The sequence below is a fragment of the Myxine glutinosa genome, chromosome 13 (genome assembly GCF_964187855.1).
Source record: "Myxine glutinosa chromosome 13, kmMyxGlut1.1, whole genome shotgun sequence".
NCBI lineage: Eukaryota > Metazoa > Chordata > Myxini > Myxiniformes > Myxinidae > Myxine > Myxine glutinosa.
The window spans coordinates 9,802,329-9,946,507 of record NC_136273.1 but is presented as its reverse complement, the minus strand read 5'-3'; the positions used below and the strand labels follow the sequence as shown (position 1 = coordinate 9,946,507).

General features: G+C 45.8%; 1 protein-coding gene across 3 annotated transcripts; it reads right to left on the bottom strand.

Moving 5' to 3' along the window:
* Nucleotides 1-24,297: 24,297 nt before the first annotated feature.
* On the bottom strand, nucleotides 24,298-135,304 carry LOC137438573 (von Willebrand factor A domain-containing protein 7-like). 3 transcript variants are annotated; one of them, XM_078767053.1, is made up of 19 exons: nucleotides 135,236-135,304; nucleotides 132,952-133,391; nucleotides 115,534-115,656; nucleotides 113,390-113,572; nucleotides 109,443-109,509; nucleotides 98,667-98,764; nucleotides 98,354-98,518; nucleotides 97,832-98,041; nucleotides 86,265-86,403; nucleotides 84,031-84,188; nucleotides 81,775-82,065; nucleotides 80,794-81,012; nucleotides 78,427-78,596; nucleotides 77,234-77,351; nucleotides 56,374-56,578; nucleotides 50,739-50,835; nucleotides 50,204-50,424; nucleotides 33,959-34,067; nucleotides 24,298-24,658 (listed from the first exon to the last, which is right to left on the bottom strand). In XM_078767053.1, exons 2-19 carry the CDS (start codon nucleotides 133,220-133,222, stop codon nucleotides 24,497-24,499), a joined length of 3,006 nt encoding a protein of 1,001 aa, XP_078623179.1. In that variant the 5' UTR covers nucleotides 133,223-133,391; nucleotides 135,236-135,304; the 3' UTR covers nucleotides 24,298-24,496. The 3 variants fall into 3 exon arrangements, with proteins under 3 accessions (XP_078623179.1, XP_078623178.1, XP_078623181.1); XM_078767052.1 differs by lacking the exon at nucleotides 135,236-135,304 and having other exon boundaries at nucleotides 132,952-133,729; XM_078767055.1 differs by lacking the exons at nucleotides 33,959-34,067; nucleotides 135,236-135,304 and having other exon boundaries at nucleotides 132,952-133,729.
* Nucleotides 135,305-144,179: the final 8,875 nt, after the last annotated feature.

The window sequence follows — 144,179 nt, the reverse complement described above, 5'->3', positions numbered from 1 at the left end:
CAAATGGGGCAGCAGATAGAGGGGGTCAGAATGGGGGTAGAAACCAAACTGGATGCTCACAGGGAGGAAATGGAGCAGATGAGGGTGGCATCTGGGCAGGAGATGCAAGTGATGGGAGAGGAGATCAGAAGAGGGGTGAGTGAGGAGGTCGGAGGAGTGCGCGAGGAGGTGAGGCACTGTAAGGAGCACATGGAGAAGGAGGTGAGAAAGGGGACTGTAAAGTTACAAGGGGGCATAGAGGACCTGACGCAGGAGGTGGAACAGCTGACGGAGGGACAAAAAGAACTAACGGACCAGGTAAAGAAGAACACAGCGGTAATAGGAGGGTTAAAGGCGACACAGAAAGAACTAAAAGATGACTTGATAGCGACGAAGAGGGAATGTCAGATGGTACATGAGGGACTGACAACGAGGTTGGACGAGGTGATAGAGGTAATGGAGACGAAGGACCGGCAGGTGAGGACGCACATGGAAACGGTCAAGGTAGCCTTAGAGGACGAGCTTGAGGAAACGTACCAGGACATAAAAGAGGTGAAGCAGAAATTAGAAGAAGTGGAAGAAGGGGTGAGCGAAATTAAGAAGCGACGGAGAGAGGATAAGAAAGAGATAAAAGAGGAGGTAAAAGAATTGGTCCAAAGTCTGTGTTCGGATCGTGATGATGTGCTCATTAACCGGATGAGGGATTCGCAGGTGATGGAGGAGAAGCGAAGAGGAAGAGGACCCGGTGTAAGTGGTGACCAATATGGTCGTGCGTATGATGCGCCAGGTGATTTAAGGAGCTTGGGGGTCGAGATGGACCCGGGTGTTCGTGGGAGGCCGTTGGTGAAGTGTGCGACAGGTCTGGTGTGCGAAAAAGGAGGTGTGCGAGAAAGTCCGACTCTGGGGTGTGTGAGGAAAAAGTGCGTGCCAAGGAGTGAGGGTGCTGGCGAGAGTGAGTCGGTCGTAGCGCGTGTGCGAGGGAGCACATGGAAGCGCGGTGTGGAAAGTGTTACAGAGGGTGTGACGGGAGAGTGTGCGCAAGAGTGTGCGCGAGAAAGGTGTGTAACGGACAGGTGCATGAGGAAATAGTGCGCTGTCGGGAGTAAGGGTGAGTGCGCTGTCAAGAGTGGAGGTGAGAGTAGTACGAGTGGCACGGAGCGTGAGTTGGGTGTGACAGGTGAACGAGGAGGCACACCTGGAATGGTAGAGCGTGAGTGGGAATGCACGCTGGAATTGGTAGTGAGGCACGTGGTTGGGTGTGCGGGTGAGAGCACACCTGTGATTGTCACAGAGGAGGTGACCGAGAAAGGGGCGCGAAGAGGTGTGTTGGTGAGGTGTGCGAGCGACGAATGTGTGCCAAGGTGTTCAGTGGTCAGGTGTGTGACCAAGTCTGTGAGTGGAATGAGAGTACCTGGGTGTGTAAGGAAAGGTACGAGGAGCATGGAGACGGCTGGATGTGTGAGCAAGGAACGGGCTGCGGGGTGTAAGCATGCAGGTGAAGCATCGACGTTAAACGGAGCAGCGGTTAGGTCGACTTTTAGCCGAAGCGGGCCCTCGGTGCGTGCCGGGCCTCGCTTTGAACGGCCGCGTCCGTGCTCCACTAGGCGGAGCGGGCAGCTGGATAGGAAGGGTCGTCATGGCGACCACTTTTTGTTGAGGCATTCCGGCAGGTCGAGATCGGGACATTGGATGGCTCCACGCCGAGATGGTGCGTGGGATCTCGGCCCGGGTAAGCCCCCGTCCCTGCACCGAGTGCGGGACGTGTCCAGCCGCTGGCACCAAACAACCAGCATTCATGGCTTGGCTTTACGAAGCCGGGCTTTGGACGGGAATTGGCGCACCGAGAGGCATTAGTGAGTAGACCGTGTGATGAGGTTAGTGTTTTGGCCGCAAAATTAGAGAAAAACAAAATTTGATGATTGGCAAAGGATTGGCAGTAGTGATTGGCAGATGATGGGTAGTGATTGGCAAATTTTTGATTTGTTGAAATTTGATGTGCAAAATTGGTAGTGAGCGATGTGCCCGGTGGGTAAGGGTGGCATCCCTGCCACCCTTCCCATGGGGGGGCAAATGCGCTATAGTTTATGGGGTGTATGGCAGTGAAAACTAGCCCGGGTGGGTTAGGATATATGGTGTGTAGGGATCTAGCGAAGATGACATTAGGTAACGTTAAGGTTAGTTAGTGACTGATACCTGTAGTGGGGACGCAGGTAGATTAGTGTGGATGATAATGACGAGGGAGCGCAATAGTTTAAAGGGACGACTGGGAAGCGCAAGTTTCAGAAGGGAGTAGTTAGCTGAGATGATGCCGTGTGTGCGAGAATTAAACAGGTGTGATTGCACAGGTGTGCAACTGGACAGGTGTGTGGAGCAGTGTGGAGCAGTGTATGAGTAGTGAGTGTTGTGGATCAGTGCGAATGCGCTCGGGGAGAGAAGGGTGCAGGCGGCACCAAGAGTGAGAGCACAGGTGTGCAAGTGCAGGTGTGTGGAGAGAGTTGGAGTAAGTGGTACGGAGTGCTGTGCATGGTGCGAAGATGTGAATGGGGGAAGAGTGGACCCCTATCACGGATACCCGGGGCGGGTAGTGTAAGTGTTAGGTAGAGGGTATAGGTAAATTGTGGTTGGATATTGGCATCTGTGGTGCGGGTGACAGAATGGTATTGTGGATGGGTGCATTAGTGTTGTGGAAATGGCTGGGCGTGTAGCCTGTTAGTGTGTGTAGTTGGTTGGGCACTCCACCACTGTGAGGATGTCGGCCAGGTGAGGCCGCAGGTGGGCTCTGGGAGCCGGTAGAGTTGTGGATGGGGCCCGAGGATCCGGAGGACGGACCCGGGTAGCCCAGTGCCAGAGAGGGCACCGAGTGGGGAGAGCGCCAGAGGGTCTTCCCCAGGTAGTTAGGTTAGGGTAAGGAGCAGGTAAGCTCGGAGGCAACTGCAGTGGTGGAGGTGTGCAGGTGGGTAGACCCGCTGGGAGAGGTACACGCCACAGCCCAGAAATTGTGCGAGGGCACCGGGAGATGAATCGGGGGAGTGAGACCCCAAATTGAAAAGCACCACAGTTGGTCAATGGGAATTGGTTTTTTAGAACCCATAGTGTAAGAGGGCCAATGGTTTGGCAGGAGAAAGACCCCGGGTAGTGTAAAGTTGTTAAAGTCATTTAGGAAATAGTTAGGATTGATGAACCTGTCGCACCATACGCAGCCACTTACCTGTGGGGATGATGATGACTCCACACCTGTGTTTTCTTTGTTTTGTTGCAGGAAATGAGATTGCTGTGTGGATTTGTGAGACGCATCACGACGTGGATGAGGCATTGGGGTGATTCCATCTCTCCCTCCTTAGGAGGGACTGATGATGAATTGGTGATGACAAATTTTGATGTTCAGTTGGAGAATGGCAAATTTGATTGGTTAGGAGGGAGAGAAGACTAATTTGGTATATGGGAGGAACGGGGAAGACAGTAGGGACGTTTGTGGATTTGTAAAGTAGATGTTTATGGGTAGTGTTGTGTTTTGTGGATTCAGTAAGGGGTAAGGGAGGGGCAATGTAGGTTACCTGGTGGGGGGGGGGGCGTACGGTAGGAACGTACCTGTCTCACCTGGTTCCCATGTGCCCCCAGTGTGCATCACCTTGTATTGCGTGCACTTTTGCGCCCTTACCACCTTACTCACTTGTCTTTTCTTTTGTCTCCCACCTCCGAGGATCTGGCTTTGGGGCAGAGAGAGAGGAGAGAGAGGGGCTGGCTCCGCAGTTGTGGGCCTGCACTTTCGCTGCTTGCTGCCTGGATCGATACACCATATGGACCGCAATGTTTGTGGCCACCCACAATGGACCGCAGTGCTTTTGCGGCCAAGCACCACCCGTGGATGGACCTATGGGTCAACGTGGCACCTATGCCAAACAGGTGAACCACTTATAGTTGGCCCCCTGACGGCCACAATAAAGAAATGGACGCGGTTGGCGCCTTTCTTTATTTTTTAAAGAAGCAAGAAGGCCAAGTGCACCACACGAAGAGCAAGAGACACCTGCAGGGTTAGGGGTTGTTGTTTTTATTTTAACGAACAATGGTGGTGCACCGGATGGTGCTGACTGTGTGATGGGGTGGTGCTTTTGGTGCTTGGAAGGGGTGCTCTGCACATTATTAAAGGCCGTAAGGCCACAGAGCACTCGTGGGTTGGTGTATCGATGCTGGCATGCGTGCTCTCTCTATGCATAACATCTGCATGTGTTCCTCCAAAAACAGGTCCTGGATCGTAGTGTAAATATCAGCGTAGTCTTGTAAATAATGCTCCCTACCGGCTGTATGTTTAGTTTGCGAATTCTTTCTGCGATTCGGTTATCCTGTGGGTGTGTTTCTGTGAGGAGAAGGGTGCAACGTCGCAGGGGGACATATTTACTCATTTGTGAATATCTGTAAAACTGTCGCACTCAGGGTAGAGTTAATAGTAGAGGGAACTACATCTGAGTGCCACACTAAAATAGGTAAAAATGTATCGGGTCGGGACGCCCCGAGGGTAGAGAAGGGTGCAATGTTGCGAATATGGGATTTGGCCTCCATATCCGCTTGTAAATATTCCCCTATTTCCCCAATACTCCCCAACTATCCCCAATCCCCCATTCCCTAGTCCCATTGTCTGTAAACAACACCCAGTAGAACCGATCTCCCCCTTCTTCCCCCATTAAATGTCGTGCCCAGGTCCACCGCATCTCACGTAGACAACTTTCGAACCTCTTGCTAGTTATTCTTCGTCTATGTCAGTTAAGGACTCGTTTCCATTAATTCTGACTCTTCGTTGCACCAGAATGTGATTGTATGGCACCAGTAGTGAGTTTAGGACCTCCCCATACCTCCCCGCATCTCTTCCCCATGAAGAAGCTACAACAACAACAACTACAACAGCAGAGGGGGGCGGCGCGGCCGCGGTGCGGGGAGTGTGCGTCCTCACACCGGCTTGGTTAGCCGCCATTGCCATGTGCGCCCACGGGGTTACCACGAAGGGGCTGGCTGTCAGCTCCTCGTCAGGGGCGGAGCCCGGTAACCCCCCGCAGCCAATAAGAAGCAACGGGCCGATTCCATCTGGGGCGGTGCTAACAAGCCGAGGGCGTGTCACTCCCCGCCGGATATACGACGCGACTCACCGGACGTGACGGGAGATGCGCCCCCAGCTTGAGACGACAAGTCACCACCTCCGAGCGCTGAGTGAGACCTCCCGCATCTTTGGACTGGACCGGGTCGATTTTGCCCCTGAGCCAAGGTGCACCTTGAGCCATCGAAGACCTACCCCTCCTTGCCATCAATCCCCGTGTGAGTCAGTTTTGTCCCGTTTGTCTGTCGTCTGTCGGGGCTAATATAAGAGTGTGTCTAAGTGCCTATCTTCCTATGCTGTCCCTCATGTCGTTGTAATCTGACCTTCCGCCATAATATAACCTCCTCCGGAGGTCTTGAGAACCGTATCCCTGGTGTCGTGTCATTTTAATCCCAGCCGTGTGTCCTTTCCTCAATTGATCTAGCGTAGCGCGATTAGTCAACGTTCGGGTGGAATCGGGTAAGTTTGTTAGGTCGCGGTAACCAACCGCTCGGTCTATAACATCTAGCCGCGATCTATAACAGTATATATATATATATATATATATATATATATATATATATATATATATATATATTAATGTTGAAGGCTCAGATCACAGACTATATAGTTCTCAGAGGCCAGGCCTTAAATAAAAAACTGCATTGATATAAAAAAAGTGAAGAAGGAGAGAATAGCCGAAGAGTTTTGAGGAAGAAAGCGAAATCTGCTTTTTGGAAAGGGGAAGGTCATAAGTGTTTGGAAAGACACGAGAAGGTAAAGAGTTCCACAGCACAATAATAATCAATAACATTAATATTTGTCTCCAATATTAATTGTCGAACTTGGGCCAATCAATTGCATATATGAGAGGGGTGCTGTCCTGATCTGCCCACCACCATGTCCGATTGACCCCCGATCCCACCACGTATTTGTGGCTGCGTTGTGTGTTATCCACAGGATGCACTGAAGCAACCCTCCCTCCCTGCTTCTGCAACTTCTCCCAGCCCGATAATATCAATAACATCGCAATGGGAGCCACATAACCTGCAATAACAGCTATACCTGGATCTGCACTCGGTTGAGAGCATATCTCCGCCAGGATGAACAATTTACGTTTTGTATCCCACCGATAGGCCGGATGTGGATTCGGACCTGAACCAAAATCTATCAGCTTATTCTTGTCGCCTAACCAACTCATCCACATAGTTTTGCCATAATTTTTCCAAAACTTTTTGAAATATCATGCTTTTTCCTTTTGGCTCCATCTCTCATTCTCTGATCCGGATCCGGATCTTCACCAAAATTGAATGAACCCTTCCTTTTTAAACACCCAACCTGTCCACCAAGTTTCACCCGAATCTGTCCACAACTTTTTGAGATATCCTGCTTTTCCCTTTTGGCTCCATCTCTCATTCTCTGATCCGGATCCGGATCTTCACCAAAATTGAATTAACCCTTCCTTTTTAAACACCCAACCTGTCCACCAAGTTTCACCCGAATCTGTCCACAACTTTTTGAGATATCCTGCTTTTCCCTTTTGGCTCCATCTCTCATTCTCTGATCCGGATCCGGATCTTCACCAAAATTGAATGAACCCTTCCTTTTTAAACACCCAACCTGTCCACCAAGTTTCATCCGAATCTGTCCACAACTTTTTGAGATATCCTGTTCGCAGACAGACAGACAGAAACAGACCTTCGGTGGCAGTGGTAAATATACTTGTAAGATAACTCGGCACCAAGAGGTGTCACATTTGTTCCGCAAAAAAACTGCGATGGCCATTGGTGTCACAGATTGTCAACGACTTGTATGTCCTTGAAGCTAAAGTTAAGCGTGTATGATTTCCTACACTCTAGACAAGTAAAAATTTGAGAATTTTCGAATTGTGTAGGCATTTTGTGTTAAAAGTGATTAAACAAGTTTTTTTAGGATAATTCGAGGGTGCGGAATTCAAAAATGCTGTTTAACCGGTTCAATTTTGGAGTCTTAACCTTCAAATTGTAAAAAACAAAATGCCCGCCATTTTCAGCATATTTTTTGCCATAACTTGAATTTTAAGCAACATAGAAGGCTGGTGTTGGGCTAGCGGCTAGGGTGCCGGCTTAGGATCCGAGGATCCTGGGTTCGAATCCCGGTCGATCGCTGAATTAACGCCAGGGGGGTTGACTCAGCCTGTCATCCTTCCGAGGTCGGCAAATTGAGTACCTGTTCACTGGTAATTCCCTGTTTGTCGTTAAAGGCGGCAAAAAGGGTTGGCATCAGGAAGGGCATCTGGCCGTAAAACATTGCTTCAAAAAAGGGGACCAAAAAAAAACAAAAAAACATACAACCACGTTTCCCGAAAAAGGCCAAACCCCGCTTTGTGGGGAAAAATGGCCTCTAAAGGTGGTTTTTAAAATTTTTTATAGAAGGCTCAAAATAGTGGCAATACCCATGTTTGTGATACTGAGGATTCCAAATTTACTGTTACCTAAGTTGTAGCTAGTTTGGTTTCGCTGCCATGTTGAATTCCATGATGGCCGCCATATTTTTGGTAATTTCGGGGGGGTGTATTTTTTTATGTACATCACTTTCACTGGTCAAATGCACTTTTAATTTCTTTAGAACAAAAAAAATGATATTAAATCATTTCTAAAGTGCATTTTAAAAAGGGGTAAAGTTCCAAAATGGCTGCCTTTTAGTAATTATACTTTATAAATACCGTATAGCTCAATATTGGCATTCTCAAATGTTTACCTGTCTATCTAAGTCTGTTCTGTTTCTGCATTCTAGTTGTCTGTTGTATGCACATGCACATCCTCCTGTGCATGTTAGCCCAGCTTTTCTGCAGCTGCAACGGCCATTTATACATCCTTTGGTACATCCGCATGTTACTATCTCGCGACACGCCTTAGGAATTGGAGATAGCGTCATCAACTTCGGCACCAAGTTCCCATCGATGTATGTCCATCCCATGTCTGTTACTTGGGGGAGTACTGGAGTAGCGATGGTTGCGCGCTTCCAAATAAAAGCCTGGTAATGTGCGCGCCTTATGTGTAGTGTCACTGCATCTGATGTTGGTGGCAGAGTCTCCTGTGGACAACCCTTAGAGAAGAGTATTACACGTGCCTTGTCGCATCTGTCCACATCATCGGGTACCTTGTAAAGACGGCATATGAACTTTTCTGCATCGTTGATTACTTCTTCAGTGATATCTTCTGTGCCTAGATCTGTCAACAATTGGCTGTGTGTTTGAAACACCTTCCAGGCTGTCTTTTTGCCGTGGCCAGCAAGCTGTGACACACTGTCACAACCAGTAATTGCATGGAATGGCAGCAACGCTTCCACTTGGCAAGGTGGCAGTTTCTGGTGGAGTTTGTGGATGGGAATGTATTTTGGCTTCTTAAGAGTTCCTGCCTTCATCCACAGCTGAGTGCATGGCATCTTATCAAAATGAGCAGCTAACAAGACCAGCACGTCAGTGTCACGCACTAAAACCACCACTGTTTCAGCATTTGTGTCGACGCAATGAAGAACAAGTCGTGTGTCCGCCTCCTCATGGTTGGCCTGTAGGGATGATGTGTCCATCTCTGGATCTGAAGATTTCACGTTTGTGATCTGTGCAAATCCTCCAGCCACTACAAGTGTTGTGGGTGCAATAGACACCGCATTTGTCATGAGCTGCTGAGAAAGAAACTCTGCTAGATTTGCCTTATTCTCTCCAAGTGAGAGAAAGTTGGTCCATTTGTCTGGTAGAGGAACGTTTTGGTTTTCTATTACCCGACGTATTGGTCGAGAGGCCCGGGTACGTTTCATTCTGGTTCCAGTCTTGATGGAATCCTGCTGGTATCGGTCGAAAGTTACGTCAACTCTCTCAAATCTTTTCCCCCATGGCAAACACTGAATTCACAAACGCATCTGCATATTCACCAAATGTGGTTATTCCGCTGGGCTTTCCAAGAGCCATCACCAGTGCTTGACCATCAATTACTAAGCAAGTACCTCCAGTTAATGTCACTTGTTCTGGGGTTGAGACATCTTGAATCAACTCATTTGCCAGTCGAGATTTACCGCTACTGCCTGTATGTAGACTCCCATTCATGGCAGCAAGTGAAATTGGCACAGGCATAAGCTCATGCTGCAGAATCAGGTCCAGGTTTATCACACGCCCTGCTTTGGAAGCTGTCACAAGTCGCTGTAGAATGTTTCTATCTGCCTTGATGGTCGTTTCTTTGCCTTTGCTTTCTTTGCAGTCTACAGCATACAGAGACGAGAAAGTCTGTGCTTTGTTCCGATGTAAAGTGGCATTGAAATTGATATGACATGTGCCATCAGGAGGCTGAAGAAGGCGCTGACCAACAAACTCATCCAGCTGCACCTGTCCAAGTTTTTCTGCATTAAGCAAAGAATGTTGAATGCTCTCCGATGCCAAATCCTTGGTAGCAATATTCTGCAGTACAGAAGATGACATTCCCTCGCTGAATACATCGAATCGTCGGAACGCTGAGACGACTTTCTCCTAATCAAGGTTGTCACGCCCTTTCCTGGAAGGTGTAAGCTCGTTGTACACATACTCACTTTCCTCCCCTTCGATCATCAGCATTTGTCTAGTTTTACTCAATATGCAAGTTCTCAAGTTATATGATAGTGCCCATCTGCCTAATCCAGAGATACTTCTTGTGATGCCCACAATGCCACCGTTCTTCTTTCCAGTGCCATTCATGGCTATGATCAGGTGATACTTGATTGAATTTCCGGCCGGACTCCTTTACAACAACATTTCCTGCCTGGAATTCCTGAAGGACTTCTGGTGGAAGGCAGTTCATTTCTGCCAGGTAAATGGTTCCCCATCTAGCATAATGAGTGTGGTCATACCTAAAGAAGAAAGGTAGCATCCTCCTGAAGGCATACACGTGGAGGTCCCAGACACCATCACGCTGTGCTCTGATGAAAAGCAAAAGAATGCTGACCATGTCCATATATTGCCACCAGAACTGAGAATTTGGATCGTCTTCCTGTAGTTTGTGACTAAAGGTATCCATGTGATTACGGAAGTCCTCTGTAGAGAATGTATCCAGCAGCTCTGCAAAATCATAGCGTTGGATTGCAAAGTGCTCTGCAGTTGTTCCTTCAACTCTTTATCATGCTCGTCTAAGTAACTGTAGAGTTGGGGAAGAAGTAACTGCCACAAGGCCTGTAATGTGATCTTGTGGACTCTAACGGCACGTGTTACAACATGGCGGCGAAACCAAACTAGTTACAACTTAGGTAACAGTAAATTTGGAATCCTCAGTATCACAAACATGGGTATTGCCACTATTTTGAGCCTTCTATGTTGCTTAAAATTCAAGTTATGGCAAAAAATATGCTGAAAATGGCGGCCATTTTGTTTTTTTAAATTTGAAGGTTAAGACTCCAAAATTGAACCGGTTAAACAGCATTTTTGAATTCAGCACCCTCGAATTATCCTAAAAAAACTTGTTTAACCACTTTTAACACTAAATGCTTCCAACATTTAATATAAGCACAAATTCTCAAATTTTTACTTGTATACTCAGGAGAAAATGTTTTTGGAGGTGGAAACAAATGACTGTTAGTGGAGAAGCATATGATCCTGAAGAAATGGATGTTGTGGCAAGATCTGGTTTCGAGCACAACTCGGTAGTCTCTCCTTATGTGCTCATTCTGAACAAAAATACCATTGTTAGATGAACACGCTCCTATTATAGTCCATATAACCGCATCATCCATGCGCTCTGTGACGTCACGTACATTGCCATTATCCGTAGGTTTATTGATGACAGTCAAACCTCGTTAATCCGACCCCGTTGAATCCGGAAATCTCTCTATTTACATCCAGGAACAGATTTCAGCAATTAATTTTATCCCTCTAATCCGCAAGATCGCTAATCCGACATTGGGTGCTGGGAACAAAGTAATCCGGATTAACGAGGGTTCACTGAAATTAACAATATATTTAACAATCACTTTTGCACACATTAAGGCTAAATTTCAAACTACATTCCCCGTGGCTCGTCAATTAATATGTATGAAGTTTTGCATCGATCTGTTAAGGTTAAGCGGTTCTGGAGAAGATTTTTTTTTACATTGTTATTTTCAATCCAATATGGCCACCATACCACATGACGGATGACGTCATCTTACTATCATCTTACTATACCTCTGGGTACACTTGACATTTTACCTCTGGGTACACTTGACATTTTACCTCTGGGTACACTTGACATTTTACCTCTGGGTACACTTGACATTTTACCTCTGGGTACACTTGACATTTTACCTCTGGGTACACTTGACATTTTACCTCTGCGTACACTTGACATTTTACCTCTGGGTACACTTGACATTTTACCTCTGCGTACACTTGACATTTTACCTCTGGGTACACTTGACATTTTACCTATGGGTACACTTGACATTTTACCTCTGCGTACACTTGACATTTTACCTCTGGGTACACTTGACATTTTACCTCTGGGTACACTTGACATTTTACCTCTGGGTACACTTGACATTTTACCTCTGCGTACACTTGACATTTTACCTCTGGGTACACTTGACATTTTACCTCTGGGTACACTTGACATTTTACCTCTGGGTACACTTGACATTTTACCTCTGGGTACACTGGACATTTTACCTCTGGGTACACTTAACATTTTACCTCTAGGTACACTTAACATTTTACCTCTGGGTACACTTGACATTTTACCTCTGGGTACACTCGACATTTTACCTCTGCGTACACTTAACATTTTACCTCTGGGTACACTTGACATTTTACCTCTGGGTACACTTGACATTTTACCTCTGCGTACACTTGACATTTTACCTCTGGGTACACTTGACATTTTACCTCTGGGTACACTTGACATTTTACCTCTGGGTACACTTGACATTTTACCTCTGGGTACACTTGACATTTTACCTCTGGGTACACTTGACATTTTACCTCTGGGTACACTTGACATTTTACCTCTGGGTACACTCGACATTTTACCTCTGGGTACACTCGACATTTTACCTCTGGGTACACTTGACATTTTACCTCTGGGTACACTTGACATTTTACCTCTGCGTACACTCGACATTTTACCTCTGCGTACACTCGACATTTTACCTCTGGGTACACTCGACATTTTACCTCTGGGTACAATTGACATTTTACCTCTGGGTACACTTGACATTTTACCTCTGGGTACACTTGACATTTTACCTCTGGGTACACTTGACATTTTACCTCTGTGTACACTTGACATTTTACCTCTGTGTACACTTGACATTTTACCTCTGGGTACACTTGACATTTTACCTCTGGGTACACTTGACATTTTACCTCTGGGTACACTTGACATTTTACCTCTGGGTACACTTGACATTTTACCTCTGGGTACACTTGACATTTTACCTCTGTGTACACTTGACATTTTACCTCTGGGTACAATTGACATTTTACCTCTGGGTACACTTGACATTTTACCTCTGGGTACACTTGACATTTTACCTCTGGGTACACTTGACATTTTACCTCTGGGTACACTTGACATTTTACCTCTGTGTACACTTGACATTTTACCTCTGGGTACAATTGACATTTTACCTCTGGGTACACTTGACATTTTACCTCTGGGTACACTTGACATTTTACCTCTGGGTACACTGACACGATATCGTAAGCATTATTCATATCCACGAAACGCCTCCACATTACCTCAGCGTAATTCAAACCGTGAACACAGCGAATATTGCGGAGTCCATTGATCGTGTTCAAGGGATGACTCTATATCGGAAGCCTTATACATATCATATCATATATCTCATTATAATGGAGCAAACGTACATGGTTATGTCGTTATATATGTTCGTTTATATGCGACGTAAACGTCGTCTTCTTCTTCTTCAAATAAATTTTAACCCTCTTAATTAACCCTATTAATTACGTTAAGACTGCTGAGACCCCTCAGACCTTTGATGACCCTTTAATTACCCCAAGACCCTTAAGACCACCAAGACCCTGAAGACCCAAAATACCCTTAAAGACCCCAGAGACCCAAAACACCCCTAAGACCCAAAATACTCTTGAAGACCCAGCCTCTCAAAAAGCCCATCAAAACCCAAATGGCCCCGAAGACCTAAAATACCCAAAAGACCCTGAAGACCCAAAACACACCCAAAGACCCAAAACACCCCGAAGACCCAAAATACCCTGAAGACCCGAAATACCCTGAAGACCAAAAGACGCTGAAGACCCAAAACACCCGGAAGACCCAAAATACCCTGAAGACCCAAAACACCCTGGAGACTACAAAGACCCTTAAAGATCCTGAAGACTAAAAAGACCCAAAAAACCCTGAAGACCCAAAACACCCCGAAGACCCAAAAGACCTTGAAGACCCAAAAGACCCTGAAGACCAAAAACACCCCGAAGACCCAAAACACTCAGAAGAACACAAACACCCTTAAAGACCCTGAAGACCCAAAATACCCTGAAGACCCCAAAGACACAAAACACCCCAAAGACCCAAAATACCCTTAAAGACCCTGAAGACCCAAATGTCACCAAAGACCCAAAAGACCCTGAAGACCCAAAACACCCCGAAGACCCAAAATACCGCAAAGACCCAAATACCCTGAAGACCCAAAACAACCTGAAGACTCAAAACACCCTGAAGACTCAAAACACCCTGAAGACTACAAAGACCCTGAAGACCCAAAATACCCTGAAGACCCCAAAGACCCAAAACACCCCAAAGACCCAAAATACCCTTGAAGACCCTGAGGCTCAAAAATACCCTGAAGACCTAAATGTCCCCGAAGACCCAAAAGACCCCGAAGACTCAAAAGACCCTTAAGACCCAAAATCTCCTGAAGACCCCAAATACCCAAAAGACAAAAGAAGCAAAAAATATTTTAAAGCGAAAATATATACATGTTAGTAGTATATGTTAGATGTTAGTATACATCTATATATTTTCGCTTTTAAATATTTTTTTCTCTGCGACTGCTTGTCTGATTGGGGCGAAAGTTTAAACATACGAGGGACTGCCATGGAGAATATTTTATTAATAACTCTGATGTCTTAGGTCACATGTCATCTTATTGGATTAAAGGCAGCCATGTTGGATAAAATCGCCATGGTGTATAAAGGGTGATCACGATGACATCACTGGTGAAGTATATATTTTATATACTTATTATTTGAAGTATATATTTTATATTGAAAAAATTGGCGCAAGATTGGAGGTCACGTCTTTTCGAAGCTGTCCATGCACTCACGCTTTCGAAGTTAAGTAATTTTTCACAATTGTGTTTTTGTCGAAACTGTATCTATCTTTTGGTGTGTGTACCTATAGTGTCTTTAGTAAGATCCTCGGTGTTAATTTTTCATACATGTATACAAAATCGTCGGTTAATTCGTGTCGCGTATTTTGAGGCCTAGTAGGCTACCGTGTCCGACCTTGAGGCTTTATTTTTCCCTCAGCGGTCTGTCGATTGTGCTGCAATTACTTTCGTTCTCTGTTTTTGTCCCAGTCTTTCACCCCATACTTCCTTGTTTAAAATCTCAACTCAAAAAAAAAGAACCAAAAAAAATATTTCCTTCTCTGTTATTCGTTGTTCTTATTTGTTTGTTCGTTCTTCGATCACGTGTTTCACCCCCATTTCCATTTTCCATTTCCCCAGATAGTTTTCACTGCTCAATTTAAAACTGTTTAAACTTTCCCCTGAAGTACTGTATTCTGTCATATATTATAACACCTTTTTCTTCTTCTTCTATAAAAGGATGCTTTCGACTTGCTCACCAAATCTATTCATTCCAAAAAAAAATTCCATCTCTTACAGTTCCTCTTTTCTACATTCCCAAAACTCTCCTGCACTCCACCCCTCCTTCAGCGTCCTCAAACGTATTTTTGACTCGAAGGTCACAAGAAACTCATTTTGCAATAAATGTTCGTTTCCCATTAATCGTACACTTTCTAAAATCCAATCTCACCCCTCCCCTCCAAATCCTCCCCATCACCCCTCCCCTCCCCTCCAAAACTTCCCCATCACCCCTCCCCTCCAAAACTTCCCCATCACCCCTCCCCTCCAAATCTACCCCATCACCCCTCCCCTCCAAATCTTCCCCAGCACCCATCTCTTTCAAATATTCCCCCTTGCCCCTCCCCTCCAAATCTTCCCCATCACCCATCCCTTTCAAATCTTCCCCCTTGCCCCTCCCCTCCAAATCTTCCCCATCACCCCTTCCCTCCAAAACTTCCCCATTACCCCTCCCCTCCAAAATTTCCCCATCACCCCTCCACTCCAAATCTACCCCCTTGTCCCTCCCCTCCAAATCTTCCACATCACCCATCCCTTTCAAATCTTCCCCATCACCCCTTCCCTCCAAATCTACCCCCTTGCCCCTCCCCTCCAAATCTTCCCCATCACCCATCCCTTTCAAATCTTCCCCCTTGCCCCTCCCCTCCAAATCTTCCCCATCACCCTTTCCCTCCAAAACTTCCCCAACACCCCTCCCCTCCAAAACTTCCCCATCACCCCTCCCCTCCAAATCGACCCCCTTGCCCCTCCCCTCCAAATCTTCCCCATCACACATCTCTTTCAAATATTACCCCTTGCACCACCCCTCCAAATCTTCCACATCACCCATCCCTTTCAAATCTCCCTTGCCCCTCCCCTCCAAATCTTCCCCATCACCCCTTCCCTCCAAAACTTCCCCATTACCACTCCCCTCCAAAACTTCCCCATCACCCCTCCCCTCCAAATCTACCCCCTTTCACCTCCCCTCCAAATCTTCCCCACCACCCATCTCTTTCAAATCTTCCCCCTTGCCCCTCCCCTCCAAATCTTCCCCATCACCCATCCCTTTCAAATCTCCCCTCTTGCCCGTTCCCTCCTAAACTCCCCCCACACCCCTCCCCTCCGAGACTCTCCCTCGCTCCTCCCCTCCTAGACTCCCCTCTCACCCCTCCTCCTCAAAGCGTCCTCCCCGGTTCTTCCCCCTTCCAACTTTCACCTTCATCTCCCCCAACCTTCTACCTCGCTCTTCCCCTCCTCAAATAACACCTCACTGTGCCTCACCCAATCACCATCAAACCTTTTGTCTGCCCCATTCTTCCCTTTCTAACAAGCTATTCTGTAATCTCCGACACACCTTCAACAGCTCTCCCTACCACTTCCTCCTCTTCCACATCTTACCCACCCCTCCCCCCCCCCTGTTCTGTATCCGATGCTCCCCCTTCCTCTTCATTAACGGTATGGACCTCAAACATCCGGGGCCTTCTCTCAAACTTGAGTGATATCTCCATTCAGGTTGCTTCTGACAAACCAGACATGATCTGCTTAACAGAAACTTTCCTCCTTCATGATGTCTCTGATTCCTTGGTATCTCTCCCAGGTTACTTCCTCCTCCGGTATGATAGACCTGAGCCTCGTCCTGGTGGTGGGGTTGCTATCTTTATCAAAAACTCTCTTTCTCACTCGCCCTGCACTGCCCTCTCTCCACTTCACCCCCAGGAATACCTTTGGCTACGGCTTCGCCTTCGCTCCCACCTTTTGTTCATATGTGTGTTGTACCGTCCACCAAACAGTGATGACTCCATCTACATCTCGCTGTCTGATAATATGGACCAACTTCTATCTACCCATCCCAACTCTCTCTTCCTCATATGTGGTGATTTCAATTGTCACCATGCTAGTTGGCTGGGTGTGGGTACCTCTCTCACCAGCCATGGCTTTTCAGCAAAGGACTTCTGCGACTCACTGGGACTGACACAATCTGTCAATTTCCCGACCCGGATCTCAGTCAACGGAGCATCTTCTCTTCTGGACTTGGTTATGACTAACTTCCCTGAAAATGTGTGCTGCTCTTCTTCTGCTCCAATCGGCTCATCTGATCATGTGCTTGTTAAAGTGGGCATCTCTCTGACCATTCTCAGAGAGCCTCCTAAGCGTCGACGAGTCTGGCATTTCACTCAGGCCAACTGGCACTGTCTTCAAGCAGCCATCAATCATCTGGACTGGTCTCCCATCTTTACCGCCTCTGACATCAACACTTCCTGGGAATTCTTCCAAAGTAAATTGTTCTCTCTCATGCACAGATTTATCCCATCTCATCTTCAGTTGTCATACCCTTCCTCCCGTCCGTGGTACACGGAATCTTGTGGTGAGGCTGATGCCCAGAAACAACTTGCTTTCGTCTCCTGAAACAAATCCAACGGAAGGAAATCTCATTTCCTTTCACAAAGCCCGAAGCAAGTGTGTGTCCACCCTCAGGAGAGCCAGGAAACAATATCTCTCTGTTCTCAAGGCCGAACTCTCTTATCTGTCTCCCTCTTCCAAATCCTGGTGGCGTCTGGTCAAATCTGTTTCTGGTGTTTGTTCCCCCTCCATCCCCTCCCTCACCTCAAACGGCTACACGGCTGAATCCGCACGTGAAAAAGCTGAATGCCTCAACTCTGTTTTTGCCTCTAAATCTTGTGTCCCAAACCCATCCCTCTCTGTACCCACCATACCCAGCTGCTTCTGGACTCTGTGTCCTTTCCTCCTGACAAGGTGGAAAAGTTTCTGTCAACCCTCGACTCTGATTCTGCAACTGGACCTGACGGTATCAGCCCACGGATCCTAAAATCCTGTTCTTCCGCTCTTTCACTCCCTCTCACTGTTCTCTTCACCCTCTCTTTTGTTCAAGGACATCTGCCATCTGCTTGGAAATCAGCCAACATCACCGCTTTGCACAAAAAGGGTGCAAAAACAGATCCTAGCAACTACAGACCAATCTCCCAATTATCAGCAAAGTCATGGAATCCATCATTGCTTCGGATATGAAATCTTTCCTCTTCTCCAATGGCTTGATCTCTGATCATCAATTTGGTTTCAGACCTGGTCACTCTACTTTGGACATGCTGCTTCTGCTTTCTCAACAATGGATGGAGGTCCTCAATGCCAAACAGGAAATTAGAGCTGTCTCCCTTGACATATCACGTGCCTTCGATACGGTCTGGCACCCCGCTCTGCTCACCAAACTCTCCTCCTTTGGTATCCATGGAAACCTCCACGCATGGCTGGCGGACTTCCTCTCCAGTCGTAGTCAACGTGTGGCCCTGAATGGGTTTCTCTCATCTCCTCTTCCTGTTCAGGCTGGAGTTCCCCAAGGCAGTGTTCTGGGCCCTGTGCTTTTTCTGGTCTTCATCAATGATCTCTCTGACTCTCTTGAAAATCCTCTCTATCTCTTTACTGATGACTCTACTCTCTGTCGCTCCATTCCTCATCCCTCAGATCGGCAGTCTGCAGCCTCCTCACTCTCTGCAGACCTGGACAAAATCACAGACTGGGCAAACAAGTGGAACATGTCTTTCAATCCTGACAAATCTCACACTCTTACGATGTCTCTCCGAAAAGACTGACTGGACAACCCTCCCATCCACTTTCTGAATAATCCTCTCCAAGTAGTTCTGTCACTCAAGCTTTTGGGTCTCACTATCTGCCATGATCTTTCCTGGGAAAACCACATTTCAAATCTGGCCTCCAAAGCCAGTCACCGACTGGGCATCCTCTGTCCTGCGAAGTCCTTCCTTGGCACACCTGAGCTCTTCACCACATACAAGGCTTTCATCCGCAGCTCAATGGAATACTGCTCTCCCCTCTGGGCTGGTGCTCCTGCCTCACACCTAGCTCGTCTTCACGCTGTTGAAACCAAAGCGTGCAGAATCATTGGAATCTCCCGCGATGACGCTATCTCCAAGGGCCTTTCACTCACTCACCACAGGCAGGTAGGTGGTCTTTCCGTCTTCTACCGACTCCTCTCTGGCCTTCCCCCCCCCCAGCTCTCTCTGGGCTATGTCCCCCAAATATTCCTACAGGTCGCACAAGATCTGCTTGCAACCCTCTTATGGTTAAACTGCCAAAATCAAGACTCTCTGCTCACCTTCACTCCTTCATTCCTCTTTTCTCCCGCCTCTGGAACAAACTCCCTCACTCTCTTCAATCCCACTCCACCCTCCAGGTCTTTAAAACAGCTGTTCACCACCATCTCTTATCTTCCCCCATCCAAAACCTTGATCTTTTCTACCCCCCACTAATTTCACCCCAAATCCACTTTTTCGAAATACCAACTTCTGTCCTGGAAGTCCTTGGTGTCCTTGTGTTTTATACTTCTCCCACCCCCCCCCCCGCCCCCCTTCCCACGCCTCCTCCCCCCAAGCCCTCTCCCTCCCACACATCTACCTGCTCTCAAATGTTGTGTTTGTGTGCTTCCCCTTCTCTCCCCATCTTGTCTTCTGCTCCCTCTTTTTATATATTTTGTTTGTCTGTTTGATTTGTTTGTGAAATAAATGTTAGCTCTTTCACGAGCTTCGATTCTGCATCCAAAAACAAACAAACAAACAAAAAAAATGCTTTATATATATGTATAAAAAAATATACGAACGTGCAACACACACACGTTAGGGATTTACCCGCCAGAATCTCCCTCCCAGGGATGATCACTCGACCAAACTCAGACAGTTACAGGAGAATTTATTAAAAGGGGGGGGGGGGGGGGGTTATATGAGAGGACGCTGGCGTCACTTGCTCGCCGCTTCTCTGACTGGACCATTGTCCGTATCTTGCTTTCCTGGTGGTCGTGGCGGATTTTTGGCCATTGAGTCTGCCCTCTGCACGGTCGCGGCTCTGCTCTGCTGCTCCTGGCTTCACCTGCTCGGCTCCTTCGCTGTTTCCTCGGGCTCACTCTCGTGGGTTGTGCCCATTGTTTGCAGCGGCGGTGGTGGCGGTTTGCCGCCGTGATCTTGATTAGCGGCGGCGGTCGTTTGCCGCTGCATTTGCCGCTTTGCCTCCTCAACCTTGGCCTCGTGCTCGTCTCTTCGCTCCTGTCTGCCCTCTGCATGGTCCCGGCTAAGCTCCTGGCTTCACCTGCTCGGCTCCTTCGCTGTTTCCTCGGGCCCACTCCCGTGGGTTGTGACGATTGTTTCGCCTCCTCACCCTTGGCCTCGTGCTCGTCCCTTCGCTCCTGCTGGCATGGCTCTGCGGTACTCCGCCACAAGGCTTCTCCTGCTTGAAACCCGCTCCACCCCATCATGCATCTCTGCAATCAAATCGAATGGACTCCTGCGTCGACCCAGGTACATTCACCGTGGCTCCGGTCGTAAGTTTGTTTATTTACAATCAGGTCACTCCATCCCCATCCTCTGGTCGGCTCAGCGCACTCCCACTCATCGTCCCAACACACCTGGTCACAACAACGCACAAAATCGCACCTCCTGTCTGCGAACCCTGGCCAAATCACCTGGATTCATACCCGCCGTACAAAACAACATCAAGCTCACCCTGTTCAATACCCGGTCCCTCAACAACAAATGCCTCATCCTGAACGACTACATCCTGGAAAATAAACTGGACTTTCTCTGTCTCACTGAGACCTGGCAACAACCACTGGACTACTACACGCTCAACCTCACCACACCCAATGGATATTCTTACATCAATAAACCATGCTCGGAGGGCCGAGGTGGTGGAATTGCCGTTATTCACCGACAAGACATCAAGACCAACCTCATCTCCATCTCATCTGCTCCATCATTTGAACACCTGGCTTTTAAACTCTCTGGTCACACACAGTCAGTCATGGCTGTTGTCTACCGCCCTCCCAAACCACACCCATCATTCCTGTCTGACTTCTCCTACTTTCTGACCCAGCTATGTTCCCTCTCCCCCTCAATCCTCCTCCTTGGTGATTTAAATATCCACATGGACTCCACTGACTCCACGCTAACCACTGACTTCACTGATTTACTCACCTGCTTTAACCTCACTCAACATGTCAACTTTCCTACCCATAACCGTGGTCACATTTTGGACCTTGTCTGCTCTACTGGACTTATTTTGCACCATCTCTCTGGCTCCGACCTCACTCTCTCTGACCACCTAGCCATCACTCTGACCTTCAACATCCCCACCCCAGCACCAAGGCATTATCGCACTATCAACTTCCGTAAGCTAAACGCTCTTTCACCTACCTCATTCTCATCGACCCTCTCTGAAAAAATGTCCACTTCTCCCTTCGTTGACCTCCACACCCCTTCTGACCTCACTGACTACTACAACCACACTCTCTCCTCCTGCCTTTACCAACTTGCGCCTATAAAAACCAAAACAGTTTCTTTCACCCATTCTGCTCCCTGGTTTACCCCTGAACTCCGCCTGATGAAAACTCGTGCTCGCCAACTTGAAAGACTCCGCAATAAAACAGGTCTCACAGTTCACTCCCAGGCCTACAAGGACCACATACAACACTATAAAGATGCCCTCTCCCGCGCCCGCTCCGCCTACTACTCTCAAATTATCCACTCTGGCTCCGGAAACCCAAAAGCACTCTTCTCTACAATAAACAAACTCCTCAGCCCCCTGAACACCACCACCCAGTCATTCACAATAGACAACTGCATCTCCTTCCTTTCATTCTTCCAACGCAAAATTGAAAACATCTACAACAGCTTGACCACCGCCGCACCCGCTCCCCCTCAAACCACCTGCCCCCCCTTATCCTGCCATCCCCTGTCTCAATTCTCCCCAGTCTCCCCTACTGACCTCTCTGAACTCCTCATCGGAATGAAAACTGCCACCTGCACTCTTGACCCCATCCCCTCCAGCTTTGTCAAGGCCTCCCTTCCTGCTCTCTCTCCACTTATCATTGCAACAATAAACTCCTCCCTGTCTACAGGCATCGTCCCACCATCCCTCAAAATTGCTGCTGTTACCCCCATTCTGAAAAAACCTGGACTAAACCCTGACACCCTAAATAACTTCAGACCCATCTCCAACCTACCCTTTCTGTCAAAGGTTTTGGAACGCGCTGTAGCCACTCAACTCAAACATCACCTCTCTGCCAATAACCTGTATGAAACATTCCAATCCGGATTCCGCTCCAACCACAGTACTGAAACTGCTCTCCTCAAAATCACCAACGACCTTCTCCTCTCCTCTGACGCTGGCAACCTCAACATTCTCATCCTCCTCGACCTCAGCGCTGCCTTTGACACCATCGATCACACCATCCTCCTCACCCGACTTGAAACCACCTTTAACATTACCGGCACTGCCCTCTCTTGGATTAAATCATACCTCTCTGACAGACGTCAGTTCATCTCCATCAATAACTGCAAATCCCCCACTGCTCCCCTCCCCCAAGGTTCAGTTCTTGGCCCCCTCCTCTTCATCCTTTACCTGTCCCCCCTCGGTCACTTAATCCGCCGTCATGGTCTCCAATTCCACTGCTTTGCTGATGACATCCAGCTTTTCATCTCCACCAAGTCCATCTCCACCGCCACCCACTCTATCCTGACAAACTGCATCACTGAAATAAAATCCTGGCTTCAAATCAACTTCCTCAAACTTAACTGTGATAAATCTGAAATAATCATCATTGGCCCAAAAACGCTCACCAAGTCCACCCATAACTTTGCCCTCAACATCGACGGTTTCCCAGTATCCACCTCCCCTCACATCCGGAATCTTGGCATCATCTTTGACCAAACCCTCTCCTTCGACAAATACACTAAACAGATCACAAAGACAGCCTTCTTTCACCTGAAAAACATCGCCCGTCTCCGTCCATCCCTCTCCTCCGTGGCTGCAGAAACCCTCATCCACGCCTTCATCACTTCCCGTCTGGACTACTGCAATAGCCTCCTTTATGGTTCACCCTCAACAATCACCAATAAACTCCAATACATTCAGAACTCCGCTGCCCGTCTACTCACCCATTCCCGGACCCGTGACCACATCACCCCCGTCCTTTACAAGCTTCACTGGCTCCCCATCTCCCAGAGAATCCAGTACAAAATCCTCCCCTTGACCTACAAAGCCCTCCATAACCTGGCCCCATCCTACCTGGCTGACCTCCTCTCCAGACACACTCCCACCCGCAACCTCCGCTCTGCTGGTACCAACCTCCTGACCCCCCCCCCCCCCATCCGGACCAAATTTAGATCCTGGGGGGACAGGGCCTTCTCCATCACTGCTCCCACCCTCTGGAACTCGCTACCTCACACCATCAGAGACTCCTCCTCACTCACCACATTCAAAACATCACTCAAGACCCACCTGTTCAACACTGCATTCAACATTTAACCCACAGCATCTAACCCCTGACTATCTCCTCTCCTTCTCCCTCCTTTGTGCTTTGAATATTTCCCTATTGATTCTTCTTTTTTTGCAATTGTTTTTATGTTTTGCTATGCATTATGTTTTGCACTCTGTCAAAGCGTCTTTGGGCTTCCTGAAAAGCGCTATATAAAATAAATGCATTATTATTATTATTATATGTACATGGGAAAGCTGCCGAGTAAGCAAGTAACGGGTCAACCTCTAAATTAGGACACAGCAGGGCAGGGTTTATATACTGTACAGAAAATAATGAAAGGAGCCTTTAAACATAAGGGGAAAGGCATTACAATTGGGGGCTGTTTAGTAAGGGAAATGCTATCTTGTCGTCCACGCAGCTTTGCCCAAAGTCGGAGCCTTGCATAACCTCAACAACAGGCTATGTTATTACAGGCGAGGGGTCGGTGCTGCCGAGCTTTGTTCAGTTCCCAGAATGCTCAAGGGCTGCCTGGTAACAAAGCCAAATGTATGAAATCCCTGACACACACACACACACACACACACACACACACACACAAACACACACACACAAACACACACACACCAATACTCTTGGAACCCCTTCAGGACGAGATTGCCAACTGTTAATCTGTACATCAGATGGGTGTCGTCATAGGCAGTTCTGTTTTCATGGATTATAAAGATAGCTCGGTGAGTGTCAATAAATTAATCGATATGCATTCGCTGTAGTTGTTCAGGGCACACCTTTACCATGCTTCAAAAGGGTGCAAATGATTTACTCTTAAAACTAAACACCCCTTCTTCATCCCTCCACAATCCCACTTCCGCTTCTTCCTCATCTTCAGCATGGTGACTTTGCTTGTCAGCTCCATATATTCGTAAGACATGTATGTCTGCTCAGGCCCAAATCTCCTCGTGTGTTTGTTTAGATGGAAAAGTTTTCCCACAATTAATTTCATTTCACAAACTTTACTTTAGCCGTCAGAAAGTGCATCGATGTACTTGTGAAACTTTTGGACACTTATTTCAAAACAAGATTTTTTTTTTTCATTGAACATGATTCAATTACCTCTGTTAACATTAAATTACTCACATTGTACTAGGTTTAGATGGTTAAAAAAAAGTCGTGAAAATTAAAATCCAAAAAGAAAGATGTATTAGAAGGGAGAGGACAAGATAGAAAAGAAGAAAAATGAACAAACAACCAATTTGTTTCAAAGAGCTCAAAAATGGTCAACGATTGTGTGTTTGATGAAGCGGTGCGAAGAGGTGATGTGATGTACTGGAAATGATGTGATGACTGCAGACTTGTAATCCGGTGTTGAAATGGTTTTACAGCAGTGCGTCACGAGCATTGACATGTGGTGAAGTCACACGTGGTGATAATTTCTTTTTGCTGCAGTGCATGACAAGTCCGACGACGCATGCGAGGAGAACAGCAGCAACCCCGACGCAGCTACCTATAATGACAATCATCGGTCCAGAGATTTCATCCTGTGGTACGATATTTGGGAGGACAAATACACACACGTTATTCGTGGCGAGAGAATAACAAAAACAAAGCCGTAAATTATTACACGAAATATAAAAATTAATTACTGAAAATAAGAATGGAACTGTTTCATCATGATCTGCAGTTATCCACACCATTGAAAATGTAATCTGCAGTTATCCAAAAATGACATACTGTGAAATGGGGTGAATAGGGACAGCAAGGTGAATAGGGACACAAACTGAAAAAAAGCTTGGAAACTTTTTTCGCTGAAAATTGATAACCATACTGATTTGTTGATATTTCGGTTGAAAGTGTTCTCTTGTTTTTTTAAAAAGCAACTTATAGTCCCTATTAACCCCATATATGGGTTAAATAGGAATAAATAGGATTTTTATGGCTGTCCCTATTCACCCCGTTTTACCGGTGAATAGGGACAGTCACTAATACCAAAAAATAATAATCAAGAAACAATCCTGAGTTTCCAACTTATTGCTAAATTGATCGCTCAGATGGATGCACATAATACGCACCCATAATATAAACCACGGTGCCAATGAAAAAAAATATGGGATAAAAAGTTTCTCCAAACTGTCCCTATTTCTTGATTATTATTATTTTGTATTAGTGACTGTCCCTATTCACCCGTAAAACGGGACTAGCCATAAAATAGGGACAACAGACGGAAGCCTCTCCTCAGTGAAAGACACATGAAAGCCCGCTTGGAGTTTGCAAAAAAGTACCGAAAGGGCTCTCAGACTGTGAGAAACAAGATTCTGTGGTCTGATGAAACCAAGATTGAACTGTTTGGCTTCCGTCTGGCCACTCTGCCATAAAGCCCAGATCGGTGGAGTGTTGCAGTGATGGTTGTCCTTCTGGAAGTTTCTCCCATCTCCACATAGGATCTCTGAAGCTCAGCTAGAGTGACCATCAGGTTCTTGGTCACCTCTTACCAAGGCCCTTCTCCCCCGATTGCTCAGTTTGGCCGGGCGGCCAGCTCTAGGAAGAGTCCTGGTTGTTCCAAACTTCTTCCATTTCAGAATTATGGAGGCCACTGTGCTCTTGGGAACCTTCGATGCAGCAGAGATTTTTTTGTAGGCTTCCCCAGATCTGTGCCTCGACACAATCCTGTCTCTGAGCTGTGCAGGCAGTTCCTTCGACCTCATGGCTTGGTTTTTGCTCTGATATGCATTGTAAGCTGTGAGACCTTATATAGACAGGTGTGTGCCTTTCCAAATCATGTCCAATCAATTGAATTTACCACAGGGGGACTTCAATCAAGGTGTAGAAACATCTCAAAGATGATCAAGAGAAATGGGAGGCACTCAAGCTAAATTTCAAGTGTCATAGCAAAGGGTATGAATACTGTTATGAATTTGGTAGAGCAACATCTAGAGCTAGGTAGATCTGAATAGGTAGGTATTCGGCTGTCGTGACAGGGACTCTACATGTAATAAGTTCTTGATGTTTAGGCGTTTGTCGGGGGAAGATGTATGATTGTGGATCTACCTGGAGGTTCGAGTGTTAAATAGTGAGGGATTAAAGGTAACGCCCCTGTGAGTTTCACCTAGTAGTCAAACCTTTGTCCATTATGGCACTGCAAACCACATAAACATTAGTTAGGTCCTTAGCGCAACATTAAATAATTCCTTTCCCTGACAATGACTTCGGAACAAATGGACAGGAAACCAGGCCAAAAACACCGCCACAATTGGCCGCCACCGTTTACACCTCCAAGGCCTACAAACCTCGCCTGGCACGTGTTATAACACAAGGACCGCGGGGTCGGGGACGGGAGAGTGGAGCGATGCCGCAGAGGGCGTGACCTGGGCGAGCCGGCGAGTTGGGAGGCTATTATTGGCTGAGGAGTGCGCCAATGTGACGTCATCGGCGAGAGATATATTCGACGGTCGGACGCCATTTTTAGGGAGAGTTCGTTGGAGTTGGCAGTTGGCACTGAACAGTTGGACTTGGCTGCCAGCACTCCCGAAGAGAGTCGAGTCGAGTCAAGTGGAGTTCGTTTGCTTTGTGCAGCCCTGCGTTGGACCGTTGGAGCAAAGGAGCTCGTGGTGTGGGTGGGCCGTTGAACCGACGAGGCCTGGTGGCGCTTGGAGGCGGATGGAGAGGGCCGCGGGGCCGTGAACTTGGAGTGAGGCGTGCCGCGGGACGAAAGGAGCCGGGTGTTGGACGGCGGTCACCAAGACGACAAGGACGAGATAAGGCCGTACCCGCGAATACACTTTGCATAAAACTAAAAGACGTGTTATTTTCGTATTCACCTCCCTCGTATCGTGTTTGATATCTGTTGTGTGTGGGATCCCAATTTAGGCTTATTCGAGTTATTAGTATTACCGGCGCGGGCTTTTTCACTGTCTTTACTTATAAATAATAAATCCTTATATTATTTTCTGTATATATCTGAACGCAGTTTTCCTGGGTGTTTCATTTTAATAGATAGGGCTGCGGAGCTTGCTGTGTCTGCCCTTCCGCGCGTTGAACTTTGTGTTGAGTTTGAATCCGCCATTGAGTTTTCGCCTCGGGAGTGTAAAGTCTCGCAATCGGCCATCCGTAACTGTGGTGTTAATCACGGTTGCGTGACAATACTTATGTCAATGTGATATTTCAGTTTTTTCTTTTTAATAAATTTGCAAAACTTTCTGAAATCCTGTTTTCTCTTTGTCATTATGGGGTATCGAGTGTAGATTGATGAGGGAAAAAATGAAGTTAAACGATTTCAGCATTAGGCTGCAACATAACAAAATGTGAAAAAAGTGAAGGGGTCTGAATACTTTCTGAATGCACTGTATGCATGAAAGCAATATTACTACTGTAGAAAACCAATGAACATCACAGAATGTGAAGTGTTATGGTGATGTTCTAGCGCAATAAGGGCAAGCTGGGATACAAGAAACCTTGTCTGTGACTTGGCATACCTGGTCCATTGAAATAGTTCATCCTTCGTTGTTAAAAAAAAAGCTAGGCTCATAGCAAAGGTCTTGAAGGTCTAATGGGGGTCTTAAGGGTCTAAAGTGTCTTAAGGTTCGTGAGGGGTTAGAGGTTCTCAAGTGTTTTAATGGTCTTGAGAGGTTAAAGGGTCTAACGTGTCTTCTGAGATGTCTAGGGTCTGATGATCTAAAGTCAAAAGTTTGAAAAGGTCTAAAGGGTCTGAATGTTTGAAAGGTCTAAAGTGAAAGGTTTGTAATGTTCCGAAGGGTCTCTAAGGGGTCTGAGGGTTCTGAGGATTTAAAGCGACAAAAGTTGAGCGCAAGAGAGAATGGAGATAAAAGTAGAAGAGGGAAAACAGATGCTTCTAACTCGAGTTATGATCTTCAAAATTATTTTCAAAGGGCACATGATATTTGACCTGTTGAATCCAAAATTAAATCAGTTCATCTTTGTATTTTAGTCCATACTTGTGCCAAGTTTGGTTGAAATCACTTCTTTGGTTCAGAAGTTATTGTGGTAACAAAGATTTTCAATCAAAGATCACACGACCAGAGCCCAAAACCTTTTGAACCCAAAATCGAATCAGTTCATCTTTGCTTCATCGTACATACTTGTACCAAGTTTGGTCAAAATCCCTTCAGCGGTTCACACGTTATTGCGCGAATGGAAATCTGCTAGGCATGCACATACAAGACAACCCGAAAGCACAATTCCTCTGCTGCCTTCGTCTGTGGATACACAATGAGAATTAGAGTAAAGATCGCTGACAAAAATCGCTCGGTTTATTCTTCCCGAGTATAATTGCTGGAGCCGTTTACAGGTAGTTGCCATGAATTTGGTTCCTTCTGACATTAAAAATTCCTGTGGTCTCATGGCATGCATGGCAGGGTTGGCTTTCTGACAATTGTGGAGATGCCATTCAAAGGTTTTGGGATTGAATGGTCGAAACCAAGGTCGAAATGATTCATCGAGTCCAAATGTTTATACAGTTGGTCATTTAATCAGTTGAAGCTCTTCATTTGTCTCTCATTTCCTTATTCTGTCCCTGCTGCCGAACCCACTTTTTGTCTTAATGTTAAAACCAGAAGGCAGAAAGAGTAAGTGTTGCTTGTGAGATCATGCCTTTTGGTCTTAGAGCCAAGATGTGCAAGTATTGCTTTGATTAGGTTTTCACGACTTCAACACAACACAACAACATGCATTTTAAGGCCATTTTCCCCTGCTAGAGCGGGGGTTAGCCTTGCGGTCCCCATGACAATCTTCTCCATTTTGCCCTATTTTCTGCATCTCCCCTTGTTAACCCCCTTGCCCGCATTTCTTCTTCCACCATCTTTAGCCAAGTCTTTCTCGGTCATCCCCATCCTCTACTTCCTTCTACATTCATTTCCATCACTCTTCTCAACCAGTCACTTTCATCCTTCCTCAACACATGACCAAACCATCTCAACCTGTTTCTCTTCACAGCATCAATCACAGGCTTTATTCCCATCATCTTTCGCAATTCATCATTTGACTTCCTCTCTCTCAACGATACTCCACACATCCACCGAACCATTTGCATTTCCACCCTTTCCAGCCTTCGTTGCTGCTCTACGTTCATTACCCATGTCTCGCTCCCATATATCATAACACTTCTCACACATGCAGCATACACCTTTCCCTTCAGCTTCAATGACACTCCCCTCCTCATCAGCACGCCACTCAGTTCCCGAAACTTCTTCCATGCACATCTCACTCGAGCAACCGTTGCCGAGTCTGATCCACCTTCTCCATTCAGCATGTCTCCAAGGTAGCAAAATGTTTTCACACCTTCCAGCTTCACGCCGTGTCCAAGATCCAACTCAACATTTCCTCCATCTGCAGCTCCCTCTGTGCACACCTTACATTTGAATGCAGCTGCCACACTGGTTGATGACCCTCTCAGACCACTACATTTTTGATGAACCCACTCAGCGCACATTGTACATTGAATGGAATTCACTCCGACACCCTTCCTGCACACAGCACACAGCCACTTCCCAGTTCTTTCCACCTCACCACATGCTTTACCACTTGCCATCACCTTCGTCTTTCCTATATTCACCTTCAGACCTTTTGTCTCCATACATTCCTTCCATTTGTTCATCTTTTCCTTCAGTCCATCCATACTTTCTGCAATCAACACCAGATCATCTGCATACAACAACTCCCACAGTAAACCCTCCTTTACGTTCTGAGCCAACACCTCCATCACAGCTACAAATAGTAGTGGACTTAGTACCGGCCCTTGATGCACTCCCACCTTCACCTCAAACTCACCACTGTTCCCGTCCTTCGTCCATACAGCTGTGCGCGCTCTTTTGTACATTGCCATCACTACTCTGATCAACCATTCCTCCACTTCTAACTTCCTCAATGCCCATGTCAATACTTTGCGTGGAACCCTATCGAATGCTTTCTCCAGATCAACAAACCCAAGAAACAACTTCTTCCTCTTCTCCATGTACTTCTCCTGCAACTGCCTCACAATAAAGAGCGCGTCTGTCGTTCCTCTTCCTGGCATAAATCCAAACTGCATTTCGTCGATCTTTACCTTCTTCCTTATCCTCCTCTCCAACACCCTTTCCAATACCTTCATTCCATGCTCCAATAACTTTATCGCTCGGTACGAACCACACTCCAGAGGGTCACCTTTCCCCTTGTATAGCGGGACGACGGTACTCAGTTCCCAATACACTGGAATGCGGCCTTCTTTCACCACCAGATTACAGATCTCTGTCATTCTCTTCACACCCCAACTTCCTGCTGCCTTCAACATATCTCCTACAACTCCGGTCGGCCCTCCCGCTTTTCTACTCTTCATTGCTTTTATCGCTTCCTCAACTTCCTTCTCAGTTATCTTCTCTGCCGGTCCTAAAACTGGGTTACTCTCCATGTTGCCATCGCATTCATTCTCTGTATTCAACAGCATTTCCATATATCTCTTCCATCTTCCTTTAATTCCATCTGGGTCCACAACGATTTGTCCCACTTCATCCTTCAAGCAACTCACCCCCATCACATCACACCTCTCTTTCGCTATCTGCTTTGCAATCATCTGTTTTGATCATTTTGTTTTTTAATTTTGTTTTTGATCATTTTGACATTTCATCATTCATGTTCATTGATCATTTGACATCATTTTGTTTTGATCAATGTTTTCACGACTTCCAATGAGCATATACAACTTTGTCATTGGGTTCAAGTGTATGCATTCAACCTTCTATAAATGTTGTACGCTGCTGCTTTCCTATTCCATCTCCAGGTTCTGCATGACGTCATCGCCGGGCCCCCTTCGGTGAGGCGTGCTGAAAAGGAGTACTCAGTTTTCACTCCGGTTGTTTGTTTGTTTGTTTCTTTTTTGTTTGTTTGTCCCGGCGATACCTCAGCAATCATTTGAGCTAGGAAGCTGATAGTTGGGCACACTAGTGAGTACGTGCTTTGGCAAAAACTGTATTTTTATTTTTTGATGAATCAATAATTTTTTACGGTAGTAGGTTGGAGACAACAACCGCCCAGGGTAGTACTACCGTCCCGACTTAGGAGTGGTGCCCGGAACCATCTTACATTCTCCGTATCAGGATTGCTGGTCTTACTTTCTATCTCACTCAAACTATAGATACAGGGATAGCTTAAATCTCCCTTTCTCGCAAACAAACACCATACACTTTTCTTCTCTTTTTACTTAAGGCCTGGCCTTGATGAGGGCTATATAGTCCGTGCCTGGAGCCTCCAACATAAAAAAGAAAAATAAATTGTTTTTTGATTAATTACTTAATTATTATTATCAATTAATTATGTATTTATTTATTTCCTTTCTCATCTGGGCAATATCTCAGGGCACCTTTTGAGCTCGGAAGCAGATATTTGGAGACGTCATTGACCAAGTGATTTGGCTGTGAAGGGTGTTTTTGATTTATTGATTAATCAATTAATTGATCAATTATTTATGAATCAATCAATTATTTTTTTCCACGATTAATTAATCATTTAATCGATCTTGAAAAAGTTACAGCTTTGGATGAAACACTGGTGGTTTAGGTACGCTATTAGCCAATTGATTAATAAATTATTTTACGATTATTATTTATTAATTTTAATTGCACAATTAATCAATCAATTATTGTACACCGCACACTCCCAATACCGTGTCTATGTGCTGCACGCGGCAAAGCTGCACTGGAGGACATTTTATTTATTTATTTGGCATGGGGATGGTGTACTTTGAATGTTTTTTTTGTTTTTTTTTGTTTTTTTTTGTATACTGAATCGAGTCTCATGAAAGAGCTAACATTTACTTCACAAACAAATCAACCAGACAAACAAAATATACAAAAAGAGGGAGCGGAAGACAAGATGGGGAGAGAAGGGGAAGCACACAAACACAACATTTGAGAGCAGGGAGATGTGTGGGAGGGAGAGGGCTTGGGGGGAGGAGGCGTGGGAAGGGGGGGGGGGGGGGGAGTATAAAACACAAGGACACCAAGGACTTCCAGGACAGAAGTTGGTATTTCAAAAAAGTGGATTTGGGGTGAAATTAGCAGGGGTAGAAAAGATCAAGGTTTTGGATGGGGGAAGATAAGAGATGGTGGTGAACAGCTGTTTTAAAGACCTGGAGGGTGGAGTGGGATTGAATAGAGTGAGGGAGTTTGTTCCAGCGGCGGGAGAAAAGAGGAATGAAGGAGTGAAGGTGAGCAGAGAGTCTTGATTTTGGCAGTTTAACCATAAGAGGGTTGCAGGCAGATCTTGTGCGACCTGTAGGAATATTTTGGGGACAGAGCCCAGAGAGAGCTGGGGGGGGGCAAGGCCAGAGAGGAGTCGGTAGAAGACGGAAAGACCACCAACCTGCCTGCGGTGAGTGAGTGAAAGGCCCTTGGAGTTAGCTTCATCGCGGGAGATTCCAATGATTCTGAACGCTTTGGTTTCAACAGCGTGAAGACGAGCTAGGTGTGAGGCAAGAGCACCAGCCCAGAGGGGAGAGCAGTATTCCATTGAGCTGCGGATGAAAGCCTTGTATGTGGTGAGGAGCTCAGGTGTGCCAAGGAAGGACTTCGCACGGCGGAGGATGCCCAGTCGGCGACTGGCTTTGGAGGCCAGATTTGAAATGTGGTTTTCCCAGGAAAGATCATGGCAGATAGTGAGACCCAAAAGCTTGAGTGACAGAACTTCTTGGAGAGGATTATTCAGAAAGTGGATGGGAGGGTTGTCCAGTCGGTCTTTTCGGAGAGACAACGTAAAAGTGTGAGATTTGTCAGGATTGAAAGACATGTTTCACTTGTTTGCCCAGTCTGTGATTATGTCCAGGTCTGCAGAGAGTGAGGAGGCTGCAGATTGCCGATCTGAGGGATGAGGAATGGAGCGACAGAGAGTAGAGTCATCAGCAAAGAGATAGAGAGGATTTTCCAGAGTCAGAGAGATCATTAATGAAGACTAGAAAAAGCACAGGGCCCAGAACACTGCCTTGGGGAACTCCAGCCTGAACAGGAAGGGGAGATTATAGAATTCCATTCAGGGCCACACGTTGATTGCGACCAGAGAGGAAGTCCGCCAGCCATGCGTGGAGATTTCCATGGATACCAAAAGAGGAGAGTTTGGTGAGCAGAGCTGGGTGCCAGACCGTATCGAAGGCACGTGATATGTCAAGGGAGACAGCTCTAATTTCCTGTTTGGCATTGAGGACCTCCATCCATTGTTGAGAAAGCAGAAGCAGCATGTCCAGAGTGGAGTGACCAGGTCTGAAACCCAAAAATATCTATACTAGTTTTGATTTTTTTTTTTTTTACTTTTATATATATAAAAAGGTGTTTCTTAATTGAGAATGGTGACATCTTGTGTGCCCATGCATTTTGGCCTCAGTGCCAGGATGTATGGGGATTACTTTGAAAAGCATTAACGTGTCTAATTTGTTTGACCATGAAATTTGGATTGAAGTCCACAATGCCATGTGTTCAGTTTTGTCATGTTTTGATGTTTATAACATAAAAAAGTGTTTTTCAAGTTTGAAACAATGTTGTCTGTGCATGACTAATGCCAGAGTAAACGGGAAAATACATGTGACCATTGTACAATGACGGATTAATTATTGTAAGTGCTGCACAATAAAACCTGTACATTAAAAGAGTTTAAGAAGGAATGCTTTACTGGAGAGGGGCCTTTCAGGCCACCACTTGTGGATCTTGACAATTTGATTTGGTTGTTGTTGTTGCTTTATTATTTGATGTGTATTTAAAAACCAACAGAATATAACCTATTATTGTTTTGACAAATTTCACATTGACAAAACGTATATAATAGTCGTTTTTTATTTTGCTGGAGAAAAATCAATCTGTAAATCTTACCGTGGGCAAACTTGCAGTTGGCGCTTTGTAGTTGTACAATGAGATTTCTTGTATATTTCCAGACATGTCAGATATCTTTATTTCCACATAAGGGAAACAGCATGAAGACCTGTAATAAATATGGTATTTATTATTATTATTGTTATGATCATTTATTGGATTTATTTTCCTGATGGAGGAACCCTAATGGTTGCTCATAACTGACATCTCAAAACAAAGAGTGAAGCAGGACACTATGTCACCCCCATGTAAATACGAAATAAATACGCTTGATGTAAATACGATTTGGCTAAATTTCATTACAGATGCAACGAGAAAGCATATAAAATGCAAAGCCAGTACATATATACAGTCACGTCAAAAAGTAAGTACACCCCATGTAAAGTTTTGACTTTTTCAACATATTTCAACATACAGCTATTTGATCTTCATTTCAACAACATTGAAAGATAAAGGTGATATAATACAACAAATATCATGAAACATTTACATTTTGTAGTCCATTGTATAATTTAAATAAACATAAATGCAAATTTCGCATGTGGAAAAAGTAAGTACACCCCCACATTTATCACTACTTCAAATACCTAAAATTAGAATCAGGTGCACCAGCTCAGGTGCAAATGATTAGAACATCGTTAGAGAGGATCTTGGAGGAACCTCTCTTATTTAAACCTCAGACATTTAGTTTGGTTTGCTCTTTGTTGTTGAAGTGTGCGGCGTCACCATGCCGAGATCAAAAGAGCTTTCTGAGGCCTTCAGAAAGAAGGTTATAGATGCCTACGAGTCTGGGAAGGGATTTAAAAAGATCTCCAAACAATTTGAAATCAATCATTCGACTGTCCGGAAGATCATCTACAAGTGGAGAAGATGCCAAACAACTGCTAACTTGTTCAGGCCAGGCCGCCCCAGCAAGTTCAGCCCGAGAGCAGACCGCAAGATGCTGAGAGAAGTCTCTAAGAACCCCAAAATGTCATCACGGGACCTACAGGTAGCTCTTGCCACTGTTGATGTCAAAGTGCATGAGTCTACCATTAGAAAGAGGCTGAACAAATTTGATCTACATGGGAGGTGTGCCAGGAGGAAACCTTTGCTGTCCAGAAAGAACATCAGGGCAAGTCTAAGGTTTGCCAATGAACACCGAGGCAAAGACCAGCACATCTGGAACAATGTGCTCTGGACAGATGAGTCAAAGGTAGAGCTATTTGGCCACAGTACCAGAAGACATGTTTGGAAAAAACCAAAGACAGCATTTGACCACAAGAACCTGATACCAGCTGAAAAGCATGGTGGTGGAAACATAAAGCATGGTGGTCTGTGCCTCGACACAATCCTGTCTCTGAGCTCTGCAGGCAGTTCCTTCGACCTCATGGCTTGGTTTTTGCTCTGATATGCATTGTCAGCTGTAAGACCTTATACAGACAGGTGTGTGCCTTTCCTGGTGTTGGCTGAGCCTGGTGTTGGCTGAGCGGTTAGGGTGCCGGCTTGGGATCCTAGGATCCTGGGTTCGAATCCCGATCGATCGCTAATTTAACACCAGGGGGGTTGACTCAGCCTGTCATCCTTCCGAGGTCGGCAAATTGAGTACCAGCTTGCTGGGATGAATGATCCCGGTGTGTACCCCGGTTTAGAATAGGTACACCGTATCCCTGCGCATCGTAAGAGGCGACTAAGGGTTGGCGTCAGGAAGGGCATCCGGCCATAAAAACATTGCCTCAAAAAGGGAACCATGATTGTCATGGGGCCCGCAAGGCTAACCCCCGCTCTAGCAGGGAAAATGGCCTTAAAACGATCATTCATATATTTTTTTGTGTGCCTTTCCAAATCATGTCCAATCAATTGAATTTACCACAGGTGGACTCCAATGAAGGTGTAGAAACATCTCAAAGATGATCAAGAGAAATGGGAGGCACCTGAGCTAAATCTCAAGTGTCATAGCAAAGGGTCTGAGTACTTATGGAAATGTGACATTTCAGTTTTTTCTTTTTAATAAATTTGCAAAACTTTCTAAAATCCTGTTTTCTCTTTGTCATTATGGGGTATTGAGTGTCGATTGATGAGGGAAAAAATGAATTTAAACGATTTCAGCATAAGGCTGCAACATAACAAAATGTGAAAAAAGTGAAGGGGTCTGAATACTTTCTGAATGCACTGTACTCTAGTAGCTCATGGTGGTTGAGTATGCACTTTATTGTACAGACCTAAACTCTTCAGGAATCCACTAATTGAAGGTCCAGGAACAATATTTGGTTGGTAACACATTTGCCACTGACGGCGAAATAGCTGAAATGGCCATACCCCTTTTTGGGCCACGCCCCCTTTTTTGCCGTGACTGTATCTACAGAACCGTTGGACCTAGGAGGTTGCCCGACCACTCAAAATTTGCGCAATGGCCACATTATGGGGGGTCAGTAATACATTTTCATATCCAAAAGTCAATGGTTTTTAAGATAATTGCCAAAAACCGATTTCAACATGTTACGAACTACAATTGTATGATACCACCAAGGCCACAACATTATATGACACTTATACCTTTTGCATCATCCTATTTTGGAATTTACTTATTTGGATTTCTACACTTTTCGCCTTTACTACAGCCACAAAACGTGACACATTTAATGTTCCTGTCTCTGCAAGTGCACGTTTTGGTACTCATACATGCTCTTGGGCATTTGCATGGAGGAGGCAGGTCATCGGGCCTGCACGATACTGGCAGTATCACTGGTGTTATGCCAACGTCCGTTGCTTCATACCCATACTGGAGTGGATCTGGTTTGGTGACGGCAGGAGTTGGGGCTTGCAACCACATCTTACACTGAAGAAATGCTCGCTTTATGTGTTCTCGTAGCGTTGATGAACAGCACACAAGCTGGTTGAAGTCCAGTTCTTTCTTGGAGTTGTGGTACTGCTCCCATCGATATTCATCGAAAGTGGAACAGTCGGTCTTCTTTAATCCAGACACAAGGAACTTTTCAGCATTGCTTGTTATCTGTGGTGACAGTTCTTCTACACCAAACCCTTCCAGTAGGGAGAGATCGATGGATGCTTTCAGGCCAGACAGCTTTGGACCCACCTTGCTGGTACTGTCGCAACCGCTGAGAGCATGAATGGCTGGGAGACACGACACCAAACCGTTGTCCAGTTGATCAACCAACATGTGGACTGGTACAGTTTTCTTTGTTTTCCGGTTACCAAGCTTCACGTACAGCTTTTGTAGTTGCCAGGTTGTGTTGAAGTGGAAGATGAGGTTGACAAAGACATCTGTGTCAGGCGAGTCGACCAAGACTGATTGAACCCCGTGTTTCACAACACCATCATTAATATGGAACATGATTCTGTCGTCGGCTTCTTCTTGGTTGCTTGAGAGCTCTGCGATCTGTGTTTCAGTGCCAGCTAACAGTTTCCTGCATTCACCCCCATATACTCCTCCAAATAATATTTCCTTGTCCGACTCGACATTCTGCAGCATCCACTTGAAGACATACTCCTGCAACCGAACTTTGTTCAACATTGAGCTCCAGAACATATCAAGATCGACAGGGAGTTTCTGATTGTCAGACCCAATGGTGATTGTGATTTGTTCTGAGGAACTTCGCTGTGCCCGTTCCATTTGCTTGATTGATGATTTTTGATAAACATCAAAAATAATGTCTATTCTTGTGGACACGGAGCCTGTAGCAAGAATCCTGTTGGAAAGACTCTCAGCCAATTCCCCGAATGTGTGAAGGCCCATCTTTTTCATCGGTAGTTTACGCACAAGTGCCATGAAGTCCACTATTGCCATCTGAGCGTCACTCTTTACATTCCTCGTCTCCTGTGGAAGGCGACTGACAAGTTCCCTGGCTAAGGAGGCTTTATCGGGCTTCTTCAATTTGATGCCATCTTTACATTCAGTGGTGAGGAACTGGGATGTGCTGGTCAATTCATACTTCAGGAGTTCTAGCATGCTGTACCCTCTTTCTCTAGCATAGTCAATGTACCTAACCGTTTCCGCTGCATCCTTTTTCGCCATCGATTTCTTCGCTGTGAACGGAGTAGAAGTACGTTTCACGAAAACAGTCTTGCGGTTGGTAGGGATTGTATCATGTAGGTGCTTCTCCTTATCCTGAAATCTGGTCTCAACAAACTCTTCATAACTCTTCTCACCAATTTCCAGGCATTCAAGTAATCCGTCGACAACCTCCTGGGGAATGTCAGCTCCAGTAGAGATGTTCTGAAGTCTGATTCCAGCGTCGAACGGATTGTTGATGGATTTTATGTAATCCAGAAGGGCCTTTGCACGAACATGGCCAATCTTCGTAGAACTTGGATTGAACTCATGGTGTAGGCTCAGCTCACTGTCATCTTTGTCTCCCAAGTTGCACCATTCCAGCAGCTGTGCCACATGAAGATCTTTCTCATGCTTTAGGAGATTCCATAAGGCTACTGCTTCTTTCTGTCTGGTCATCCCAATGATACCTCCAGCAACCTTGGCGGGTTTATTGTAACACTTCTCGAGTGCCATGTCAAATCCTACTGCACTGCCTTGTCGGGTAGTGTGGTACATCACCCATCCACCATCTGTAAAGCATCTGTAGATACCCGGGAACTTCCTTTGTAGGTCCAGGCAATCTTCAAGGAACAGCGTACCCCATCTGCTATAGTTTGTCCGGCCAAACCCGAAGAACAAAGGCATGCACCTCCGCACAGCTGAAACGAAAAGATGCCAATCGCCTTGCCGAATAGAGTGTGTAAGATCTCTCAGGATAGGATACAGCTCATCCAGAAACAAGCTCCAGTACCTCACATTCTCATTACAGGCCGTTTCTTTCCATTCGGTGAAATACTTCTTCAAGTCTGCATGTAAGATCTTGCTTTCTTCCCAAATCTCTCTGAACTCTGTATGGTCACTATCTAAAGCCTGCTGCATCTTAGTTTCCATGGTCTCTATTTTCTGGTCTAATTCACAACTAGTACTGTCCTGGTCAGGTTGAAACTTCTCAAACATAAGAACTGTCATCACCTCTGATACAAGACTCATTCCAAGAACTCACAAGACTCTAGTCTTGACTCTAGTCTAGACTCTAGTCTAGTCTAGACTCTTCAGGAATCAAGTAATTGAACAATAGGAACAGCAACAGGAACAATTACGAATAATATTGTAGTTCGTAACATGTTGAAATCGGTTTTTGGCAATTATCTTAAAAACCATTGACTTTTGGATATGAAAATGTATTACTGACCCCCTATAATGTGGCCATTGCGCAAATTTTGAGTGGTCGGGCAACCTCCTAGGTCCAACGGTTCTGTAGATACAGTCACGGCAAAAAAGGGGGCGTGGCCCAAAAAGGGGTATGGCCATTTCAGCTATTTCGCCGTCAGTGGCAAATGTGTTACCAACCAAATATTGTTCCTGGACCTTCAATTAGTGGATTCCTGAAGAGTTTAGGTCTGTACAATAAAGTGCATACTCAACCACCATGAGCTACTCTAGTACTGTATATATATTGTAAATGATAGCACACTGGACACTAAAATAACTAAAAAGTATTTATCAATAGCCTGACGTTTCAAGAACAAACTAGTTCTCCTCCTCAGAGGCGTTGAGTGTGGTGTTAACCGTTAATTTCCGTTGGGGACGGTTCACGTGATGGATTGGTCCAAGTCCTTGCCAATCACAGGGCTTCTCGGCATTCATATGACTCTGCCGCTTTTGACGTTGTAATTGATTGCGTCGTGCTACGTATGTGGGGTGTAAGTCGATGTGTCGGTTGATGGAGTTTTTTTTATCAGAGTACCAGGCCTCGACAATCTCACGGTTCACTCTCAAAGATCCTGTGCCATGGATCGTGGTCTGATTCCATGAGAATGTGTGTTCGTGTGTGTATATGTGTCACAACCAATGACAACCTGTCTTGTCGTCTTACAGCACATTGGTGTTCAGTTAGCCTTGTGGTTCAGCGTTTGGATGTTTGGCCCACATAATTCGCTTCACAATTTTCACATTGCATGTTGTGGATGACATTCTTTCTGTCTAATTTGTTCACCAAATATAAATAAATTTAAATTTGTAACTCTTCCAACTGCTCCAGAATATCTGCCAACTTCAATGAAGCTGATAAGGGAAGTCTATAAATGACCAAAAAGTTGACTTATCCCTTTGAAATTCGAGCATACTCCATAGATCAAGTTGATGGAAGAACATCAGGCCTTAGCTTGAGATCCAGGCTAGATCTGTAGATGGCCCTCCACCTTTAAAGGGTTTAACTTTTAAGTTTTTATTTATTTTCAAAGTTAAGAAAAAAAAGCCATGCCATGTTTCTGTTAAGAAAACAATACCAATGTCTTTATCAATTGTGTGGCACATATTATCTCAGTCTTAATGAAAATCGACTGAGTTGCACAAAGATGATTTACAAAGTGCATGACTATGGTAAACCGGAAATGTGGTGGGACACTGGGGGAGAAGAGAGCGGCCAAGACACAGGGGGAGAAGAGAGAGCCTTGAGAGTAGAGGGCAAAGGAAAATGAGTGGGGCCAGAAAACTGGGGAAGGAAAGACAGGGGTCGGGACACAAGGGGAGAAGAGAGAGTCCGAGACGCAAGGGGAAAAGAGAGGGGCTACGAACCTGGGGAAGGAAAGAGGTTTTTTTTTTTTGTCTGTTTCTTGTATAGAGAATCAAGGCTCGTGTAAGAGCTAACACATTGATCATGAAAACATGCACAGACACATAAAATACAATGAAGGGAGCGGGAGATAAGAGGTGGAGAGAGAGTGAAGCACACAAGCACAACAACAGTAGAGAACAGGGATCCTGCGGATGAATCCTTTGAGCTGCGGATGAAACCTTTGTATGTGGTGAGGAGCTCAGGTGTGCCAAGGAAGGACTTCGCACGACGGAGGATGCCCAGTCGGCGACTGGCTTTGGAGGCCAGCTTGGAAATGTGGTTTTCCCACGAAAGATCATAGCAGATTGTGAGACCCAAAAGCTTGAGTGACAGAACTTCTTCCAGAGAATTGTTCAGAAAGTAGATGGGAGGGTTTTCCAGACGGTCTTTTCAGAGAGACAAAGTGAGAGTGCGAGATTTGTCAGGATTGAAAGACACGTTTCACTTGTTTGACCGGTTTGTGATATTGTCCAGATCTGCAGAGAGTGAAGAGGCTGCTGCCTGCTGATCTGAGGGTTCAGATAGGGAGCGGCAGAGATAGGAGTCATCAGCAAAGAGATAGAGAGGAATTTCCAGAGTCAGAGAGATCGTTGATGAAGACCAGAAAAAGCACAGGGCCCAGAACACTGCCTTAAGGAACTCCAGCCTGAACAGGAAGGGGAGATTAGATAATTCCATTCATGGCCACATGTTGATTGCGACCAGAGAGGAAGTCCGCAAGAATTGCATGGAGGTTTCCATGGATACCATAGGAGGAGAGTTTGGTGAGCAGGGTGGGGTGCCAGACCATATCGAAGGTACTAGATATGTCAAGGGAGATGGCTCTGATTTGCTGTTTGGCATTGAGGATCTCCATACATTGTTCAGACAGCAGAAGCAGCATGTCCAGAGGAGAATGACCTGGTCTGAATCCAAATTGATGATCAGAGATCAAGCCATTGGAGAAGAGGAAGGATTTGATATCCGAAGCAATGATGGATGCCATGACCTTGCTGATGATTGGGAGCAGGCTGATTGGTCTGTAGTTGCACGGATCGGTTTTTGCACCTTTTTTGTGGAAAGTGGTAATGTTTGCTGATTTCCAAGATGCTGGCAGATGACCTTGAGCAAAAGAGAGGGTGAAAAGAACAGAAAGAGGGTGTGAAAGAGTGGCAGAGCAGGATTTTAGGACCCGTGTGCTGATGCCGCCTGGTCAAGTTACAGAATCAGAGTTGCGGTTTGACAGAAACTTCTCCACCTTGTCAGGAGAGAAGGACACAGCGTCCAGGAGCAGCTGAGTTCGACTGGGTAAGGTGGGTACAGAGAGAGATGGGTTTGGGACACAAGATTTTGAGGCAAACACAGAGTTGAGGCATTCGGCTTTGTCACGCGGTGTCAGCTGTGGAGCCATTTGAGGTAAGGGAGAGGATGGAGGGGGAACAAACACCAGAAACAGATTTGACCAGACTTCCAGGATATGGAGGAAGGAGACAGGTTTGAGAGTTCAGCCTTGAGAGTAGAGAGATATTGATTCCTGGCTCTCCTGAGGGTAGACACACACTTGTTTCGAGCTTGGTGGAATAACTGAGATTGCCTTCAGTTGGATTTGCCTTCCAAGAGGCAAAGGCAAGTTGTTTCAGGGCAACTGCCTCACCACAAGATTCAGTGTACCATGGACGGGAGGAAGGGTAAGACAACTGAAGACGAGATGGAATGAATCTGTACATGAGAGAGAGCAGTTTGCTTTGGAAGAATTCCCAGGACGAGTTGATTTCAGAGGCAGTAGAGATGGGAGACCAGTCCAGATGATTGATGGCTGCTTGAAGTCCGTGCCAGTCGGCCTGAGTGAAATGCCAGACTCGTCGACGCTGAGGAGGCTCTCCGAGAATGGCCAGAGAGATGTCGACTTTAACAAGCAAATGATCAGAAGAACCCATTGGAGCAGAAGAAGAGCAGCAGACATTTGCAGGGAAGTTAGTCATAATCAAGTCTTGAAGAGAAGATGCTCCGTTGACTGAGACCCGGGTCGGGAAATTGACAGATTGTGTCAGTACTCGTGAGTCGTAGAAGTCCTTTGCTGAGGTGCCATGGCTGGTGAGAGAGGAACCCACACCCAGCCAGCTGGCATGATGACAGTTGAAGTCGCCACATATGAGGAAGAGAGAGTTGGGATGAGTGGATAGAAGTTGGTCCATGTTGTCAGAGAGCGAGATGTAAATGGAGTCATCACTGTTTGGAGGACGGTACAGAACACATCTGAACAAAAGGTGGGAGCGGAGAGGAAGCCGTAGCCAGAGGTATTCCTGGGGGTGGGGTGAAGAGAGGGCAGTGCAAGGAGAGTGAGGAAGAGAGTTTTTGATAAAGATAGCAACCCCACCTCCAGGACGAGGCTCAGGTCTATCATACCAGAGGAGGGAGTAACCAGGAAGAGATATTAAGGAATCAGAGACAGATTGAAGGAGGAAAGTTTCTGTCAAGCAGGTTACGTCTGGTTTGTCAGAAGCAACCTGTATGGAGAGATCAGTCAGGTTTGAGCGAAGGTCCCGGATGTTTGAGGTCCATACCGTTAAGGAAGAGGAAGGGGGAGCATCAGATACAGAACAGGGGAGGGGTAGGGTAAGGTGAGGGGTGAGAGGGGTGGTAGGGAGAGCTGTTGATAGTGTGTCAGAGATTGCAGAAGAGCTAGGAGAAAGGGAGGATGAGGAGGACAAAAGGTTTGATGGTGATGGGGTGAGGCATTGTTTGAGGGGGGGGGGGGGGGGCAGAGCGAAGTATAAGGTTGGAGGAGGTGGAGGTTTAAGATGGAAGGGAGAGGAAGTGGGGGAGGAGGCAGCTTTGATGAGGACGGGGGAGAGGGTAGAATTGGAGAAAATGGTAGGGGGGGGGGGGTAGTTTTGAAGGGGAAGGGTGAGGGGGAGGGGGGAGATTTGAAGGGGAGGGGGGAATATTAGAAGGGGAGGGGGGGAGATTTGAAGGGGAGGGGGGAATATTAGAAGGGGAGGGGCAAAGAGGGAGTCTCGGAGGGGAGGGCGAGGGGTGAGAATTGAAAGGGAGGGGTGAGGAGGGAGTTTTGGAGGGGAGGGGTGAGGGGGGAGTTTTGGAGGGGGGATCGAAGGAAGCAAGGTGGGGCAGGGAGCGAAGGATGCAAGGAGGGGTAGGGGCATGAACACGTAATTGGGGGAGGCCAAGCAGGAATTGGGGTGGGGAGCCTGGAGCTGGTGTAGGGAGACGCAGGTGTGAAGATGATGTGGGGGATCGTTGAATGGAGAATGCCATCGTTGGGAGTTTACCATTGCAGACCCACACAGTACAAAAAGGGTTAGATTTGAGGATTGCAAGGGCAGAGAAATGAAGACAGACATCCTGTTTGGAAGCCAGTATGCTGCAAGATTGAACATTTTAAAATTGCTGTTTAAAGAGGTTTAAATTGATGTGGAGAGCGGGGAAAAAAAAGAAGAACTTTTTTTTAAAAGAAGGTACAAGGAAGGAATTAAAGTGAAGGTGATGGATAATAGGTCAGAGATCATTTGAGAACATCATGGGTATGGGCAAACAGGTGCGGGGGAAAAAACGATAACACAGGTAGGCCCAAAAACTATCCGAGTCTAAGAATAAGGAGGATCAAGATAAGCAGAATGAGCATGAAAGAATACACAGAAGTGAGAACTCAGTATGAAGAACAATGAACACAAACAGAACATAAAATATACAGCGGTAGACGAATCCGGAATGAATAATTCGCTTTTTGGAAGCAGATATCTCAGAGGACCAAGAGATGTGATTTTGACCAGGTAACCGGAAATGGAAATGGAATCTTACTCCTTCTTTCTAGACAGTGGACTCTTACCTGACCTTGCCTTTTTCTGCATAAAATGCAAACTATGTCAGGTTGAACAAGCACGTGTGGTGTTTGCACTCAGAACAAGTAAAATAAAAAATAACAGTGAGTAACATACAGGTAGTGGACAAAAAATGGAAACGCCAATGTAAAGTCATTTAATAGGGCGTTGAGCCACCACATGACTTCCGCTTTGACTTCCGCTTCCGGTCTTGCCGGCGAGGTTTCGTTTATTCGCAGCTCTCCACGCTCTCCATCGAAATCGAAGTTAAGTAATTGTTCCCATTTGTATTTTCGTTATAACTGTATTTATTTTATGGTGTGTGTACGTATATTGTGTCCTGAGGAAGATTTTCGGTGCAAATCTCTCATACCTGTAGAGAAAATCGTGTTCATTCGTGTCGTATCTTTTGAGGCCTTGTACAGTGTACAACCTTGAGGCTTTGTTTTTCTCTCAGCGGTCCGTCGTTTGTGCTCCAATAACTTTCCTTATCTGCTTTTCCCAGTCTTTTCACCCCATAGCCTACTTCCTTGTGTAAATCTCAACTCAAAAAAAAAACAAAAAAACCAAAAAAACAAAACATTTCCTTCTCTGTTCTTATTCTTTGTTCTCATTCGTTTATTCGTTCTTATTCGTTCGGTCGTTCTTCGACCACGTGTTTCTCCCCCATTTTCCCAGATAGTTTTCACTGTTATTAACCTTACAATGTTTACACTTTCCCCTCAAGTTCTGTATTCCGTCGTATATTATAACACCTTTTTCTTCTTCTTCTTTAAAAGGCTGCTTTCGACTTGCTCACCAAATCTATTCATCCAAAAAAAAATTCCATCTCTTATCGTGCCTTTTTTCTACATTCCCTCAACTCTCCTGCACTCCATCCTCCATCCAGCGTCCTTAAACGTATTTTTGACTCGAAGGTCACAAGAAACTCATTTTGCAATAAATGTTCGTTTCCCATTAATCGTACACTTTCTAAAATCCAATCTCACCCCTCCCCTCCAAATCTTCCCCATAACCCCTCCCCTCCAAATCTTCCCCATCACCCCTCCCCTCCAAATCTTCCCCATCACCCATCCCTTTCAAATGTTCCCCCTCTCCCCTCCCATCCTAATCCTCCCCATCACCCATCCCTTTCAAATCTCCCCCCTCCCTCCTAAACTACCCCCTCACCCCTCCCCTCCAAGACTCCCCCTCACCCCTCCCCTCCTAGACTCCTCCCTCACCCCTCCCCTCCAAATCTCCCCCATATCCCATCCCTTTCAAATCCCTCCCCTTGTCCCTTCCCTCCTAAACTCCCCCCTCACCCCTCCCCTTCAAATCTCCCCACCCTCATTTCTTCTCAATTTCCCCCCTCTCACTCCCCCTCCTCAAAGCGTCCTCCCCGCTTCTTCCCCCTTCCAACTCTCACCTCCATCTCCCCCAACCTTCTGCCTCGCTCTTCCCCCTCCTCAAATAACACCTCATTGTGCCTCACCCAATCACCATCAAACCTTTTGTCCGCCCCATCCTTCCCTTTCTCTGAGCTATTCTGAAATCTCTGAAACGACTTCAACAGCTCTCCCTACCTCTTCCACCTCTTCCACATCTTACCCTACCCCTCCCTCCCCCCTGTTCTGTATCCGATGCTCCCCCTTCCTCTTCATTAACGGTATGGACCTCAAACATCCGGGGCCTTCGTTCAAACTTAACTGATCTCTCCATACAGGTTGCTTCTGTCAAACCAGACTGTCGTGAAAATCATCCACAGACACGACTTGTACCTTGGGTAGGTTTAATATCATTTAGATCTGTGGTAACATCCTGCAAAATACATTCATGCAATAGACATCAGAATCGGGGTATTACATGGGAAATGACCGATAACAATAGGCAAAGCAAGCAAGTCCAGCATATAGGTGCATACATACCATTCAGACTACAGGACTATATGTCACAGTAAGTGTCGCAGGAGTGTCCTTGCGTCGCGGTTGTCCCGGGTCTTATAGACGCCCCTTTAGAGGGATAAGCGAGCACTCCCGGGTTCACCTTCAGTATAATTTCACTACACAGACGTGATCTGCTTAACAGAAACTTTCCTCCTTCATGATGTCTCTGATTCCTTAGTATCTCTCCCAGGTTACTCCCTCCTCCGGTATGATAGACCTGAGCCTCGTCCTGGAGGTGGGGTTGCTATCTTTATCAAAAACTCTCTTCCTCACTCGCCCTGCACTGCACTCTCTCCACCTCACCCCCAGGAATACCTCTGGCTACGGCTTCCCCTTCGCTCCCACCTCTTGTTCATATGTGTGTTGTACCGTCCACCAAACAGTGATGACTCCATCTATATCTCGCTGTCTGATAATATGGACCAACTTCTATCTACTCATCCCAACTCTCTCTTCCTCATATGTGGTGATTTCAATTGTCACCATGCCAGTTGGCTGGGTGTGGGTACCTCTCTCACCAGCCATGGCTTTTCAGCAAAGGACTTCTGCGACTCACTGGTACTGACACAATCTGTCAATTTCCCGACCCGGATCTCACTCAACGGAGCATCTTCTCTTCTGGACTTGGTTATGACTAACTTCCCTGAAAATGTCTGCTGCTCTTCTTCTGCTCCAAATCGGATCATCTGATCATGTGCTTGTTAAAGTGGACATCTCTCTGACCATTCTCAGGGAGCCTGCTCAGCGTCGACGAGTCTGGCATTTCACTCAGGCCAACTGGCACGGTCTTCAAGCAGCCATCAATCATCTGGACTGGTCTCCCATCTCTACCACCTCTGACATAAACTCATCCTGGGAATTCTTCCAAAGTAAATTGCTCTCTCTCATGCACAGATTTATCCCATCTCGTCTTCAGTTGTCATACCCTTCCCCCCGTCCATGGTACTCGGAATCTTGTGGTGAGGCTGTTGCCCAGAAACAACTTGCCTTCGTCTCCTGGAAAGCAAATCCAACAGAAGGAAATCTCATTTCCTTTCACAAAGCCCGAAACAAGTGTGTGTCCACCCTCAGGAGAGCCAGGAAACAATATCTCTCCGTTCTCAAGACCGAACTCTCTTATCTGTCTCCCTCTTCCAAATCCTGGTGGCGTCTGGTCAAATCTGTTTCTGGTGTTTGTTCCGCCTCCATCCCCTCCCTTACCTCAAACGGTATACACAGCTGACTCCACATGTGAAAAAGCTGAATGCCTCAACTCTGTGTTTGCCTCTAAATCTTGTGTCCCAAACCCATCCCTCTCTGTACCCACCATACCCAGCTGCTCCTGGACTCCGTGTCCTTTCCTCCTGACAAGGTGGAAAAGTTTCTGTCAACCCTCGACTCTGATTCTGCAACTGGACCTGTCGGCATCAGCCCACGGGTCCTAAAATCCTGTTCTTCCGCTCTTTCACTCCCTCTCTATGTTCTCTTCACCCTCTCTTTTGCTCAAGGTCAACTGCCATCTGCTTAGAAATCAGCGAACATCACCGCTTTGCACAAAAAAGGTGCAAAAACAGATCCTAGCAACTACAGACCAATCAGCCTTCTCCCAATTATCAGCAAAGTCATGGAATCCATCATTGCTTCAGATATGAAATCTTTCCTCTTCTCCAATGGCTTGATCTCTGATCATCAATTTGGTTTCAGACCAGGTCACTCTACTCTGGACATGCTGCTTCTGCTGTCTCAACAATGGATGGAGGTCCTCAATGCCAAACAGGAAATTAGAGCTGTCTCCCTCGACATATCACATGCCTTCGGTACGGTCTGGCACCCCGCTCTGCTCACCAAACTCTCCTCCTTTGGTATCCATGGAAATCTCAATACCTGGCTGGCAGACTTCCTCTCTAGTCGTAGTCAACGTGTGGCCCTGAATGGGTTTCTCTCATCTTCTCTTCCTGTTCAGGCTGGAGTTCCCCAAGGCAGTGTTCTGGGCCCTGTGCTTTTTCTGGTCTTCATCAATGATCTCTCTGACTCTCTTGAAAATCCTATCTATCTCTTTGCTGATGACTCCACTCTCTGCTGCTCCATTCCTCATCCCTCAGATCGGCAGTCTGCAGCCTCCTCACTCTCTGCAGACCTGGACAAAATCACAGACTGGGCAAACAAGTGGAACATGTCTTTCAATCCTGACAAATCTCACACTCTTACGATGTCTCTCCGAAAAGACCGACTGGACAACCCTCCCATCTACTTTCTGAATAATCCTCTCCAGGAAGTTCTGTCACTCAAGCTTTTGGGTCTCACTATCTGCCATGATCTTTCCTGGGAAAACCACAATTCCAAGCTGGCCTCCAAACTCAGTCGCCGACTGGGCATCCTCCGTCGTGCGAAGTCCTTCCTTGGCACACCTCAGCTCCTCACCACATACAAGGCTTTCATCCGCAGCTCAATGGAGTACTGCTCTCCCCTCTGGGCTGGTGCTCCTGCCTCACACCTAGCTCGTCTTCACGCTGTTGAAACCAAAGCGTTCAGAATCATTGGAATCTCCCGCGATGACGCTATCTCCGAGGGCCTTTCACTTAATCACCGCAGGCAGGTTGGTGGTCTTTCCGTCTTCTACCGACTCCTCTCCGGCCTTGCTCCCCCAGCTCTCTCTGGGCTCTGTCCCCCAAATATTCCTGCAGGTCGCACAAGATCTGCCTGCAACCCTCTTATGGTTAAACTGCCAAAAGCAAGACTCTCTGCTCACCTTCACTCCTTCATTCCTCTTTTCTCCCGCCTCTGGAACAAACTCCCTCACTCTCTTCAATCCCACTCCTCCCTCCAGGTCTTTAAAACGGCTGTTCACCACCATCTCTTATCTTCCCCAATCCAAAACCTTGATCTTTTCTACCCCCGCTAATTTCACCCCAAATCCACTTTTTTTAGGTGACTTTTGACTTCTTTCCTTGGTGTCCTTGCGTTTTATACCTATCCTGCCTCCCCCCAGGCCCTCTCCCTCCAAAAACATCTCCCGATGTCCCTGCTCTCAAATGTTGTGTTTGTGTGCTTCCTCCCCTTCTCTCCCCATCTTGTCGACCGCTCCCCTTTTTATATACTTTGTTTGCTTGTTTGTTTGATTTGTTTGTTTGATAAATGTTAGCTCTTTCACGAGCCTCGACTCTGTATACAAAAAAAAAACGAAAATAAAAACATGCGGCTCGTACGGCCTGTATGCACTGTGGCTTAGAGTCCACCAGCGTCTGAAATCCTGCAGGAGGGATGTGGCACCGGTCTTCCATGAGCAAGTCAATCATCTCACACCTGTTTGATGGAGCTGGAAAACGCCGTCTCTGGCATCATTCCAGAATGTCCCATGAATGCTCGATTAGTTTCAAATCTGGTCACCGAGAAGGCCATGACATATGGACAACATCAGTGCCATGCTCATCAAACCATTAGGTGACCACACATGATCTATGAGTGGGGGCATTAGGGAGTGAGGGGTCTCCTCTTGCAACCATGCTAGCCATAATTATAATTATACAACCAGGCCCATGCAGCAGTTTTATACATGAACCTAAGCATGATGGGATGTTATTTGATTAGTTAACAAATGGGCCACACCTGTGTGGAATCCATTGCTTGGTGTCCCGCATTTACCCAGGTGTTTCCATATTTTGTCCACTACCTGAATATTAAATGGACAGACAAATAAACTTGGTAAAGTAGAAACAAATACGAGAGAGGTGAAAGGCAATTCACGCACAGAGATGGCCTAATTATCAAGAAGATAAAGACAAGAAGTGGAGCTGATAAAAACGTTGCTAAATATAAAAAAATCCAAGGAGCTGTTAAAGAAAATACCCACAATCAATTCAATCCCATGCTCACCTATACTGGCCGACCATGACGTCGCCTTCTTTCCACGTGTTTACACCTGTTTGATTTCCGAGAGTGACAGTGACACTCAGATTAGCCTTGGATTGTTCATCTTGAGACTCGAAGTGCAACTCCCAAGGGTATGTGGAACAGTTTTCCTCATGTTGGTGCTCCTCTTTGCAGATGGAAGGTGATCCAGTAAAGTTCACATTTGGTGGTTCGGTGTCAACAACCTAAAGGTGACAGCAAGGATAACATAAAGTGAAACTTTTCCCAATTTCCTTTCTTTTCACTGCCTGAATGGCTATTGCCTGTCTTTGCATGCTATATCATAACTGTCATGAATGCAAGTACATGTATAAACCAGTGGATAGTTACAAAAGTTAGAAAGCAAAACTAAAAACTGATTTACTTGTGCTAATTGCTTTCAAAAGCAAGTAAAATTCATGCATTCGGACAAAATTAATCTTATAAAAAAACAAGATTGTTGAAAATACGAGAGAAAGGGATAAAAGCTGAGAGATGCAAAAGAAAGAAATTTACTTACGAAAGCATTTTGCGGGATGGTCGTGACCGCAAATGTGAGGTAGTTGTAAGTTTCACCGGTGCCACGTCGTGGAGTTTTTACAACAACTCGCACCAAACTAAGAAAGAGAGACATTACGTTAATGACCACAAAAAACTCCATTATCCTTTGTTGAGGGTTCAGTGTATGTGTAACCTGGTTATGTGTGGGCTCTCCACTTAAAGAGAGACAGACAAAGATGAATTACATTGACTGTATTATTACTTTTTTTTTTGTTTGTTTTGTTTTGTATACAAGATCGAGGCTCGTGAAAGAGCTAACACCAATCACACAGAAAGACAAACCGACACATAAAACATATAACATGGGGAGCGGGAGACAAGATGGGGAGAGAGGGGGAAGGACACAAACACAACATTTGAGAGCAGGGACATCGAGAGATATGTGGGAGGGAGAGGGCTTTGGGCAGGGGGGGGGAGGCATGGGAAGGGGGGTGGGAGAGGTATGGACACTGCCAGGACTTCCAGGAAAGAAGTTGGAATTTCAAACAAGGTGCATCTGGGGTGAATTAGTGGGGGTAGAAAAGATCAAGGTTTTGGATGGGGGAAGATAAGAGATAGTGGTGAACAGCTGTTTTAAAGACCTGGAGGGAGGAGTGGGACTGAAGGGAGTGTGGGAGTTTGTTCCAGAGGCGGGAGAAAAGAGGAATGAAAGAGTGAAGGTGAGCAGAGAGCCGAGATTTCGGCAGTTTAACCATCAGAGGGTTGCTGGCAGATCTTGTGCGACCTGTAGGAATATTTGGGGGACAAAGCACAGAGAGAGCTGGGGGAGCAAGGCCGGAAAGGAGTCGGTATACAGCTGCTTGTTCACTACACTCCGTGCTATTCCATTTACGGTCACAAAGCAAGGCAGTTTCAACTTAACCAGCACAATCTAGTGTTAAACAACATGTTTAATGAGCCAATAGTGTCAAAAGGTTTAGCAATCTAAACCATCCTTTGCATTGAGGAATGACGTCATAGCATGGAGGGAGGGGGGTGGGGGGGGGGGGGGAGGGATGAACAAAAAAGGACATGAACAATTCCAACATTTGATCCAAGGAGGAAGATAAAACCTTTACATATAAACAACACCAACAACAACGTGTTACACATCCTTAAAAATGACCAGGACTATTCTACACCCGTCCACACATGGATTTGATCCTGGGTGCCCATGCAACATACTTGTCTTCTGTGTTATAAATGAACTATTAATTATGAACAAATTTAAAAAACAAGAACAGATACATTGAAAGTACATCGCCCCCATGCTAAATAAATAAATAACATCCTTCAGCGTGCACATCGAGACGTATTGGGAGGGAGAGGTGCACAACAATTGATTACGTGCGTAATTAAAATCAATAAATGGTAATCGTAAAATAATTTCTTAATCAATTGCCTAATATAATACCTGAACTACCAGTGTTTCACCCGAAGCTGTAACTTTTTGAAAAGTAATTAAAGAGATCATTAATCGAAAAAATTGAATTAATTGATTAATCAATAAATAATAGATCCATTAATTGATTAATCAATAAATCAAAAATACCCTTTCCAGCTATCGTGTCCAAATATCAGCTTCCTACCTCAAAAGGAGCCTGAAATATTACCCAGATGAGAAGGAAAATAAATAACTACTTAATTAATCGATAATAATTACATAATTAATAAATTAGTTGATGAATCAAAAACACAAAAATACAGTTTTTGCCAAAGCACATGCTCACTATTGTGCTGACCTTTCAGTTTCCTAGCTCAAAGGATGGCTGAGATATCACCCGGACAAACAAACAAACAAACAAGAAAGAAACCGGAGTGAAAACTGAGTACCCCCTGCGGTACCCGGCGATGACGTCATGCAGCGCCTGGAGATGGAGTAGGAAAGGAGCGGTGTACAATAACCTATGATGGACATTTTGCTTCCTCTCACCCACCCTCAAATTCTGATAATAGTGTTTAATATTTCAAACATATACATGTATATATTTTATCTTTCAAGAACAATTGGAACTCGACATTCACGGTCCGAACATTTTCAGACCCTGCACATTCACAGCTCATAACATGTGACCTGCAGAAGCGCTTCGTGTACTAAAAATGTTGTTTAACACATCAGGACCTGTCTCTTATATCCACCGCCGCTGATATCAATTCAGCCTGGTCCCCAACAGAAACCTGCTCTCTCTTATACACAGATTCATCCCAACTTGTCTTCCAATATCTTAGCCATCCTCCTGTTCTTGGTACTCTGAATCATGTGGTGAGGCATTTCCAACTGAAGACAACCTCAGATCATTCCGCAAAGCTCACAACAAGTGTGTGTCTACCCTCTCGAGAGCCAGAAAGCAACACCTGTCCAATCTCAAAGAATGAACTTTCAAACTTGTCTCCCTCCTCTAAAACCTAGGTCTGCCTTGTTAAGGTGGCACCTTGTCAAGATTTGCGCCCACTGCCCTCCCCCTTCAGGTATCTGTAGGATGCATGTGGTCCAGCAGCAAACCCCTCCTCGTGAAACTACCTAAATCCAGAACCACTGCTCACATCCACTCATTTATTCCTCTCTTTTCCCACCTGTGGAACCACCTTCCATACTCTCTTCAAACTCATTCTTCCCTCCAGATCTCCAAGACAGCTGCTGTCCACCATCTCAAGTTATCCTCCATAAAAACTCATGATATTTTCCACACCTGTTCCACCACCCCCTCCCCTCCCAACAATTTTGCTTATGTATCCATCTTGTCCAAGCCTGATGTTGGCTTAATGGTTAAGGTACCGGCTTGGGATTCTAGGGTCCTGAGTTCAATTCCCGGTCGGTCGTTGAATTAACACCAGGTGGGGTTGACTCAGCCTGTCATCCTTCCGGGGTTGGCAAAATGAGTACCAGCTTGCTGGGATGAATGAGCCATTTGAGTATCCTGTGTAGGAGTGACTCCCCAACTAGGATTGTGCCCAATAGTCAAGAAACTGCTTTGGCAGCCATATGCATCTTATGATGCAGGAGTGGACATTATCATCATCCATCTTGTGCATCTTTTGCATTCTCCCTTAGGCCCCTGTCACACATAGGCGGATATTTTGGCGACTACTGGCGACTGCCGGCGATCAAGATTTTTCGGCGACTACTGGCGATTTCGGGCGGTCAAATATGGTCAGGCGGCAGTATGGCGACTGCAGGCGGCCACATTGCGACTGCATTGCGACGATGCCCCGAGTGGGATGGCGACTGTTGAAGATCGACGACGACTGCATTGCGGATGCACGGCGGCAGCGTGGCGACAGTCTGGCGGCTAGATTACGACCGATGGCGGATCGCGGCGACTGCATTGGGCCCGGATGGCGGTTTACTCCGACGTCCGCAAGTAGTCGCCGAAGATTGGAGACGCCGGCGATTGGAGACGATTCACACAACTTTTTAAATCTTTATTTCTCTATTTTACATTTCACTTTATTCATTTCAATGATGTATGACATGAAGCATAAAGATGTTTGATGTACAATAAGAAAGTTAATAAAGATGCATCATTGTAATGTAATAATCAAACTTTCTGCAGGGAGAGAGAATGGAAATAAAGTCCAACAAATTATTTCCACTGGTCCCTAGTCCCATAAATAAAGTTTCCAAAGGACCAAAGTCCCAAAAATAAAGTTCCCAAAAGTCCCAAGTCCAAACAATAAAGCCATATCCTTGTCGGCACCACAGGACCTCACTCCACGGAGACCCTCACACCATCCTGTCTTGCCATGGAATCGTGGTATGTCGTAATGCAGTCGCCAGGCAGTCGTAGCTCTGTCGTAGCTCTGTCGCCAATGGCCGTAACTCGGCCGCCACTAGTCCTACTGCTGTCGTCGTCAGTCTCCCATAGCCGCAGGGGAGACGTGGCAGTTCTTCTGTACTCGATATGCAGCCGCAACAGTGTCGGCCCGTAGTCGGGAAGATGCCGCAGGAAGGCCGTATGGCATTCGCATCTCTGCCGTGCTAGCTGGTGGGGCAATGCTGGGGCGATTGCGGAAGACTATGAGCGACTGGGTTGCGGCCGGTTTACGGTCTTATTACGGATACAGACGACAGCATGGCGGTTCCATCACGACAGCATGGCGGATCTTTTTTGAGGACGACTGAGCGCGCCGTTTTTAAACATTAAAAAATATATTTGGCCCCTTTGCGGCTCTTGCCGACTGCAGCCGACCTGGGGAGGATAACCACGACTACAGAAGACCGTCCATTACGGTTTCATTACGATTGTCGGCGGGTGGTGGCGATTTTTCCAGTCGCCAGTAGTCGCCGACAAATCCGCCTATGTGTGACGTAGGCTTTACCACCTGCATCCCCCATTTGTCAATCTGTCTATTTTCCACTTTCTCCTGCTGCTCCCTTTGTTATGTTATGTCCTGTTTGTTCTGTGTCATAGCTCTTCTAGTGGGGCAACTTAGCATAACAATTGTGCATTTTGTGAGGAAAGCACCAAATTTGGCACACTAGTCGACTATCATATTATGAAAAGATCTGGATATTGGGCCATCTCAGATTCAGAGATTTGATTTTTGCAAGATTTCGATTTGATTGGGATCGAAGAGAACACCTTCTTCGTCTTCTGTACAGTGAAGTTGCCAGCCTGAATTCTCTGGCTACATCTGGGTGCTTCATTGGGAGTGCAACCATGTCCCTCAGGTGAACAGGGACCCACCTGGCATAGTGTGTGTGGTCTAAGGCATGGAACCATGGGACCAGTTCCGTCAGGGCATCGAGGTACATCGTGAATGAAGCCTGCCGCAGAGAACGCACGTAGACCAGTACCAACATCTCTAGTTCCAGCACAGTTGCCCAGTACTGAAAGTTGGGAATGTCTTCTCCTCTCTGGTGACACCAGTCTTCGAACTCAGGCAGGTCTTCTGCATCATCAGCATATGTCATACAGTGGCGTTCATACGCACGGTGTTGCAGGATGTGCAGTGCCGCTGCAGTGATTTGATGAGCTCTTCTTGTGCGGGTGACGTGGGCAGCTCGCAGGAAGGAGTCGGCCGTCCTTGGCGTTGCAATCTCAGCTTGCAAATCTGCAAAATCTGCAAATCTTGCAAAAATCAAATCTCTGAATCTGAGATGGCCCAATATCCAGATCTTTTCATAATATGATAGTCTACTAGTGTGCCAAATTTGGTGCTTTCCTCACAAAATGCACAATTGTTATGCTATATTTAGCTTAGCTGCCGGACTATTCCATGAGCCTAGACCATGTAGTAAAAAAAAACAAACCCCAAAATAGTATTTTTTAAAACTTTTTTCTCCCATTCAAACAATGCCCCCACATTCACAGATTCGACATTCGCGGCAATTTCCAGGAATGTATCCCCGGCGAATGTTGGAGTCCGACTGCGTATGGGAAGGGTTGCTACCTTTTTTTTATTTTACTGTTTGCACTGTCCATAACGAGGAAATCATATTCATTACCATTCAGGTACCCATATCAAATATGGCCACTTAAAAATTCATTACAAACTGCAATCTGTATTGAATTAATTATGGGAAACCACAAAGATTCTCAAATAATTAAATAAAAATAACCAACAACAAAACATTGCACTGCATTTTAAATAATATCTTCTTGAAGGATCACCTGGAAGTGTAGCTATTCAATTCAGCAGGTGCCGAAAATGTCGAAACTATGGTTATGTTGTGACCCTGATCGAGGCTGATGGTGTGTGGAGAATACGTAGTCAGCAGGTTCATCTGATCTTTCACGTTGATGATGAAGTGGTCAGAAGCACCATCATTGGAAAGCACGATGGAGATGTTTATCGATTCACCTGGCTTCATCATTGCTGGGTAGAGCGAAACAAGTTTTTGGTCAATGCTCAGTTATAATAATGAAAAAAAAAACATTCCTCGAAGCAGATACAACAACGACAATATCAATATCAATATCAACATATGTATATATATATATATATCAATATATATATACATATACACACAATTTAAGAAACAGGAACTAAATTCCTGCGTGGGGCGAGTGTGGAAAAAATTCTGACAACCCGGGAACCATATATATACTGTGTATTTATATATACCGGTTATATATACCTTTTTGAAGCAATTTTTTTATGGCCGGATGCCCTTCCTGCCGCCAACCCTGTTAGTCGCCTCTTGTGACACACAGGGAATTACCATTTTTAAGTGGCGTAAGGTGGGTGAGGAGGAGGTACAGCAACGCAGTGCCTTTGAAAAGGGAACACGTAAGACGGCCGGGAGAAACAGCCAGGTAGCAAGCCACAGTGTTGTGTGTCCTGGGGTTGTACTTCAGGAGGGAAAGGAGGTGAGGAGGAGAGTGAAATGGCCAGGTATGGGAGAAAGGGAAGTATAAGGGTGGGTGTTTGAGTGTTCCACCATGTTTGTTTGGTTCTGTGGATTCTGGATGTGGAGGCGATTTTGTTATTGTAGTCTGCATTCGCACTGGCTGGGGGTGGGGGTATGTATGCATCCAGGTGTAGTTGCTGCATGTAGATGTGTATGTGCCCCTGCTGGCCCACCTTAGCTGACTGTATCGAGGTTGAAGGGCCGAAACGGGATGACGCTGAGGACCTCGACTGAGGACCCGGTCAGTGCGGCACACTTGTGACCAGGTGTGTTTCGAACATATGTATGTATGTATGTATATATATATATATATATATTCATATATATATATATATTTATATATATATATATATACATACATACATACATACATACATACATACATACATACATACATACATACATACATACATACATATATATATATATATATATATATATATATATATATATATATATATATATATATATATATATATATATATATATATATACACACATACAGACTTGGCATTTAATATGGAATATTTTTTTTCTTCTTGACTTGGGTTCACTTTCTTAACTCAGTATATCAATCTGGTGAGTTTCTTTCACACTTTGGTGATTTATTTGTTAAAAGAACCATGTTACTGATTGTCTGTCACAGCAAGAAGTCAACAACAGGATTATATCACAGGTGGCGTGGCAAAATGTATGGACAGGTGCATTTGATGATTGGCTTCACAGTCGGGTATACAAGGGTTGTTGCGTTCTGTATCAGTGGAAAACAACTGCTGCAAGTCTCCAAAAGTTATTGCCACTTCCTCTGGAGATGGCCCGTCAACTCGACAATGCCGTTTGTCATGGAGTGGTGGCTTTACGAAATTATGGCAAGAAACAGCGTGCTATTGCTCGGCAGTATGGCCTCACTCAAGGTCAGGTGTCAAAGATCCTGAAACTAAATGCTCAGAGGGGTTTCCCTACTCCAATAGCGAGGCCAGGACGTCCCCGCAGAACCACAAGGAGGGATGATCCCCAGCTGCACCGGTTAGTCCGCAATGGCCGTACCAAGTCAGCTAATCGGCTTAGGGCTGAGTGGCAGCAACTGACAATGTGCCTGTATCCAGAAGGCTAGTCAACCAACGACTGGTTCAAGCAGGCTATCGTGCCAGGCGTCCCCTGAGAAAGCCACGCCTGACCAGACAACACCGCCAGCGCCGATTGCAGTGGGCCAGAGAGCACCGTCAATGGCAGCCAGGACACTGGAATCACGTGATCTTCAGTGACGAGTCTAGATTTCTGTTCTATCATCAAGATGGCCGCGTCCAAGTGCGCAGACAAGTGCATGAAGCCTACAACAAAGATTGTATAGTGCCAAGAGTCCAAGCTGGAGGTGGTGGGGTGACCGTTTGGGCTGCTTTTCATGCAGGGGGCAAAACTGACCTGGTTGTTCTGAATGGAATCCTGAACCAGTTCAATGTACAGGGCCATTCTGGAAGAAACATTGCTTCCATTTGCTCGTGCAGCCTTTCGAAGAAACTTTGTCTTCCAAGATGACAATGCACGGCCTCATCGTGCTCGCATGATCCAACACTTTCTTGCTGACCGTGGTGTAGAGCATATGGAGTGGCCTGCCATGTCCCCGGATATGAATCCGATAGAGAACTTGTGGGCAGATTTAACGCGTCAAATCGACCACTTGGACGAGCAGCCGACCTCTGTGCGTGAATTTCAGCAGGCTATTGTCACTGCATGGCAAGCGATTCCTGTCCAAACCTTGGCAAATCTCGTGAACAGCATGCCTCAACGTGTACGTGCTCTCCTGAATGCTCGTGGGGGTTACACGAAGTACTGAACTGTAATTTTACTGTCCGTAATCCCAGTCGTAATTTAACTTTTGTTTTTGTTAAAAAAAATTTGGGCTAATATGCAAAATAAAGAGATCCTTCTGGAAAACGTACAGAAGTTTAACACATTACTGTCCATGAATTGAGTTCGATATCAGTTTACATCACTTTCAAGGATCAATTTATTTGTTTCGAAATGTCAAATGTGGTTTTTGTTTCTTTTAAAGGTCACATTAACAAAATCTAGAATAATTTCAACATAATTCCAATGAACTTTTGGTTCTAAGACGTCCTGAAAAGTAAGTTCACCCCCACAAAAAAAATATTCCATATTAAATGCCAAGTCTGTATATCCAGTCTATAAAAAAGAAAGAACCACCGTTAGAGGCCATTTTCCCCCACAGAGCAGGGATTGGCCTTTTTCGGGCACCGTGGTCCCCTTTTTGAAGCAATGTTTTATGGCCGGATGCCCTTCCTGCCGCCAACCCTGTTAGTCGCCTCTTGTGACACACAGGGAATTACCAGTATACTGGTACTCAATTTGCCGACCTCGGAAGGATGACAGGCTGAGTCAACACCCCTGGCGTTAATTCAGCGATGGATGGATTCAGCACATTGATCTGTACACTTCTTCACACCATAAAGAAAACATGATGTTAGTGGAACCCAAATTTAAGTTGTTATACAAAAACAACAAGGCTGTATGAAATTAGAGTGCAAGTCGGCAATGACCCCAGTCTACAAGTTTACAAATGCAGATATGGTTTCAATAATGTGACCACCACTGACCCCAAGTCAAGCATGTCTTGTCATCGACAAAACAAATAGTCTAGAATCTCTCGATATTTCTGTTGGATGTTGCACCATTCCTTGACCATTGCCACATTTAGTTACCTCTGTCAAAGGTGTACAGCGATCACAAACATCGTTTTCAAGAGTTTGTAAACAGCTTGTTTGTGAACCTGAAGATCACAAACAGCCTGTGCTAAGCATGCTGAATCAGATTTAAGTCTGGATATAATGCAGGCCAGTCCATTGGAGTAATTATGGTACTGGTACTGGGGTGCAGCGATGACAGCAGGTGGATGGGCGTTGCCATACAAAGATGAAGTAGGGATCTTGGTGTTGGGCCAGAATGACAACTGCAGGCACAATAATCCCATCGCTGTATCATGTATGATAGTCGGACACGTCATAGCATCCCACCGCATGGTGACAAGATCAGTTCTTCAGCCAAATTTGATGCCAATTCACCAGATTTCCCCCCTCATACCCATGATGCTGCCCAATGGCACAATTAGTAAATCACTCCCCACCTTGCTTCTAATCTCTTGCACACCAATCAACGAAGTCATAGCAGAATCTAGATTTGTTACTGAAAGTAATATTGTGACGGACGTCGCCTCTGGATAACTCGAAAAGGATGGCGCGTCTTTAAAGACCACGACAGCCAGTTGCCCGAGAACTTATTGCGGGATCCAATGCTCAGAGTTGTGTTACCATACAAAGAAGCCCGAGTACAAGCGACTGTCATGCCAACAGTCACGCATCGATCTTAATTAGTTGGTTGAGCTGAACCAATGTTGTGTAACTACATCTGCCATCTAAAAGTCAATCAATCTGGTCAATTACCAGCTCCCACCCTCCCGACAGCTCCCTCCCAACACAACTTCGGCCTGGATCGCTATCTAAACGTACAGGATAAGTCAAGACACTAATTCTTTCTAAACAGGGATTTTACTGAAGTAACATGTATTTACAGGCAAATTCACAAGCAGTTTACAGTCATATATCTACAGGCATGTATACAATTTCTCCTTGTCCCCAAAGTGACATACGTGCCATGTGATCCTTATTCTGTCACTTAACTCGAAGTTACTTGGCACCAAACATGCGTCCGATCTGAAGAGAGAGATGGATGAGGGGCAAGACGGAGATGTGAGATAAAGAAAGAAAGAAGAAGATGGGGACAAGACAAGCCCCTGCACATCGTGCACTAACTCGGGCGAGTTAGCACCGTCCAACATTTCTGGCTCCAACATCCCACTGGTTCGGACCCTCCTCCCAAAAGAAGAGTGAAGGAGAGGAGGAGTGCGTGAAAGAGGAGTGGGTGAAAGCAAGAGGAGCAGGGCAACAGAGTCAAGGAGCAGACGAAGCCAGGCAGACAGAAACTCAGACTGCTCGACTCCAAAACGAAGAAGCAAGAACTCTGGAACAAGACTGCAGAACTGAACTGAACTCCAAGCAGGACTCTACTGCCTGACTCAGGTGTCCCTCTTTTATGCCTCACTTTCCCTCCCCCGCTGTCATTGGTGGCTTACCGGCCCAGAGGACACCTTGCCTCTGCCCATGATTGGCACCTTTGCCACCCTTTTGCCTATTGGCAATCTGGGTTTGGTTATCCATGGGTTGGACATGGTGCGATGTCGGAAAGTCTTTTGGCGCCCTGTCATCCCCACAATGATTTATGGGGCCACCGGGCGTGCAGCCAGTTTTAGGTGGTTTTGGGAGTTTACCTAGGATGTTTAGGATGGACGGCAGGGTCGTTGCGCTGAAGGCAGGGAGTAGACGACTGCAGAGTGAGTTGTGTGCGCTGTATGGTGTTGGGAATAGATGTAGACAAGTGTGTAGAAATAGAAAAAATAACTTGTATCAGATATCTTTCTGCACACTCGCATGCACATCTGCTCACACGAACGTCAGACACTTAACTAGACAACATACAATGAAATAACTAGGTTTAAACTATGAGAGTATCTCTCTTTACCCCCTAGGATCCAAAACTAACTATATTATGCCTTTTGTACACCGCTCCTTTCCTATTCCATCTCCAGGCGCTGCATGATGTCATCGCCGGGCGTCGAAGGGGACCCGGCGTTGACGAGCGCCGAAAGGGAGTACTCAGATTTCACTCAAATTGGTTGTTTTCTTGTTTGTTTGTCCGGGCGATATCTCAGCCATCCTTTGAGCTAGGAAACTGAAATTTGGGCATAAAAGTGAGCACGTGCTTTGGCAAAAACGGTATTTTTTTTATTTTTTGATGAATCAATTAATTGACGACTTATTTATTTTTCTGATTAATTATTTAATTCATCAACTTTCCAAAAGTTACAGATTCAGATGAAGCCAAATGATAAAGAAATTGCTAATTTTCCGATTATTATTTATTTATTTTAATTATGCAATTCATCTATCAATCAATCAATTACTGTACACCACTCCCTCCCAATTCCGTATTAATGTACAGCACTGAGGCATCGCTGGGCACCGAAGGTGCATATCCGGTGGAGGAGATGTTATTTACCTTGAATGTAGCTTTGAAATGTACTTTGAATGTAGCTCTACCTATTTGGGTGTTTTTCTCTCTACCAGAGTCAAGCTAATGGAAGAGCAAGGTTAAATTGACAGAGGGGGTAGCAGGGCCACAATTGGGCACAATTAACAAGATAATAAACAAACAGAAAAGGAAAAAATAGAAGGGTAGGAAATGCCCAAACCAACAAGAAAGAGAGTTGCATTAGGAAGCATTAATGGGAGTAATAATGACGATGGGTCAAAATGGGGTGACACGAGATTGTGGTGCACTGCATGTTTGAAGCCCTGGAGGGAAGAATGACAAAGAACGGCCTTCAGAAGGTGGTTCCATAGACGGGAGAAGTGAGGAGCAAATGAGTTGAGCTGAATCAGTCTGTATTTTAGAAGTTTAATCAGAAGGGAGTTACTAGAAGAATGCATGCATTTTTTAATTGCTAGGGAGGGTAGGAGAACTCAGAGCAGAGGGAGTAATTTTGGAGAAGAGGCAGTTAAAAAACAAACAGAAAGGCCATCAATCTGTCTCAATTGAAAAAGAACAGAAATCCATCAGCCTCATCACAGGATATTCCAATAACGTCAAAAGTTTTAAATTTCACAGAATCCAGGAGAGACAGATATGATGCTGGGGTGCCAGCTCATAGTGGAGAGCAATATTGCATTGACCTATGGGCAAAATCCTTGTAGGCAGACTTGCTCCGATTTTCCAAGGAAAGGCTCAGATTGGTTGAGGCTGCCCAGTCTGCGGCAAGCTTTGTAGACCAGCTTTGCTATGTGGTTAGCAAGGTTAGCAAGGAGAAAGAAGTCAGCTGATGATAAAGACAAGAAGCTATACAGTCTAAATCTCCTCCAGTGGCTGACTTATGGAGATAGGTGGGTTAGTCTGACGATCCTTCCAGAAGAACAGGGTGAGACATTGAGATTTTCTAGAAGTGAAAAACATGTTCCGTTAGAGACCAGCATCTAATAAATTCAAGATCAGCAAATAGTAGGGCAGATGCAGTATATCTAGCAGTGGGATAGGGTACTTCACGACACAATGTGGTCAATCTGACAAAAGGAAGAGGGGGTATTAGAGAGGATCGGAGAAGTCATTGATATAGATGAGGAACAAGACTGAGCAGAAAACACTGCCTTTGGGAACTCCGGTCTCCAATGGAAGAGGAGAGGGTTCCATTGATGGCAACATGTTGACTGAGGTAGTGTATGAGGTCAGAAATGAAGGAATGAAGGCAGCCTTGTATGCCGCATGCAGAGAGCTTGGCAAACAAAGAAGGATGCCAGACTATTGAATGCCTGAGATACACTATGTCGTGAAAATCAAGCGCAGACACGACTTTCCTCAGTGTAGGCTTTAATATCATTTAGATCGATAATATCTCCTGTAACAATACATGCAACAATAGGCATTAATTCAGAGCATTTCAAGCACAGCAAAGGTAGCTTCGATATAACAATGGTTAGCGCAGCGCAGCCTTTGGGGCGTACATACCATTCAACTACTGGATAATGTCACAGTGAGTCCCGCCGGAGTGTCCGCACGCCCCGAGTGTCCCGGGTCTTATAGACGGCCCCCCCTTTTTCGTGGCGAGCATCCCTGGGTTCACCTTGGTATAATTTCACTACATTCTCCCCGTCGTTAAAACAAGACTACCGCTCGGCAGTTCGCAGGCAAGCATCAGCAATAAATGAAAGGGTCACGTCAATTCACGTCAGTCAGTCCACCCGTAGCGGTCGGGCTGGCGAACCTCCCTGCCAGTTCGTGTTCGGAATCTACCGGGCACGGCGTCCCCAAGCCCGGAGTCCCCCGCGTCGGAATAGCCGCCGGAGGTCGGAGTCGGAGGGGGCGCCCCTGCGCCTTCGGGCACGGGAGCGGGGGACGACGGGAGTAACAGTGGTAGTTCCATAGGGGAAGCTTCGATAGAGTCCATAGACTCGTAGACGGGTTCGTCGATATCCCTGTCGTCGTCCCCACATGGGGCGAGATGGCGAACGGAGACAGTAGACTCGCGGCCATCCGCCGTTAACACGCGGGCATGCTCGGGATTAGCCTGGAGGACCTGCACCTTGTCAACAAGGGGGTCGTACTTGCTAGTGCGAACCGCTCGTTTGAGATAGGCGGGCCCCGGATCAGCGAGCCAGCTGGGTAAAGACTGGATACTGCCGGAGCTTCTAGGGTGGTGGAACAGTCGTTCGTGAGGAGTCTGGTTGGTGGCAGTACATAGGAGAGCCCGGATCGAGTTTAGAGCGGCAGGCAGCGACCACGCCCATTTATCGAGGCCTCGGCCGAGGGTCCGAAGGCTTAGCATGACGGCCCGCCATATAATCCCATTAAAGCGTTCGATCTGTCCGTTAGCTTGGGGCCGGTACGGGGTGGTGTAGCTCGAAGCGACATTATTTTGGAGCAAGTAGCCCCTCACTTCCTGGGACAGGAACACCGCACCCCGATCGGTATGCACGTAGGCCGGATATCCGAACATAGAAAACAAATTCTGAAGGCACCGAATAACCGTGGCAGCCGACATATCCCCGCACGTGTAAGCAAAGGGGAATCGGGAATACTCATCGACGATAGTGAGCAGATAGCGAGAGTTGCTCGACATTGGCAGCGGCCCTTTGAAGTCCATCGCCAAGCGCTCCCACGGTCTAGTAGCCCTAACGAGTGTCCCCAGGGGAGGGCTATAAAAACGCGGTTTGAGTTCCGCACAGACCGCGCAATCACGGCAGATGCGGCGGATGTCCTCCATCGAGTACGGCAGATTGCCCGCGCGCACAAAATGCGCGAAGCGCGTCACCCCGGGATGACACATAGTGCTGTGCAAAGTGCGCAGCCCCTCCAAAGTTACGACCCCCGCGCAAGTGGCCGGCCTCGATAAGGCGTCAGCGACCAGGTTATCCTTCCCCGGGCGGTATTTGATGGTGTAGCAGAAGTCGGCGAGTTCGATACGCCAGCGGGTGATTTTCTCATTCTTAATGCGCTGAGCATGTAAGGTGTCGTACATAAACGCAACACTCTGTTGGTCCGTGATAATTTGGAAACTCCGCCCAAGCAGATACGGCCGCCATCGCCGAATAGATTCGACGATCGCGTACGCTTCCTTTTCGACGGACGAATGCCTCCGCTCGGCGGAGGTGAGAGTCCGCGAGAAGAAAGCCACAGGGCGGCCTCCTTGGGAGAGGGTCGCCGCTATCGCATGGTCCGAGGCATCACTCTCCAAAACGAAAGAGGCACTCTCGTCAATCGTTGCGACAGCGGCGCCAGCAATGTCGACTTTAAGGCCCTCGAAGGCCGCCAGGGCGGCCGGGCCCATGGGGAAAGTGTCGCAGGCCACGAGGGGGCGGAGCTTAGCAGAGAAATTTTGCACCCACTTCGAGTAGTGGGCGAACAGCCCTAGAGCGCGTTTCAGCGAAGCCCGATCGCTAGGCGGAGCCATATCGAGCAAAGGGCGCAGACGCTCCTTATCTGGAGAGACGGAGCCATGGGTCACGGTGTACCCCAGAAGGTCTACCGTGCATAGAGAGTATTGACACTTCGCCTCATTCATGGTTAAGCGATATTTCCGCGCAACCTCGAGGAAGCGTTTTAGATTAGCGTCGTGATGCGCCTGGTCGTACCCACAAACCGTAAGATTGTCCAGATAGACAAAGACATCCGTCAAATGCTCCTTCGCAACGAGGTCATCCATAGCTCTCTGAAAACAAGCGACGCCGTTCGTTACCCCAAAAGGAAGTCTCGTGAACTGGTACAACCGCTGACCCGATTCAAAGGCCGTAAAGACGCGATCAGCCCTAGAGATGGGGACTTGATGATACGCACTACGTAGATCGAGAGTGCTATAAACGGAATACAGGGCCACCTGGCGTACCAGGGCGTCCATCCCCGGTAATGGGTAGGCATCCAGCTGTGTAAAGCGATTAATCGTTTGCGAATAGTCGATTACCATTCGCCTGCGGTGAGCCTCACTCCGCACCACTAAGACTTGGGCCCTCCACGGAGACCTACTGTGTTCTATGATACCGTCCTTCAAGAGCAGGGCCGTTTCCTCCGCAATGAATTGCGCGTCCGCGCGAGAGTAGCGCCGCGATTTGATGGCCACAGGGGTACAATCAGTGGTCAGGTTGGGGAACAGTGAGAGTGGCTCCATGTCCATTTGAGCGAGGGCACACACAGCGAGCGTGTCCGGCCCTCCGAAGTCCATCTCTAAACGACCATGCCGCTTAAGGAAATCAAGTCCTAACAGAACGTCAGCGCATAAGGCCGGTAATACCATGAGATACACGTCCGGGAACGTGCGCCCATTTATCACAAGTTTCAATCGACACGCCCCTTTTGTGCTCAACCGAAGTCCCTGAGATGCCATGAAGATCCGGCGGGTTGTCCCGAGAACCGGCCACCCATGTTGTCGCACGAGACGCTGATCAATAAAACTATCCGTGGATCCCGTATCAATTAAAGCTTGCGCAACAACGCCCGCGACCATGAGCGGAATGAAGGCCTGCACTAGGCCGGCAGACCCGGCAGGTATAGTTCCGGCCGGGCGAGAAGATCGCGCCTCGCGGGTGGATCCCACGCCGGCTGCAATCCTTCGGGCCTCAGCAGGAGCATTGAAGTCAGTTGGCTCTTCGGTAGTTTCATTTGCCAGAGTGGGTGTGGAGTAGTCGTGAGAGAAGCCTCCAGACGGCGCTCGAGCCACGGGAGAAAGTTCACTGCCATCTGCAGAGTCATATGCCAAAGCGGGTGCATGTAATTCGCAAGAGCTACCGCCAGATGGCGCTCGAGCCACGTGAGAAAGAATTCTGCCATCTGCAGAGTCATATGCCAAAGCGGGTGCATGTAATTCGCAAGAGCTACCGCCAGATGGCGCTCGAGCCACGTGAGAAAGAATTCTGCCATCAGCAGCTGGACATGCCAGAAGGGAAGCATGTAATTCGCAAAAGCTGTCATCAGATGGCGCTCGAGTCACGTGCTGCGTTTGCCGCACCTCGAGAGGCAATTCCAAAGTGGGCGCATGTCGCTTGTTTGAAGGAGGCGTTTGCACGCCAGTCAAGGTTAGATGCTTTGTGACCGGTCGCGTTTGCGCCATTTGTTTCGGCGGCCCGACGTATCTCACCAAGGTCGGGCGAGAAGCCAGAGGCCCGCGAGGAGGAGGGCGGCTCATCAAAGCTGTGCAAGGCGCCCCGTCCGGTGCTCGATCCATTGGTTCAGCGATGAGCACATTCAAGGTCGCTCGGGAATGCGTGCCCCGGGCGGCCTTTCTGCAGACTTTTGCAAAATGGCCTTTAGTGGAGCAGAGGTGACAGGTCGCCTCTCGGGCCGGGCATTCAGTCCGGGGATGCTGCCGATTGCCACAAAAATAACATTTTGCATACCGGGCAAGCCGTGGCCGGGCAGCGGCAGCTGCAGTGAGGCCGGATGCGGAGTCCGCTTCCGGAGCACCCAGGGACTCGGCCGTCGTGGTGGTTGGGTCCTCCTCCGTATCCTCGGCGATGGCCCTCTCGGGTCGCGCGAGTTGCGAGGTCCCCGCCACGACTCGTGGGTTATCATAGGCGGTCAATTGTTGTCGAGCATCTGCATAAACGCGCGCCAGCCGTAGTGCCTCTGTAAATGTCAGCTCCGCGACCTCCAAGAGACGCAGCCGCAAGACTCCAGAACTAATTCCGGATATGAATGCATCTCGGAGCAAATCGTCTTGAACTTGCTCATGAGTCCGGACGTCCTGCACACAATCTGCCAATAAATAGCGCAACTCCTGCGCATAGCGATCGATCGATTCAGACGGTTGCTGCCGTCGCTGAGAGAGTTGATGCCGGCCGTGCACAGCGCTCCGTTTCTTTATGTAAAGGCGCTTCAGCTCGGCCAGGGCCGTATCATACGTCACAAATCGAGAAATGGTCTTGTACACAGTGTGATGGACCTTGTAGTCCTTGAGCCAACCGGCCATATTTTGAAGTGAATGCTCCGGCGGGGGGAGTAATTCTCATTATGATTTTCCATTAGACCAATGTCTCAAGTGTCAGAAAAGGTGTGATGCACATCTGAGAACGGTAGCTTAGTGCCCGGATGGACGCCATCTTTGAAACCACCCAGCTCGAAAATGCCCATTTGGTGGGGTACATTGTTGCACGTGTATCTGGACTTCTATACTAGCTATCGATGTGCGGTTGACGACTAAATATACGTCCGATGTGTACCGTCTAAATAAAAAATAATATGAAGCATTTTGTTTTAGATTAATTATTATAAAAATCAATTATCGAAAAAAAATCATATATTTTTCAATATTTTATTATTAGACTTGTACTTTTTTTAGTGAAACAACACTGGTATGATTTTCCAAATTATGCATTGTGCTACACCGTTTATCTGTCTATAAAAATAACTCAAAAACTAAAACATATCATCCACCACGAGTGTACACAAAAAATATATGAAAAGGCATGCACTTTCCACAAACCGAAACTATGTCAGTTGGAATTTCCCGCCGATAAATCAACCCACAGAACCCAGTGCCGAAAGTGACGTCAGTCTATTCTATATCTATATTCTATATTCTATATCTCAGTCTGAGATTTGTTGCGGTGACCTGATTAATTTCTGAGGGGGGGGGGGGGGTGGGTGGCTTAAGAACTAAAAGTGAACATGTTAGATGGCGCCACATACAACTCTATTATAGAGTTGTATTGTGGCGCCATCTAACATGTTCACTGACTTGGATGAGTATGTCTATGTAAGCTGGCGAGCTTTTCGGATATCGGAGTAATCTAACGTCAGTCTTTTTGTTCTTTCAGCTGAGATGGCCGGTGTCGAGGCGAAACGGGCGAAGATTGAACCTGAGTCCGGAACGTGCATCCTGTGCAGCAAGAAGTCGCCACTCTCTGAACTAAGCAAGGCAGCGGGCAACAGTTCTTGGAAGACATTGTGTGACGCAGCCGCAGTTAGAAACTTTTATCCAATTCTAAAGCTAGTCCAAGAAGGCGCAGTTGAACTTCCTAATATTCCAATATTATACCATAGGGCTTGTAGATCAGACTTCACTCACAAAAACCACCTAGCTACTTTGACCAATGCAGCTAGAAGTTCTTCAGTTGATACTGGCGATGCGGTGCGACGGCGATCATCACGGGAAGAGACAGGATCAACTTCAACGGTCTACGATGATAAATGCATTTTTTGCCAGCGTGCTTCAAAATTCATAAAAGGCAGTCGTACCCGTGAAACAGTTGTCTTGGCTGTTGAACTTCGAGCAGATAAGGCAATAAGAGATGCTGCGACAGCTCGCAATGATGAGAGAGTTTTGGCATTGACTACACGAGATATGGTTGCAGCTGAGGCTCACTACCACTTCTCCTGCTATAGAAACTACACACGGCCCCAAAAACCTCAAGTAGAAACTGACATTGAAGATAATATCGAGAAAAAAGAAATGATACGATGTATATTCAATTTCATTCGCACTGACTTGTTCTTGAACCCGAGGATTGTTCCAATAGTTGATGTTGCAACAGATATCCTGTCTTCAGATACATTTTCAGTTGATGTTCGTGACTCCATCAAGAAGAATCTGCAGCGCACATTACAAAGAGAGTTTGGAGAATCGCTCATCTTCTTCAATGTGAAACACCGTGTATACTTGATGCCCGATAATCTGACAAAGCGAGAGATTGCTGCAGAGTGCGTAAACCTGAAAGCAGAAGTGAAAGCATTTGAACGAACGGACGGTGAAAGTAACATTGTGCGTGCAGCTACTTCACTGCGACACCAGATCAAAGATGCTCATTACAATGAACGTTGGCCGCCTCAGCCAGCAGAACTCACTTCAGATTACGTGAAGATACCAGATTCTCTTCGTGTATTTCTGCATACTTTGATTTGCGGGAGTGGGGGTAGCTCTGCGCGTGCCGACACACTGGTATGGTCGATGGCTCAAGATATCATCAATGCTGTACACCGGGGTACCATCAGAACATCGAAGCATGTCCTACTTCCGTGGGTCATGAAAACGCTCACCGGTAATACAGAGGTCATCAGAATATTGAATCGACTCGGGCACGGATGTTCGTACACAGTTCTGGAAGAAATCGAGACAGCGCTATGCATAGACAAATTAGCAAGTGTGGAGAAAGATACAGTACCACTTCCGTCACATGTGCACCCTTCGGTCCCGACTGTATTAGCATTCGATAACATCGACAGGCTAGAGGAATCGCTGAGTGGTGGCGGAACATCGCATCGCGTCAACGGTATCATCGTCCAACCGAAGTCGCAGTCGTGTTTGCCGCCCCAACCTCCATCGGCAGTATCCAAAGCAGATAAGAAGCGATCTATCCCGTCATCCAGCGATTTAGTTCCAATATACAGCGGTGGGAAACGAGAGGGCCCACCTGCAATCAAGCCTGCAGATCTTTCTGACACTCTTGCAGGCGCAACATCCCTTGCGCAGCGCCGAAATCACGTATGGATTATGACTCGCATGCTGGAACCATGCGACCAGACAATCAGTTCGTGGACTGGTTTCAACATCATGACTAGAGATCGTGTTCAGGTGACGGAAGATGTAGTTGGCTACCTGCCGGACTATAAACGCGCCTGCCACAGATATGGCAACAGTGCAAGAAATCCTCAGAGAAGCTCTGAACATCATGTCATCACTTCAGCTTGAGCGTGAAAGGGTCAATGAAAAAAACGAACAAAGCTGCACTTGCGAAACACATGGAAGGTCTTGTGGAACCAGCCGAGAACGTTGACAAGCGAAGTGCAACAATAATTGATGCGATGGCTCTCATACAAAAGATGCATGGCGAGAACGACACGTTCGAAGAACTATCTGACCGCATCCTTGCTGCAGCGCTTCACGCTGGTCAAGGCAGTGAGCGCATCGATGTTGTCTTTGACACATACACAGAAGAATCCATCAAAGCAGCTGAGCGTGTGAACCGCGGTTCAAATGAAGGCATCAGTTTCAGCGAGATCAGACCCGCACACAAAATCATGAACTGGCGGCATCTCCTTGCTTGCAGCCAGACAAAGGAGAAACTGGTTGTGTTTCTGGCGGAGTCGTGGAAACATGAAACAAATCGCGAAAAGCTAGGCAACAGAACACTGTATGTCACCTGTGGTGAAAAATGTCTGGTACTGACCCGCGATAGGTGGAAGTTGGTGTAAGCACTCGAATGTAGCCACGAGGAAGCAGACACGCGTATGTTTCTCCACGCAAAGCACGCCGCTACCCACTACAAGACGATCATCTTAGTGGCAGATGACACCGACGTTCTGATCATCAGTCTTCATCTCAGCAGAACCATCGATAGTCAGCTCTTCATCAGACGAGGAACAAAGGTTCGAGTCAGAATGATCGACGTTGGAAAGTTGGCTGCGGTATTAGGGTCTGGAGTTTGCAGTGCATTGCCAGGGCTTCATGCATGGAGCGGGTGTGACACTGTGAGTGCTCTGGCTAGCCAAGGAAAGATAAAGGCTTTGAAGCTTGTGCAAGCGAATGAGCTGTATCTTCAAGCATTCACAGATCTGGGATCTTCGTGGAATGTACCAACAGACGTCTTCAATAGCATTCAGGCCTTCACGTGTCAGCTGTACGCCAAGAACACGAAGATCGTCGGTGTTAATTCGCTCCGTTATCACATGTTCTGTGCAAAGAAGGGCCAGATCGAATCTGGACAATTGCCGCCTTGTGAAGACTCCTTGATGCAGCATACGCTTAGGGCCAACTATCAGGCGGCTATCTGGCGACGCAGCCTTGAAAACCTACCAGACGTCCCAACACCATCAGCAGGACATGGTTGGGAACTCGATGATGGCGGTTCGCTCACAATCCGATGGATGGCGGGTCTACCAGCTCCAGATGTCGTCTTGAATCTCATCTCATGCACATGCAGAAGGACGTGTCGACCGTCAGATTGCTCCTGCATACTGAATGGGTTGAAGTGCACTGTTGTGTGTAAGCTGCAGGGATGCTCCAACATGGTGCAGGATGATGCTATCGTGGCTCAGGATGCCAATGACTCTGATGGCGACTCTGATGATTAACTTTGTGTGCACTGTATATTGTATAGCATATGTTGTTCTCTATTATAATGCAGGCCAAATTGCCTGAAAATCTTTATAGACAGATAAACGGTTTAGCAAAATGTATAATTTGGAAGATCATACCGGTGTTATTTGACTAAAACATGACATGTTCAATGATACCTCCACTTGCTTATTAGGAATATACATCGTATGGTGTTAAAATCAGCTCCATACGTCTTTCCAAACTCTAGTAATGAATAATTAATATAATTGGCGGCCATTTTGAAATCCAAGATGGCCACCAAAGTGCAGATTTCCTATGTAACAATTTCCGCCTGCTTATTAGATATCGTATGGTGTTAAAATCCTCTCCGTACGACATTCCTAACTTGCGTTATCGTCAGAATAGATAATGCCAGCGGCGGCCTAAGTCATTTTATGCCTCTTTACATTTATTTGTTGTAAACTCGTGGTGGATGATATGTTTTAGTTTTTGAGTTATTTTTATAAGACAGATAAACGGTGTAGCACAATGCATAATTTGAAAAATCATACCAGTGTTGTTTCACTAAAAAAAGTACAAGTCTAATAATAAAATATTGAAAAATATATGATTTTTTTTCGATAATTGATTTTTATAATAATTAATCTAAAACAAAATGCTTCATATTATTTTTTATTTAGACGGTACACATCGGACGTATATTTAGTCGTCAACCGCACATCGATAGCTAGTATAGAAGTCCAGATACACATGCAACAATGTACCCCACCAAATGGGCATTTTCGAGCTGGGTGGTTTCAAAGATGGCGTCCATCCGGGCACTAAGCTACCGTTCTCAGATGTGCATCACACCTTTTCTGACACTTGAGACATTGGTCTAATGGAAAATCATAATGAGAATTACTCCCCCCGCCGGAGCATTACTTTTGGTCTGGCTCAAGGACTATTGGACTGTAAGACGGACAGCCGTATCTCAGCGGTTGGCTCCGTCTCGTGAGCGACGAAGTAGTTCTGCAGCGTGTTGAGCCAGTGAGCAAACTCCGATGCAGATCCTTCAGCCAGAGGGTCGGCACCGAGAATCGGAACCACGATCATCTTGTGGTCAGCCATGGCGAAATAAATGATATTAAATGTCGTGAAAATCAAGCGCAGACACGACTTTCCTCAGTGTAGGCTTTAATATCATTTAGATCGATAATATCTCCTGTAACAATACATGCAACAATAGGCATTAATTCAGAGCATTTCAAGCACAGCAAAGGTAGCTTCGATATAACAATGGTTAGCGCAGCGCAGCCTTTGGGGCGTACATACCATTCAACTACTGGATAATGTCACAGTGAGTCCCGCCGGAGTGTCCGCACGCCCCGAGTGTCCCGGGTCTTATAGACGGCCCCCCCCTTTTTCGTGGCGAGCATCCCTGGGTTCACCTTGGTATAATTTCACTACACACTACATGACCAAAAGTATGCGGACACCCCTTCTAATTAGTGGATTCGGCTATTTCAGCCACAATCATTGCTGGCAGGTATATATAATCAAGCACACAGCCATGCAATCTCCATAGACAAACATTGGCAATAGAATGGGCCGTAATGAAGAGCTCAGTGACTTTCAACGTGGCACCATCATAGGATGCCACCTTTCCAACAAGTCAGCCACACATTGATGATCAGGAGAAAAAAAATAACAGAAAAAAAGGCAGTTCGTCAAATTTCTGCCCGGCTAGAGCTGCCCCGGTCAACTGTAAGTGCTGTTATTGTGAAGTGGAAACGTCTAGGACAAACAACCGCTCAGCCACGAAGTGGTAGGCCACACAAGCTCACAGAACGGGGCCGCTTAGTGCTGAAGCATGTAGCGCGTAAAAACCGTCTGTCCTAGGTTGCAACATTCACTACCTAGCTCCAAACTGCCTCTGGAAGCAGCGTCAGCACAAGAACTGTTCGTCGGGAACTTCATGAAATGGGTTTCCATGGCCGAGCAGCCGCACACAAGCCGAACATCACCATGCGCAATGCCAAGCATCGGCTGGGGTGGTGTAAAGCTCGCCGCCATTGGACTCTGAAGTAGTGGAAAAGCGTTCTCTGGAGTGATGAATCACGCTTCACCATCTGGCAGTCGGACGGACGAATCTGGGTTTGGGAGATGACAGGCGAACGCTACCTGCCCGAATACATAGTGCCAACTGTAAAGTTTGGTGGAAAATGAATAATGACCTGGGGCTGTTTTTCATGGTTCGGGCTAGGCCCTTTAGTTCCAGTGAAGGGGAATCTTAACGGTACAGCATACAATGACATTCTAAACGATTGTGTGCCTCCAACTTTGTGGCAACAGTTTGGGGAAGGCCCTTTCCTGTTTGTTTGGTTTATTTTTTTGGGATGCAAGATCGAGGCTCGTGTAAGAGCTAACATTAATCACAAAAAAACAAACGGACACATAAAACATATAATAAAGGCGGCGGGAGACAGGATGGGGAGAGAGAGGGAAGCACACAAGTACAACAGTAGAGAACAGGGACATCGGGAGATCTGTGGGAGGGAGAGGGCTTGGGGGGGGGGTGCGGGGAGTTGGGAAGGGGGTAGAGGGTGGGATAGATATAAAACACATGGACACTGCTGGGACTTCCAGGAAAGAAGTCGGTATTTCAAAAAAGTGGATCTGGGGTGAATTAACAGAGGTAGAAAAGATCAAGGTTTTGGATGGAGGTGAACAGCTGTTTTAAACACCTGGAGGGAGGAGTGGGATTGAAGAGAGTGAGGGAGTTTGTTCCAGAGGTGGGAGAAAAGAGGAATAAAAGAGTGAAGGTGAGTAGAGAGTCTTGATCTTGACAGTTTCACCAGAAGAGGGTTGCTGGCAGATCTTGTGTGACCTGTAGGAATATGTGGGGGACAGAGCACAGACAGAGCTGGGGGAGCTAGGCCAGAGAGGAGTCGGTAGAAGACAGAAAGACCACCTACCTGCCTGCAGTGAGTGAGTGAAAGGCCCTCGGAGTTAGCTGCATCGCGGGAGATACCAATGATCATGAAAGTTTTGGTTTCAACAGCGTGAAGCCGAGCCAGGTGTGAGGCAGGAGCACCAGCCCAGAGGGGGGAGCAGTATTCCATTCAGCTGCGGATGAAAGCCTTGTATGTGGTGAGGAGCTCAGGTTTGCCAAGGAAGGACTTCGCGTGACGGAGGATGCCCAGTCGGCGACTGGCTTTGGAGGCCAGCTTGGAAATGTGGTTTTCCCAGGAAAGATCATGGCAGATAGTGAGACCCAAAAGCTTGAATGACAGAACTTCTTGGAGAGGATTGTTGAGAAAGTGGATGGGAGGGTTGTCCAGCCGGTCTTTTTGGAGAGACATAGTGAGCGTGTGAGAATTGTCAGGATTGAAATACATGTTCTACATGTTTGACGAGTCTGTGATTTTGTCCAGGTCTGCAGAGAGTGAGGAGGCTGCAGACTGCCGATCTGAGGGATGAGGTATGGAGTGGCAGAGAGTGGAGTCATCAGCAAAGAGATCGAGAGGATTTTCCAGAGAGTCGGAGAGGAGATCATTGATGAAGACCAGAAAAAGCACAGGGCCAAGAACACCGCCTTGGGGAACTCCAGCTTGAATAAATGGCCACTGTGCCATAAAGCCAAGATCGGTGGAGTGTTGCAGTGATGGTTTTCCTTCTGGAAGTTTCTCCCATCTCCACACAGGATCTCTGGACCTCAGCCAGAGTGACCATCAGGTTCTTGGTCACCTCTCTTACCAAGGCCCTTCTCCCCCGATTGCTCAGTTTGGCCGGGCGGCCAGCTCTAGGAAGAGTCCTGGTTGTTCCAAACTTCTTCCATTTAAGAATTATGGAGGCCACTGTGCTCTTGGGAACCTTCAATACAACAACAAAACAACATGCATTTTAAGGCCATTTTCTCTGCTAGAGCAGGGGTTAGCCTTGCGGTCCCCATGACAATCTTCTCCATTTTGCCCTATTTTCTGCATCTCCCCTTGTTAACCCCCTTGCCCGCATTTCTTCTTCCACCATCTTTAGCCAAGTCTTTCTCGGTCTTCCCCGTCCTCTACTTCCTTCTACATTCATTTCCATCACTCTTCTCAACCAGTCACTTTCATCCTTCCTCAACACATGACCAAACCATCTCAACCTGTTCCTCTTCACAGCATCAATTACAGGCTCTATTCCCATCATCTTTCGCAAGTCATCATTTGTCTTCCTCTCTCTCAACGATACTCCGCACATCCTCGGAACCTTCAATGCAGCAGAGATTTTTTTTGTAGGCTTCCCCAAATCTGTGCCTCGACCCAACCCTGTCTCTGAGCTCTGCAGACAGTTCCTTCGACGTCATGGCTTGGTTTTTTTCTCTGATATGCATTGTCAGCTGTGAGACCTTATATAGACAGGTGTGTGCCTTTCCAAATCATGTGCAATCAATTGAATTTACCACAGGTGGACTCTAATCAAGGTGCAGAAACATCTCAAAGATTATCAAGAGAAATGGGAGGCACCCGAGCTAAATTCCAAGTGTCATAGCAAAGGGTATGAATACTTATGTAAATGTGATATTTCAGTTTTTTCTTTTTAATAAATTTGCAAAACTTTCTAAAATACTGTTTTCTCTTTGTCATTATGGGGTAACGAGTGTAAATTAATGAGGGGAAAAAAATGAATTTAAACGATTTCAGCATAAGGCTGCAACATAACAAAACGTGAAAAAAGTGAAGGGGTCTGAATAATTTCTGAATGCACTGTGAACTGGAAAGTCAATGTTACATCAGTATGGCATGATTGGGGTATTGCACAAATGCATTAAATTGTCAAAACTGCAGAATAACATACAAGTACACTATGAAGTAGATTACAAGACAGTATATTTCCTGGAAAGAGCCACAGGGGGAGAAAAACTATTCATATTTGAGATCCATAGCACAAGATACGATAAGATGATTTTTGTCATTCAGCCACAACTTACTGGTTTCGCCGCGAAGTCGGCTTAAGCGGATTTTCTCGATGAACACCAACTGCGTTTGCAGTCTGCAATACTTCTCTGTTCTTGCTGTGGTTCCACACACACCCACCATCATAGGTTCCTGCAGGCGTTGAAATCAAGAAGTTATCACATCACTTGAATCAATGGGAAGTATATTTTCATTCTTTAAAAACATTATTTCAAAGAAGAGTTTGTGTAGGTAGATGATGGAATACCATAGTAAAGATAGGATTGTAAAGGTATAGCATGGACCGTGGACGAGTAGGAGACATCTCGATGTATTTAAGTAGGGAAATTGGAGCTTAAGATTGTTTATGCGTCTACACATTGGGGGGGGGGGGGGGGGGTGAAGCGGTGTTAATTAGTGGAGGGATTACGGATAGTTTCCACAGCATGTGGTTTCCCTTTGTCGCTTTCCCGACATTTTTACATTTACAAGGCCGGCCATAAAAACCTGACGTCAGGAGAGAAGCTTCTAGCAAGAGGAAGAAGAGTGTGTCTCTTGGCTCTTTCCCTCAATAGTTCTCTGGTGGTATGCTCGAGGAGGAGCACGACATCTTGCTCTGTTCGTGTGCTGAGGTAGTTTTTGATGTGTGCTTTTTAAAGCAAGGAGCTCATGGCTGCGGTGGTGGCTATTGAAGGAGGTTTTGGAGATTACTGGGCCTGTGGTGGACTGAAGGCCGTGCCGTTCGGGGGAGGGTTGGAGAGAGAGCAAAAGAGGGCCGTTTTCACAGCTCGCTCGATGGCTCTGTGCGCGTCACCGTCGTCGGCCGGCGCTATTTTGGGCACTCCGGTGCGGGAGACATTGGGTCCGGACCATCGCCGTCACCTTTACAAAAGAACCCGTTGGGACGAGCCAAGTGGCTGCATGATATAAAGAAAAGAACATTTATTTTACTTTATCATTCGCCTGTGTGTTAGTATTTGTGTCTAATGGAGTATCCTCAAAGTAGGAATTGCAATTAGTTTACTTCAACCTTTATTTCGTCTTGCATTAATTTTTAGTAAATCATTATTGTGGCATTTTTCATTCAGGTAAGCACTTCGTTTCCTTCCGTCCCGGGCGCATGATAAAAAATAACCGCCAAGATTTCGGGAGTTCGCCTCGGGAGTAAAAACGATCGGTCATTCGTCACCCAGTGGTCTCAATCGCTGCGCGACATGACAGTATTTACCAGTGAAGTGAAGCGAGCACGCACAGATGTCATGCCACTCAAGCTGCCAGGGAGTGGTTGTGCGGAGAAGTGCTGGAGAATACTGCCCTGCACATTCAGGATAAGAACCTCGTCGATGGAAAAGTTTCCATTTCCTCCACTCGGTTTCACCTGCAGTGTGTATTCCTTGTCTGCATGCCATGGTTGGGGTAAGGAAACAAGTGTGTGGTAAGGAAACACGTGTGGGGCAAACTTATCCTTCCAGAAGGGCAGATGGGTAAAGCCACCATCTCACCACCAACAACAACAACATGCATTTTAAGGCCATTTTCCCTGCTAGAGCGGGGGTTAGCCTTGCGGTCCCCATGACAATCTTCTCCATTTTGCTCTATTTTCTGCATCTCTCCTTGTTAACACCCTTGCCCGCATTTCTTCTTCCACCATCTTTAGCCAAGTCTTTCTCGGTCTTCCCCGTCCTCTACTTCCTTCTACATTCATTTTCCACCACTCTTCTCAACCAGTCACTTTCATCCTTTCTCAACACATGACCAAACCATCTCAACCTGTTCCTCTTCACAGCATCAATCACAGGCTCTATTCCCATCATCTTTCGCAATTCATCATTTGTCTTCCTCTCTCTCAACGATACTCCGCACATCCACCGAACCATTCGCATTTCCACCCTTTCCAGCCTTCGTTGCTGCTCTACGTTAATTACCCATGTCTCACTCCCATAAATCATAACCCTTCTCACACATGCAGCATACACCTTTCCCTTCAGCTTCAACGACACTCCCCTCCTCGTCCGCACGCCACTCAGTTCCCGATACTTCTTCCATGCACATCTCACTCTTGCAAACGTTGCCGAGTCTGATCCACCTTCTCCATTCAGCATGTCTCCGAGGTAGCAAAATGTTTTCACACCTTCCAGCTTCACACCATCTCCAAGATCCAACTCAACATTTCCTCCATCTGCAGCTCCCTCTGTGCACACCTTACATTTGAATGTAGCTGCCAAACTGGTTAATGACCCTCTCCGACCACTACATTTTTGATGAACCCACTCAGCGCACATTGTACATTGAATGGAGTTCACTCCGACACCCTTCCTGCAGACAGCACATGGCCACTTCCCAGTTCTTTCCACCTCACCACATGCTTTACCACTTGCCTTCACCTTCGTCTTTCCTATATTCACCTTCAGACCTTTTGTCTCCATACATTCCTTCCACTTGTTCATCTTTTCCTTCAGTCCATCCATACTTTCCGCAATCAACAGCAGATCATCTGCACACAACAATTCCCACGGTAAACCCTCCTTTACGTTCTGAGCCAGCACCTCCATCACAGCTACAAATAGTAGTGGACTTAGTACCGACCCCTGATGCACTCCCACCTTCACCTCAAACTCACCACTGTTCCTGTCCTTCGTCCTTACAGCTGTGCGCGCTCTTTTGTACATTGCCATCACTACTCTGATCAACCATTCCTCCACTCCTAACTTCCTCAATGCCCATGTGAATACTTTGCGTGGAACCCTATCGAATGCTTTCTCCAGATCAACAAACCCAAGAAACAACTTCTTCCCCTTCTCCATGTACTTCTCCTGCAACTGCCTCACAATAAAGAGCGCGTCTGTCATTCCTCTTCCTGGCATAAATCCAAACTGCATTTCGTCACTTTCTTCCTTATCCTCCTCTCCAACACCATTTCCAATACCTTCATTCCATGCTCCAATAACTTTATCGCTCGATACGAGCCACAGTCCAGAGGGTCACCTTTCCCCTTGTATAGAGGGACGAGGGTACTCAGTTCCCAATCCACTGGAATGCGGCCTTCTTTCACCACCAGATTACAGATCTGTCATTCTCTTCACACCCCAACTTCCTGCTGCCTTCAACATATCTCCCACAACTCCCGTCGGCCCTCCCGCTTTTCTACTCTTCATTGCTTTTATCGCTTCCTCAACTTCCTTCTCAGTTATCTTCTCTGCCGGTCCTAAAACTGGGTTACTCTCTATGTTGCCATCCCATTCATTCTCTGTATTCAACAGCATTTCCATATATCTTTTCCATCTTCCTTTAATTCCATCTGGGTCCACAACGATTTGTCCCACTTCATCCTTCAAGCAACTCACCCCCATCACATCACACCTCTCTTTCGCTATCTGCTTTGCAATCCTGAATACCGCTCTCTGACCCTCTTCCGAATCCAAGCTTTCTCACCATCTCACCAAGGTAGTAAATCTTGTCTTACATGCGCAATGTTGTTAGGCAAGACAGTAATAGAAGGGGTAAAAAGGTGAGATAACTGATTAAGAGAAGGAAGAGTTAAAAAAAAATATGCAATGAAAAAAATAAATCAAGCATCAGGAAAAAAAATTCTAACCAGCTACAGGTCGTCCCTGGATGGGAAGGACGAAGCCATTTTTGTCGTGCATGATCTGGTAAGAAAAGTCCTGGATGCTTTTGCCTGTGACGATCACATCACGTGGTGCTGTTCCTTCTGTCACAACGTCCCAATTTCCTTGTGGAGATGGTTTACGAATCAGAAGCACCTTGTACGTTGGCGTGTCCACAATGTTCTCTCCATCAGTCACTGGAGACCCTGAAAATTTTATTCGATTCATTGTTAATTGTTGGCACACACAAGTTTGATAGGAATGCCATGAAGAAAACTCAAGGCAGTTGCAAACAAGAATGGTCTTTATGAGGGGCAGGATGGTCATCCAAGTAAGAATACATCAAAAGGAAACAAAGCTGTTAGCCTGTTTAGAACACATGCTTCATGATGCTACAAAAACATATGTTCCCTTATACTTTTGTCGACTTTTTTTTTTTTGTCAGTCTACTAATCATACTATAAATCAGGAAATATCTATTTGTGTGTATGTATGTATTATTTTATATGTCCATTTGTTTGTAGCATAAGGCTGCAGGGTAGCACCATTTGTACCTAGAATATTTGTACCTAGTAAGAGCAGTTTTCCGTGATGCCTAGTGGGGATAGGATTATTTATTACATATAATTGAACATTAGATGAGTGTTCTCTTCTCCCCGCTCGTACCTGTTGACTCGCTTGGTTTTTTCCGTTTTGCACGGCCCGCCTTTCTTCCTGTACTTCTTATAAATAAACACTTGTAAAGGTAAGAAACGTTTTCCCATCCTCCTGCCACCGCCAAAATTGGCTTTCCATCGGATGACCTTGCGGAACGGTAAGTGGTAACAACTGAATGTAGTTATAAAGCTTTCGGCCATTTGCAATATTACAAGATCCCGGTGCAGTCAGGCAGATGTTACCGGAGCAGATGTTACCGGACACTTTTACAGGGAGAGAGAGAAATGCGCAGCTTTAAGCTTACATCTTACCATCAGGTCTGAGCAGGCTTAATGTGAATGGGTTTTCAGATTTCACTGAGATGGCGAAATCAAGCAGGGCCTGGTCGATTGGCACCAACAGCTGTCCGCTGGTGACACGTTTCTGCAACACTGTTACAGGTGCGGAGTTCATTGTCAACTCCACATCCTTGAGTAGTATGCCCAACTCCTTCTTGGTCGTCATCACATATGAACCACCAGAGAGCTGAGAGAGCTCATGGAAGATATTTGTACCATTGCTTCGACGAACCCGTGCCTTTCTTACATTGGACACACCATGAGCTGCAATAAAGCAATAATTGATGAAACACAAATAATAATCAGTAGAAAAGGGAAAAGCCTCTGAAACCAATTATTGCACAATAAATGTTTTTTTTTCCCACAGAAATTAAGGAAAGCAAAGCAAGGTTGAAAGAAAACAATTGTTATACAAATCTTCTCCTGCAAGTTTCTTCACAATGATATAACAGTTAAATAGTAAAATTGTGCAAAGTAAATTCATTTTATTATTACATCAGAAAATTTAGTGGTAAAAGTGTATTTCCATGAGGGGGATGGCAGGATGGCCGAGACCCTAGCCTAGAGGTACGCACACTCGCCTATAAGCTGTCTAGCCTGGGCTCAAATCTCGGCCCAGCTATAGACTGTCATCCCAGTGTTTCACAAACTGGGTGATTCATCAATGTCTATGCCGTCCCCTGGATAGACGTCAAACTGGGTAACCCATCTGCTGACATTGGTTGGTAGACATTAAAGATCCCATGGTGTACTTTGCAAAGAGTCACCATGGCCAAATTCCAATTTTCTGCCCGAACCTTAATCGAACATCAGGCTTGGCTAGCCGGATCGTAAAATACTTGCGCTAAGCTTCCCCCGGTCAACTCCACATTAACAAGAGAATAATTGTGGCTGTACAGAATAATAATAATAATAATGAGTGTCCTTCCATGAGGCACAACATGCCAAAAGAAGCATGAACATGAATTCCTGCAGAATATTGTAATGGGGGACAAAAAAGGATGATATGGAAATCAAAGGCATTATCACTTACACACACAGTGTGTCTGTCTCTCTTTCTCTCTCTCTCTCTCTCTCTCTCTCTCTCTCTCTCTCTCTCTCTCTCTCTCTCTCTCTCTCTCACACACACTCACTCACTCACTCACACACACACACACACACACAATTAATTGTACAGTATTGGTTGTTCCAAAACTTAAATATAAATAATTTAAAGGATTGTTGTAAATTATGTTAAATTTACAACATCCCATATTCAACTTTATTTAAATTGTAAACCTCAAACATAGTTTCTCCACCTAAATCAAGAACCTTAACCTGTAAGCAATTGACTAGTTTCCCGACTGCATGGATCATCACCTGGGCACCGTTCTTCCTCGAGGTTTCGATCCTTTCAGCCCAGGAGCTCTCCAAACGGCGGATCCACAACCTCGATCATGGATCCACATCAATAGATGGTATATCAGTAGATCCACAACCTCAGTTGCGTCCAGGCAGTCAGTCAACCCATCAATGCAACATCACTTATTCCAACTTTACTCGCAATAGGATTTAATATCATATATTTATAACTTTCCTAACACACTCCATAATATGATAATATCATTAAATCATGCACATCTTCCCTTAAATAAACCATATCTACCAACCAGCACGCCCACACAACCTACCGCTCGATCAAACTGTACTTCGAATGTTCAAACTGTCAAATATAACGGTTTGTTGCATGCTGCCGTATCCTAGCAAATAGGGCAAAATGGAGAAGATTGTCATGGGGACCGCAAGGCTAACCCCCGCTCTAGCAGGGAAAATGGCCTTAAAATGCATGTTGTTGTTGTTGTCACCATATCCAAGCAACCACTGACTCCGAGCAACATTGATTTGTAGTATATTTAATTCTTATATTGTACTGTATTTACATCAAGATCTCAAGAATAATATTTTTACTATTCGTATTGTATTTTACTAATTATATTTGGTGTCGTTTTGTGATATTGAAGAAAACTTGAAAACACACACAAATACACAGACACACACACACACAGAATAATGAGATAGTTCACTTTTATTTCTTTTCTTTTTTACTGTTTCAGGACCTTCATACCCTGGTTGAAAAACAGCTATGCTTTTAATGCACATAAGAACATGTGAACGAGTCTATTGGCTAATCTAGCATACATCTGGAACCAAAAGTCAAGCCCATCATCAGGAAAATGTGACAGTTCTCACCATATCCGTTGTTGTCTCTTTTACGTCGCCCTTCAGAACATGTTCCTGTAAGGTAAAGACTTATCTTGCTCTTTGTTTGTTCTGTCAGAGTATTCACAGAATCTCTTTTTTTTTCTTCATCTTTTGCAGATGCAGCAGAGAAGAGGAAGATATGTGATCTGGTGGTTAACATACAGCATTCACATTATAAGTGCGTGAGTGTGTGTGTGTATATATATATATATACAGTCACGTGAAAAAGTAAGTACACCCCATGTAAAGTTTTGACTTTTTCAACATATTTCAACATACAGCTATTTGATCTTCATTTCAACAATATTGATAGATAAAGGTGATATAATACAACAAATATCATGAAACATTTACATTTTGTAGTCCATTGTATAATTTAAATAAACATAAATGCAAATTTCGCATGTGGAAAAAGTAAGTACACCCCTACATTTACCACTACTTCAAATACCTAAAATTAGAATCAGGTGCACCAGCTCAGGGGCAAATGATTACAACATCGTCAGAGAGGATCTTGGAGGAACCTGTCTTATTTAAACCTCAGACATTTCGTTTGGTTTGCTCTTTGTTGTTGAAGTGTGTGGCGTCACCATTCCGAGATCAAAAGAGCTCTCTGAGGCCTTCAGAAAGAAGGTTATAGATGCCTCCGAGTCTGGGAAGGGATTTAAAAAGATCTCCAAACAATTTGAAATCAATCATTCGACTGTCTGGAAGATCATCTACAAGTGGAGAAGATTCCAAACAACTGCCAACTTGTTCAGGCCAGGCCGCCCCAGCAAGTTCAGCCCGAGAGCAGACCGCAAGATGTTGAAAGAAGTCTCTAAGAACCCCAGAATGTCATCACGGTACCTACAGGTCGCTCTTGCCACTGTTGATGTCAAAGTGCACGAGTCTACCATTAGAAAGAGGCTGCACAAATTTGATCTACATGGGAGGTGTGCCAGGAGGAAACCTTTGCTGTCCAGAAAGAACATCAGGGCAATCCTAAAGTTTGTCAATGAACACCTGGGCAAAGACCAGCACTTCTGGAACAATGTGCTCTGGACAGATGTGTCAAAGGTTGAGCTATTTGGCCACAGTACCAGAAGACATGTTTGGCAAAAACCAAAGACAGCATTTGACCACAAGAACCTGATACCAACTGTAAAGCATGGTGGTGGAAATATTATGGTTTGGGGCAGCTTTGCTGCATCAGGGCCTGGGCAGCTCACCATCATCAAATCCACTATGAATTCTTCATTGTACCAGAGGGTGCTTGAGGATAATGTGAGGCCATCTGTCGGAGTGTTGAAGCTCAACCGAAGGTGGACGGACCTTGCAACATGACAATGACCCTAAACATACCAGTAAATCCACCAAAGAATGGCTGAAAAGAAAGAAATCGAGGGTTCTGGAATGGCCAAGTCAAAGCCCGGATCTAAATCCCATCGAGATGTTGTGGGGGGATTTGAAACGAGCTGTGCATGCAAGAAACCCCTCAAACATCGCACAGCTGAAAGAATTCTGCATGGAGGAGTGGGCAAAAATTTCTCCCAGTCGATGTCAGAGACTGGTAGACAGTTATAAGAAACGCCTACTTGAGGTTGTTTCTGCCAAAGGGGGCAATATCACCTATTAGAGCCAGGGGTGTACTTATTTTTTCCACATGCGAAATTTTCATTTATGTTTATTTAAATTATACACTAGACTACAAAATGTAAATGTTTCATGATATTTATTATATGATATCACCGTTATCTATCAATATTGTTGAAATGAAGATCAAATAGCTGTATGTTGAAATATGTTGAAAAAGTCAAAACTTTACATGGGGTGTGCTTACTTTTTCATGTGACTGTATGTCTTTTTCTTTTTGTTTCTGGTGCAAGGAAATGATATTGAACTTTAAATGATGAAAGGCAGATTTTAATTCACACATTATTATAATACATCAACCCAAGGGAAGACAATCATCACAGGTTTAGAGGTTTTTTTCTCTCTTTCTAATCTATTTGCTTTATTTTGTCACAGATCAAATACAGTACAAGGTCAGGTGCTTACAATGCCAGCACTCTGCCATACAATATCGTACAATGGAAGCGTTCTATAAATCTACTGCCATTTTATACTCTTATCCAACTCACTAACCTCTCCGTGATAAATGGCGAATCAAAATGTGACCCAAGTGTAGCAAGAAATAAGTGATGAAGTAAAGGGAACGAGCCGAAAGAGGCAACACGAACCGTGGTAAGCTGTTCTTCAGCGCGAGCTCAAGGCCTGTGAGTGCCATTACTGGGCAATCACCACCGCCGTCAGGTTTCAAATCATCAATTGCGGCTTTCAATACACTCACATTCTTCGTCTCCATGACAGGTCCCACGTCTACCACACAGAGAAGCATTCACAATCGTGACTCATTTTATGAATGTATTTTTTTGAAAAACATTTCATTTTCTGAACATGTTAATGAGAAAGACTTATCTAAAGATATTTATGGGTGATGGCATAATCAGGACCCAAATCTGAATACAAAGTTAAATAATAATCTTGAACTTGAACTTTATCACGAGTATTATCCACATCACTTTGTCGACAATGTCATTTTAAAAAGTAAAAATTGACTGAATAGGAACCAGAAAATAGCATTGGATGCGAATGGGGTCTGGTACCTTAACATTTAAAACTTTTAATCGCTTTGATTTACTTACATGCAGTTAACCTTGCATTAAGTACTCTGTAAGAGTTTAATGGAAGCAGTGTCGCAAAGTTGTCTTTCTCATATTAACGGTAATTCATTCCAAAAATTACTACCTGTGTATGATATAGAAAATTTCCCAAGAGATGTGAGACATTTTTGTACATACAGTTTTTCACTTTCCTTTTGTCTGGTACGATATTTATGTTGTAGCAAAGAACAATATTGAACAATTGAATGCGGAAGTTTGTTATTTATCAACTTATTCATAAAGCTCCAAACAGACAGTCTATGCAATTGAAAAACATTCAACAAATTCAATCATTTAAACAAAGGCTTTGACTTTGACATAATTGTACTAAATGTGATAGTACGCAAAGCCATCTTCTGAGTCTGACTTCTGAACATTATACACTTCAAATTAGTTTCATGGGTGCTACCCCATACATCTGTCTATTCCATATGTAATATGTGGCTGTATAAATGCCTTATAAATTCAAATCAAAATGCGTCTTGGGACAAAGTTTCGCAATCCATATAAAATACCAACTTTTTGCCGGATACAATTATTAACCTTCCCAATATGATTTTTCCAAGTGAGTTATTATCTATTATCACTCTAACAAATGATGTATGATCAACCTCACTTATTACCCTGCGCTCGCGAAGCGAAAGGCAGGGTTAAGCATTCGGGTCCGTCCGTACGTCGTACGTACGTACGTGTCTGCATTTTAAAAAAATTCATTTTCTCGGCAACCGTTGGTCCGATTGACATGACATTTTCACCATAGGAGGGCCTCCTCCTGTAGAATATTTTAGTGAATATTATGACGTCACAGGTCACGTGGTACGGGCGCCATCCTGGAAAAACCAAAAAACTTTGCACCTCTATATCTCAAAAAACGCTGCACAGAAATAATTGAGACAGGTCTCATTGCAAAGAACTCTCCAGGCAGAATAACGTAGGTGAATGATGACGTCAGAGGTGCCGCCGTTATGACGTCATAATTCGACAAGTAAAAAACGTTATCCGATCAGGATGAAATTTCTTGAGCATCTTCTCGGTATAAATTGATGCAGAAATAAAATTATAATGACGTCGTAGATCACGTGGTTCGGACGCCATATTGTTTTGAGTGAAAAACCACTAAAATCCAATTTTCTCCTAAACGACTGAACAGATTGAGGCCAAACTTTGCAGGCAGAATTGCATACCCATGATGAACAAAAAAGTCAGCGAGCATGACGTCATGTGTCACATGGTTACAGAGTTATGGCGTTTTTAAGCATGAACTTTTAAAACCTAGCCCCTCCCTCATTTTTGATCCTATCAAGGGGAAACTTCACAGATGTGTTCAGCATTTCAGTCTACTAAAATGACCTTTTGGAATTTGCGATAGGTCAAGTGATTTGGCAGATACAAATAATTAAACGATTTTTTTTTTATAACTCTTGAACCGCTTCATTGATCGACATGAAACTTTATATTATAGTAGAGGTAATGAAGTGTAACATGTGTGCAAAATTTCAAGATGATTGGATGTACGGTTTGGAAGCTAGAAGTTGTTATTGCGTGAAGAAGAAGAGTCCTCTAGAGTGGGCATGGAATTAATTCTCACACTGCACATCACGAGCAGGCAACGTATGGAGCGACCTCACGGGGTCATTTTGACCTCAAATAAAATTCTGATTTCAGATTTGTCAATCGCTGAGGTGTATTAACACACGACCAAAACAGATTTGGCGAACTTCCAACGATTTTTGACGAAAATATAACATTTGTGTCTGCATTTCAGTAAAGTAAAGTGTGTGCCATGTCAGCATTTTAAAAATTGAAACGTGGCTCATTGTAAAGAACTCCATATGGGGACTAGGTGTTGTTAACAATGACGTCATTGGTGCCATAATTATGACGTCATAATTTGACAGGGACAACGCTTAGTCTGATCAGTTTGAAATTTATTGAGCATGATCTATGGGATTCTATGCAACAATTATTTAGAGAATATAAATTTATGATGTCATCGCTCACGTGGTCTGGCAACCATATTGGATCAAAAAAAAGAAGAAACATTCAAAAATAGAAGAGTTGGCTCACAGCAAGTTGACTGCGCAGGCTAAGTATTCTATGAATACCATCTAGTTGTTGTTTCTGCAATCACGAGGCTTCCATGTACTGTGATGTTTTCCACTGTCCTTTAATGAGCAAATAATTTGTCTTGGATGAATTAATTGTAAGTATATTTACATTACACAAAATTGTAACCATTTCCATATGTGTACTTACTTCTCTCATATCTACTGGAGCTTGGAAATTTGGAAAAGTATGAAATAAATTAGAATCATCTGCAAATAATCTAAAATTAAAATAGTCAGTGGCATTTGGCAAATCATTAATATAAACAAGAAACAAAGTTGGTCCTAAGACAGCCTTGTGGAACACCGCAAGCTGTTGGCATATTAAAGGAATTTCTCTGCCATAATTTACAAATAGAGTTAGATTTAATAAATAATTTCTAAACCACTGTAAAGGTAATCATCGTATACCATAATGTGCCAATTTACCACATAAAATCTCATGATCAATTGCATCAAATGCTTTTTGGAAATCTATACACAAATAATTAAGTTAAGCACCCCTACACAACGAATTAAGTTAAGCACCCCTACACAACGAATTAAGGTAAGCACCCCCTAATATATATTCTTTGTGTATATGTATACATTGGCATATATTCTAAGGTATGTGAGATCAAATAATGATTGGTATGACATTAGCAATTATCCATTGATGAAATGCAGATGAGTGCACTCATCTGTGACGCCCATCGCTCGTGCAGCACGTGTTATCATCCACGTGGTCGTGATTTTCTGTAAATGCACTATCATCACGGGTTATTGCAAGTCACGCCTGAGCTCGTGTGGGGGTTACATGGTCATTTTCTCGTAATGGTGGCTCGTAGACGGTTGTTGGACAGAGAACGATGGCGGATAATAGGCATGATCGAGTCCGGAATGTCCAGAAAAGCTGTAGCTCGAACGTTTGGTTACCACCATTCGGTGATCAGTCGGTTGGTGCAGAAACACCAGGAAACGGATGCGGTGAAGGACCGCCCAAGGTCTGGAAGACCTCGCGTGACAACAGTCCGCCAAGATAGAGCGCTTTTGAGACTGGTGCGACGATATCCCTTCGCCTCGAGCCATTTCCTGAAGGACAACTGGCTGCCCAACAGAAGGCTATGTCACCGTACCGTGAGGAACCGCCTGAAATCGGCCGGTTTAAGGTCAAGACGAGTGATCAAGCGTCCAAGGCTACTCGAACGACATCAGAGGGAGCGTTTGGCATGGTGCCTAGCGCGACGTGGATGGAACATCCGGTCTTGGAGGCGAGTTCATTGGTCGGATGAAAGCCGGTTCTTGCTGTACGTGACAGATGGGCGTGTTCGGGTGTGGCGCCACAAAAACACCGCGTATGCACCTAAAAACATTCAACCAACGGTACCCTTTGGTGGTGGCTCGATTATGGTCTGGGGATGCTTCTCCCATGACTGTAAGTTGGACCTGATAACTGTGCGAGGTAACCTCAACGGAGAGCGATATGCCGAGGAAATCCTGAATACCACCGTAATCCCGCACTTCGATGACCACACCCTCGCCAGCAGACCCATCTTCATGGATGACAACGCCAGGCCTCACCGTGCGAGACGCGTCCGAGCCTTGCTGGAGCAAGGTGCTGTGACAACCATCCCCTGGCCTGCGTACAGTCCTGACCTGAACCCCCTCGAGCACGTTTGGGACATGTTGGGACGACAAATTGCGAAGATGGTCCCTCCAATAGCCAATCTGGATGAATTGGAACGTGCATTACATCGGGAATGGAACAACCTGACACAGCAACGCATACGACGGCTTACAGGGTCTATGAGACGTAGGGTTGAGTCAGTGATCCGATCACGTGGGTCCTACACACGTTATTGACGCAAAGATCGCTAGAGGTCTTCTCAGAACAATGACTGTACGTTAGAAAACATAAACGTCATCCACACTGTCCGTGATGGACCTATAGCTCCATACTTAAATTGAGGTGAAAATATGCCTAAAATTCCCAAAAAATTTCACCTTAAATTATTCAGAATAAAATATTGAAAACGGCATGATTGTTATGTTTTTATGTGACCATAATATCACTTCTCCAGAAAATATAGCAATATCATGGGTATATTACACTGTTTTGACGACAACAAACTTGTAATGTGCGAGGTTGTAAAAAAACGGGGGGGGTGCTTAACTTAATTATTTGTGTATATAAACACTCCAATAGTTATTCTACCGTCATCCAAAAATTTTAACACATCATTTGCTAAATGTATTATGGATAATTTAGTACCGTATTGTTTATTAAAACTAAGCTGTTTGTTAAATTACATGATTCATTTCTAAAAAAAAACAAGTATTCTTTAATTTACCAGTGTTTCAAACACCTTGGCTAGAACAGATAATACAGATATTGATGGATAAATTTAGTGCTTAGAAATTGATGTTACTTGAGCTATTTTCATTAATTCTGGAAATCTTCCCGTCAAATAAGACTGATTTAAAATTAATGTTAACGGTTTCACAATAAAATGTGCTGCATCTTTTCTCAATTTTTTTTTTCTTTAACTTGAATCTCTAACGACCGTGGTGTGTTATTGTTGAAAGGAATAATTCAACAAACATATGAGTATGTATAAGTTATGTTGGGTGAAATACACTTTGGATTTGAAACTGTACAAATGGTTATATATATTTCCATCATATCAGATGTGGGAGAAATTGATACGTAACCAAAATATATTTGATTTTCAAATGTAAAAGCACTTTATTACATTATTTTCAGAAATAATTTTTGTAAATAGAAATGTCAATATAAAATAAATGTGAAAACAATTCCATCAATTTGATGTTCTTCAATTTCTTAGAATTGAAGTTTCTTATTTCTTCTCCAAACCTCTTTTTTAGAATCCTATTAGTTCACAGTATTCAAGTTTTTCTTTCACGATCTTTCTTGTGTCGATTTCTTCTTCATTAAGTTTTTGCTTACTTCTGAAAACTTGTTCTTGTAGGTACCTTTTCCTACCTTGGCAATCACTGAGTCCACTTCTTTATCACCTTTATTTTAGTTGATGTGATTGTACGCATCTGATTTTCATTTAAACAGTTCAACCCGTTCTGCTGAATATGGAATTTTGTTTTTAGTTCCAACAATCTGGATGCATTGCGTAAATTTCTGTGTAATAAGCCGCACCTTAATTGTGCATCCCTTCCAGTGGAAAACAAAATCATATTTTGCGACCCAATTTTGCAACCTTCCTGTGATAGAGATTTTAAAATGGTCCAACATTTTTCAGGAAGACAAATGTCATTTGATTTTGCGACCCAATTTTGCAACCTTCCTGTGATAGAGATTTTAAAATGGTCCAACATTTTTCAGGAAGACAAATGCCATTTTGAAAGCGTGCCATTAAAAAACTAGAACGACACTTCACAGTGTGAATGATGGGATATCACGTGAAGCTGTTCACAGTGTGAATGATGGAATATCCCGCAAAAGCCATGAAAATGTGAAACACACGGCAGCGAACACAGTAGCGGGTCATGCTCGCGTCTCGTAGAAGATGTTTTTTTTACGTATGTCGAGCTGTTTTGTCCATGGCTGGTGAAAGATGGGTTTTATAAATGTGTGAAGCTCGCGGCTCGTGAATTTTTTTTTTGCGCCCCCGAAAAACCGCGAATTCGTGGAATGTGGCCGCGAATAGAAAAAAAAACAAGAATTTGCGGGACACTTTTCCGCAAATAGAGAAACAGGTCGCATTTTATCAACCGCAAATACGCGGAACCGCAAATAGCAGAAGCGCGAACAGCAGAAGCGCGAACAGCAGAAGCGCGAACAGCAGAAGCGCGAACAGCAGAAGCGCAAACAGCAGAAGCGCAAACAGCAGAAGCGCAAACAGCAGAAGCGCAAACAGCAGAAGCACAAACAGCAGAAGCGCGAACAGCAGAAGCACGAACAGCAGAAGCGTGAACAGCAGGGTATTAGATGTTGGTGAAGATTCGTATCTGGATGCGGCTACTATTATTTTAAGTTATTCTTCACCATTGAGCGATAGGGCCAAAAATAATTATATAGCATGATATCTCAAAAAGTTGTGGACAGATTCAGAAGAAACATGATGGAGAGGTTGTGTGTTTGACAAGAAAGAATTGATTAAATTTTGGTGAGGATCCGAATCCGGATAAGAATTTTTAAAAGTGATTCTATACCATTGAGAGTTATGGTCAAAAATGATTTGTAGCACGATATTTGAAAAAGTGCCATGACATGGGGATGAGTTATGACAAAACTGGGTGGATGGGTTGGTTATGTGACAATAACAAGCCAATTATATTTTCGTTCAGGTGTGAATGACGGACACTTTCCCGTGTGTATTTCAGTGTGAATAAAACGTAAATTAACAAACGTAAACTGTTCAGCCTGACGGAGGTATGTGCTCTACCGAGTGCCGTTCTAGTTCTAGTTCTAGTTCAGACTGTGACAGGTGATACCACGTTGAGGGGTTTGGTCAAATCCACCACATTTACTGATGATGATGGAACTCTCTTTGCCTGATGGTGCTTACTTTTTAGATCTGCAAGGTGACCGATTCTGCTGGTGTTAGCATGAAGTGATAATACCGCTTGTATACCCCATGAAATCATTTGACCGTGCAAACTAGAGCTTCAGATAAGGAGTTCCAATGGTTCAGATGATACTCGTGGATTTGATCTAGATTTCCGAGGCATTTTCGATGTCATCTTTATGGTTACGTGTATAAAACTAAAGATGGCACTGAAGTCTATATTACTTGCAAAATCGAAGATTTTTCAAGTATATTGGTTGGTCTCGTGCATTATTCTGTCTGTCTGTCTGTCTGTCTGTTTGTCTGTCAATCACCTACAGGTCACAATTTTAAACCGATCTTCACGAAACTTCACCAGATGGTAGAGTTGCCCATAAGGAAGAAGCTTATTGATTTTGAGGTCCAAGGTCAACTTGAGGTCAAATTTCTGAAATTGACATTTTTCATCTGATTGACTTGAAAATTGAACAGCATTTGCATATCGAGTCACAAACCTGGGAAACCAACTATGTGTAAGGTCAAAAGGTAAAAGGTCAACTCAAAGTCAAACTTCCAAAATCATCAATTTTCATCTGAAAAATTATCAATTTTCATCCAATTAACCTGAAAATTAAACAGCAATTAGAGTGCATCTCTGTAGTGGCAAACCAACTTTGAGGTCAAAAGGTTAAAGGTCAACTCAAGGTCAAACTTCTAATATAAATTTTCATCTAAAAAATCATCAATTTTAATCCGATTGACCCGAGCATTGATCAAGATCGTCAATTTTATTCTTCATACAACAACAACAACATGCATTTTAAGGCAATTTTCCCTGCTAGAGCGGGGGTTAGCCTTGCGGTCCCCATGACAATCTTCTCCATCTTGCCCTATTTTCTGCATCTCTCCTTGCTAACCCCCTTGCCCGCATTTCTTCTTCCACCATCTTTAGCCAAGTCTTTCTCGGTCTTCCCAGTCCTCTACTTCCTTCTACATTCATTTCCATCACTCTTCTCAACCAGTCACTTTCATCCTTCCTCAACACAAGACCAAACCATCTCAACCTGTTCCTCTTCACAACATCAATCACAGGCTCTATTCCCATCATTTATCGCAATTCATCATTTGTCTTCCTCTCTCTCAACGATACTCCGCACATCCATCGAACCATTCGCATTTCCACCCTTTCCAACTTTCGTTGCTGCTCTACATTCATTACCCATGTCTCGCTCCCATAAATCATAACACTTCTCACACATGCAGCATCCACCTTTCCCTTCAGCTTCAACGACACTCCCCTCCTCATCAGCATGCCACTCAGTTCCCGAAACTTCTTCCATGCACATCTCACTCCAGCAACCGTTGCCGAGTCTGATCCACCTTCTCCATTCAGCATGTCTCCGTGGTAGCAAAATGTTTTCACACCTTCCAGCTTCACGCCGTCTCCAAGATCCAACTCAACATTTCCTCCATCTGCAGCTCCCTTTGTGCACACCTTACATTTGAATGTAGCTGCCACACTGGTTAATGACCCTCTCAGACCACTACATTTTTGCTGAACCCACTCAGCGCACATTGTACATTGAATGGAGTTCACTCCGACACCCTTCCTGCACACAGCACAGGGCCACTTGCCAGTTCTTTCCACCTCACCACATGCTTTACCACTTGCCATCACCTACGTCTTTCCGATATTCACCTTCAGACCTTTTGTCTCCATACATTCCTTCCACTTGTTCATCTTTTCCTTGAGTCCATCCATACTTTCCGCAATCAACACCAGATCATCTGCATACAACAACTCCCACGGTAAACCCTCCTTTACGTTCTGAGCCAACACCTCCATCACAGCTAAAAATAGTAGTGGACTTAGTACCGACCCCTGATGCACTCCCACCTTCACCTCAAACTCACCACTGTTCCCGTCCTTCGTCCTTACAGCTGTGCGCGCTCTTTTGTACATTGCCATCACTACTCTGATCAACCATTCCTCTACTCCTAACTTCCTCATTGCCCATGTCAATACTTTGCGTGGAACCCTATCGAATGCTTTCTCCAGATCAACAAACCCAAGAAACAACTTCTTCCTCTTCTCCATGTACTTCTCCTGCAACTGCCTCACAATAAAAAGCACGTCTGTCGTTCCTCTTCCTGGCATAGATCCAAACTGCATTTCGTCGATCTTCACTTTCTTCCTTATCCTCCTCTCCAATACCTTCATTCCATGCTCCAATAACTTTATCGCTCGGTACGAGCCACACTCTAGAGGGTCACCTTTCCCCTTGTATAGAGGGACGAGGGTACTCAGTTCCCAATCCACTGGAATGCGGCCTTCTTTCACCGTCAGATTACAGATCTCTGTCATTCTCTTCACACCCCAACTTCCTGCTGCCTTCAACATATCTCCCACAACTCCCGGCGGCCCTCCCGCTTTTCGACTCTTCATTGCTTTTATCGCTTCCTCAACTTCCTTCTCAGTTATCTTCTCTGCCGGTCCTAAAACTGGGTTACTCTCTATGTTGCCATCCCATTCATTCTCTGTATTCAACAGCATTTCCATATATCTTTTCCATCTTCCTTTAATTCCATCTGGGTCCACAACGATTTGTCCCACTTCATCCTTCAAGCAACTCACCCCCATCACATCACACCTCTCTTTCGCTATCTGCTTTGCAATCCTGAATACTGCTCTCTGACCCTCTTCCGAATCTAAGCATTCTCCGAACATTTTCCTGCATGCCTCCTGCGCCTTTGCTACCTCTTTCTTTGCAGCCTTCTTGGCTGCCTTATAACTTTCATGCTCTGCTGTTTCTGCTCCCGTACCCTTCGCCTTCTGCCACTCCTTGAACTTCTTACTCTTCTCGTCAATCCTCTTTCCAACTTCATCATCCCACCACCATGTTTCCGAGTGCCTCGGTGGTCCTTTTGTCCATCCACATACCTCACCAACGGCTCCCAACAGACTAGCTTTCATTGACATCCAACCACTTTCAAGCTCAACCACATCATCCTCTACCCTACTCAGCCTCTTTTTTAATGCCTCCCTTACTGTCACCTCTTTCAACCTCCACACCTTCATTCTCGGTTGGTACTTCACCCGCCGAGCTCTCCTCGCACCTTTCACCCTTATGTCGCAGACAACCAAGTGGTGCTGTGAAACAGCCTCCTCCCCCGGGATCACCTTTGTGTCCCGGAGGTGCCCCCTATCTCGCCTACGCACCATCAGGTAGTCAACGGTTGTCGTCGACCCACCCGACGTGTATGTAACAAGCTTATTATCCTTTTTCTGGAACTGAGTATTACAAATCAACAAGTCAGCTCCATCAGGAAACTCCAAAATCCTTTCACCTTCTCCCTTTCTCACACCATATCCGTAACCCCCATGAACTCCCTTAAAACCGTCCATACTCTTTCCCACATGTCCATTTAGGTCTCCTCCTACCACAACAACTTCCTCATCTTTCACGTTTTCCATCAGCTTCTCTATCGCACACCAGAACTTGTCCTTCTCTTCATCGCTTCGACCAACCTGCGGAGCATATCCCGAGATGACGTTCACCAAGAGCTTTCCAATCATCATTTTCACCATCATCAACCTATCACTCACTCTAGTCACACTCACCACACTGTCTACAAACTCCTCAGAAAACAGGACACCAACACCATTCACGCCCTCCGGGCACCCTTGCCACACAAACTTGTATTTCTGTCCCTGCCTACCCTTCACCATTCTCACACCACTTCCCTTCCATCTCGTCTCTTGCACACAACATATGTCCACTCTTCTTCTGACCAATACTTCCACCACTTCTCCTGATCTCCCTGTCATTGTCCCTACATTCCATGTCCCAAACCTCAGAAACCGATCTCCACTTCGGGCTGTACCCTGCCCATATGTAGTTGTAATTGTCATGGTTCTCTTTTTGAGGCATTGTTTTTGTGGCCGGATGCCCTTCCTGACGCCAACCCTCTTAGTCGTCTCTTACGACACACAGGGAGGGATACGGTGTACCTATTCTAATCCAGGGTACACATTCTTCATAAAATGGACAATTTGATGTCCGACTTCATGGCAACTTTAAATTTTGGAGAGGGGTGGATTTTGCAAGAATCGTGCTCTGCACGACGTCTTCTTGTTTTATTTGTTCTCTCTTTTATGAGGGGCTATCAATATTTAGCACTGCCCAAAATGATTGAATTTTTAAACTTCTCTTTGCATATTAAACCTCAGGCATTTACGTTTGTCCTCCCTAACTCACTTACCTGGATTTGATTGTGCACACCTGCCCCCCTCCCATTCCCTACTCTGCAGGTTTGTGTTCTTGATGTATTCATTGTTTTTTGGTCTCCAAGCATACACAGCACTGGCACCTCATACCAAGAGAACGACAGAATACTGGGCAATTTATTAGTGATAATTATTGGTATAATTTGTGCACCAGAAGAAAGATGATGAAAAGTGGGAATTGTTACGTACCAGTGTCATTAAAAGGCACCAGGATGTAATTGAAAGGTGCATTCAGGCTGTTCTTGTGTTTATCTAGTATATCAAAGCAGGTGTTCCTGATGGCTTCAATGTCATCTCCCATGCTAGCTGAAACATCTATTACAAAGGCGAGTGAATATCCAATCATAGAGAAAAGGGTACGGAACATAAATTCACCCACAGACTCCAGCAATCCACCATCTACGGAGGGATGTAATCGTTTAACAAGCGTTAGAAGGTCATGTGAGACTAGGGTAGGTTCATAAATTAACCATTATATTCATGAAAATGAATTATGTGTGCAATATTAAGAGCAATACAACTGAGCAAGACAAAAGTGTTCATCAGAATGTCCCTTTCAGCTGTCTATAAAAAATGTTGTTCAACTCCCAATATTCCGGGTCCATTTAGAAACTTTTTTGGACTTCCCTGTGTATTCTCTGCATTTCACACCCGAATAAGTTATTAAACTTTGATTTTTCCCACTATCATTGACTCTGTCTAAAAACTCACTGTTGGAGATGAAGAAATCTCTTGTAGCCAACACTGCCTGCTGACCAGCTGCTTTATGCCACATGTAGTGTGGAGATACCCGGGCATCATTTGTTTCTTTGTTTATGCCACCTGCTGGTGCTTTATCCTGCCATGCGTCGTTGATTCCACCATGGTTGCATTTACCTTGATGAAGAGTGGGGCAGAATGTGAGGGCAAGAGACCGACATGAAATGCACTCGTAGTTGAACCAAACAGTATTTCCTTGTGTGCTGAATGAAAGCAAAGGGAATGCAGCATTCTCATAAAAAGTGAAACATCATAAAGAACTCACCTTGTGGTTTATGAATGCACAATCCCACCTTTCTGTAACCGCTGGTGAGAAGTTTTTTCTCAACTAAGTTGTCCTGGCAGGTATATACACCATTCTTCCTGGACACACAGGAGCAGTTAAGATTCAAAGTGCTTAGTTTTTTAACTAAACTAAATCTTGAATCATGGAAGAGCGAGGGGAGGATGGTATATAAAGGTAACACGAACAGTGAGGTGGTGTAGTTAGGTCAAAATATGAAATAAATGAGCAAAGCCCCAAAAAATTCCTAGAAAACGATTTATGGTGTTTTCCTGTAGTATTTGGTCCAGAGAACAACATACCAAAAGTAGGCTGAAATAGGACTATCGCAAAGGGTCTAAATGTGACGTCAAAAAAAGATGACCGCCTCTATTAAAAAGTGCCTTATATCTGCTCATATCCTATCAATATCCTATAAATGTAGCTGTTTTTACCCATTTACGTGTGAAAATAAACTCTTCAAACCAGTATATCAGTGAATTCATCATTATGTAGTATTGCCCAATGTACCCAAGTGATGTAATGACGTCATCAATGATGTCATGACGTCATCAATGATGTCATGATGTAGCTTTTCATTATTTCAAGTTTTTGTGGCAAATTAAAGATGGAAGATGGTACTGACATTTTAGCTATTAAATTTTGTGTAGGAAACTCCAGTCATGCCAGAAAAACAGTAAGCAGATGAGTGCATTAGCATATTTTGCCCTGGTGCGGCAGTCCATAAGTGTAGTGCTGCCATCTATAAACATTTCTTCTCCAGAATAAGACAAAAGATTCCAATCAGATTCACATTTCTCCAAATTTTACCGAATCAAAGTGTTTCATTATGATATAGAAAAGGACACAATGTATTTAAGCTAATAAAGATCATACAGGTAAGAGAAAACAACTTTTCAATGGCCATTGTTTTCTACTTTCTGACTTGATAAACACTTGGTGAACATTGCATGCTAAGGCCATGACTTGACTTGACTGTATGAACCCTCCTCTTCAAGGAGCCTCCAGGTTATACTGGCATAACATAAAAAGTTAACTTGTTGATAAAACATTATCGTGTGCTACATGGATGTTGTAGCCGTATGTGCTACAGGTTACTTGCAACTTCTCAAGTTACTTGCTGTGCACTCTGTCATGTTTACCCCTGGTGGACCCCTCCCCCCCCCCCCCCCCCTGGACCCGAATCAAAGTGTGCTTTTCTTGAGACATGTGTATATAACATAGAGTATAGACTACTGTATGTATTAAGAGGCCATTGCCAGGTGAAGGATGACTAATATCAGGATTGGTCTTGTTTAGGTCAATAGACAATAGTGTAAATGACTTTCTATGTGCACTTGTTGTTCTGTGTCAGATCAGGTACCTGTTTAACTTTTTCATGGGTGATTGATTGTACTCTACAATCTACATATATTGAGAACTCTAGTCAAAACAAAGCTTATTCTGCGTTTCAGACCATGAAAATGAACGCAAGTGAAGAAACCTGTGTCTTGTGCAAAAAGGAAATTGCTTCAGAAAGTGAGGACAGCATTGATATTACTCAAAAAGGAGCTGACGGCATCAACAGTGCAAGTGTCGAGAGAGGTGACAGCATCATCGTAGCTGCTGCAACGAAGGTTCACAAGACCTGCCGCTTGAATTACACAAAAAAAACAAAACATTGAGAGCCATAAGAAAGGTAAACTAGATTCTGCTCAAGCTGCCAAAAGAAGTACACGTGTCTCTACTGGCCCTTATGATAGCAAAACAGACTGCTTATTCTGTGGGAATAAAGTAGTGACGAGCAAGAGGAGTCCTGATTATGATGATTATAGCTTTGTTAGAACAGACAACTTTGCGGACAAGATACTTTTAATGTCTAAATCACGAAATGACGATTGAGCATTTACAGTCCGGGGACGTGTCGAGTACTTTGGTGGAGACCTTCATGCAGCAGAATGTATGTACCATCATTCTTGTGCCTCACATTTTCGCACATTATGTGATATTCCAACACAGCATAGGTCAGGACCAGGGAGCAATAAGAGAAGGAAAGTTGGGCGGCCAACCGACGATGACCAGGACCAAGCTTTTCAGAAGGTGCTTGCCTATTTTGAGGACAATGATGAAGAACAGTTGACTATTACAGACCTTTCCAATAAGATGAAAGAGTACTTGCATGATAGTGATTCTAGTGCATATGGCAATCAGTATTTGAAGTCTAAATTATTAACACACTACGGGGATTCTATATTTGTGGCTGAGGGTGCGGGACTACATGATATTGTGACTTTTCGAGAAAAAACAAGTACAATTCTGCGGGACTACTTTAAGATGCAAAACAAGGATGACGAGGAAGCCCAGAAGAGAGCAATAATACAAACTGCAGCGAATTTAATCAAAAGCGATATCAAGACTGCTATAATGCCTATCAGGAGTGAGTATCCCAAAGCCACAGACCTGAAACTGGAGTCCACTCTTGAGTATGTTCCCCGGAGCTTGCGTTACATGCTTCAGAATCTTCTTGTCGGAAAGGACACTCGGAGGAAAGAAGCAAGTATAGGCCACTCAATCATTCAGGCAGTTCGTCCAAGGACAGTTATAGCCCCACTACAGCTAGGACTTGCAGCACAAATGCACCACCACTTTCGATCTAGATTTCTTATAGACTCTTTCTGCAATGGGTTATTGTGCATCATATGCCGAAGTTCAGCGATTTGAAGAAAATGCTGCGTCTTCAGTTGCTCCAGATATTTTAGGTGGTCAAACAGCCATAAGCGACACGATGCTGTTATTTGCCGCAGATAATGTGGACCACAACATTGTGACTCTTGATGGGAAGGGTACGTTCCATGGAATGGGACTGATTGCCGCTGCAACTCCGGGCAGTAAAGTCAGCTACACAATTCTTAGGCAAAAATTGTGTGAACTAAACGTCATGAATGAAACTAAAATTCCAATCAGCGAATACCGCTTCTCAAAGCACGCCCGCCACAGCATCAAATTCCAACCACTACCATTGCTGAATAACGATGACCATAAAATTGATTTGCTTTGGGAGATGTCCTTCAGATTTCATGTACAAATCCCAAATTGGCAAGGAATGATGCACATGCTGACCAGTGAGCGGGGCCACCCAGGATAATCATCTGTGCTGTTCCTGCCAATGATTGATATTTGCTGTTATCCACCAGTAATGATGGACAATAACCATGCTCCTGACATCCTGCTAAAAATGATTCACTGCAACTGCTCAGCTGGATGCAACACGCTTAGATGTAGTTGTAAGAAGTACGGCCTTGAGTGCACCGGGGCTTGTGGACCTTGCCAGGATGGCAACTGTGAAAATATGAACCATGCACCCATTTTAGATGAAAATGAGGACTGATAATATTGTGACTAGTGTGTAGTTGGTGGTGGTGAGTAGTAGAGTAGTGGCCATGGTGGTGGTGAGTAGTAGAGTAGTGGCCATGGTGGCGGTTGTAAAGTAGAAATGGTTCCCCACCTGGAATGACATCCTGGGTACCAACTAATTAAGAAAAGGTGGACATTGGTTTTATTTGTGTATGAGACTGTGTGTTAAAAGAGTGTGGAGCATTTTGGCATCATCAGTGACTTGATGATGCCATCTCACACAGATATACAGGACAAAAACTAGTTCAATTTCATTTCATGTGAATCTCAGTTTCATAAATTGGAATTTACCATCAGATTAAAAAATTAGGTCATGACGTTATTTCATGACGTCATGTCATGTCATGTCATGACGTCATGACATAACTTAGAGACACTTCTGTTGACTGCAAGACTTCTAAGGTCATAAGCTTTATGAATAATTTTCACTTTTAAAGTGGTCTAGTACTGCTTGTTTCAAAAGAAATGTGAAGATATTAGGATTTTTGGTCAAATGGCGGCCATTTTGTTTGACGTCATATTTAAACCCTTTGCGGTTCTCATATTTTGGCCTACTTTTGTGATGCTGTTCTCTGGCCACAATATTACTGAAAAACACCATAAAATGTTTTCTAGCAATTTTTTTGGGGTTAGTCTGCATAATGATCCTACTAGTGGGGAAACAGCCTGACACAAACAAGTAGATGATTGTAAGTGACCACTGGTCTGATTATTTGTAATCACAAGTGACCGCACAAGTGCGATTATTTAACTCACATTATATCCATATTGGTAAAAGGGAAAATTAAATTATTTAGACCTACCTAAATCTGTATACATAATAAGCTCATGCCATCTGTCTGACTGTCTGTCTGTCTGTCCCACCCTGAAACACAGAAATGCTCATCTAAGAGAAAGTGATGAAGTAAAAGTTGCTTCAAACTCCTCCAACCCTCCGGGAAGGTTATAAACTTTTCATTTGGATAAAAACGTGAACCTGGGCGGTGTATAAGGCAACAGACTGCTGTCTTGATGGGCCAGTGGTCGCTGGTCTCTCGGTCTTCTTCCGCCTTATTTCTGGTCTTACAATCTCTGCCCTCTCCGTGCTTTGTTCCCCACCCCTCCCCCCCAAGTATCTACTGGACACACATGGTCCACGAGCAACCCCCTCCGAGTGAAACTGCCTACATCCAGAATCACTCCTCACCACTGCTCATGTATTCCTCTCATTTCCCACCTGTGGAACTGCCTTCCACACTCTCTTCGATCCAATTCTTCCCTCTAGTCTAGATCTTCAAGACAGCTGTTCACCACAATCTCAGGTCATCCCCTATCTACAGCAATGATATTTTCCACACCCAATAAACCACCCCCACTCCTCTCAAAATATTGCTAATGTATCCATCATGTCCACCCCTTGCGTTATCCCCTACCCCTCATCATTACCTGCATCCCTTGTTTGTCCATTTCCACCTACCTTCTCCATACGCCCTGCCATTAGCATTTCCCCTGTTTTTCCTGCTGACCATTACCTGCATTTCCTGATGTTCCCTTCATGTTGTGTCCTGATCTGTTTGTTCTGTGTCCTGGCTCTTCCGTGAGCCTAGACCTTGTATTAAAAAAAATAGAAATATAATCTGAGCAAGCAAAGTAAATTAAATAAAGCTCAGCTGATATTTATCACCAATTTTGTGCCACAAATAAATTGGTTGTAGGATCTGAAGAGGGTTAAAAAAAAAATCAGCAGCAGACCATTATTCGCAAAGCCATTCCGCAATTGGGGATCATTTTTCAAGAAGTGGGAAGCTTATGGAAGAGCAAGGTTAAATAAATTGTCATCTCAAGGAGGTTGGTGTCAGGATTGCACTTGTTTGCACATTTGCACAAGGTTGTCCTTGTCCATTTGCACATTTGCAGAAGGTTGCCCTCTCTCAAGGAGGTTGGTGTCAGGATTGCACTTGTTTGCACATTTGCACAAGGTTGTCCTTGTCCATTTGCACATTTGCAGAAGGTTGCCCTCTCTCAAGGAGGTTGGTGGCAGTATTTGCACTCTGACCGCTCTAAAACACCTCATTCCGTAACACACACAGTGGTGTGTGTCAGGATGGTGCTGAGGAGTGGTCCAAGGATGCAGCGATGTGCTGATCCTACGTACACTCCCATATATGTATGTATGTATTATCGCGTTGTCCCTGTAGTGAACACCGCAGGGTGACGGATGGCCAACCGAGCTTTAACTCCGAGGCGTATACTCAACTCCAGCGGTAGTGACACACGTGTGGGGAGGAGGGGGGGGGGGGGAGTATTGGAGGGCAGCGACAGCTTACCTGTATGGCCGGATGCGGCACGGGGGTTATCCGATCCCCACAACAGATAAACGTACAAAACTGGCAAAGCCACAAACAACAATTAAAATGCAAAAAATAATGGTTTAATAAAAATAATGCAGGAAACAAAAATGAATGCACAGTAACTAAAATTCCTATATTGAAGATCCTCCCCTTAGTCACAATTACACACACAGGGAGAAATAAATGAAAGTAATAATGTGTGTGTAATGTTAGCTGGTACTCAGCTCTGGTGTCCTTGACTGTCCGGGGTTGTCAAAGATCCCATGTCCCTGTGTGGGAAAACACGCGTTGGCGCTAAGTAGCGTTCACCGCCAGCCACCGACGCAAAGCGAACAGGCCCGAGCTCCTCCCTCGTCCTTCCTGCTCGGCTGCACCGAGCCCCGACGATCCTTTCAGGTGCACACGGCACCAAGCGCAGCCGTCATGAAGCCAGCACCAAGGAGAGGAAAGGATGCGCCCGCTTCCACCAGCCAGGAACAGTCAGAGGAAAATATGTCTGCTCGCGATGAAGCCCGGACCAGGAGCGAGAAGTGCGACCTCACGCGATGGAAGCCAGGACCAAGAGTGTGTCCGCTCGCAACCAAACCCAGCGCAAGAGAGAGAGAGTAAAATGCATCTTCCTGCGACCAAGCCAGGGACAGAGAGAGAGAGAGAACAGTGCGTCCGCCCGCAATCAAACCCAGCTCAAGAGAGAACGAAAATGGCAGGACGTGTCCTTTTTGTCCCTGGTGCTAGAATGTTCTCTCTGACATCACGCGCGCTCCAACCACTGAGCGCCACCCGCTCACCCCATCGTTTCTTAACCAATCGTCCATCAGGGTGTGGCCTCACGGCCCTCTTCGCACCCATCAAGATGATTCGCTGGATGGTGTCGTAGTGGTCGAATGTCCGGATCTGGTCGGTGATAGCTTTATTTCATTTAATCGCTGATCACATGGCTGGTGCTGTAAGTGTTATAAGGAACAAAGGGAAAGCCACAGCGGCAACTACACACAGGGAGTCTACCCTTATACCCTAACTAATTAGCATAGATTAGTTAGCATAACTCCACCCCTCGCATGGAGACAAATATACACTTACACGACATCTGGCCATACTTAGTTACAGGAAGGTTTTTACATGGCATACGGAGCACACTACCCTATACAATCTACCTGGACTAAGGTATTCCATTGCTACCCCCCACAAACGTAACTGTATGTATGTATGTATGTATGTATGTATGTATGTATGTATATATATATATATATATATATATATATATATATATATAAGGTTATATAGAAGAGAAACAGAAAGAGGGGGAGGGAGAAGGAGGGAGAGAGAGAGGAAGAAGAAAAAAAACTAGATAGGTTCCAGGGAACCTGAACTCAACTGGTGGATATCAATATGGTTAGAATATGCATAATAGAACCACAAACTATATAGTTTATATGTGCTAAAAAGACATGACAAAAATTGATTTTTCAATATGGCCGCCCTGCTGCACCCATTTTTGGGCGTGCAACGCCCAAATGCAATCCCAAACTAGTTTATGTCTTAAAGATGCTGCATAACAAGTTTCATCAAATTTAATCAATATTTGTGACTTTTAGAGCGTAGACGTTGAATTGTTTACAGACGACAGACAGACAGACAAGACAGACAGACAGACGACAGATGGACGACGGACACTGGGTGTCGACAAAAACTCAGCTGGACATAGTCCAGTTGAGTTAAAAACAGAGGAAACACTGGAATCAGCTACAAAGAAGGTTGCGTTAGGAATGTTTAATGGGGGTCATAAAGATTATGGATCAGGATTGAAGATGACACGAGGTGGTGCTGCTCGGCTTATGGGAAGCCATGTAGGGATGAGTCAGACAGAACAGTCTCTGGAAGGCAGTTCCATTGATTTTTCTATTTTGGAAGTTTAACCAGGAGAGGGTTCCAGGAATAAAGATGGGGATCCTGGATTTACTAGGGAGGATCAAAGGGATGAAAGAGTGGAGGTAGAAATGTTGGAAAATATATGGTACAAAACAGAGAGATCACCGACCTGCCTGCGGTGCGAGAGCACCAGACGTTGTGCTTTGGCCTCATCATGGGATAATTCAATCATGTTGAGAACTTTGGATTTCACAGAATCCAGGAGAGACAGATGTGATGTTGGGGTGACAGCTCATAGCAGAAAGCAGTACTCCGCTAAGCTACAGACAAAGGCTTGTAGATTGTGAGTAGCTCTGATTTTCCAAGGAAAGACTTGGGTGGATGGACAATGCCTAGTCTGCATCTAGCTTCAAAGGTCACCTTTGCTATGTGGTCGACCCGAGAAAGGTCATGGCATATTATAAGGCCTAGAAGATCAAGAGACAACCTCCTCCAGTGGATGACCAAGGACATAGATAAGTGGGTTCATTTAACGATCATTCTGAAAAACATAAAGTGAGACTGTGGGATTTAATGGGATTGAAGGACATGTTCCATCTATCAGACCCGAGTCTAATAATTTCCTGATCAGCACAGATATAGATAGCTGCAGTCTACCGAGCAAAATAATGTGGGTACTATGCGACACAATGTGGGGTTATCTGCAAAAAGGAATAGAGGGTTTTTCAGAGCATCAGAGGTCTTTGATATAAATGAGGAACAAGACTGGGCCCAAACCACTGCCTTGGGGAAATCCAGACTCCACTGGCAGAGGAAAGGAAATGGTTCCATTGATGTCAACATTCTGAGTGCAGGAAGTTAGAAATCCAGGAATGGAAATGGCCTTCTACGCCACAAACACAGCTTGGCAAGCAAAGCAAGTTGCCAGACAGTGTTGAATGACCGAGATGTTTGAAGAGAGATGGGCCTCACTTCTTATATGAGGTCGAGGGCCTCCAACCATTGCCGAAAGAGGAACTGCAGCATGACCAGAGGTGTGTAAAAGAGACGGCAGTCAAACTAATGGTCAGAGATCAGGTTGTTTGTAAAGAGAAAGGATTTGATATGGGAAGCAATAATCGATTCCATTACTTTGCTTCTAATTGGAAACAAACTCACTGGCCTATTCTTGCTAGCATCTGTTTTTGTATCCTTCTTGTGGACAGTAGTGATGTTTGGTGACTTCTAGCAGAGCAGGATTTTCGAACAAATTGGCCCATGGCCCACTGGGCAATACCATCTGGCCTATCGCCAAGCAAGGTCAAGGTTGGAGATAACTTTATTTACCTTCTCCAGTGAGAAGGAGTTAGAGTCCATTAGACAGTGGGTATTTTGAGGTAAGATGCGGACAAAGCGGGATAGGATGGTTACACAATATTTGGAGGTAAAGACAGAGTTTAGACATTCTATCTTAATATATCAAGCAGAGTCTGTCCGCAGTCCAGTCATTTGAAGTGAGGGATGGCATGAAAGAGGAGCAAAGACCACAATGAGACTAAACGAGGTGCCACCATGACTTGGTGGAAGGAGACTGGTTGGAAACTTTGGCCTTGAGATTTGCAAAATTATATTGTCTGGTTTGCCTCTGGATTAACACACACTTGACAGCATTATGGAACGAAAGAAAGGTATCCTCAATCACATTAACTTTACAAGTTGAGAAAGAAAGCTGCTTGCTTGTAACTGCCTCGCCACAATATTCAGTGTACCAGCGTCGACAGGATGGACAGGAGAGTTGCAGATAGGATGGAATCAACCGATGCAGAAGAGAAAGCAGACGATAGGGAAAGTATTCCCATGCAGAATCAACATCAGGTGATGTGGTGATGGTGGCCCAATGCATTTGGCGAGAGGTCATATTGAAGTTCCTGCCAGTTGTACAATGCAAACTGCTATATTCTGTATCGTTGAGGTTACTTTCTTACAATAGCGAGAGCGATATGGGCCTTGACAAGAAAGTGATCAGAAGAGCCAATGTGGCTGCAGAGTAACAAGAGAGACTTGAAGGATAGTTTGTCATTACAAGATCCAGGAGGGAAGATACTCCAGAAGGAGAAATCAGGTTGGGAAGTTTACAGTGGATCAAACCAATGGAGTTGCAGTGGCATTTTCTGAAATGCCATGACTGGTTGTTTTTGAGCCATGACACAACCAGCTGGCATGATGATAGTTGAAATTGCAGCAGATAAGAAAAAGAGTTAGGTGGATGATTACGAGTTGATCTATGTTCATCATTGGGATCGATGAGTTATCATCATTGGGTGAGTGATAAACCACACAGACAATCATTAGGTGGTTGTAGAGAGGCATATGTAGCCAGTACTATAGAAGAGGGCTTGGAGGGGTTTAGTAAGGACAATGGTCATTGAGTACTGGAGTTCTGGACATACACAGCAGCACTGCCTCTGGTGCGGTTGAGGGGCCTGTCAAAGCTGAACAGATAATAGTCAGGGACGGACACACACCGTGGAGTCAAACATCTGTGAGAGAAAAGTTTACATTTAAAATTTAAATTCAAAACTATTAAATATATGGGCCCAACCTCAATCATTCACTGATATCCAGAAGCAACTACTACTAACTGAATGGCTCCAATAAATTCCACCTTCTTGTGGGGTTGGCCATGGCTCATAGAATGTGTACACATGGCTCAAGTCTTTCACAAACCTGCTGGCCAAGCCTGACGTTCAACTGGCTTAAGAAGGACAAAAATCAATCATGAACAAGAGAATATAGCACCAAATCAACGCTGTACATTAAACTCTCTGTTCTATGTGGCCACTTGGGCTTGTGACAGAGACTTGACTGCATGACAGGGAGTTAATAGTAGTCGAGTCAAGTTCCCAATGGCCTTGCCAGGAGCTACAAGTGAGAGTGCACACAACTTTATTAGACTAGTTTCAATCAATTGTACGTACATAATCTGAATGCAGCATTGTCCATAATGATGCATGCCTAGGCAACTGATGCAATATTTTATTGTAAGCACCTACTCCGAACCAAGGGAGTTGGGATTTGAACCCGAGTTGGAAAAAATCTCCAGATTACAATACAGAAGCTGTGCCAGTGGATCAAACCCAGAACCCAAATTAGTAGAAAGAGAACCAAAGGAGTCCAAGACACTCACTTGGGGCAAGGTACACATGTCGTCTTGGCAGGTGTTACAATAGGGGAAAAAGCGACATCATCTCTTCCTGCAAAACAGGCACAACAATTCTCTTCACAAACAGCTAACTGGAGGAATCATCATACTTTAGGAGTCGCGGAAGGCGAGAGAACGAGGCCATTCATAGGGTTCGAAGATGGTTTATTGTAACAGCAAGATCCAGCACACTAAACTCGAACGGAAGTCGGCACGCTTATATAAAGCCAAAAGCCCTCTTCGGAGGGCGTGGCTCCAGCAACCGCGCGTGCGTCACGTCCGCACAACCACAAGTCCAACAGGCCCGTGCACGTGTATTATGCCCAAATAAGGTAATCACATAAGGTAACCGCCACATGCGGTTACCTGCACATAAGGTAACCGCCACATACGTCCCCCCAGAATGCACTCCACGGGCCTATGCGTAGGCCGAGGCGACCGAGGGGCTGGGCAAGTCCTCGGGGGAGGCTGCCGAGGTTCCTCGCGGGCCTCCCGAGGTTGCAGGTCGCGGGTGCAGTGCCGAGAAGGCTCGAGCGGTGCACGCGAAAAGCGGGTGAGCCAACCGAGGGGCTGGTCAAGGCCTCGGGGGAGGCTGCCGAGGTTCCTCGCGGGCCTCCCGAGGATGCAGGGTCGGAGAAGTAGTTGCGGCTGTAGTTGTAGTTGTAGTTGCGCGAGGGTGACGAGGCGGCCGTGCCGCTAACGTCAGTGCGCGCGAAGGTGACGAAGCAGCCGTTCCGCCAACGTCAGTGCGCGCGAAGGTGACGAAGCAGCCGTGCCTTCGGAGGGTCTTGGAATAGGTTCGCCCCTCCGGTCGTAGAGGAGGAGCCGAGCGCGGTGCGCGAACCTCATAGTCATGGCCGTCGTCGTTACCGAAACTCCGGCATTTCGAAACCGCGTTCGAAACTGCGCCCGAAGCCGTGCGGGAGAAGCCGGCGTCACCAGCTTAGGTGGCTTCCCTGGCTCGGGCGTGCTTGCCGTGTTCGTTCGCAGCCCCCGAATCCGTTCGGGGGCAGCCGGAGGTCACCAGTTTAGGAGTCGCGGAAGGCGAGAGAACGAGGCCATTCATAGGGTTCGAAGATGGTTTATTGTAACAGCAAGATCCAGCACACTAAACTCGAACGGAAGTCGGCACGCTTATATAAAGCCAAAAGCCCTCTTTGGAGGGCGTGGCTCCGGCAACCGCGCGTGCATCACGTCCGCACAACCACAAGTCCAACAGGCCCGTGCACGTGTATTATGCCCAAATAAGGTAATCACATAAGGTAACCGCCACAATACTAAAATATGCAATTTGGTGTCTGTCTGACGATTATTAACTGCGATACATTCGGCCGTTACTTATCCAATCGCAACCAAACTGGACAGGGAGGTCACACGATGGAGGTTGGAGCAATTTAACTTTCCCCCCACCCGAAGGGGTTTCCCCACCAAAGGGGTTGTATGTTGAGGAGTATAGGCATGTTAACATAGCTTTACCGTGGCGTTTTTCCAAAGCCGCTTCAAATAACAAAAGTAACAACACTAAATATAATAGCATAATATTAATATTGTTACAAAACAATATTAATGCTAATAATATCCACCCTCCCCAAGGGGTTTTCACCCCTCAGCCCAAATTGGGCTAAGGGGTATTGTCGTCACGGGCGTCGTCCGGGCGGGCGTCCGTCAACTTTTGGTTTCCGTCAATTTCGAGCAAAACGGCTTGTCCGATTAAATTCATTTTTGCAGTGTGTGTTGGGGTTGAGTAGAGGAAGGCTCCTTTCGAAAATGGGCGCGCTGCGATTTTCAATATGGCCGCCACTGCAGCCATCCAGGCGTCCGTCAACTTTTGGTTTCCGTCAATTTCAAGGAGAACGGCTTGTCCAATTAAATCCATTTTTGCAGTGTGTGTTGGGGTTGAGTAGAGGAAGGTTCCTTTTGAAAATGGGCGCGCTGCGATTTTCAATATGGCCGCCACGGCAGCCATCTGGGCGTCCGTCAACGTTTGGTTTCCGTCAATTTCGAGAAGAACGGCTTTTCCGATTAAATCCATTTTTGCAGTGTGTGTTGGAGTTGAGTAGAGGAAGGTTCCTTTCGAAAATGGGCGCGCTGCGATTTTCAATATGGCCGCCACGGCAGCCATCTTGAAATTGGTTTCCGTCAATTTCGAGCATAACGGCTTGTCCGATTAAATCCATGTTTGCAGTGTGTGTTGGGGTTGAGTAGAGGAAGGTTCCTTTCGAAAATGGGCGCGCTGCGATTTTCAATATGGCCGCCACGGCAGCCATCCGGGCGTCCATCAACTTTTGCTTTCCGTCAATTTCGAGCAGAACGGCTTGACCGAATAAATCCATTTTTGGAGTGTGTGTTGGGGTTGAGTAGAGGAAGGTTCCTTTCGAAAATGGGCGCCCTGCGATTTTCAATATGGCCGCCACGGCAGCCATCCGGGCGTCCGTCAACTTTTGGTTTCTGTCAATTTCAAGGAGAACGGCTTGTCTGATTAAATCCATTTTTGCAGTGTGTGTTGGGGTTGAGTAGAGGAAGGTTCCTTCCGAAAATGGGCACGCTGCGATTTTCAATATGGCCGCCACGGCAGCCATCCGGGCGTCCGTCAACTTTTGGTTTCCGTCAATTTCAAGGAGAACGGCTTGTCCGATTAAATCCATTTTTGCAGTGGGTGTTGGGGTTGAGTAGAGGAAGGTTCCTTCCGAAAATGGGCACGCTGCGATTTTCAATATAGCCGCCACGGCAGCCATCGGGCGTCCTTCAACTTTTGGTTTCCGTCAATTTCGAGCAGAACGGCTTGTCCGATTAAATCCATGTTTGCAGTGTGTGTTGGGGTTGAGTAGAGGAAGGTTCATGGGCGTGCTGTGATTTTCAATATGGCCGCCACGGCAGCCATCTTGAAATTGGTTTCCGTCAATTTCGAGCAGAACGGCTTGTCCGATTAAATCCATTTTTGCAGTGTGTGTTGGGGTTGAGTAGAGGAAGGTTCCTTTCGAAAATGGGTGTGCTGCGATTTTCAATATGGCCGCCACAGCAGCCATCTTGAAATTGGTTTCCACCATGCATGGGCTGAGGGGTTACGCCCGCTTTGCGGTGCTATTTATTTATATATAGATAGATGTGTATCGCAACATCAGCAACATAAATAGTACTCTGTCATGTAATAAGTATCAAGTATGCTTACTGACAATAAATAAAGAAGGAATTACTATTTGTTGTTTTTTTCAAAAAAATCAAATGCGATTGTGTAATTATTGGTATATAGGTAATTATAATGCAATGCATTGACGTTTCTTTGCAAGTCATTGCAATAGACAGAACATAGTCATGATAACTAATCATTGGCACTTGCAGTGTCATCACTTTTCAACAAAGCTGTACACATGTTCAAAGATAATCCAACATTCGTCACTTCCTCTGATTTGGTATTAAAATGAATTCAATTATACCCACAACTTTCAAATATCCTTTGGCAAGCACGACGACTGGAATTTCCCCTCCCACGCCGACCAAAGAAGCAACACAAAGTGAATATGAATGTTTGAGAAAACGCAGTGTAACATGATAGAATAGTCACATCTACCACATAACTGACATACCCAGGCCAGAATATGGTCGTGTTTGATAACTAATCGATCGTTTTAGTCTCGATAACTAATCATTGGCACTTGCAATGTCATCGCTTTTCAACATAACTGCACACATGTTCAGAAGTAATCAAACCTCTGCCTGGCCTAAAACATCTTCAATTACAAATTGCGTGCACTTGCTCTGATTTGACATTAAAATTCATTCAGTTATAATCACAAGTTTCATATACGCTATATGACTGATTTTGGCAATCACTGAACCTTTAACTTGTCAACACAAAGTAAATATCAATCAATATTTGAGCAAAGGGAGTGCAGCATGCAGAAATGGTAAGATTTTCTGCATAACTCACATACCTAGCCCAGAATAGGGTTGTGTTTGCCCCATTTCCAGCCAGTTGGAGTTGCTGTAGAACTTTTGGATGATGTGCAGTAACTCGCCAATTTTCATCCGAGCATTATTAATGGCTTCATAATCGTTGGGATTGTTCATCAAGTCATGTATGATAGATGCTCGTTTGATGATGATCACCTGGTTAGCTAAAGAAAACAACACACCAGTATTTGTTAGGCAATGGAGCAAACTTGTCATATTATTAAACTTGTTCATTTTAACAATATTCTCCATTAAAGGAGGATAGGTTTGGTGGACGGCTTAACTGAGTACAAACACAAACACATCGTACTAAAATACATAATTTAGTGTCTGTCTGCCTGACCGTGATACATTCTGTCGTTACTTTGCCAATGTAAACCAAACTTGCCAGGGGGACTAGGGATCACACGGCTGAGGTTGTCGTGGCTTTATTTGCCCCGCTCCCCAAGGGGGTTTTCAGTCTTGGACAAACGCCGTTTTAAGCATGACTTGGCTGTTGTTTGAACCAAGTATGGGAACACAATGACACCACTGATGTAATAGAGCAGGAACTAAAATAGTGGCACCACAATGGTCTAATCGTTTTTAAATGTTCCACAGAATCTAATATACAGTGCCTTCAGAAAGTATTCATACCTCTTGACTTTTTCACATTTTGTTGTGTTCGAGTCCGAATTTAAAATGGATTTAATTTAATTTTTTGTCACTGATCTACCCAAAATATCCCATAATGACAAAGTGAAAACATATTTCTTGAATTTTTTACAAATTTATTCAAAATAAAATACAAAAATATCTAATTGAAATATTCAGCACACTGAGTCAAATACTTGATAGAAGCGCCTTTGGCAGCGATGACAGCTTTGAGTCTTCTTAGGTATGTCTTTATCAGCTTTGCACATCTCGATTTGGGGAGTTTCTCCCATGCTTTCTTGCAGATTTCCTCAAACTCTGTTAAGTTGGATGGGGAGTGTCGGTGAACAGTAATCTTCGAATCTTTCCACAGATTATCAACGGGACTCAAGTCGGGCCTTTGGCTGGACCACTCAAGGACTTTCACATTCTTGTTCTGAAGCCTTTCCAGTGTTGCTTTGGCTGTATGCTTGGGGTCACTGTCTTGTTGGAACTTAAATCTTTGCTGCAGTCTAAGGTCTTTTGCACTCTGAAGCAGGTTCTCCTCAAGGATTTGCCTGTATTTGGCCCCATTTCATTGTTCCCTCTATCTCTACAAGTCTCCCAGTCCCTGCCGCTGAAAAGCATAACCATAGCATGATGCTGCCACCACCAAGCATCACGGTAGGGATGGTGGTGTTATATGGATGATGAGATGTGCTCAGTTTCCTCCAGACATAGCACTTTGCATTCAGGCCGAAGAGTCCAATTTTCGTCTCATCAGACCACAATCTTTTGCCTCATGCTCTCAATCTTTCACGTGCCTTTTTGCAAACTCCAGGTGTGCTGTTATGTGCCTTTTTCTCAGGAGTGGCTTCCGTCTGGCCACTCTCCTGTAACTATAAGGCCTAGATTTGTCAAGTGCTGCAGAGACTGCAGAGACATGTGAGTCTTATTGATGGTATAACTGGCTGAGCATCTTCTCTGGAAGAACAACACTGTTCATGATGCAATACCCTTGCCACAATTCACCAGGATGAGAGTTTGTACTGGAATGCAGCTCCGTTGGAAAATGAACCAAGACTGGACAGCTTTAGCAGCCTGTACAATATGATGAAGATGTAGGGACTAGTGAAATAGGGATCAATTAACTAAACTTTTAAGCATCATTATACAACATAAAGATATCCAAATGAAATGGAAGAGCGATAGAAGACAAAAATAGCAATGATAAAAACAAGTTTAAAGCGAAACCTTTTGTGCAACTACATCGGAAAATGCTAAATGGGAAGGAGAATGATGGTAATAAAAGTGAGGAGGGCATGGAAATTAGCTAAATAAATAAATAATGCACAAATGAAAGTACGTAAAAGTAAAAGCATTTCAAAGAGAAAAGTTGCCAAAGGAAAATGATATGTCATACCATTTGGGTAACAGACATTTGAAAGAAAGTACAATATTTTCTAATTTTATTCAACCCGACACCAACAATTAAGAAGACCAAACTTGGCACCTTGCTGAAATGAGTCACAGTAAAAGAAGTATTCCTCGGAATCTTCATACATCTGTTCGATGAAATTGTTTCCAATCACTATATCCTGGATTGCCTGGCTGAAGCGTTCTGCTGATACAGGACCTGGAACAACAATAGTTACCATAAGAAAATTCTTGCAGTAAAGAAAAATTGGTACCTTTTATGGAAAGAAAAGGAAAAAGAGAGGAGGTGATTAAGGAAGGAGGGAGAAGGACCATGAAGAAGTGAAAGCCTGAAGGAAGATAAGTAATATGGAATTTAGAAGAGCACTCATAGGAAAGAATACAAGAGGTGAAGATGGAGACAACTGGAAGTCTTGGTGGGCAGAAAGTACACATGCAAAGAGGGATGATCTCAAACATTAGAAAAAGTGGATGAAAGAATCAAAATGGTTGGTGAGGTAAAAGTTAGAAAAACAATGAGATAGAATAAATCCACAAGCTTCAATATTAACAAAAATTATGCTTTGGATTTAGACAGTCTTGAAATTGAAATTAATTGAAAGAAACGATGAAAAAGTGGATGCGGTGGCCCCAACACAAAATGGGGAGACATTTGTCAAAAGATAAGAGACAAAGACATTGTGGATGATAAAACAGGGAGGAAGGATCACGACAATGATAAATGCAGTAAAGAACATCCAGGAGGTGAGATTGGAGGTGTGTGATGCTCAGGATGTATCATGGCAGAATGTCAAATCAAAAATATCCAATGCTTTTACATGAATACAGCCAAACAAAAATGGATTTTTGTAGTAGGAGATTTGGTGGTGCACCATTATGTATTCAAGGAGGAAAGTCGAAAGATGGAAGTTTGGATATCAGGACCCTGATGCCAAACTATGTCAGAGGCTTTTGAGATATCAAGGCCGACAACAAAGGATTCCCAAAGTCTCTCAGAGAAGAGGCCTAGACATTCGTAATGTAAGAAAGGATAGCACCGGTAGATCTTGCCTTGCGAAAGCCATATTTATGGTCAGATAGAAGATTGTGTGATTCAAGATGTTTGAGGAAATGGGAATTGAGAAGATATTCAAATACTTTGGAAATAGTAGAAGCTAGAGCGATAGGACGGAAGTTGGAAGGGTTTGAACGATCACCTTCTTTAGAATACGCTGTACTAAGGCGTGTTTCCAGGAAAGAGGAAAAGTTTGGGTTTGTAAACAAAAACGAAACAGACGAGCAAGCACGGGTACAAGTTCGGAAGCACACTCCTTCAAGAAACGAGAACGAATGGCATCTTGTCAGTACGTCTTGCTTGTGTCCAGAGAGAGGAGTACTTTTTTGACTGCATGGAAAGAGATTATTGGGAGGGGTGTAGGATTGGTAATGGGTGCTTCATCAGGAGATGGAATGCTAGAGTCATCCAGTGGAATTAGAGGAGAAAAGAGCACCAAAATGATTTGCTTTATCAGACGGAGAAACAGCGATAGTATCACCGGAACAGAAAAGCGAAGGAAAGGTAGAGCGACAGAAGTTGTTGGAGAAACTTTTAGCTAAGGACCAGAAAGATCTATTAGTGGAAGAAGATGGAGGTTGTCACAATTATTTTGGATAAAGGAATGCTTCGCCTCACGTATAACATGTTTGCAATGATTTTTGGCAGATATGAACGCTGAATGTGATTCGGAGGAAGAATAATTTTTCCATGTCCGATATGCCGCAAGCATCCCTTGCACGAATGGCCACAGAATAGGAATTATTGAACCAATAATTGGCAGGAGAGATATAATTGAAAGACAAGGGGATATAAGCCTCTATTCATGCAACAACAACCGCAGCTATACGTTCAGGAGATAGAGGCATCGCCCGAGGAGAGGCAGTCGTCTTTATTTGGATACATGTTGCTTTTTCCAAATTTCCCAAGAACACAGTTACAGATTTCATAATCAGTACCAACTCTTTGAGTAAAGTCAACGAAGACTATAACTTTGTCTACAGATGGGATGTTGGCGATTGTGTTTGACAGTTATCTGTGGATGTAAATTATTTATCCTCATCAGGTTTTGTTTTTGTTGGAGCATAAATGCTGATCAGTGACAAAGCGATCATACCCCAAGGTTAGTCAGTGTCATGACCACCAAACTAACATCGGATTTCGGCACTGCATTCTTCGTTCTTTCCCTGAGTAGAAGATGTATCTACATCCATGTATTTCACAAAGCACATTTCAGACAATGATGCTGCATCGGGCTTGCAATGTGCAAGTTCCCTTGAAACTAGCGCTATCCTTCAAAAGAGTCTGAGTCAGCATGGTCCTTCAGAGTTTTCACATTGCAGCTGGAAAGTGTCACCATAGGATTCCTTTTTTATTGCATTGTATATTGCTGCAACTGTTTGTTTTTTTTTTTGTTGTTTTTTTTTGGAGTCTCACTGGCTGCAAAATGCCGGTCAGGTGAGAGTGAATGGGCTTTGTTTACCCCACCTTTTCTAGGGGTGTTATAGTCACAGAGAAGACAGTGCTATCTCTAAGAAAAGGGCTGCCTGGTCATATGAGAAGAACCATGCTTCCCACCATTCTACAGGTAGTACTAGACCATCACTCGGGTAGTACCTGCATGCAGAAATTCAGCTAATACCCCCATTCCACTTATGCCGATCGACCCCGATCTGCACAACGGGAACGATCCTATTTGGAATGGGATCAATCGGCATGATCGTAAACGGAACGTCTTCGATCTTTGTCGATCGGGACAAAAAAATAGATCGCGGCGATTTTTTAAACATGTTTAAAATTTCCATCCCGATCTGAAATAGCGGGACTGATCGTGATTACAGCGTGAATGCAACGTAGTCCATCGGAATGATCGTAGTTAGAACGGCTTGATCGTAGTTAGAACGGCTTGATCGTAGTTAGAACGGCTTGATCGTGACGACAGCGTGAATGCAACGTAGTCCATCGGAATGATCGTAGTTAGAACGGCTTGATCGTGATTACAGCGTCGTTGCAGCGGGAGGATTATCTTGTGCCGTTTCGACGACGATCGTTACCTATCCGTCCCGCTCCAATGCCGATCAAAGCCGCTGTATATAAATCGGTCCGGATTGCATCGGCCTCACCCGATCAAGTATTTCGACACGACACTTTTTGTCAACGTTGTTAAGTGGAATTGATAACTGCATGAGCCAAATTGCATTGCCCAATAACCCCATGGTCTAAAATTAAAAGCGGTACAAGTTAAACAAATATTATTAATGATCAATTTTACCGCTTTTAATTTTATGACCTTTTAATTAAGTGAATGCAAACTTTGATCCCCTCGACCCAGCAAAAACTTGTCAAATTTTTAGCTTTTATTTTGAAGACCTTTCATTTTGCAATGCATTTTCATCCCCTCAACCCTTCTGTCAACCATTTGCCGGACCCAGAACTGAGGAGCTCTTCTTCTTCTTCTCATTCTTCTTCTCACTTGAGCAGCTCTTCTTTCATTAATTGCATATTGTTGGAGAAGTAGAGCGAGCTGCAGACGGCCATTTCTCTGATGTTGATCCATGGCTGTCTTCGACGATACTGATGATCGGCAAGCAAATCGGGCCCTATTTATACGGATCGGGACCTGAAGTCTGCTTTTTAGTCGGCTTAAAGACGGGAATAGAGCGTAGTTAGATCGGGTTGGTCGGGAATGACGTAGTTGAAACGGCAATAGATCGGCAGCATCGGCGTTGGATCAGTTTTAGATCGGCGGCGATCGGGAATGCATCGTGTCAGAGCGGCGGCAATCGCGAATGCAGCGTGGTTACAGCGTACGCGAGCGGGAACACAGCGGCTCTAAACGGCTTCGATCGGGTCTTCAGGGACCCGATCTACCCACGATGAGCGTGGTTACAGCGTAGTGATCGTAATCGGAGCGTACTTAGGACGTAGATACAGCGTAGATGACCAGTTTTTTCCCAAAGTGTCCCGATCGCTCCCGACCTGGAGATCGGGGCTAATCGGGGCCAATCGGCATAAGTGGAATGGGGGCATAACAGCTTCCAGATCCTCAAGCCTGCATTCGACACATTAATTCCTATCACCACAGGGTGTGGGAAGACAAAGCTTCTCCTCTGCCAGGAAGTGCAGTGAATCTCCCACCCTTTGCTCCATGGCTGGGAAGTAAATGAGACTCAAAGCAGGGGAGAAGAAAGAGGGGTGGGAAAAAATACACGAGAGGGGAAAAAGAAAGAGAGGAAGAAAGATTATGTGGACAGCAGGACATATACTGAGGGGGTAGAGGATGCTTATCCCCTCACTCTAGTATAGACCAGCTAGCCCCTTACAAGGTGACCTGTTCTAGCATTCCCATTCAAGTAAATGTTTATGTTGTTGGTCTTTCAATCCTGACAAATCTCACACTCTTACCATATCTCTCCGAAAAGACCGACTGGAAAACCCTCCCATCCACTTTCTCAACAATCCTCTCCAAGAAGTTCTGTCACTAAAGCTTTTGGGTCTCACTATCTGCCATGATCTTTCCTGGAAAAACCACATTTCCAAGCTAGCCTCCAAAGCCAGTCCCCGACTGGGCATCCTCCGTCGTGCGAAGTCCTTCCTTGGCACACCTGAGCTCCTCACCACATACAAGGCTTTCATCCGCAGCTCAATGGAATACTGTTCCCCCCTCTGGGCCGGTGCTCCTGCCTCACAGGCTAGCTCGGCTTCACGCTGTTGAAACCAAAGCTTTCAGAATCATTGGAATCTCCTGCGATGAAGCTGACTCCGAGGGCCTTTCACTCACTCACCGCAGGCAGGTTGGTGGTCCTTCTGTCTTCTACCAACTCCTCTCCGGCCTTGCTCCCCCAGCTCTCTCTGTGCTCTGCCCCCCAAATATTCCTACAGGTCGCACAAGATCTGCCAGCAACCCTCTTATGGTTAAACTGCCAAAATCAAGACACTCTGCTCACCTTCACTCTTTCATTCCCCTTTTCTCCCACCTCTGGAACAAACTCCCCCACTCCCTTCAATCCCACTCCCCCCTCCAGGTCTTTAAAATAGCTGTTCACCACCATCTCTTATCTTCCCCCATCCAAAACCTTGATCTTTTCTACCCCCGCTAATTCACCCCAGATACACTTTTTCGAAATTCCAACTTCTTTCCTGGAAGTCCTTGCAGTGTCCATATGTTTTATACCTCTCCCACCTCCCCCCAAGCCCTCTCCCTCCCACAGTTCTCCCGATGTCCCTGCTATCAAATGTTGTGCTTGTGTCCATCCTTCCCCCTCTCTCCTCATCTTGTCTACCGCTCCCCTTATTTTGTGTTTTGTGTGTCGGTTTGACTTTTTGTATGATGAATGTTAGCTCTTTCACAAGCCTCGATCTTGTATACCAAAAAAAAATCCCAAGCTATATAATCCCATATACTATGTTCATTGTTTACTCAAGTCCTAATCATGGGAGGCATAAAGCGCCCCTCCCCCTTTATGTGGGATAATTTCTCTGTATGCAACTTTAACATGGGGACTGAAAATTCATTTCTTGGCTTCTACTGGACGTAATTGGCTGCAAATTTCAAAAGTAAATACTTTGTACTTCGAGGTAATATGTTACAAATTTCAGCAATGTCCATTTCTGCATTGAATATGAATGAATGATCGTTTTAAGGCCATTTTCCCCACTAGAGCAGGGGTTAGCCTTGCGGGCTCCATGACATCATCGTTCGCTTTTTGAGGCAATGTTTTTATGGCCAGATGCCCTTCCTGACGCCAACCCTTAGTCGGGGTACACACTGGGATCATTCATCCCAGCAAGCTGGTACTCGATTTGCTATACTCGGAGGGATGACAGGCCGAGTCAACCCCCCCTGGCGTTAATGCAGCGATCGACCGGGATTCAAACCCAGGATCCTAGGATCCCAAGCCAGCACCCTAACCGCTAAGCCAACACCAGGCTCTCCGTTTCTGCATTCTTGAGTTTTATTTAGAAAACCCTAAAATTCACATTGGTGTCTGTCCGTCCGTCCTTCCGTCCACCCAAAATGTGTTGGCACTCATATCTCAAGGGCTATACATTGAAACTGGCTGAAACTTGGAATATACATCGGCCAATACGTCTAATAATTGGCTTTCAAAAAAAATTCCACCTAAGTGCCATAGCTTTTGCTTTTTATATATATATATATATATATATATATATATATATATATATATATATATATATATATATATATATATATTGTTGCAAATATGGAATTTGGCCTCCATATCCGCTTGTAAATATTCCCCTATTTCCCCAATACTCCCCAACTATCCCCAATCCCCCATTCCCTAGTCCCATTGTCTGTAAACAACAATCAGTAGAGCCGACCTTCCCCTTTTTCCCCCATTAAATGTCGTGCCCAGGTCCACCGCATCTCACGTAGACAACTTTCGGACATCTTGCTAGTTATTCTTAGTCTATGTCAGTTAAGGACTCGTTTCCATTAATTATGACTCTTCGTTGCACCAGAATGTGATTATATGGCACCAGTAGTGAGTTTAGGACCTTTCCCATACCTCCTTCCATCTTCTTCCCCAAACAACAACAACAACTACAACTACAACAACAATGACAACAACAACGACGCTGCGCGGGGGGAGTGTGCGTCATCACACCGGCTCGGTTAGCCGCCATTGACAATGCGCTCCGGACCATGCGCTCCACGGGGTTACCACGAAGGGGCTCCTTGTCAGCTCCTCGTCAAGGGCGGAGCCGGTAACCCCCCCGCACGCACCCAATGAGAAGCGACGTGCCGATTCCATCTGGGGCGGAGCTAACGAGCCGAGGGCGTGTCACTCCCCGCCGGATATACGAAGCGACTCACCGGACGTGACGTCAGATGCGCCCCCAGCTTGAGACGACAAGACGCCACCTCGAGCGCTGTGAGACCTCCCGCATCTCTGGACCGGACCGAGTCGATTCTGTCCCTGAGCCCAGGTGCACCTGGAGCCATCGATCCTGCCTTTCCTAGCCATCAATCCCCGTGTGAGTCAGCCTTTTGTCCCGTTTATCTGTCGTCTGTTGGGGTTAATATAAGATTGTGTCTAAGTGCTTGTCTTTCTATGCTGTACCTCTCGTCCCTGTAATCTGACCTTCCGAACGAATATAATCTCCTCCGGAGGTCTTGAGAACCGTATCCATGGTGTCGTGTCATTTTAATCCCAGCCGTGTGTCTTTTCCTTCATTGACCTAGCGTAGCGCGATTAGTCAACGTTCGGGTATAATCGGGTAACTTGTGCAGACGTGATCATACCAAACCGCTCGGTAAATAACATCTAAGCCACGTCTGTAACAATTGGTGTCGAGGAGTGGAATTCGAACCCGGGACTAAATTTATTAGGCCCAAATTTGTAGTAGAATCAATTCGGAGCGCGTTTCCCGCACGAAATTATAACGGCGAAATTTGAATTTGTTTTACGAAAATAAAAACCCGAATTTTGAAAGTCGCGCTATGGCAGACCAAGACAGCTGGGGTCCGGTAGGGGAGAGTGAGGCAGGGTCGGTCCAGGACCAAATTGAGGGACGTGAGGAGAGCGAAGCAGCGAGGGTAGCAAACGCACAAAATGGCGCCTCGCTGGTCACCGCGCCCGCGACCGTAGCAGCGCCGCCGATGGATTGGGGCCTATTTATGGAACAAATAAAGGCGCTCATGGTCCAGACAGGTGAAGACCTGAGGAATGACTTGGGGGGCCAAATGGGGGTAATGGCGAACCGGATGGAGGCTCAGAGTGAGCAATTGGGGGTAATGGGGAACCAAATGGGGGTAATGGGAAACGAAATGGGGGTAATGAGGGACGAAGCGAGGGGTACCGGTGAGGGATTAGACAAGAAATTAGAGGGGTTAGACAATGGGATAGAAGGGGTGAAACATGGGTTAATGGGGGTAGAAAATAGAATGGCTGCCCAGGAGAATCAGATAGAGGGGGTGAGAAATGGGTTAATAGGGTTAGAAAACAGTATGGAAGGCAAATTGAGGGACATGAGGGACCAAGCGGAAAGGGAAGTTAAACAAATGGAGCAGCAGATAGAGGAGGTCAGAATGGGGGTAGAAACCAAACTGGATGCTCACAGGGAGGAAATGGAGCAGATGAGGGTGGCATCTGGGCAGGAGATGCAAGTGATGGGAGAGGAGATCAGAGGCGGAGTGAGTGAGGAGGTCGGAGGAGTGCGCGAGGAGGTGAGGCACTGTAAGGAGCACATGGAGAAGGAGGTGAGAAAGGGGACTGTAAAGTTACAAGGGGGCATAGAGGACCTGACGCAGGAGGTGGAGCAGCTGACGGTGGGACAAACGGAGTTCGTGGAGAAGGTTCAAAGGAACACTGCGGTATTAGGAGGTTTAAAAGCGACACAAAACGACATAAAAAACGACTTAATAGCGACAAAGAGGGAATGTCAGATGGTACGTGAGGGACTGACAACGAGGTTGGACGAGGTGATAGAGGTAATGGAGACGAAGGACCGGCAGGTGAGGACGCACATGGAAACGGTCAAGGTAGCCTTGGAGGACGAGCTTGAGGAGACGTACCGGGGAATAAAAGAGGTGAAGCAGAAATTAGAAGAAGTGGAAGAAGGGGTGAGCGAAATTAAGAAGTGACGGAGAGGGGATAAGAAAGAGATAAAAGAGGAGATAAAAGAATTGGTCCAAAGCCTGTGTTCAAATCGTGATGATGTGCTCATTAACCGGATGAGGGATTCGCAGGTGATGGAGGAGAAGCGAAGAGAAAGAGGACCCGGTGTAAGTGGTGACCAAAATGGTCGTGCGTATGATGCGCCAGGTGATTTAAGAAGCTTGGGGGTCGAGATGGACCCGGGTGTTCGTGAGAGGCCGCTGGTGAAGTGTGCGACAGGTCTGGTGTGCGAAAGAGGAGGTGTGCGAGAAAGTCCGACTCTGGGGTGTGTGAGGAAAAAGTGCGTGCCAAGGAGTGAGTGTGCTGGCAAGAGTGAGTCGGTCGTAGCGCGTGTGCGAGGGGGCACATGGAAGCGCGGTGTGGTGAGTGTTACAGAGGGTGTAACGGGAGAGTGTGCGCGAGAAAGGTGTGTAACGGACGGGTGCATGAGGAAAGAGTGCGCTGTCAAGAGTAAGGGTGAGTGCGTTGTCAAGAGTGGTGGTGAGAGTAGTACGAGTGACACGGAGCGTGAGTTGGTTGTGACAGGTGAGCGAGGATGTACACCTGGGATGGAAGGATGCACACCTGGAATGGTAGAGCGTGAGTGGGAATGTACGCTGGAGTTGGTGGTGAGGCACGTGGTTGGGTGTGCGAATGAGAGCACACCTGTGATTGTCACAGAGGAGGTGACTGAGGAGGGGGTGCGAAGAGGTGTGTTGGTGAGGTGTGCGACCAACGAATGTGTGCCAAAGTGTTCGGTGGTCAGGTGTGTGACCAAGGCTGTGAGTGGAATGAGGGTACCTGGGTGTGTAAGGAAAGGTACGAGGAGCATGGGCACGGCTGGATGTGTGAGCAAGGAACGGGCTGCGGGGTGTAAGCATGCAGGTGAAGCATCGACGTTACACGGGTTAGAGGTTAGGTCGACTTTTAGCCGAATCGGGCCCTCGGTGCGTGAAGGGCCTCGCTTTGAACGGCCGCGTCCGTGCTCCACTAGGCGGAGCGGGCAGCCCGATAGAAAGGGTCGTCATGGCGACCACTTTTTGTTGAGGCAGTCCGGTAGGTCGAGATCGGGACATTGGATGGCTCCACGCCGAGATGGTGCGTGGGATCTCGGCCCGGGTAAGCCTCCGTCCCTGCCCCGAATGCGGGACGTATCCAGCCGCTGGCACAAAAGAACCCGCGTTCATTGCTCGGCTGTACGAAGCCGGGCTGTAGATGTGAATTGGCGCACCGAGAGAACCTAATAAGTAGACGGGTGATGGTGATAGTGATAGTAGTGATTTGATACAAAATTTAGAAAAGTGAATAGAATTGGCAGTAAATAGAAAAATTTTGACTTGTGGAATCGGGACGAACAAAATTGATAGTGAGAGACCCCCGATGTGGTGGGATGGCAAATCCACCATCCCTCACAGAGTGGGGGCAAAGGAGCAATAGATTATGGGGTGTATGGCAGTGAAAACTAGCCCGGGTGGGTTAGGTTATATTGATAGGGCCCGAGAAGATGACATTAGGTGACGTTAAGGTTAGCTAGTGACTGATACCTGTAGTGGGGACGCAGGTAGATTAGTGTGGATGATAATGACGTGGGAGCGCAATAGTTTAAAGGGACGACTGGGAAGCGCAAGTTTCAGAAGGGAGTAGTTAGCTGAGATGATGCTGTGTGAGAATGGAACAGGTGTGATTGCACAGGTGTGCAACTGGACAGGTGTGTGGAGTAGTGTGTGAGTAGTGAGTGTTGTGGATCAGCGCGAATGCGCTTGGGGAGAGAAGGGTGCAGGTGGCACCAGGTGTGATTGCACAGGTGTGCAACTGGACAGGTGTGTGGAGTAGTGTGTGAGTAGTGAGTGTTGTGGATCAGCGCGAATGCGCTTGGGGAGAGAAGGGTGCAGGTGGCACCAGGTGTGAGAGCACAGGTGTGCAAGTACAGGTGTGTGGAGAGAGTTGGAGTAAGTGGTACGGAGTGGTGTGCATGGTGCGAAGGTGTGGATGGGGGAAGAGTGGACCCCTTTCACGAGTACCCGGGGCGGGTAGTGTAAGTGTTAGGTAGAGGGTACAGGTAAATTGTGGTTGGATATTGGCATTTGTGGTGCGGTGGCAGAATGGTGTTGTGGGTGGGTGCATTAGTGTTGTGGAAATGGCTGGGCGTGTAGCCTGTTAGTGTGTGTAGTTGGTTGGGCACTCCACCACTGTGAGGATGTCGGCCAGGTGAGGCCGCAGGTGGGCTCTGGGAGCCGGTAGTTGTGAGTGGGTGCCTGAGGATCCCGGGTGTGGATCGGGCAGCCCAGTGCCAGAGAGGGCACCGAGTGGGGAGAGTGCCAGAGGGCCTTCCCCAGGTAGTTAGGTTAGGGTGGGGAGCAGGTAAGCTCGGAGGCAACTGCAGTGGTGGAGGTGTGCAGGTGGGTAGACCCACTGGGAGAGGTACACGCCACAGCCCAGAAATTGTGCGAGGGCACCGGGAGATGAATCGGGGGAGTGAGACCCCAAATTGAAAAGCACCACAGTTTGGCCAATGGGAATTGGTTTTTAGAACCCATAGTGTAAGAGGGCCAATGGTTTGGCCGGAGAAAGACCCCGGGTAGTGTAAAGTTGTTAAAGTCATTTAGGAGATAGTTAGGATTGATGAACCTGTCGCACCATACGCAGCCACTTACCTGTGGTGATGATGATGACTCCACACCTGTGTTTTCTTTGTTTTGTTGCAGGAAATGAAATTGCTGTGTGGATTGTGAGACGCATCACGACGTGGATGAGACATTGGGGTGATTCCATCTCTCCCTCCCTAGGAGGGACTGATGATGAATTGGTAATGGCAAATTATGATGTTGAGTTGGAAATGGCAAATTATGATGTTGAGTTGGAAATGGCAAATTATGATGTTGAGTTGGAGATGGCAAATTATGATGTTGAGTTGAAAATGGCAAATTTGATTGGTTAGGAGGGAGAGAAGACGAATTTGGTATATGGGAGGAACGGGGAAGACAGTAGGGATGTTTGTTGATTTGTAAAGTAGATGTTTATGGGTAGTGTTGTGTTGTGTGGATACAGTAAGGGGTAAGGGAGGGGCCATGTAGGTTACCTGGTGGGGGGGGGGGCGTACGGTAGGACGTACCTGTCTCACCTGGTTCCCATGTGCCCCCAGTGTGCATTACCTTGCATTGCGTGCACTTTTGCGCCCTTACCACCTTACTCACTTGTCTGCTTCTTTTGTCTCCCACCTCCGAGGATCTGGCTTTGGGGTAGAGAGAGAGGAGAGAGAGGTGCTGGCTTCGCAGTTGTGGGCCTGCACTTTCGCTGTTTGCTGCTTGGATCGATACACCATATGGACCGCAATGTTTGTGGCCACCCACAATGGACCGCAGCTCTTTTGCGGCCAAGCACCACCCGTGGATGGACCTATGGGTCAACGTGGCACCTATGCCATGCAGGTGAACCACTTTTAGTTGACACCACTGAAGGCCACAATATAGAAATGGACGCGGTTGGCGCCTTTCTTTATTTTTTGAAAGAGGCAAGAAGGCCAAGTGCACCACACGAAGGCAAGACCAGCGGCAGAACACCAGCCGGCTGCGACACCACCGGTGATTTATAGACACTTTATTGGTGCACCGGATGGTGCTCACTGTGTGATGGGGTGGTGCTTGATGCTTGGAAGGGGTGCTCTGCACATTATTAAAGGCCGTAGGCCACAGAGCACTCGTGGGTTGGTGTATCGATGCTGGCATGCGTGCTCTCTCTCTATGCATAACATCTGCATGTGTTCCTCCAAAAACAGGTCCTGGATCGTAGTGTAAATATCAGCGTAGTCTTGTGTAAATAATGCTCCCTACCGGCTGTATGTTTAGTTTGAGGATTCTTTCCGGATTCGGTTATCCTGTGGGTGTGTTTCTGTGAGGAGAAGGGTGCAACGTCGCAGGGGGACATATTTACTCATTTGTGAATATCTGTAAAACTGTCGCACTCAGGGTAGAGTTAATAGTAGAGGGAACTACATTGCGTGCCACACTAAAGTAGGTAAAAATTTATCGGGTCGGAACGCCCCGAGGGTAGAGAAGGGTGCAATGTTGCGAATATGGAATTTGGCCTCCATATCCGCTTGTAAATATTCCCCTATTTCCCCAATACTCCCCAACTATCCCCAATCCCCCATTCCCTAGTCCCATTGTCTGTAAACAACAATCAGTAGAGCCGACCTTCCCCTTTTTCCCCCATTAAATGTCGTGCCCAGGTCCACCGCATCTCACGTAGACAACTTTCGGACATCTTGCTAGTTATTCTTAGTCTATGTCAGTTAAGGACTCGTTTCCATTAATTATGACTCTTCGTTGCACCAGAATGTGATTATATGGCACCAGTAGTGAGTTTAGGACCTTTCCCATACCTCCTTCCATCTTCTTCCCCAAACAACAACAACAACTACAACTACAACTACAACAACAATGACCACAACAACGACGCTGCGCGGGGGGAGTGTGCGTCATCACACCGGCTCGGTTAGCCGCCATTGACAATGCGCTCCGGACCATGCGCTCCACGGGGTTACCACGAAGGGGCTCCTTGTCAGCTCCTCGTCAAGGGCGGAGCCGGTAACCCCCCCGCACGCACCCAATGAGAAGCGACGTGCCGATTCCATCTGGGGCGGAGCTAACGAGCCGAGGGCGTGTCACTCCCCGCCGGATATACGAAGCGAATCACCGGACGTGACGTCAGATGCGCCCCCAGCTTGAGACGACAAGACGCCACCTCGAGCGCTGTGAGACCTCCCGCATCTCTGGACCGGACCGAGTCGATTCTGTCCCTGAGCCCAGGTGCACCTGGAGCCATCGATCCTGCCTTTCCTAGCCATCAATCCCCGTGTGAGTCAGCCTTTTGTCCCGTTTATCTGTCGTCTGTTGGGGTTAATATAAGATTGTGTCTAAGTGCTTGTCTTTCTATGCTGTACCTCTCGTCCCTGTAATCTGACCTTCCGAACGAATATAATCTCCTCCGGAGGTCTTGAGAACCGTATCCATGGTGTCGTGTCATTTTAATCCCAGCCGTGTGTCTTTTCCTTCATTGACCCAGCGTAGCGCGATTAGTCAACGTTCGGGTATAATCGGGTAACTTGTGCAGACGTGGTCATACCAAACCGCTCGGTAAATAACATCTAAGCCACGTCTGTAACAATATATATACACACACACACACGCACACACACTATAGTAGCTCGGCGATAATTGCGATGGGACGATAATCGTGCTTTAGATTTACTATCGTGATAACAATAATGGAGATTTATTATCGCGATAACTGCTTCTCATGCTGTGTAATGTAAATCACACCTTGAACCCGATGTTGAAGGTGTATTGACTGCATTTAGCTTCTCTCAAAAGATATACCTGTATTAAATGCAGATCTATAAAATAAAGGAGGTGATATAATATGGAATGTATATTCCCCAAGATGTAATTTAAATGGTAGTGTGGGGGTTACCCCATTGGGACATAATCCACGGGCACGGGTCCAGTGGGGTATTAACGTTACGTTATCATTATTTTGAAAATTATATTACTATTAAAAAACCGAAGCTAATTCCTTACTTCCACGGTTATTAGAACCATACACCGCTTATCATTGATTCATGAACCATACACCGCTTCAATCCATTAACTTTGCATTCACGACATTGGGATTAAAATGTTATGGTCATATTTACTATATTATTGTCGCGTCGCCGGTGATTAAGATCACCGGTGACAGATAGCCGAATAGTTTTACTCCCGAGGCAGCAGCCCAAAAATGGCGGTATTTTTTTCGCGCACGGGATGAAGCAATGTGAAGCGTTTACCTGAACGGAACACACGGGTTTATTCCAAAACCACAAAACACGCAAACACGACAGTAAATTCAACAAATATGAATTTAATGAAAATAACCCAAATAATAAAATGAATGCTGAGGTAAAATAATCCCCGGTAAACTGAGTTACCTCCACATTCAGACTCAAAAACAGACAAGGGGAATGATAAAATAAAATCCCTTTTTATAGTGCACTTAGTTATGGTCTCAAGTGGCCATTTTTGAGGAGAGTGGTGATGACGAGGCTCAGAACCTCCCGCTCGATGAGCACACAAGATGGTGCCAAAAGCGCCAAGGGTCATGAGGAAAGTCGCCAAGACGGCCCTCTTTCGTGTCCTTCTGCCGTCCGGGGAAGCAGAACGCGGACCCCAGCCCACCACGAGCCCAGCATTCGCCGAAACCTCCCTTGATTTCCACCAACGCCACCAAGAGCTCCTTGCTCTACAAGAACGCACCGAACTGGTCAGCACATGAATGTTCCCGATCAGCACAAAATGGCGCCCTTCTTCATCGTGCAAAAACCAGCAGAGAGAGAGACAGACGCGCTCTTCTTCGTCCGCTTGAGAGCCAATCCCCGAACATACCTCCCAGTTCGCCCCACCCACAAACTATGGGCTAATCATGTCTCTCAGGGACGTGGCCTGTTTCCTTATTAGGTCTTTTGGGAGGGGCTTAGTCCGATCGGCTCTGTGCTTGGGTTCTGTCAGCGGTTGTTGTTTAATGGGGGTTTTCTTGGCCGGCCTTGTCAGCAAAACGTAAAGGGAAAATTACAGAGGGGCGATTACGTACTGGGGGAAATTAGCCTTAATCCCTACACTAATTAGCACTGCTTCACCCCTCGTGTGAAGACAGATAAACAATCTTAAGCTATAGTTTCCCTACTTAAGTACATCGAGATTTCTCCTAGGCGTCCACGGTCCATGCTTCAATTATACCTTTCCTATGGGATCTTTTTCCCTACCCCCCACAAATGTAACATTATTATTATTATTACGAAAACAATACTACTCAAACGATACTACTATATTAAGAAACCTGGGCTTAATTTGTCCGAAGTGGCCGGAAGGTGAGGCATGAAGCCTAAGGCCTATATGTACCATGTTGTTGGAAGAGCCGTAACGCCTATGCCTTCGATATCTGGTGGTCATTGTAACAATCGATTTGTGTTTCACACTGAATGAGAAAAGTAAAGGTAGAGCATGGCGATTGTGATATGTGAGAGATTCGACGATATGTTCAGCCTGAACGGAATTGGAATCAAAATGGCCGTGTGCGGAGTCAGCCGCCATACCGCCGTAATGACATCATACGTAATCACATCACCCTGTCATGTGACCAGATCCTCAGCTCTGATTGGTATACGTTTGAGGGGACATACATACATTCATACAGACGGACAAACACTGTTCGAGACGGCTTTGCCCTATGGGCTACGCCGTAAAAATCATCTGAATTAACCTTGTAACAAGTGTTCAAAGTCACCCAGCAGTGTTCAAAGTCACCCCACTTTACGGTACACACAATCACATATATACTTGACATGTACTGTATATTATGTACACATATACTTGACGTGTACTGGTACTGTATATTATGTACACACAATCACACATACACTTGACATGTACTGTATATTATGTACACACAATCACATATATACTTGGCATGTACTGTATATTATGTACACATATACTTGACGTGTACTGGTACTGTATATCATGTACACAGATATACTTGACATGTACTGTATATTATGTGCACACAATCACACATATACTTGACATGTACTGTATATTATGTACACATATACATGACGTGCACTTTGTATTATGCACACATGTATACTTGACATGTGCAGTGTATTATGTACACACATATACGAAACATGTACTGTATATATATACACCGTACACACATATGTATTATACATGACATGTTATATTTAACTAACACTAACACACACTAGAAGAGGCGACTAAGGGTTGGCGTCAGGAAGGGCATCCGGCCATAAAAACATTGCCTCAAAAAAGGAAGCATGATTGTCATGGGGCCCGCAAGGCTAACCCCCGCTCTAGCGGAGAAAATGGCCTTAAAACGATCATTCATTCATCACAGACACACACACAGACACACACACAGACACACACACACACAGACACAGACACACACACACACACACACACACACCTCGTTTTTTCATTTCTGTTCCTCATTCTGTCTCTCTTATTCACAGAGACACACACACACACACACACACACACACACACACACACACACACACACACACACACACACACACACACACACACACACACACACGTACATATATACATCCACATACATATACACACACACACACACGCACATATATACATCCACATACACAATCATACACAATGATACACACACACACACACACACACCTCGTTTTTTCATTTCTGTTCCTCATTCTGTCTCTCTTATTCACAGAGACACACACACACACACACACACACACACACACACACACACACACACACACACACACACACACACACATATACATGCACATACACAATCACACACACACACACACACACACACACACACACACACACACACACACACACACACACACACACACACACACACACACACACACACACACACACACATACACACACACACTTCCATCCTTCTATGAACAAATCAATTATTCTACCATTGCATTTGTAGATATTGGAAGTTGGCTTCATGAACTGCAATTCAAAATAAAATCCTCTCTAATTAATTTCTGCTTCACAGGGTTTTGGTGGGAAACAAATGACGTCATCTTTCGGTGGCACATTTGCAACTCGGAAAATCACGTGTGAGTTTTATCTTGAACTTGTCACACAACAGGTGTAGCCGCTCCACCCCCCCCCCCCCCCTCCCCACCCCTCATCCCACCAGCTACACCCCAAAAAGGAAACCAAACTCAAAGTTAAAATGAAGTCAGAATCTCTATTTTCGAACTCACCCCCGTAGTAAGCTTGGAAGAGGGACGTCGGTGTTAGTGGAGAGAGGTTTTCCAGTTGTCCTGGAGCGAAGGGTCCATGATTGGGTAGAGGATGTCTTTCCATAAACATTGCCACTGCTCGAAGAACGCCCTGCTCGGTAATTTCTTCATCCGTGAATTGGGCTTCAATTGCACCGAGGGACTCGCGGTTCGGGTAGAAAGGAGCGCATGGGGGGACCAGAAGGGACGTGAGTCCGAGCAGCAGAAATACAATCTGTGGATGGAGAACCATCTCTGCACCTGCACACCAGGTGTACTCCACGAGGACGAACACAGACAAGTTGAAAAGTGCACTTCCTCACGGACCTGCTCGCCAATTTATTGGGCGGAAGGTTCATCCACCACCCAAACCCTGTTCCCTTTTCCGCACAAACATCATATGTCACTTCCTCTTTTCTTTCCTGCCAAACCCAAACATATGACTTCGATTAAATCTCCAGCTTCACTTCCCTGGAGGGAGGGACGAGAATATTCCATTTGTTTTTTATAACTGTTCGATAATCCGTTATCCAATAGTTGAACCTGCGCAACTTCCGCGCAACAATCGGGGGGGATTCGAGGTGATGGAGGACTTGAGGTGAGGGAGGTTTCGAGGTGATGGAGGGTTCGAGGTGATGGACGACTTGAGGTGAGGGAGGTTTCGAGGTGATGGAGGGTTCGAGGTGATGGAGGGTTCGAGGTGATGGACGACTTGAGGTGAGGGAGGACTTGAGGTGAGGGAGGCTTGAGGTGAGGGAGGCTTGAGGTGAGGGAGGACTTGAGGTGAGGGAGGACTTGAGGTGAGGGAGGTTTCGAGGTGGTGGAGGTTTCGAAGTGGGAGAGAGTTCGAGGTGAGGGAGGGTTCGAGGTGATGGAGGGTTCGAGGTGGGAGAGAGGTTTCGAGGTGGGAGCGAGTTCGAGGTGATGGAGGACTTCAGGTGAGGGAGGGCTTGAGGTGAGGGAGGTTTTGAAGTGAGGGAGAGTGTGAGGTGAGGCAGAGTGTGAGGTGAGGGAGGATTCGAGGTGAGGGAGAGTGTGAGGTGAGGCAGGCTTCGAGGTGAGGGAGGATTAGAGGTGAGGGAGGCTTAGAGGTGAGGGAGGCTTCGAGGTGAGGAAGGGTTCGAGGTGAGGAAGGATTCGAGGTGAGGGAGGATTCGAGGTGAGGAAGGATTCGAGGTGAGGAAGGATTCGAGGTGAGGAAGGATTTGAGGTGAGGGAGGGTTCGAGGTGAGGGAGGTTCGAGGTGGGGAGGGTTAGAGGTGGGGGAGGGTTCGAAGTGGGAGAGAGTTCGAGGTGAGGGAGGATTAGAGGTTGGAGAGAGTTCGAGGCGAAGGAGGCTTTGAGGTGAGGAAGAGTGTGAGGTGAGGGAGGCTTTGAGGTGAGGGAGGGCTTGAGGTGAGGGAGGATTTGAGGTGAGGGAGGATTCGAGGTGAGGGAGGATTCGAAGTGGGAGAGAGTTTGAGGTGGGGTTAGAGGTGGGTTTTGAGGTGGGAGAGGTTAGAGGTGGGAGAGGGTTAGAGGTGGGAGAGGGTTAGAGGTGGGGGAGGATTCGATGTGGGGAGGGGGGGATTCGATGTGGGGAGGAGGAGATTCGAGGTGGGGAGGAGGGATTCGAGATGAAGTATGATTCAAGGTGGGGCAGGGTTCGAGGTGGGGGAGCAGGTTTGAGGCGGGAGAGGATTTGAGGTGGGAGAGATCTCGGTGAGTCGGTGTGAGAGGATTCGAGGTGAGGAGGTGTTCGAGGTGGGGAATGATTCGAGGTGGGGAAGCAGGTTTGAGGTGGGGGAGGGTTAGAGGTGGGAGAGATCTCGGTGTGAGAGGCTTCGAGGTGGGAGAGGGTTCAATGTGAGGGAGGGTTCGAGGTGAGGAGGTGGGAGAGGTGGGGAAGCAGGTTTGAGGTGGGAGAGATCTCGGTGTGAGAGGTTTCGAGGTGGGAGAGGGTTCAATGTGAGGGAGGGTTCGAGGTGAGGAGGTGGGAGAGGTGGGGAGCAGGTTTGAGGTGGGAGGGATCTCGGTGTGAGAGGATTCGAGGTGGGAGAGGGTTCAATGTGAGGGAGGGTTCGAGGTGAGGAGGTGGGAGAGGTGGGGGAGCAGGTTTGAGGTGGGAGAGATCTCGGTGTGAGAGGTTTTGAGGTGGGAGAGGGTTCAATGTGAGGGAGGGTTCGAGGTGAGGCGGGGGGTTTAAGGTGGGGGAAGGATTCGAGGTGGGGGAGGGAGGACTTTATCAAGAGAAACATATAGTTTCTTGGGATAAATAGAATCGTACCTCAGTGGTTAAGGTGTGGGCGAATCCTCCTGTTATGACAGTGCAGTGTTCAAATGTTGTACAGTCCATGAGGCCGGTGCGCATGCGCGGAGCCTCACTGGCGGGAATGGCGATGCTTGAGAATGGTGCTGGCCGAACGTGCTTCATTAAAGCTGAATGACCCACCGATCTTTGTTCATGACGACTCATTGAAACTCGGTGTCAGAAGTGAGCGAATATTACGTCACAGCTTCGTAGTCTGCCGATCGTGATCACCACTGCCCATAAGAAGGCCTAAGATCCGGTGTGCTCAGTGCCAACTGCCGAGGATTGTGCACCGATACGAGTTTTTGGTCCATCAGATCAAGTTAGCTGACTTCGCCGAATCTGCTGTGAGTTCCTTACACTATTAAGTGGGACCTCGGTTTGAGTTTGAACCGTCTAAGTCAGTTTGCAAAAGATGTCTGAGGGGCAGACACGACAGCACGGCCTGTGGAGGCGACACCAATAATGTAATGGGATCAGCTACAAATCCACGAGCAGCGATGACAATGAATATACAACCGCCGGGCAAACTGGATTTCCATGCAGACAAATTGCCGCAGACGTGGAGACGCTGGAAGGAGGGGTGGAATTGTACTTGGACCTTGCCATGCCTGATCAATCAGACGAGAGGAAGGTGAAGTTGATTCTCTACTTGATCGGGACAGAGGGTAGGGAGATCTACCGCACCATGTCATTCGACACGGCTGAAGATGAACGCACCGCATCTGAACTCGTGCAAGCTTTTGATGCACATTGCCACCGACGTACAAACGAGACGGTGGAACGCTATCGTTTCTTCACCGGAGACCAAGAGAGTGGTGAGAACATTGACAAATATGTCACAGGACTGAGAATCCGAGCATCCACCTGCAATTTCGGAACGCTCCGGGAATCGTTAATTCGTGATCGCATCATCTGATCATGCATCGTGATTGTGATCGCATCATGATTCCACGCAGCGTGAACGTTTATTCCGAGAGGCAGAGCTTGACTTGGCTAAGTGTTTGCAGCTATGTCGTGCTACAGAATTGTCGAAGGAACGTATACGAGCCATTGAAGTGACGCCTACATCATCAGTACATGCAGTTGTCCAACGCACAACGGAGGTCAGAAATAAGGCAAATATGTACAGAACGGACCGGAAATGCCTGATACAACAGTTTTACCAAGTAATCGGAAGCAGACTCCGAATAGGAGAGATGCGTGCATGTATTGTGGTCCGATGCATCCCCGTGGGCCACGTAACTGCCCAGCTTATGGACAACGTTGTCGAAATTGCTCCGCATTGAATCATTTCAGTCCGGTCTGTATGCGGGCCCAGCAAGGCTCTGTCCAAGTTGTTCATATGGATAGCGAGTCTGCCGAAGATCCGAGCCCAGTTGAGGATATTTTAACGGTCACACTATCTCCAGATGTCTCAACCACCATGGAACAAATTAATGCTGTACGGACATCCTATCCAAAGCGGCTCCTCGCAAATATGGACATCCATGGTAACTTGGTGCCCCGGTGTGTACCCCGGTTTAGAATAGGTACACTGTATCCCTGCACATCGTAAGAGGTGACTAAGGGTTGGCGTCAGGAAGGGCATCCGGCCATAAAAACATTGCCTCAAACAGGGAACCATGATTGTCATGGGGCCCGCAAGGCTAACCCCCGCTCTAGCGGGGAAAATGGCCTTAAAACGATCATTCATTCATTCATTCATTCATGGTAACTTGGTAACCTTCCAAGTTGGTAGTGGTGCGACGTGCAATATTTTACCAATCAAACACCTGCAGTGACTGTGTTACAAGATTGAGGCAACTGAGCAGATTCTGTCGTTCGACAACAAGACCAAGGCAAAGCAGTTGGGTCGCTGTCGGGTGAAGTTGACCAACCCAAAGAATGGCAGACGGTACTGTGTGGAGTTCGTTATCATGGAAAATGACTGCATGCCACTACTGGGAAGCCGAGCCGCAGTGCAGATGCAGCTGATTGCTCTTCAACCGGAGAATATAAACCAGATTGTTACATCTCCGGATTGTCAACTTGGGCAGCATGTACAGGCACCACTATCGCTCAAAAAGGCCATGCAGCGGTATGGAGATGTCTTTGAAGGCACAGGGCTGCTTGAAGGTGATTATCACATAGAAATTGACCCGCACATACAACCAGTTGTACACCCACCACGTAGAGTTCCTGTTGCACTCAGAGAGAAACTAAAAGAGGAACTTGACAGACTCCAGGATCTCTACATTATCACTCCGGTTACTACACCGACACCATGGGTCAACCGCATGGTGACTGTTGTAAAGCCAGCGACAGGGAAATTGAGACTGTGCATCGACCCAAAGGACCTCAACACAGCCATCAGACGTAGTCACTAACCCATGCCAACAATTGAAGAGATCCTTCCGGATCTGACCAATGCCAAGGTTTTCAGTACGTTTGATGCCAAGAATGGTTTCTGCCATGTCAAACTCGACCACACAAGTTCCTATGCAACGACGTTCAACTCGCCATTTGGACGCTACCGTTGGCTGAGGATGCCATTTGACATCAAATCCGCACCGGAGGAATTTCAACGTCGGGTCAACCAGGCTTTGGGAGGTCTGCCTGGATGCAAGAAAGTCCATGATGATATACTCCTGTATGGGGAGGGACAGACGGTAGAGGGTGCCATCGCTGATCATGATCATAAGTTGATCCAGCTACTGGAACGTTGCAGGGAGAAAGGGTTGCATTTGAACCCCAAAAAAGTCAAATTTCGTCAGTCACAGGTTGCATATATTGGACATTTGCTTACATGTGACGGTGTGCAACCTGATCTGCAGAAATCACAAGCTGTGATGGAGATGCCAAAACCTAAGGATGTATCAGCAGTACGTCGCTTCATAGGTTTTGTGATGTACCTCAGCAAGTTTCTTCCGAAACTGAGTGATTTGTGTTACCCGTTACGTCAACTTACACAAACAGATGTGGATTGGCATTGGTCAAACAACCATGACAAGGCATTCGATCAGATCAAGAAGCTTATCACCGCACACCCTATCCTGAGATATTATGATGCTGGACAAGAATTAACGCAACAAACAGATGCCTCAGAAAAGGGATTGGGTGTGGCGTTGTTGCAGCATGATCAACCTGTTGCATTTGCCAGCAGGGCCTTAACCGATCCAGAAACAAGATATGCCCAGATTGAAAAGGAACTCTTGGGGGGTGATGTATGGACTAGAAAAAATCCAACAATACACGTATGGCCGTAGAGTGACGGTCTATACCAGGGGTCGGCAACCTTTTTGACATGAAGTGCCAGTTTGAAATGTTCTTGTTAATTCGTGTGCCATATCAACATTAAGTTCAACATTAAGTTTAATTATGACACCACATCAAAAAAATATTTCCAACAGACATGGAATTTTATTCCATCCATATAGGCCATATGCATTGCAACAACATTTTAAAGAAACATTTACCGAACATCTACCGAACCTTGAGTACCAGTTCACTGGTAATTCCCTGTGTGTCGTAAAAAGGCGATAAACAGGGTTGGCGGCAGGAAGGGCATCCGGCCGTAAAACATTGCTTCAAAAAGGGGACCAAAAAACAACAACAACCACGGTCCCCGAAAAAGGCCAACCCCCGCTTGCGGGGAAAAATGGCCTCTAAAGGTGGTTTTTTTTACCGAACCTGAACCGCTTCACTGCAATTCCTGTGGTAAATGTGAGCGGGAGGCCGTACCGTCAATCAAACTAAATAAGACAGGCCGCGTGTTACGAGAAAAACTACTACCCCCATTTTCATTACTACCACCCCATAAAAAAAACTCAAAATAATGACGAGATTAATATTAAAACGCAGAAGGCAGCCTGAATGATAAAGAGTGGAGATGCAACCGCTGACCACCGGATGTTAACAACAGTTGCTCTTACAGCACCTCAGGTTGCCATGAACGGCGTATCGGAAGGCACCAAGCCTACATCTCCTATTTTATATCTACGATTATTATACAATTCAGAATAATGATGAGATTAATATTAAAACTCAGAAACCAGTCCGAATAATAATAATGAGTGGAGATGCAGCCTCGGACCATCTGCTGTGAACAACACCACTGTTCTTACAGCACATCCTGTTGCCGCGAATATTAATAATAATAATAATAATTCATTTATTTTGTATAGCGCTTTTCCAGAAGCCCAAAGGCGCTTTGACAGAGTGGAAAACATAATGCATAACAATACATGAAAACAACAATTGCAAAAAGACAAGAATCAAGAAAACAAACAGCAGCGATATACGGCATATATATAAGACAAGAATCAAAAAGACAAGACAAGAATCAATAGGGAAATATTTAAAGCAAAAGGAGGGAGAAGGAGAAGAGATAGTCAGGGGTTAAATGCTGTGGGTTGAATGTTGAATGCAGCGTTGAACAGGTGGGTCTTTAGTGATGTTTTGAATGTGGTGAGTGAGGAGGAGTCTCTGATGGTGTGAGGTAGTGAGTTCCAGAGGGTGGGAGCAGCGATGGAGAAGGCCCTGTCCCCCCAGGATCTGAATTTGGTCCGGATGGAGGGGGTCAGGAGGTTGGTACCAGCAGAGCGGAGGTTGCGGGTGGGAGTGTGTCTGGAGAGGAGGTCAGCCAGGTAGGATGGGGCCAGGTTATGGAGGGCTTTGTATGTCAGGAGGAGGATTTTGTACTGGATTCTCTGGGGGATGGGGAGCCAGTGAAGCTTGTAAAGGACGGGGGTGATGTGGTCACGGGTCCGGGAATGAGTGAGTAGACGGGCAGCGGAGTTCTGAATGTATTGGAGTTTATTGGTGATTTTTGAGGGTGAACCATAGAGGAGGCTATTGCAGTAGTCCAGACGGGAGGTGATGAAGGCGTGGATGAGGGTTTCTGCAGCCGTGGAGGAGAGGGATGAGCGGAGACGGGCAATGTTTTTCAGGTGAAAGAAGGCTGACTTTGTGATCTGTTTAGTGTATTTGTCGAAGGAAAGGGTTTGGTCAAAGATGACGCCAAGATTCCGGATGTGAGGGGAGGTGGATACTGGGATACCGTCGATGTTGAGGGCAAAGTTATGGGTGGATTTTGTGAGCGTTTTTGGGCCAATGATGATTATTTCAGATTTATCACAGTTAAGCTTGAGGAAGTTGATTTGAAGCCAGGATTTTATTTCAGTGATGCAGTTTGTCAGGATAGAGTGGGTGTCGGTGGAGACGGACTTGGTGGAGATGAAAAGCTGGATGTCATCGGCGAAGCAGTGGAATTGGAGACCATGACGGCGGATTAAGTGACCGAGCGGGGACAGGTAAAGGATGAAGAGGAGGGGGCCAAGAACTGAACCTTGGGGGACACCTTGGGGGAGGGGAGCAGTGGGGGATTTGCAGTTATTGATGGAGATGAACTGGCATCTGTCAGAGAGGTATGATTTAATCCAAGAGAGGGCAGTGCCGGTGACGTTAAAGGTGGATTCAAGTCGGGTGAGGAGGATAGTGTGATCGATGGTGTCAAAGGCAGCGCTGAGGTCGAGGAGGACGAGAATGTTGAGGTTGCCAGCGTCAGAGGAGAGGAGAAGGTCGTTGGTGATTTTGAGGAGAGCAGTTTCAGTACTGTGGTTGGAGCGGAATCCGGATTGGAATGTTTCATACAAGTTATTGGCAGAGAGATGATGTTTGAGTTGAGTGGCTACAGCGCGTTCCAAAACTTTTGACAGAAAGGGTAGGTTGGAGATGGGTCTGAAGTTGTTTAGGGTGTCAGGGTTTAGACCAGGTTTTTTTAGAATGGGGGTAACAGCAGCAATTTTGAGGGAAGGTGGGACGATGCCTGTAGACAGGGAGGAGTTTATTGTTGCAATGATAAGTGGAGAGAGAGCAGGGAGGGAGGCTTTGACAAAGCTGGAGGGGATGGGGTCAAGAGTGCAGGTGGCAGTTTTCATTCCTATGAGGAGTTCAGAGAGGTCAGTAGGAGAGTTTGGGGAGAACCGAGACAGGGGATGGCAGGACAAGGGGGGGCAGGTGGTTGGAGGGGGAGCGGGTGCGGCGGTGGTCAAGCTGTTGTAGATGTTGTCAATTTTGCGTTGGAAGAAAGAGAGGAAGGAGATGCAGTTGTCTACTGTGAATGACTGGGTGGTGGTGTTCAGGGGGCGGAGGAGTTTGTTTATTGTCGAGAAGAGTGCTTTTGGGTTTCCGGAGCCAGAGTGGATAATTTGAGAGTAGTAGGCAGAGCGGGCGCGGGAGAGGGCATCTTTGTAGTGTTGTATGTGGTCCTTGTAGGCTTGGGAGTGAACTGTGAGACCCGTTTTATTGCGGAGTCTTTCAAGTTGGCGAGCACGAGTTTTCATCAGGTGGAGTTCAGGGGTAAACCAGGGAGCAGAATGGGTGAAAGAAACTGTTTTGGTTTTTACAGGCGCAAGCTGGTCAAGGCAGGAGGAGAGAGTGTGGTTGTAGTAGTCAGTGAGGTCGGAAGGGGTGTGGAGGTCTATGAAGGGAGAAGTGGACATTTTTTCAGAGAGGGTGGATGAGAATGAGGTAGGTGAAAGAGCGTTTAGCTTACGGAAGTTGATTGTGCGATAATGCCTTGGTGTTGGGGCGGGGATGTTGATGGTCAGAGTGATGGCTAAGTGGTCAGAGAGGGTGAGGTCGGAGCCATAGAGATGGTTTGATTAGATATTGTGTATTGTGTTTGTAATTGTGTTTGTGTTTGGAGTAATGTAATGGAGCCATAGAGATATTGTGTTTGAATGCGCCAGGCCGGCATCTCATGTTCTGCATCTTTGATTATTATTCCAGTGAAAGAATTTGGAATTGGAATGGTGACTCTGCTCTGATCCATCTACCTCATCACCCTGCACAATCACACCGGAATACTATTATAGTGCAACACGCACAACAGCCAATGGCTGTTCAAGAAGTGATTTGGCATGCAGCAGAGAGGGCACTGCTTTCGCCAGTGTGCCAATGATTGCGCTGCCGCGTGCCAATGGTGGCACGCGTGCCTAACGTTGCCGACCCCTGGTCTATACTGATCACAAACCGCTTGAAATCACTGCCAATGAGGATCTGTGCAAGGCTCCAAAACGCTTACAGCGAATGCTGTTGCGATTACAGCTCTATGATGTAGACATCATCTACAAGCCGGGTAAGGAGTTATACCTGGCAGACACGCTGAGCAGGGCTTACCTGCCAAACACGGGCCGAGCATCATGTACACTGGCACAAGTGGAAAGTATCAACATGCTGGACTATGTGCCAGTTTCTCCCAACACGTGTTCTGACATCGCTGAACACACAGCCAAAGATGGAACAATGCAAGTGGTACAACGAACGATCCGACAGGGTTGGTCAGTGTCGATCAGGTTGACCCCAATGGAGATTCGTCCATACTTCCATGTGCATGATGAATTGTCATGTCAGGATGGCCTCGTGTATCGAGGGGAACGCTTTGTCATACCACGATCTCTCCGCCATGAGTTGCTAAAGCGACTCCATTCATCTCACTTGGGCATGGAGATCTGTCTACGCCGCGCCCGAGATGCATTTATTGGCCGGGCATGAATGCCGATGTACGTGACTACATACAGAAATGTGATACCTGCAATGCCACTGCAGCCAAGCAATGCAGAGAAACTTTAAACTCACACAAACTTCCAACACGTCCGTGGGTAAAGGTGGCCGCCGACATATTCTACCTACACGAGAGGCGATATTTAGTACTTGTAGACTACCACTCGGCCTTCATTGAGGTTGACCTCATTGATGATATGAGGTCAGTGACCATAATACGCAAATTAAAGGCACACTTTGCACGGTATGGAATTCCAGAGACCTTTGTCTGTGACGACGGTTCCCAGTTGGTGTCAACAGAATTCCACCAATTTGCATCGACTTGGGGATTTGAGATAGTAACGTCATCACCAGAGTACCCACAGAGCAATGGTCGAGCAGAAAGTGCAGTCAAAATCACAAAACAGTTTGAGCTGTGAAATCAAAATTGGATGCATACCTGGCTTTGCTCGATTAATCGAAATACACCTTCACAGGACATCGGTTACAGTCCTGCACAATGCTTAATGGGCCGCCGTACTCGTACACTGCTACCGACGACCAACTCACTGCTACAACCTACCGTACCAGAACATGTGCTCGAGAGAAGTGCAGTCCGCCAGACACGACAGACACTACTATAACCGGTCAGCAAGTGATTTATGTCCATTGGCACATGGAGATGTGGTACGGATGCAGCCAGCAACCCGTGGCAACGAGTGGATACTGGCGAAAGTGACCCGTCAAGTTGCCAGCCGTTCATATGAAGTCGTCACCCTCACTGGCAGAACACACTGACGAAACCGCCGTCCCCTGCAGGTGACGAATGAGCAATTCAGGGAGATCGATATCAGCAATCCAGATCAGATCAACAATGTCCCATGCGACAGTCCAACGAGTGAGGCAACCACTCACCAACTGCCTTGTGAGGATGGTGTGGCGACACCTAATATTGATCATTCTCCCAAGGAGGAGGGTGTCTCATCACCAAATCATGGGCATGAGGCGGGTGCCGTATCACCGAGTTGTGGGCATGAGGAGGGTGCCGTATCACCGAGTTGTGGGCATGAGGAGGGTGACTCATCACCAAATTGTGGGCATGAGGAGGGTGCCGTATCACTGAGTTGTGGGCATGAGGAGGGTGCCGTATCACCGAGTTGTGGGCATGAGGAGGGTGTCTCATCACCGAGTTGTGGGCATGAGGAGGGTGCCATATCACCGAGTTGTGGGCATGAGGAGGGTGTCTCATCACCAAGTTGTGGGCATGAGGAGGGTGCCGTATCACCGAGTCGTAGACATCCACCCGTTGAGGGCAGTAGGCCGGCCATGTTGATGGTTGGGGCAGAAAATGGCCCGTTTACATGTACACGATCGGGCAGGCCAGTCCGACGCC

Excerpts from the sequence above, each read along its gene's own strand:
- LOC137438573 (XM_078767053.1), bottom strand. The coding sequence starts at position 133,222 with ATGGTTCTCCATCCACAGATTGTATTTCTGCTGCTCGGACTCACGTCC. Across the intron at positions 98,519-98,666 it reads GTGCATTCATAAACCACAAG|GTAAATGCAACCATGGTGGA; the intron begins GTGAGTTCTTTA and ends CTCTTCATCAAG. Across the intron at positions 56,579-77,233 it reads CCGACTTCGCGGCGAAACCA|CAATGATGAAGCCAGGTGAA; the intron begins GTAAGTTGTGGC and ends CGCTCTACCCAG.